Source organism: Amblyomma mixtum, chromosome 9 (genome assembly GCF_055824585.1).
Source record: "Amblyomma mixtum isolate Tamu chromosome 9, ASM5582458v1, whole genome shotgun sequence".
In the NCBI taxonomy this organism is placed as follows: Eukaryota; Metazoa; Arthropoda; class Arachnida; order Ixodida; family Ixodidae; genus Amblyomma; species Amblyomma mixtum.
In genome coordinates, this window is record NC_143020.1 from 122264213 (window position 1) to 122408391 (window position 144179).

General features: G+C 48.5%; 3 protein-coding genes across 3 annotated transcripts; 2 read left to right on the top strand and 1 right to left on the bottom strand.

Annotated features, from left to right (window-relative positions):
* The first annotated feature begins 46227 nt into the window (after window positions 1-46227).
* On the top strand, window positions 46228-51421 carry LOC149331044 (uncharacterized). Its single transcript, XM_089559544.1, has 6 exons — window positions 46228-46369; window positions 47862-48027; window positions 48166-48323; window positions 50049-50326; window positions 51193-51234; window positions 51296-51421. The coding sequence occupies exons 1-6, from the start codon at window positions 46228-46230 to the stop codon at window positions 51419-51421; spliced, it is 912 nt and encodes a 303-aa protein (XP_089415670.1).
* Window positions 51422-64636: 13215 nt separating this feature from the next.
* Window positions 64637-76343, top strand: LOC149331045 (neprilysin-1-like). The gene is made up of 4 exons (XM_089559545.1): window positions 64637-64954; window positions 68706-68896; window positions 72830-73207; window positions 76109-76343. Exons 1-4 carry the CDS (start codon window positions 64637-64639, stop codon window positions 76341-76343), a joined length of 1122 nt encoding a protein of 373 aa, XP_089415671.1.
* Window positions 76344-105368: 29025 nt separating this feature from the next.
* On the bottom strand, window positions 105369-113457 carry LOC149331046 (chitinase-3-like protein 1). The gene is made up of 3 exons (XM_089560064.1): window positions 113257-113457; window positions 110537-110700; window positions 105369-106869 (listed from the first exon to the last, which is right to left on the bottom strand). The coding sequence occupies exons 1-3, from the start codon at window positions 113455-113457 to the stop codon at window positions 105369-105371; spliced, it is 1866 nt and encodes a 621-aa protein (XP_089416190.1).
* Window positions 113458-144179: the final 30722 nt, after the last annotated feature.

The following is a 144179-nucleotide window of genomic DNA, read 5'->3' on the forward strand; positions in this document are numbered from 1 at the left end:
TGGCCACTACAGGAGAGAAAGAAGAGAACAAAATGGGCACCCATGGCAGCACGATAAGTCGGCCGTACGGGAAAGGGCGACATCGTTGATGCCCGTCACGTCACCATTAGCGCGCTCGACCACCGGCCACAATCACTGTCGGTGGAGGTTGAAACAGAGGCCTAGCAAATTGGGCTCATTACTACGAACCTCAAATTTAGCTCTTTTTTTCCCCCGAAGATGAACTCACCATTTAGTGTGGTCCTTTCTTTCTCACTGTGAGACGGTGGTCACGGCTAAGATCTCATATGCCTCGGCAAAAGCGGAGATGTCGGCCGCCGTAATTCAAGTCTTCAATAGTGCACATGACAGTAAGGCGCTGGCTAGGCTGGCGCGCTCAGTCACTGCGTTGGAAATAAATAAAAAACAACTATATCGCGACCACTTTTAGTGGCGACGCCTCACCTAGTCCATTCTTGCACATCTCGGCAAGCATCGCCTTTGATACAAGGGACATTTCTCATAACGCCAAATGAGACAAACAGAAATGTAATGTGGCGTTTTCCGAAAGCTTTCCGTGCTCTTTCGTCCTTCTCGCCCGCCTCCTCTCAACTTCCACCCAATTAAAGATATGCGGTCATCTCTGCCAAAGGCCCTGCGAACGCTCCGGCTGAAATCGCTATAAGAGACAGTTACTATAATAAGCAGGTCATAGCCTGCGTCTAAAATAGGCGTCTTTTCAGCGCCAGTGGTGCGAAGAAAGTTTGGATCCGTCAAAAATTGCAATTTGAAGACCAAAAAGGTACTTAGGCCCGGAGCTCAAGAGAAGCATTCTCCGAAAGAGCAGAAATTTGCACGATAGCTTACAACTGCCCATTTTTCAGTGACTGCGCTGTAGTCCAGGGACAACTAAAAGAAATGAATTAAAATAAACGCAACAGGATAAGAATAAATCGATCCGCGAAAAGTTACAGAAACCAGACCCGAAGCCGGCGAAGAAGTCAGCCCGAAGAGAACTGCTCATGAAGGCGGCCACGAAGAAGCAACGAAACAACAAGGAAGAACTAGCGAGAGCTATGCAAGATGCACGAGGGGACAGACCGGGCATATTTGCTCCCAAGTAGAAACGCCGCCGCCCAAGATTAGAGGACGCGACGGTCCAGAAGAGGATGCACTGTGGACCGCGGCGCTAAAATATTCAGCGGCCATAATGCAGCGCCGCTTCTAGTACACTGCATCTTTTCTTTTCTTTGCTTTTCCCTCTTTCTTCCGTTCAGTGTGTTACTTCGCTTTCCTGTCGGTTCTTGCAACCACAACAAGACCTCTCCGACGTTTGCGTTGAAGGCCTCTGTTGCTGCGCTTTTGTCACACGACTACGGCTCGGACTCAGGCTGTGGCCCTTTTTGTTGTTGTTATTGTGGTTGCCCCCGCTCCGTGTTTTCACTCTTGCAGCGATGACGTCGGTTTCGTACATTCTCACTCCGCATGCATGTTTAATCCGGCTGCCCTCATTGCGTTGCATTTCCCTCCTTCGACTGAGTCACCTTCATTTTCTTGAATTCCTACTCCCCGCGTTCTGCCGTGCGTATTATTTCAGTTTCTCAAGAGGCGTCGCACACACACGGGACGCAAGTCAACACAAGGTCAGAGAGGATGAAGGGCCGGCGAATAGCTGGCATGAAATCCCCGCACACAGGATCGGGTTTCCACACGCAGACTGCATGTACATATTATATGCAGAAGAAAAAACAACCGCATGCCGTCGCTGGGATCGGATCTCACTGGCGGCATCCTTTTTTTTTTTATCCTTTCTAATCAATTATTTTTCAGTGGCGAAATATTTATACTATCCTATTATCCCATTCCGTAAGGACACAAATTATAAAATGAGAAAATATTCCCCTATGCTACTGGGATTCAGTGACTGTTGGCTTTCTTGATATTATGTTCTTCATTTTGTTGATTTCTTTACATAGCAGTGAACAAACTTAACGCATACACGGGTTTGAAGTATATATATGTATTGTTAATATCCCCGACAGTATATAATACGCGTGATAAAGGACCCCTCATTATTATGACAAACTTAAGCGTCATCGCAGATTACCGGTAGCATATGTACCATCTTGAAATTTCTAATCTTTTCACTGGGTTTTCCTCCTGAAAAAGACTCCCGTCTTGCTGCTTATTTACGCTTGCACCTCGGCAGATATCCTAAATTAAATTGAGCGAACTGACTCCGGAGACGGAAGGTTCGTGAATCGTCCCATTGGATACAGTTGCCTTGTCGAAATTCGTGCTGTATGGGGAAAAAGGACGACGCCCTAGATATGGCCAGCGGTCGAATCGCCCATCCAACTCTGTAGGCAGGAACCAAAAAGCAAAACTACTTTAGCGCGATGAGTGCCGAAAGAGTGTTCATCCCTCTTTTGACCTGGCCAGAATGACATTACAAAATGCTGACTTCCGGCTGCTACAGAGCCCACGCAAACAACAAGGCTCATACAGTCGTTAAATAGAGGGCAACAACATAGACACCGAACAATGATACAATAATTGGAAAACAGCTCCCGGCAATAGCAGGAAAGGCCTGGTTACAAGAAAGGCGGCATGGACGAGAGAAAAATTTCAAAGCGAAGCGATGCGCACACAGGGCTCGGGCGCCGCATGACTGTAAAAGCAAAAGACAACGGTTCATTGTCCTGAGCCAAGTGTAACGACTTGGGCGCCGTGGCGGTGGGAAAGCGATATTGGCTCTTAATTACCGCTAATGCCTCCTTCCCACCCAATTGCACGGCCACTGTCAAAAGCATTTCGGGGTAATTGCCTATGCCCTCATCCCCTCCCGCCAACCAGTCGCCCCGACAGCAGCGGCCCTAGCGGTGCCGCCGCTCTTGTTTCAGTGTTGCTCTGCAGATTCCGCCGCTTCTGCTGCTGCTGTACTCACGGGGTCGCTGGTCTGGCCGCCGCGGCTGCTACCAGCTTACGATTTGGAAAAACGTGTGCAGTAGCCTCGGCTGCTTCTCTGCTGCCCACAGTGCCCACGCGTGGCACGATTTTGCGCTTTCACGACAGGAGCCATTTCATCATGTGTTTCCACAGGAGGCATCCTGGATATTGTTGGAAAAAAATAGGCCTAAATTTAAAAGAATTCCCGACATATCCAGTAGGGCATTGAAAGGCAGGGAAATGAAAGAAAGACGTAGACCATACACCAGTATGTAATAAGCACAGCGAAAAATGGCTGACGCCCTTCATTTCGCGACAGTTATTGCCTGCTACTAGTACACGTTTCCCTGTCAGGTTTCCCTTGGCAGTAATTATATAAGTATTTATTTTCGTGGAATAAATTTTTCTCAAGTAAATTACTCGAAACTCAAAAAAAATCTGCTAATTTGTTTTCGTACCGATTAGTTTCTTGCCGCTCGAAGAAGTGAAAGATAAAGGGCTTCCTGGCGTCCTTTCCTTCTTAACGTCCGTAATCCACTACGCGTTGCAGTTAGGAGTGGAACAGGACATTCGCTCTTTTGTTGCACAACGACTTCGAGCGGTTACCCCCTTGCTAGCGAGACCAATAGCGGAGCTCACGATATCTGCCCATTATAGTGAGAAAATGGCGGCAATCAGTTTCTTGGCGTTAAGACTACTTATTGCACGATTGTTATCTTGCTACAACGACTCTTCACCTGCCATTTATCGGGAATTAAACTTTTATCGGGAATTTTGCTTTAACACCAATTGCATTAATTGCTGAAAGATCAAAAATAATTTTCTTGCGCTGCAGCAGGGATGGACTTCTCGTGCCCTCATAGGAAAAAAAAAACGAAGCTGTGATCACCCATCAGCGATTTCCGCATGAAATTAGAAACTTGCGGATGATGATATTTGCAGTCCCCTCTTAAAGAACACCTGAACAGAGCAAAGTATTAGAGATCAAAGTAGTAGAGAAATTGCTGAAGCGTTTCATATCATCCGGAAAGATAAAGGGTGTGTGAGTGCGCCGTCGGTAACATTATCTGTTAGAGAAATGAATATGCTACACAGTGGATAGTGGTTCTGCGGATACACACGTGCTTTTAAAGCGGTTTTACCTTTTTCAGTACTAGGAGATTGTTGACATTGCGCATGTGCGCTGTTTTTTCGTGTGTGTATATTACGACATGCTTCTTCCTAATAAAAAATCAGTTGTAAGTTCAGCACTGTGTGTGTGTGTGTCTGATCTCCTTCTTAGTCTGTGTGTGTTTGCGCTGTTGAACCATCACTATGAATCTACACCAACTAGCCCAATCTGCAGTGATTGTACAGAGCAAAGTACTTTATTTCTGTTTTCGCATAAGCTGCAATGCAGGACGCTTACTCGTATGCTCCTCAGTATCACTGGAAGCAGCTTCCGTTCCCTTGGCGATCCCAGCAGACGAAGTGCTGCTGCAGTTGTCCCCCGTTTTCCCAGCAGACAAGCGAGGCTATTCTCAGCAACAACACCGCAAGCAATACAGCCCACTCGCGCATGCTGCCGCAGTCAGCCACAACAGTCAACCCTGCTCGGTCCATTCGGTCGCAGTTCCCCTGCGCGAGTTTCCAAGCGATTAGTCGAGCTGTCAAAGGCGCGTGAACGATGGCCGCTGCGTTCCACTGTGCCGCCCGACGAGTCCCGCGGCGGTTTTGGAGCAGCCGTGCTGCGCGCGCAGTAATGAATTCCCAGGAGTCCTCGACGGGGTGAGCGCGAGCGTTTTGAATGGAAGCAACGGTGAACGCTGCGCGCCACTTACAAAGCTAGAGAAAGCTCTCGCACCGTCGCATGCAAGAAGTGAGGGCCCGAGTTTACGCACCCAATAATACATGCACGCGGTTTTTAGTCCCAAGAATAGCTCGCGATGCGCGACGTTCTAGCTACACGCGGCGTCCATCATGCGCGTCTGGAATAAAAGGGTCCTCTCACAATGCGCTAACCTGGGCACTATAAAGCCACAAAGCATAGCTGGCGGCTTTGCTCGATTGCCCTGTCTGAGAGGCGTTACTAGGCGACTATGTGGGCACAGCTTCTACACAGCGCTTCTACACGGGCTTTCACGCCCTAACTTGGACCCGTGTTCTAAATGAAGCAGTCTCCGTTCACACTTTTATAGTTCGTGTTTTATCTAAGAGTGAAATGTTATTTAGTTTCAGTGTGAGCAGTTCTCGTCGGCTCTTCCGGGTCATGCAATCTCATAAAATTATGAAGCGAGAAAAAGCTACGAGTTCACTATACCGCGTCAAGTGAGCCACCGCGCAGCGGTAGTCAGCAGGAACTATCGAAATGTGCACGTAGACATAGTAACGAAATGATCCTTATCTCACTGACTAGAATGACGTAGCGGTGCCCCAAAGATGTGCTTAGACGTTCGCCTCACAGTCGTAATGCTTATTCAATGCGTCACAGCTGGTCGTCAGGTGGCTGAAGAAAAATAAATTGAGTGTAATTTTCGTGTATGTTCCGCTTGTCGCTTGGAACATTTATCTCGTCCTTGACCCTCTAGTAAGATCGTGTACTCACTTTACAATTATATCTGGAAAGACCAAAACAAGAATCCCATAGCCGCCTCCCCTAAACGGCGGCATTGAGGCCAGAAAACGGGGTGATGGAGATAACGCCTTGCCAGTGCGGGAGACAGCGGCTGTACTTCTAACAGCTGGCGTGATAAAATGACAGTCTGCTAGCGCAGATGGGGCCACGTGGGGTGCGAGCGTTGCCCCGTCGGTCACCGCAGTGCAGTGCTGCAGGTGTGCACCACTAGTAGAGTTAGGAATCGCCGCACCACGGACTCCTAAGTCAACGCTAAGCCCGTGCGGCCGTGAGCCTGCCTGTGCCAGCGTACACACCGCATGCCTAGCTTTGAAGGTGGTGCTCGTGGAAACACGAAAAAAAGGCGCCAGCAATTCTACGAGAGCGACGACGCTCTCGAAGATTCAGGGGAACTTGCGTGATGGAGTCAGAAATTTTCAACACTTTTCTGTTTACTCAACTCTAATGGGATATTTACGGCACACATTTGAAGTAACATTTGCTTCAAATGGTTTAAATCTTTTGCTGAAAATTTCATTTTTTTCTTCATAAATTTTTTTATAACAGCACCGTTTCATTACAAAATTAACTTTGAACTGTTAACACGATAATGGGAGACGGTCAAGACTCTGACCGAGTACCAGATATGCAAACTATGCTTTGAGCTCTGCGTCGACTTTCGTGCTATGCAGCGGCGTTGGGATCTTACGGAGAAAATTTGCTTCCACACTCGGTAGTTCTAAACGAAACAATTTGATTACAGTTCCCCCATGAGATGCCATATTATCCGTCAAACCAATAAATCGTGCAATGAAATGTGTTGCATTCAATCACTCGATGCCGCGGTAAGGCTGGCAGGAAGCTTTCTAGTCCCCGCTGTAATGAAGCACGCACCTATTTCGTCCCCTGCTCGCGACTTCGCGCCGTTGGCAAGAGCAATCGTCGGGCAGCTGCAATCTACGGAGCGGGGCGTAACACTAGTCGAACTGTTCACCGCAGGAAGCCTCGAAGAAAGCGACTGAAAAAAAAATAAAAGTGAGATAGCCGGCGACAGCGTGTGTAGATGGCGCTTGTAAACTTCCAGGCGCAGTCCTTACGTGGAGTCGAGAAACCGAGGGCTATCTCGCTCTCTCCCCGGCTCTGTGGTCGTCAAAGTTTATGGCACTCGGAGGACGCGTATATGGAAACGTCGATGTCCGGTACTCATGGGACATCGCGATCTACGACGCAGGCTACGCTGCGGCTATCGACTGGCAGCTGATTGGTGCGGCTGGTGGGGTGCAGCGTGGCGCCCGTTCCCCTCTCAGCGATATCTCGCACACGAACACGCAGTGCCTGCGGACGCTTCTGGCAGTGCAGGAATCAAACGAATATCCCCACGCAGGGCTTATTTGGCGAGACAGGCTGCCGGGTGCAAAGAGCAGGAAAGGGAGCCTGCGCTGTAGGCGGTAAACATAAACTGAAGCACAAGCAATGCTGCAGGCGCACATGAAGAAACCGAGATAACCTCAAAGCTACCATAGTGAAGAAGATTGAGGTATGCTTAGACATGTACATGCCTTCAAGGAGACTTCCATAAGCCTGCCAGGAACACTGCGCAGGAAACCGCAAAATTTGAAAAAGCAGAGACTGAGCCTGGGACTCGTTGAATGTAGTTCATGAACAATAGTTACCACGGGGCGTTTATCCATCGCTAATGGGAGTGTTGAATACGAAAAACACGAGAGTTTCAGTCTAAACTCGCCGGGCAGGTGTTGGAGGCAAACGCAGGAAATAACACCTTAGGAAATAAGGACTTAGCGCCGGACATTGTCATCGAAAAAATCATACAACTGTCGCATTGTACTTATACATCACACAGTGCGCCCACCCTTTGTCGCTTTTCATAGATTTTTATAGATAGGTCGTTCCTATAATTAGGAAGGTACTAGGGACAATTTTCATGACCGTGAATGGGTATCTCGTGAATGCGTGTATAAAAAATTGTTGTATACTTCAGACGTACAGTGCATGCATTTCAACACTTCTTCAAAAACGCCCACTGCATTCAACCAGAAGCGGCGCGAGGGGTACATTTTCCTTTCTCCTTTATGGCTTCCCGCCCGTGAGGATACGGAGCGAACTGGTTTAGACGCCTACTGTAAAGCATGCTTTGTTGCATCAAGGGTTACTGTGCGGTAAAGACACTTCAGCGTCGCTTTCTTTTCTGCAGGTAGTACTTGGCTTGTTTACTGTCCCTCGTCATGTGCACTGACTAAAGTCAGCGTCTTTGCGCGCACTTGTGCATAAGAGAGCGAGTCCGGTATGCTGCAGGTGCCTATTTGATTTTTTTTTTACTCGGGAGAAATGCAAAGTCCGTCAGTTCTCTCTCTTACTTGAATTTAGCTACATAAACTTGTGTACGGTATTACGGCTCTCCCCACCTTTCTTTGATTTCTAGCTTTGAACAAAGGCTCTCACATAAATAATCCGGCCAAAATAAAAACCACTATGCGAATACACCGCAACAGCAAAGAGCTGCCTTACCCTTGCTCAGGCATGTAACCGATATGCTTGCTTGTATAGCCTCCCTGATATGAGAGTACTGAAATATAACATCGTCGCTCTTTCATCATAATGTACTGAAATAAGAGGAGCTAAATGTGTTTGAAAACGTTTGCTCAAATGAGCAGGATATCTTGCATGATTAGGCCTTTGTTCGCAAAAAAAAATTGCCGGCGATTACGTTACTTCCTAATGCGAAATTTGAGCGCAGCTCAACTGTTTCAGCTTTTCGATAGATTGAGGCAAAGATTGGAGCAAGACATCTATGTACAATTAATGACAACTTGCTATTTTTCCCACATATTTCTTCTTCAAAAAGCACTCCACAGACAGTCCTTGTTTGTCATGAAGGAAGATGGATATATGCTCGACTTGCTGCGCCATTGCCTGGTTCGCAAATACGAAGTCTGTGCAAGTATTTAGTGAGGTTGTCACAGCCGTGGGAGGCGTTACGAGCGATAGGAACGGGATGTTCTCCCGCATAAGTGGTAAGAAATTCCTGTTTGTCTTTATATCTACATTAAAGACCCCATCCACCCTGCCATCCTGCCATGCCCACCACGTCATGCAAGATTTTGGATGCAAGGTAAACCTCCTCTACGCGCTTTCTAAGTATTAAAGAGTAACGGGAGAAGAAAGTAAATATGTCGGGTCAAAAGCCATGGAAAAGTTGAGACGTGTTCTTAGCGAGGTCTTAATTAAGCAGCGCAGGAAGGAAGGGAAGAAAAAAACTATCACTCCTATCAACCTGACACAAGTTAGCAAATTCCGTCAGATACTGCGCGACATCGCATTTCTGAACATACCGAAAAACATGACGCCACACATCCATGGCGACCGACATCAAGCACATGCAAACTATCACCGCAGAGACATCATATGCATAACGATATACACGGACGCCACATGGTCTAATGTGCGCTCATACGCGTATACAATATATGTACCCCGACAGCCGGAACCGGCCAGAGCTGGGCCATTTTCCAACCCACCCAGCATAACCACTGTAGAAACTCATGCGATAATATATGTCATACAGGAAGCAGCGCAGAGATTCTCAGTCTCCAGTCGGTCGAAAATCACTAGGTGAGTAATGCCAGCTGCCTATGAAGGAGACGCGTAAACAAGCGGCTGTTCTTTCAGGTAAAGTGCGTCTGGGGCACACCGTTATTTAAAACTCCGCGCGACTACCTGCAAGCTGAGCCGATTCTGTTGATTCACGCGGAGTCTTATAAGACCGTTATGCCGAGAAAAGTCAGAGACATAAGTGATACGAATATATGAAAGTGTGATTTACATTGCTAATATTTCTTGACTTGCAACACATCTTGATTCGTCGTGCGCGGCACTGTGAGGTCAGGTAGCAGTTTTTTTCTCTACAACAATATCTCCGTAGTGGACTATATTTGCGAGGTTTATTGTGGGCGTTCTTTCCGGTCGATGAGGAGTAAACACTGGAGATAGATGTCAGGCGGCCAGTAAAGTGACGTGGAGACGAAACAAATCGCAAAATTTCATCCGCAGCCATCATAGCAGCATTTGAAATGTCATCGCATCGTGTCCATTTCTCTCCACCTCTTTTCTTTTTAGCTTTATTAATTCTCTGGTCTCCAAAACCATCAAAAATTCAAACCTGTAAAGCTTTCGTTGTTGCCTTCAGAGGTTTTGTGTGGCGAAGCCGACAAAGCAGCGTTTAGGAGGTCTATAGCTACAGCAATCTGAAGGAAATTTTACGTAATATAAAATGTCGTTGTTCATTGCCAAATGATGCTAAATGTTCAAAAATACAATTGAACCAAAAACAGGAGAAAGCTACTGGCCAGCCAGGTAGGCAACAGCTTGGTTGGCATCCGGACACGCGCTGTTGCCTTCAAACAGCATCTTCACCGAAATCCTTGGTCTCACTACGGCATTAGGTTCAATTCTAAAATAACTGGTCTCTCTGTGTTCTGTAGCGTAGCCAGCCTAGTACATTATATCAGCGATATTTCAGCTACCAGAAAGTATAGAAGAGAAAAAACATAAGCATAGGAAATGTACAGTTTTCCACAAAAAGAGGACCAGCAGCTCGTAGTTTGGTGCTGCAGAATGGAGCAAGCTCAAAATGAAGCCAGGAGTTTAATACAGCTTTTTGGTTTCGCAAATATGACCTGCAATCAAAATAGCGCGAACAACGCAATTACATAACTTCACTTGCAAGTGACAGCTGTCAGCTAGACCCCAAAAATGCCTCTCCCCTCTCCGCTTGTTGTAACGAAGACGCGGAACAATACATGCCTTCCTAATACGCTCTAAACAGAGTCAGGTATGCCCCGCCTCAGTGAAAGAATTTGCTTTCTCACCTCTCCCGTAATATACGTGCCTTCTTAGGGGTTCAAAACACGCTTCCAGTGGCACGTTTCAGGTGCGGCAACACCTGCACGAGACGGCTCTCGCTTGGAGAAAGTGACACCCGTTCAGCGCTAGGCAGCTGGTTGAGATGACGGGTTCATTTCGCCGAGGTGCTCGCCTTCTCCCGACTACTCCTTGCTCTGCTTATAAAACCTGTTTCCGGCCACCAAAGCAGCTCGCAAACAACTCGTGGGATTCCTTTATGGAGTTTTCAAGTCTTTTCGTTCGTAAGACTGCAATTTTCCTTTTAGTGTTTAAATACCAACTCCGAAAAAGAAGACAATTTTGCTTAATATAGTTTAACTGCAGAAAATTTATTACCGCTTTATTACCACACAAATTGTCAGTTCCAAAATTCAGTAAAATCACCGTACTTTTAGCGAGACTGAAATCCATGCATTGGTATTCGGTGTTGCTTCTTTCCTCTAGGCAAGAGTTTTGCCCTCTGTACAGAGCAGCTTGGCGCATGCGCTGAAGACAAACGCAAACGCAACATACGCGTCCTTTGCAGCAAAGAACTAAGGAGGGCAACTTCACTACGCACAGCGAAACTGTCGTTCCGCTGATCGCGCAGGCCCTGTTTCTTCCTAAAAAGGTTTTCATATTTTCGCGAACTACAAAACATTCTTTGTATATAAAACTTTATTCTTGGTTGAAGTCCTCTTCATCTCAGTCTCAGCAAGAATGTCCCAATCTAAGCTTTTATTGCGAAAGCAATACTGCTAGCACTTTTCTGCCGTCGGTGGAGGTCGTTCCTTCGCTCCGGCGCAGCTGCGGCGCACGACCACGTGACAGCGTGACGTCACGACCAGAGGAGAGCAGGGGCCCCAACTCGTCTCTTCGGCCGTAGTTGTTCCTTCGCTCGGCGCGGCGGCTACCACGTGACGGCCTCCTCGGCCCGCCGCGTGAGGGCGCTCGCTAGGAGGAGTATAAACGGGTCGCTGCAGGCGCGCTCCGCTTAGTCATGTCTGAGGAGTTGTACAAGGCGTCGCTGGAGCCACGTGCTGCGCTCAAACGCCGGCGCCGTGCCGAGGAGACAGATGAAGAAAGGCAAACAGATGAAGAGAGGTAAACAAACAGTATAAACCATGTTGTGTCCAGAGTAAATCTTTTAGTTGCACAAAAGGCGAAGCCATGCCAAACCACCAGCAGAGCCAAGCGCAGCCAGGGAACTATTGCCTTCGCAATCACTCAGGCTTAACCACAGCTAAGCCACAGCTAATTTTTTTCTCTCTATGTCATGTTGATATGTCCTCGGGGCACTCTCTGCTCCACCAACCTCAGTTTAATTTAAAGTATTATCCTCAAAGTTGCGGCGCTTTACATGAGTTGTGGCACAACACATTGTTTGCGTATTTCTCTTTTGAGATATCAGAAACGTGCCAACAGGCTACTTGCGAGTGTTAGCTACATGCAAACCACCCTTTCCTTATCCGCTTGCTACTTATTCCGCCACGACGGCTTTGTGCAGCCACAAGTACTCAATTACTTAATTACTTCACGCAATACCCTAACATCTGTGAAAAGCGTTACTCCTTTGTCATGGTGCTTTACGTTAGGTTAGGTTTTAACGCATTACGTTCGCTTTTTGCCCTTCGTCTGTTTGGGTCCGCAGTCACCAAAGTCCAGCTTTCACCAGCCTTCACTCCGAAATATTCAATCACTATCGAGGGGATTCTCCCCCTTCACACGAAACCTGTTCCGCTAAGTGCAGCGTCAAAAAACTGTAGAAGGGACGCTGTGCCCTCTTTTTATACATATATTTCTCAATATTTTCACAGAGCAGTCTTTTTTTATGTTTTCTTCATCACCGCTGTATGTTAAAGCATGTCTACTTTCCCGTGACGAAAAGCGCATTTTTTTTGCCTTCCTTACACCGCTTATGTGTAAATGACCGTGATTCGAACTTGATTCGCAAAATACTGAATATGTGGCATCTATGGTTCGCGGACTACGAAAGTGAGCATCGAATAAGCATTTTGGCAAAAGCCATTCCTTTCTGCATGCCGATCTAAGGGTTCTAATACGAAGAGAAGGTGGCACAGTTCGTCGCAAAATGCAAAGAGTGGTGAGCACCAGGCAACAACACTTGCCAGCGTGTCCTGGGAAGCCGGCGCTGGTAGCCTGCTCAGAATTCTCAGCGTTTTTACATTACAAGCATCTAGAAGTAAGTGAAACAATAAAAAATAGCGAAGTTGCAACGGGCGTTATTTTTTCATATGGCTGCTTCGAAACTGAAGCCTGTGGCAAGGATGCGTAAAGTGCAGTACGCAGTGCAGGTGCAGTAGGAAGCTGTACCTTGACCAGGCCTTCTTGTTTTAATTTTTTTCTTTGAGTTCTACTGATTACAGATGATCTGATAAAATGGTACACGAAAAGATATCGGTGAACGACTAATATGAAGGCTATTGTACACTGTAGTAGCACAAGAATTACCGCAGTCAGAAGGCTGTGACCCGCGGGCCTTCTATTTCATCGCGCCTTGCAAAACTCCCTCACTCGACTCGCGAGTTCTCCGTCATTACGTGAGTAGAGTAAATACCAGGAAAGCAGCAAGTGAGTGTAGCAACAACGCTCCGTAATAAAAAAAAAAGTGGAACGGCAAAAAGCCAGTTGTTGTTTCGAAAACTGTGCACCACCTTTTTCCTTTTTCCTCTTTCTCTTCTTTTACTTAGTTGCCACGTGTAAGTTTCGCTTTGTGTTCGGTCCCAGCTCGGAGCACTTCCTTTTGTTATAACTTTTCAAGCGGTGAAGCGCGGACACCCTCCCATGTTTTCCCCCCTCGGGCAAGTTAGCACACTTCAGAGGTAGCAGCATTGTATTACTGCTCTTTTTGGGCTAGTCAGCGATCGCGTTTAGTTTTCAATCACTGCACGTCTCCATAACAGTGATTTTTTCCCTTTATAACATTTAACACACCTGGTCCATGCCATATGAAAGTCCGACTCTGACGCACCGCTTCGCTGCATTAGAGTACAATAAGTGAAGACAGTGTTAACTATTATATGTCCTGAATACAAAGGCTTCTTGCAGTCATGGCATTCTCTGCAGAGTCTAGTTTTATTCAGAGCTTGATGCAGTAAATAGTGCACTGCTGTTTCGTGTTGGGCAAAATACATCTTTCCGTACGCATAAGTCCGCAGCAATTCCATATGACTTCCTTTGTCAGCCAGGATTCTGAAATTTTCCAGAAAATTCTACATCCGCAAACTGCGTCACACAGGAATTTTCACGGCTATAACCTAAAATTTAAGCATAGTGAACAAGCAGAAAGGAAATTCACAGGAGTGCCTAATCCCACTGCGTTGGAAACGCGACAGCATTAGGAACTGATGCCTTTACGAAATGGACGTCACTTCCTGTCTGGTGACTTCCCTTTCCTCCAACCAATGGGAATGCTCCAGTCTGGTGATGCCAATTCCCTCCTGCCAATCAGTGAATTTAGCTTCCGATGACCAGTCTTCTTCCCGATGAGGTTTCTAGTGCTATCGCTTGGAAGGTCGGCACATACTCGCAGGCAACTTCATAAGGTCTGAAGGCTAACGAGGCTCATCTCTAGGAGGACAATAAAAGGAGAGGCTGAAAGTGCAGCCCCTACTGTGTTCACATTTTCCTCCCACCTTCACTTGGGGAATCGGGGGGCGTGTTCCAGGACACTACTCTCTGCTTTCAGTTTCGCGGTGGATACGGCTGAAGCAAACCGGGGAGTCCATCTGGCTGGAAACACAGGCTCATGAAGTCGACGCCACCAAGTTCGTACCAAATGCAACTAAGAACGCCGCGTTCTTAGCAGAAGTGAAGGTACGCGCGTAATTCGTGACCACCCCATGTTTCATAAATCGTCATTTTTTATGTGCCTGGACGTATGTGGCAGCGGTAATGTTTAGCATGCTTGGTTTCAGGTCCGGAAGCAGCGCGCAGGCCATAAAAAGAACTGTAGTGGAGGGCTCGGGATTAATTTAGCACACCTGGGGTTCTTTACAGTGCACTGACATAGCGAATTCAACGGGCGTTATTTCTTTAATTCTTCAACGCGGAAATGCAGACGCCGTGGTCGCGATTCTATTAAGCCACCTTAAATCAAATGGGCAACCGAACGCCGAAGAAACGGAGTGATCACAGTGAAGCATCTATAGCATCTTCGCTATTATCGTGTCGACGCGATGCGGGTGTCTCAGCCAGAAAGAACAGCCTGAGGCTTGAGGTTCGCGGTCGCTTCACTTTTCTTTGATGTATAAACAAAGACACGGCTATATGTGAACTGTAACAAAGGAAATTACTCATTAGCATCCACCATAGCGCAACATATGGTGACAAAGTTATGTTATAGAGGTCTCACAAAATCTTCACAGCTGAAAGAAAAATTCTTCCTGGACCGGGGTTCGAACCCAGTACCGCCGCCTGTCCTTGGCAGCTGCTCTACCAACTGACCTAACCAGGAATGCTAGCAGATAGCATCGCCATCGTCATCAGCCTGACTACGCTGTCTTTGTTCCCTCTTTTTTCTTGCCTCTTTCCTCTTGTTCACTCTTTCCTCTTGTTCCCTCTTTCCTCTTGTTCCCTCTTTCCTCTTGTTCCCTCTTTCCTCTTGTTCCCTCTTTCCTCTTGTTCCCTCTTTCCTCTTGTTCCCTCTTTCCTCTTGTTCCCTCTTTCCTCTTGTTCCCTCTTTCCTCTTGTTCCCTCTTTCCTCTTGTTCCCTCTTTCCTCTTGTTCCCTCTTTCCTCTTGTTCCCTCTTTCCTCTTGTTCCCTCTTTCCTCTTGTTCCCTCTTTCCTCTTGTTCCCTCTTTCCTCTTGTTCCCTCTTTCCTCTTGTTCCCTCTTTCCTCTTGTTCCCTCTTTCCTCTTGTTCCCTCTTTCCTCTTGTTCCCTCTTTCCTCTTGTTCCCTCTTTCCTCTTGTTCCCTCTTTCCTCTTGTTCCCTCTTTCCTCTTGTTCCCTCTTTCCTCTTGTTGCCTCTTTCCTCTTGTTGCCTCTTTCCTCTTGTTGCCTCTTTCCTCTTGTTGCCTCTTTCCTCTTGTTGCCTCTTTCCTCTTGTTGCCTCTTTCCTCTTGTTGCCTCTTTCCTCTTGTTGCCTCTTTCCTCTTGTTGCCTCTTTCCTCTTGTTGCCTCTTTCCTCTTGTTGCCTCTTTCCTCTTGTTGCCTCTTTCCTCTTGTTGCCTCTTTCCTCTTGGTGCCTCTTTCCTCTTGGTGCCTCTTTCCTCTTGGTGCCTCTTTCCTCTTGGTGCCTCTTTCCTCTTGTTGCCTCTTTCCTCTTGTTGCCTCTTTCCTCTTGTTGCCTCTTTCCTCTTGTTGCCTCTTTCCTCTTGTTGCCTCTTTCCTCTTGTTGCCTCTTTCCTCTTGTTCCCTCTTTCCTCTTGTTCCCTCTTTCCTCTTGTTCCCTCTTTCCTCTTGTTCCCTCTTTCCTCTTGCCTATTTCCTGGCATTCTGGTCTACAAAGCGAACTGTCACTTAAGTCCAAAGTTGCAGTACCACTCGTCTGCGACCTCATTCGGCCGCGAGGATACCACGATATATTCTTCGCCGCACAACGCACCTGCTACAGCAGAAATATGCAAATGCAAACTGGAAGCTGGGTAGGCAGATGCCATCAAAGTTTCACGTTATGTTTTGTGTGCGTTGTGAAGCGAGATGCGGACAGCATGTTTGCTTCCGCGAGAGGAACACGTCAACAGGGAGGAAAAAGCCACAGTCGTAACTCGAGCCGTAGCCGTCCTCCGCGCATAGGCTTGGCCCCCGACGAGGGCACAAAACGCATATCATTCTAGAGTAACGCGCTCTCAGGGTAACGCTACAGATGATGCAAAGCGCGCAGACCAGAAAAACGGAAAATCAGACCAAGGCAAAAAAATAAAAGTGAGCGCACAAACATGTGAGGCCATATCATGTCCTTTGAATATTTATACGTTCCTTGCCAACGAAAACAGTGTGGCCCCCTCGTCGTGGGCAGCGTTACCAGTTGCGTGCGACAAGTTGTGGACTGTACATTATTTCCGCCTTTGAGACCTTTCTAGCTTGTGTATTTTCTCCCGAATTTTACTTGAGAAAGCTGCCTTTCTTTCTTTGCCTTTATTTTTTTTATGTACTGTGGTGTGTAGCTCTCTACATGATCAGTGGAAGAAGTCATTTTGGTTGTGGAAAGCATATACGAAAATGCCGAAGCGCGCATACAGACCACGGAACAGTCATTTACCGAAGAATGCGACGTCGTTTTCCGTCCATCCTGGACAGCCACCTTTCACGACATGCATTTTCTTTTTAAGGTCATTTCATCAAACACTGAGTGGGATGCCACGGTAAACAGGTTGCCGGCCTGTGCGTCTTTTCGTATCATTTGGTTGATGTTGTTGCGGCACGCTAATTTCCATTTTCTTCTGTCGCTCTCGAATTTATTCTTTTCCGGATAATGTGCTATAATATTTCTTGGCCCTCGTGTGAGCGAATTTTGAGATATGCGAATAAGCAAGTTCGCAGACCGGACAAAAAAAGCCGGCAATTAACGGAGAATGGTATCTAAACCTGTCGTTTCTAGAACAGCGCCTAAGCCTATCCTTTCTGTACGTAGCGTATCAATATTAACAAGTTTTTGTTTTTGTTTTTTTTTGTTTCTTCAAAAGGTTGCATAGTTCCGATGAAAGAGTAGATCCACTCAGCCTGCAAAGCAAAGAAGAGTCAGCATTTTCATAAAGTTCTGTCTCATGTCAAAAATGTCGCCGCTAAATCGTGGCGGAAAGGCTTTTTGTCCTGTGTCAGCAATCTAGGGTAACAAAGGGCGGTTTCGGGTGAGCAAAACAAAACTTGAGTTTAGGTCTGTCATTCGCTTTGGCGTGCCAGTAAGAGGACAGCGACTGGAGAAGTGTGAAGAATCTGCATGACGGGTGGAATGTGATAAGGGCAGATTTTGATACCATCTGATACCACCTGCCTGCCAGCTTTCGGATGGCCACAGCAGGTGTCCCCAAGGCTGTCAGCCACCGGTAGTGGTAAGTAGATGTGAACATTTCTGGATGCGGCAGTACGCTCACTCGCTCGCCCAGTAACATTTGATTTAATTACTTTTAAGGCGCACTGACAAAATAAACACAGTGGCGGTAGAAGAGACAAGCACTAACACTACCCTCGTTTCACACATCGAAAACGCCAACAAATCAGGAAAAAGCGAGCATGTTCGCAGACAAAATTGGCACGGACAGCGCACTGCTCACAAAACGTGTCAGAAACGTCTAACCTAAAGCGCGCAACAAGCTTATCGTTCAGAAATTCGCCACCTCTGTATTAGGCGATATGCTTCTAATAACTGTCGTGCTGTCGCGTTATAGCCTCCAGTGATCGCAGCTCACTAATGCAAGCTGCGCTATGCACGCGTAAATCCGCTCCGCCTGTACTTTAAGCCAATGCAAATATTCCCAGTGCGCGTACGTCACTGCCCCGCATCAATGCCCACCAATCAAAATTTTTGTATGGGCTTGTCGGTGGTTCATCTTAAGGAAGGTAAAAGCAGCGCAAATAAACGGGGACACAAGAGAAACACAACCAACAGGACTGGCGCTGGTTCAGGACAGGATGGTTCAGCGCCAGTCCTGTTGGTTTTGTCTCTCTTGTGTCCCCGTTTATTTGCGCTGCTTTTACCTTCCTCAATGCCCACGCACGGCAACATTTGATATCGCTCATCATTAAAATAGGCGCTCATTTGCATTAGGCTCTACAACCTGTAATACAACTCGAAGATTCCATAGAACGCCAATAAAATCTGAGTCAAGAAAAGGTGCAGAACAAAGCTCGTTACCGCGACACCTGAGAGCCGGTGTTAGAAAGGTACTGGCGTAGAAAACTGATACGGGAATGCTGTACAGTGCTTTCCAAATTTACGACGAGACCCATAATGCTTAGATCTGTGCACAAATGCTAGTTAACCTTCCTGGCGGAGTATGATTTTCTGAGTGGGCCCATTCGTATGGGGAATGGTGAGAAGAATTTTTTTTTTTTTTAATTCGCGCACAGTCCTGCACTCAAAGCGCAACGATCTTTTTAAAATACTTTTCAAAACTGTCTGCAGTCCCTCACAAGTGCAGCACCTAGCCGGTAAGCGCATTTCATTATTATTGGACGTCGTCCACAGAAGATAGAGCTGCTGGGTGCGCTTTATTTGGCACGCGCGAACAAACCACGGTTTCATAGGCACGCCTCGCTAGTCTGGACTCTCAGGCGCTCGAATTTTCAACACCCTCAGGCTGTTTTTCTTTCTAAAACTCGCTAATGAGGAGTACGTCCACGCCGCGGAAACGATGCCTTCTATGCATGAAATGATGAAAAACTGATAAAAACGTTTGTTTCCTTCGTCGTAGGGCTTGCCACAGACAGACTAGAAAAGCAGGGCAGGCTATCTGAACTGCGCCTCGGGAAGGATTTTTTTCCAACTCATCAGATGAGCAAGACTCAACTAGACCTACCTCAGGCGTTTATTTCAACAGGAAGTTCACCAAGCTCTAGCCCGAAACACAGCTGCAATGCGTAAGCCTGCTCACAGCAACAGAACCAGGACTCCTGTGTGCGAGTACTACAAGAGTCTCTGTGCGAAAGAAATGGCCAATGCACACCTTGACCATGATCCGCACGCCTTGACTATGATCAAAAGCTACGTGAATATAAGTTCAGGATGGCAGCATACAGCGACTCTTTTTCCGACGGCCATTCGTCAGTGGAACCGTTTGCCGGCCGTTGTTACTTCTACCTCATCAAATGAATCCTTTTATTCCGCTTTGAACAATGTCACGTCATTTCATAGCTAGACGGTGCGTCGTTATCTGTGCGCTGCTTCCTCGTTTCGTGCGTTTCACTGTACATACCAGTGTCTTCCTGTCAATGTGCAGTATACCTGCGTGAAATACGCATTTGAAGTTTTTTTTTTTTTGTATATGCATGTCTACTGCGTTGGTGCTTTGCCCTAAAACACACGTTAATTGGGTGAACAACACAGTTGACGTTCTTGTACCCCAAGTTCTGTACATAGATGCGCATTGCGTCAATGTTGTAATTGTTTGATTTCTTTGTGAATGCTTGGGCTGCTGTTTCTCTTTTTTTCTATTTACCTGCATTTATGCACTGTGTTACTGTATCAACCCCCCCACTGTAATGCCAAATGGCGCTGTGGGTAAAAGATAAATAAAGTAATAAGCAGGCAAATCATTAAAAAGGAACGCCATATCAGACGCCACTGCCAGCTCCATACAAATTCTAGGCACTGTCATAGATGGTCGCGCTCCCTCGCTGGATAACCGTTTTAATGGTTGTCGAAGCTTAACGCCCTCTTAAGGTATTTTTTTGTGCCACGTCGCAGTTGATGGCTGCGGATTAGTTATGGCCAAGTGGTTTTTATTAGCGTTGACGGAAACTCTGTACAGGGCCGTTCTTGCATTTCACCTCGATATACAGGGTGTTTCAGCCAAGACTTTACACCATTTTAAAAATAGGGTTTTGAAGTTAGAAGAGCGCTTTTTGCGGCATAGCATTGTCAGTGGTGTAGTACGTCAGCATGGAGCTAAAACGCGCTATGTAGCAGACTGTTTAACTAATACTGAGTAGTTAATCTTTAACAATTGCTCTTTGGCTGCTTAATTATTGAGAGGCGTATGGTCCACCTTAAGCAATATGTATATCAGTTTTTATAATTTCGAAAACGCGATTACCCTCGGCGCTGTAGCCCAACAAAATTTTACTACATCGCGCCAAAATATATGCGCTTTCGAGAAGCTTGCAGGCAAAGCAACTACTCCAGTGTACGTAACTCATCGAAATAGTCAAAATTTTTTGGACCACAGCCCCGAGGGCAACCGCGTTTTTGAAATTCTAAAAGCACGTGTATATATTACTTACGGTGGGCTACAGGCCTCCCAATTATTAAGGGTTTGGTTTGGTTTATGGGGTTTAACGCCACCGGCGGCATGTGGTTGTTTTTTCTTCTGCTTTTCTTATCAATTATCTTTAAGCGATAACATATTCAGTAATATTCTAAATTGATCAACACCACAAAATAAATAAATTAATTAAAAAAAAATCCCCTGTGCCCCTTGGTTTCTGTGGCTGTTGGCTTCTGTCATATTTATAACGAGCCCCTCATTACCCTTCCCTTGTTTGCTTAATTGCTTAGCGAGGGCCTCGATTCTGGCAGCCTTGACGCCATAGGAAGCATAAGAGGGTTCTCACGCAGCTTCCACCCTCTCCGTTCGATGACGTTCTACGTCACACCTGCGGTAACTCAGGACGTTCTACGTCCGCCGCTTATGAACGTGGGTGGCGCTGATGAACACTCTCAAGGTTAGGTTACTTGTAAACATAAATACCCCCGAAAGCAGAAGAATTGACAGCCGTCGCCGTAGCTCAGAGGTAGAGCACCGGACGCGTAATTCGGAGGTCGTGGGTTCGGATCCCACCGGCGGCATGTGGTTGTTTTTTCTTCTGCTTTTCTTATCAATTATCTTTAAGCGATAACATATTCAGTAATATTCTAAATTGATCAACACCACAAAATAAATAAATTAATTAAAAAAAATCCCCTGTGCCCCTTGGTTTCTGTGGCTGTTGGCTTCTGTCATATTTATAACGAGCCCCTCATTACCCTTCCCTTGTTTGCTTAATTGCTTAGCGAGGGCCTCGATTCTGGCAGCCTTGATGCCATAGGAAGCATAAGAGGGTTCTCACGCAGCTTCCACCCTCTCCGTTCGATGACGTTCTACGTCACACCTGCGGTAACTCAGGACGTTCTACGTCCGCCGCTTATGAACGTGGGTGGCGCTGATGAACACTCTCAAGGTTACGTTACTTGTAAACATAAATACTCCCGAAAGCAGAAGAATTGACAGCCGTCGCCGTAGCTCAGAGGTAGAGCACCGGACGCGTAATTCGGAGGTCGTGGGTTCGGATCCCACCGGCGGCATGTGGTTGTTTTTTCTTCTGCTTTTCTTATCAATTATCTTTAAGCGATAACATATTCAGTAATATTCTAAATTGATCAACACAACAAAATAAATAAAATAATTAAAAAAAAATCCCCTGTGCCCCTTGGTTTCTGTGGCTGTTGGCTTCTGTCATATTTATAACGAGCCCCTCATTACCCTTCCCTTGTTTGCTTAATTGCTTAGCGAGGGCCTCGATTCTGGCAGCCTTGACGCCATAGGAAGCATAAGAGGGTTCTCACGCAGCTTCCACCCTCTCCGTTCGATGACGTTCTACGTCACACCTGCGGTAACTCAGGACGTTCTACGTCCGCCGCTTATGAACGTGGGTGGCGCTGATGAACACTCTCAAGGTTAGGTTACTTGTAAACATAAATACCCCCGAAAGCAGAAGAATTGACAGCCGTCGCCGTAGCTCAGAGGTAGAGCACCGGACGCGTAATTCGGAGGTCGTGGGTTCGGATCCCACCGGCGGCATGTGGTTGTTTTTTCTTCTGCTTTTCTTATCAATTATCTTTAAGCGATAACATATTCAGTAATATTCTAAATTGATCAACACCACAAAATAAATAAATTAATTTAAAAAAAAATCCCCTGTGCCCCTTGGTTTCTGTGGCTGTTGGCTTCTGTCATATTTATAACGAGCCCCTCATTACCCTTCCCTTGTTTGCTCAAAGCGACTAAGGCTATGAGAGACGCCAATTATTAAAGAGACTAATAGAAATTGTTAAAATGTCAACTATTGAATACTAGCTAACAAACATGCCACGCTTTAGCTGTATTCTTATGTACCATGCCGCTGACAATGTTATGCCAAAGCAGCAGTCTTAACTCAAAAAGACTATTTTTAGAAATTGTGCGCAATCTTAGGTGGAACACGTTTATTATGAAGCTGTCGTGAAAATGGTCGAGCAAACGAATTCGTGCTTAGCATCCGAATGTCTTATCCAATGAGCCACTGCTGTGCGTCCACGCGGCAAACGCCGTGGAACAGACAACCTACCACACTGTTTGCTCATTCAGAGCAGCGCTGTCCTTTCACGATAACCGTGTTGCACGAGACGTGAAGGGGCAGATAGTATCTGCACCTCCCACCGTTCATGCGTCGCCCGAGATACATCAGCCTTTAACATGCCCTTAAAGTTGAGGGCAGCCTTCAGTGTTTACGCTCTAATGCTCAAACCACTGACATCAACGCGGGGAACTACTCTGGTATTTTCTGAAGCAGCCATTATCGTTTAGGACAGCAGAAAGATAAAAGCTCATATATACTAATAATCACTCTGTCTTTCCACAATAAAATCCTCTTATTCGGAAGCATAATAGCCATTGCCAGCGTAACTACGCCGTCTGCAGGACAGAAGCCCCTCCTATCAAATTAACCCTGCCTAAAAGACTAAGTGAGACGACCGTTTAAAGCTTTATAACGATAGCGCGGAGTCGCTAAAAGCAACACAACAGCTGCAGTTCGTCTGAGCCGTTGGTGAAACTTGAACTCGTGATTATCTCCTCTTATCTGAACCACATTTTCAACACGTCAAGAGAAAATAATAGAACATAGGATACACACAGGATGTGACAGGCTTGGCCACATGGAAAAACCTTTTTTTTTCTGTGTGGAGCTTTGTTATCAACTTCCACTTGTCAGTCCTTTGTAAACGAGGCTAACATACCGAGACGCAGCCGCCCTCTTTATGGTCGCCTTTATAGGCATCAGGCTGTCTGCTAAAAATAAACGCACACTTCTTTACCCTATATAAGACCGAACACCGTTGCTAATGCAAAGGCGCAGGCTATAAATTCAATGATGCAACAAACAGACTCGCCAACTGAACTAGCTGCAATCTCCGGGCTCGAAACACTATCAACAAGGGCAAAGCGCACGCGTCTAAAATTCCTCTATCAGCTTCTTCATAACATGTTCAAGGTTGATCCATCACTGTATGTTTCATTGTCACAGAAACGAGCATTAAGAAACCAGCCCGCGAATACACTAACTGAATATGTGCATCAAAGTGATACCTTTAAAAACTCCTTCTTCCCGCTAGTAACAAGAGAATGAAATAGCCTAGATGCATCCATTACTAACGCGGATTCACTTTGTTTTTTGCTCTGAACTAGATACTGTGTTTTAAAGAAATCTGACGATCTGGTTAGTAATAAGGGAGTAATTACTGACATCCACCCAAGCGCAGCGATACGGCTACAAAGGAAAGCTGTACAGCTTTCTCAGAAACTTCGTAGTTAAAGAAAAATTCGTCCTGATCCGGGGATCGAACCCGGGACCACCGCTTCACCGGAGCAGTCGCTCTACCAATTGAGCTAACCGGGACGGCAAGCTCATAGTAGGGCGAGAGCGAATTGATCAATTCGCTCTCGCCCTACCATGAGCTTGCCGCCCCGGTTAGCTCAATTCGTAGAGCGACTGCTCCGGTGAAGCGGTGGTCCCGGGTTCGATCCCCGGATCAGGACGAATTTTTCTTTAACTACGAAGTTTCTGAGAAAGCTGTACAGCTTTCCTTTGTAGCCGTATCGCTGCGCTTGGGTGGATGTGAATGAGTAATTACTCCCTTATTACAAATCTACTCCACCTTGGGGGATTCCCCTAAACATTTGACCGATCTGGATTAGTTTTGTCGATATCTTGTAGTACGCGGTCTGTTGTGCCAATGTTTTCTTTTGAACTTGCCTTTCGTGGAAGTGCTTGTACAAATATTGGTTGGTTGGTTGGTTGGTTTAACGTCCCAAAGCGACTAAGGCTATGAGAGACGCCGTAGTGTAGGGCTCCGGAAATTTCGACCACCAGGGGTTCTTTAACATGCACTGACATCGCACAGTACACGGGCCTCGAATTTCTCCTCCAAAGAAATTCAGCCGGCGCGGCCGGGATCGAACCCGCGTCTTTCGGGCCAGCAGCCGAGCACCATAGCCACTGAGCCACCGCGGCGGCGCTTGTACAAATATGTTAACTTCGTTTTTGTTTTCTGCACTGCAGGACTTGCTCCTTGTTCCTTGTTGTTTTGAATTCCAAATAGCTGCTTTGAGTAATCAGATTCACTTTGTTAAATCTGATACATGTAATGTCCACCTGCAATGGTCTCAACTAGCTACTGGCAGTATTCCAAATAAATAAATAAATAAATAAATAAATGTTTTTCACATAGAAAAAAACTAACGTGGTGAAATGCAGGCGTTCTTTCTTTAGTTACGAGCTTGCTGACTCGCTTCACTTCGAAAGTATTTAAGGAAGGAAATCTCTGAATGCAAGCCAAGATTTCCCGAGAGTTAAGGGCTGTCTTCATTCCGAGTATCATCACAGGTGGTATTTCTTCCAGAGACCACCTAACAGTAGAATAGAAGCTTTGAAGCAGTGTTCCGAAAAATACGGTTCGCTAGTCTCGAAAAAAAACAACTTCGCTAGTCTCGAGGGGATAGCGGAAAGCTGATCAAAGTTTTGTGCCGTGCAATGAAACCCAGCGCACTCAGTATTTTTTTTTTTTGCGATGTTTCTTTGCGGTAAACGGCTACGGGGAATTTCCACCGGAGAACACATCGTCATATCGAACATGAACTTCCCAGCGATGACAGCTTCGCGTTTCCCTGGTTTGATGACATTGCCGATGCCCGAAGTCACGGCAGGCGTATTGCGCTCTGCAGTGGAGCCTTTCTGGAAATGAGCCAGGAAACGACGAATCCTTTTGTGTTCCTTTTCCTCCAAAGCATTTGAGCGTCGCGTGAGAAAGGGCACTGCAAAAACACGTTTTCTTTTTACGGCATCGCCTCCATACCTTCCCTCAGCCTGGTCTTGCCTCTCTATATGCGAAGTTAGCTGCACGATATCCAGAGAATGCGGCAAAGTGTAGTCGAAATAGCCCTATACGTTCGGGCCAGTTTGCCGAAGAACGTACGAGATCTTAACGTATTGAGCCTTGAGACGTACGCATTCTTGATTTCGTTAGCCACCGTAGCCAGTTTATTTGTGGTGTCTTTGTACTGCGTTTGCATATTTCTCTTTTACAGTCACTTGCCTTTTCATGTTGGCGCATTGGTACACTCAGTCCAGGACAATAGGTAAAAAGTCAACAAGCCAACAGCCTAAATGCAGATGCGTAAAAAACAACTAAAAACTCACATTCCTAGTGTGAAATCACGGCAGTACTGCCAAACAACCTCGAGCGATACGACCCTTTCCTTTGTGCCGATTCAAATATGCATACCCTTACCTTTACAACTACGTAGAAGCCTAACTACAGCCCAAATTAACTGCATTTTTTTTTAAAGGAATCTGCTTGCAAAACTACCAGATTCTCGCCCCTATTCCTGATCGATGTAGCAGTCTCCCAGTTGACAAACTTCGTCAAGGATGCGATCGATCGTTTCGTTCCGCGAAAGAAACACACAACATGAAAATACTTTTTCTGGTTCTCTGCTGAACTGAGACGTTCTCTTCGCAGAAAGCTTTACTTATATAGGCATCTAAAAGACGCCAACAACGGCGCAATACTTGATTTCAAGACCTGCACAATCGAAACTCAAAGGCTATTCAGACAAGACAAAGACGCTTATCTTGATTCTGTCGAGAAGAGATTCACGCGATGCCCACGGGATTTCTGGCTCTCTGCTAGAGCAAGAGCCAAACAAACATCCCACTCCCCGCATAACACTAATTTAGAACGCCTGCCATCTTACTAACGCTTCAGACGGTTGTGAGTTGTTTTCGTCGTACTTGTCGTCTGTGTCCACAGTAGATGGCACTCTGTAATACAGCCCAGAGTTAGCCTAGAAAATGTTGCCGACGCTATGCGTCATCTACCGTCCTGTAGCGCAGATGGCATCCCTCCTGGCATCGTTAAGGGTCGTTGCGACGTCCTGACACCACTTCTACTGGAAATATTTAGGTCTTCTCTTAGCACGTTGCGACGTCCTGACACCACTTCTACTGGAAATATTTAGGTCTTCTCTTAGCACGTTGCGACGTCCTGACACCACTTCTACTGGAAATATTTAGATCTTCTCTTAGCACGTCAACCTTTCCCTCCACTTCGAAAGAAGCTCTCGCAGTACAAGTTTTTATGGCCGGAGCGCGCACTGCTCCCGGCGCCTACAATCCTATCCCCCATCTGTCTTGATTTGCTGTAATTTCTTTTCAAAAGTAGCCTACAAGACCATCAGCATGGCTTTCGAACAGGTCGTTCCGTTGAAACTAACCTCGTCAGTTTTTTTTTTTTCTTTTTTTGCAGTGTTATTCCTGCAGTCTCCCGTCGAGAGCAGGTTGACGCTGTTGACTGATTGCAGCAAAGCCTTTGATGTAATAGACCTACTGTATTCATCTTTTAAAAAATTGTCGAACTATAGCCTTTTTAAGTCCTATTGCAGCTGTTTAGGTAGCTACCTTTATAGTAGGCAAAGCTGCGTGAGCTATGGTGCACAGAAGTCTCCTACCTCTAGTGTGATGTGTGGGCTTCCTCAGTGGTCCAACTTCTGGCGTCTGTTATTTCATTTCTTCAGCAATGGCCTTCACGACGTTGTTATCCACTCTCAGGTGCCCGAATGCGCTGATGGCCTAAAGATAATCCACATGATCCGCTCCCCTCGTGACTACAGTTTAATCCAAGAGGATGTAATCTCTGTGAGAACAAGTGTAGTTTGTTAAATAAGTTGAACTTGAACGCAGAAAATACGGTCATATCATTGTTTACGCGCAAGACCTACCGCGTTGAGTATTCTTACGCTCTCAACAATCAGGTCATTACCAGGGTGTGTGTGGTTCGCGACTTAGGTGTCCATTTAGATAATGCTAAGTTGCGCTTTTCGCCCCACATTCTGGAAGTCCACACAAAAGTCAGCGCTTGCTTGGCAGGTGACCCATGTATGCAGGGTCCTACCTCTAACAAATATTTTTAGACAGTCTGTGGACTGTCCATAAACTTCTGTCTATAATGTATATACACTGTCTATAGACAAATCCTAGAGAACAGTCTAGAGGCAATGAAAATGCTGTAGACAGTCTATAGGCAGTCTATAGATTTATGGCCATAAATTTTAGTAGACTTGTCTATAGACAATCTACAGACTGTGTATAGACAAAAAGAAATATCTAAAGGAAGGTAATACAGTCTATAGACTGTCTAAAGACCATTTTTATAAGGGTCCGATGTACTGCATGCCACGTTACCCTGTATCGGAGCCTTTTCGTGCCGAGATTTGTGTGTTTCGGTTGTACGGGATTCGATATGGCGCTCCTTTTCACACAAACTAGAAAATGTGCATAAAGGGTTTGTCAGGAAAGCCATGTGTGGTGCGGTGTGCTTGTCTGCTCCCCGAGAATATTACGGGGCTGCCCGGCGCGCTCTGGGACTAGGCGACTTGGAGACCACACAGCAGTCGCAGGTCTTTTTCTTGTCATGTGTTTCTTGTGAGGATCTTTGACCAAGTGTCAGGTGCCTGGACGGTCCGTGCGACAAAGCCGTGTGTTTGACGAGCTGGCGTTCAGAATAGGCCTCATAGTGTGAATGGTGTACGTATAACGCCATGGCACCATGTTGTCCTGATATATTTCATCAGTATTTGAGAACTTTCACGTGAATTCTGCTGCTGTGCTCAATGGAACTCTAGGACCTTTTTACAGGTAGCTGTTTCTATCAGTCATTAATGTCACTGCCATCGTCTCCATCGCTTTCATTGCTGTTTTGTTGTTCTTCTCATTCTTCTTTTCTCTTTCACTGCTCTGAGTTCACCACATAAAAGGACTGAGGTAATTAGTGGGCAAATCACCATAAATAAATAAATTGTCTCTTTGCACCGGACGACCAAGTATTTGTGCAGAAGGGTACATTTTCTCCGACAAACGGCAGTTAGGTTACGCAAATTTTCAAAAGTTGCCCGCTTGCCTACTTCGTGCTGGACGACGGCGACGTTAACGTCGCCGTCGTCCAGCACGAAGTAGGCAATAAATATGAATATAAAATTATAATATAATATAATACAAATATAAATTAACACAACATCCTGGGCTGTCGAGTTCTGGTCTCACTGAGGGTTGGCTGCCTTGTTTCCACATTACGGACATCACGGTACAAAAAAAAATACTGCATGTACAACAGGCAAGCTACGAGAGACCTACTGGTCTAGCGGTTATTCTGCCGTCTGAAGCAACGAAAATTTATCATTTATGTTTATTTAGGAGCATGCACCCGACTTTCTGGACGCATCACAGCGGATGACTGTTGATTAATTTATACCTCCTGGGGATCTTTCACGTACGACAAGACCTGAGCACGCGCACATTCTCGTGTATCTTTTTCAGCATCGAAAATCAACCAGTGCGACATGTGAAAGTCGCTCGCTAAGAATCGCCTTGAAGAGGACAGTTGCCTGACCAGTGTAGGTAATCCGCAGAAACACAAGGTACACACTGCTAGGGAACTGCGAGCAGGCCGCACCAAAGAAATGCTGCTGTTTGCCTCTCGAGGAGAAGTGAGCACGCGGGCATTATTGATGACGCAAATGCAGTCATTTTTCCCGCTGCCTGTCTTGAGGATAAATGACACCATGTCCATTTGTCAAACACGGCAGCGAGGCTGGATTCCTGCTTTACTGCGTGCAGCAGTAGCGTGTCGCTCTGACTTCTGAATGTTTCTATCGTTCTGTTTTGTGTTTTTCTTGCTTCCTATCGATTTACAGAAAGTCGAAGTCCTGGCAACTTATTTTTAGCGACCTCCAACGCGAAATTACATTAACCCTTCAATGCGCGTCGCACACATTTGTCTACAACAAAGGGAACTAGCAGTTTTTTTTTCTAAGGATCTGTTGCAATTGGCTGTTATTTCTTTGCGTCAAGTGAATATATGAATTCATGGTCTTTTCTGCCATACAGCGAACGGAGTAAATGATATTTCCCAAAGCAGTGAGCTGGGAAGTGCGTGGCGGTTAACTCAGTTAACAGAGACACTGCTCCGACGAAGCGGTGGTCCCGGGTTCGAACCCCGGACCAGGACGAGTTTTTCTTTAACTGCAAAGTTTCTCAGAAAGCTGTATAGCTTTATTTGTAGCCGTGCGGCTGCGCTTGGGTGGATGCCAATGAGTAATTACTCCCTTATTACAAATCTACTCAACCTTGCAGAGTTCCGCTAAACATCTGACGAATAAATGAATTTATACCCAATTCCATCATATTGCATCCTGGCCAGGTAACGTTGAGTAATTAGGTACATTCTTGTTTCGCAAAATTTTTGCTCTTGATTTTCTGTCAGAAATGTAAACCATTTCTCTAATAGAAAAATTTATTATTCCTTATTAACCGTCCTTATATTGCGGTACAAAGAGCGAAAACATCTACTTCGTATTAAGCAGAAAAAGGAGACAGAAAACAGGTCGGCATCGAAATTCTTCCAGTAGTTCTTTAAACTAACAACTTTCTAGTTTTAATGCGTCTATTCATTCGCAGGTGTGTTGAAACGCGTCAAGCAGTACGCAAATTCTTTTTCTAGCATTTAGCTCTGCATCTCACTAGAAGTTCTATGGAGTACTCTAGTTTTGTACTTTCTCGCTTGCACCACTTCTTGCATGCCTCTTGCATACTTTTTTACAACAATCACCAATAAGCTGCGCTGTACTCCCAAGCTAGGCGTACGCTTCTTGAATTTAAAATGAGTGTTCGCCCAACGCTACTTGCAGCAGTGTATGCTCAAGCAGTAGTGCTCTGCTGGACCTCGTGTAAACATGCCTGTGAAGCAAACAGCGCTGATAGGAAGTGTCTGATTCACTGTGAGACCCGTTTCTCCAGCCTCTTGAAACGCACCCATTCAACCCATGACCATAGAAGCGCCAACAAACAAATATCACTGCCCCGTGTACTCTTGCTCTGATGGCATTCGTAGAATACTGAATGCTGCTTGCATTTTGTTTTGTGCATAATGTTGGGTACATTCATATCTTCGAATGCTGAATCAATGCAGTATCTCACGGACCATGCAACTTTAAATTTAAAGGAAATCCGACGCGTGAAAATTGGTTCAAGCTTCAGGAAATTGCCGGAAGAATGAAAGTTGCTGTTGCAGCTGCAAAGAATTCGTTTGGCATTTCAATGGAGACGAAATTAAAAGAAAATCCAAAGGAATTTTGGAAACATGTAAAGAGAAATGGAAAAGACTCTGTAACTATACCACCTCTTGTTTCTGGTGACACCTTTGTTGAGGATGATGCACAAAAAGCTGAGTTCTTTAATAAATATTTCAGCTCTGTTTTCAGCTCTGAAATCGAACATGCTGATATGAATACCCCGAGTTTCCAGCCAGTGGCGAGTGTTATGGATGATGTTGTGATCAGCATCAACGGTATACAGTCTCTGTTGCAGAATCTGAAGATTGCTAAGGCTGGTTGTCCTGATGACTTGCCAAACAAATTCTACAAACTGTGTGCTGAGTCGGTTGCACCCTACTTAAAGATAATTTTTGAAAAATCGCTTGAAGAATCCTGCCTTCCAGATGACTGGAAAATTGCAAGTGTTGTGCCAATCTACAAATCTGGCCCTCGCAACACTGTATCAAATTATAGACCGGTATCTCTAACTTCAGTTGCGTGCAAGACACTCGAACATATTTTGTTCACCAGTATAGCAGCACATATGGACGCACATTCATTGTTTAATCCTCGTCAGCATGGTTTTCGAAGGGGCCTATCGTGTACTACGCAGCTGACTGAATTTGCGCACGATTTGGCTGAGGCACTGGACAGGCGACTTAGCGTGGACTGCGTGTTTTTGGACTTTAAAAAGGCCTTTGATACCGTGACGCACTCTTTACTAATTCAAAAAATGTCTTTTTACAATATTAGCCCTCAAGTGGTATCATGGGTAAAAGATTACCTATGTTTACGGCAGCAGTTTGTGGTTATGAATGGCGCCGAGTCTCAAAGAGTGCAGGTTGTGTCTGGTGTTCCCCAGGGTTCCGTGTTAGGACCACTATTGTTCCTGCTCTACGTGAACGACATTGGTGACGGAATAGTATCTCAAATGCGGTTATTTGCGGATGACTGCGTTCTTTATAGTGTTGTCACTAGTGATCGAGATGCGGAAATGTTCCAAGAAGATTTGAACAGAATCTCAGAGTGGTGCGTTAAATGGAATATGAATTTGAATTTGTCCAAGACTGTCCATATGAAGTTTACAAGAAAGAAAAACCCTGATGTGTACTCATATGTTATTAGGAACACAATGTTAGAACAGGTATTCGAATTTAAATACCTAGGCGTTTATTTTACTCCTGATTTGAGCTGGCGCCGTCACGTCGATTATATCTCTGCTAAAGCATGCAGAAATTTGGGATTTCTTCGCCGAAATGCAAGCACTTTTCCACTATCATGTCGTGACATTTTATTCAAGACTTATGTCAGGTCGGTTCTGGACTACGCGTGCACTGTCTGGGACCCGCCTACTGCTAGAGATAAAGATAAGTTGGAGAGGGTGCAGAACATTGCCTCTCGTTTCGTGTCTGGCACACGCGGGGCCCGTTACAGTGCATCGCGTACGAAGGATGCACTCAACTGGGAATTGCTTGACACGCGCCGAAAGAAGTTGCGTCTGAAGCTGTTTCATGCTGTTTATTATTCAACTGTTCGGGTTGAACGCGAAAGGTATGTGCAGGAGCCTTTTTATAGATCCAATCGTGTTGACCATGTTTTTAAAGTCAGCGAATTTGCGGCAAAAACTGAATTGTTTAAAATGTCTTTCTTTCCGAAAACCATTAGAGAATGGAACAGACTACCAAGCGATGTTGTGAGTGTGACATCAAATGATGCGTTCTTTCGTTCTTTAATGATGTGATGCGATTGTGATGTGTTCTTTTGAAGTGAGATGTACATGGTGAAAGTTTTGTGCTTGTAACTCTGCCTGCGAGCGGAGGTGTCATGTGTGCTTCTTTGTTGTACATCCCCCCCCCCCCCCCCCCCACTGTAATGCCACGGCGCTGTGGGTTCCTTACTAAATAAATAAATAAATAAACTGCGGGCGTCACTAGAAAGCGTTTTATCAGCTTCATCGGCTGTTGCGCCCAATACAGACTTTTTTTTACCTTCATCAGTTTTATGGTGTTCGCCTTGAGTTAACAGTAGCGCCATCACCGGCATGCACTCATTTTTTAAGTATATTTGAACACATCGTTTTTCTGGCAAGATCCTTGAGTGTTTGAAACGCTTTGAGCAAACATGTTTTTATGGAATAATGGAGAGTAATGATATGTCGTGGTGCCACACTTGCTCAACAAAGGTCGTTAATGTTAGATAAGGAGTACATGGAGGTTTCCAAGCTCCTCGCTTGAATCATGCAAGCAAAAAAAAAAAAACTAAGGACTTTGTCAGAAGCGAGCACTAACAACACTCTTTATTGTACATGACGGCATGTTTCTCGGCCCTAAACGTTACAGGTTTGATTGTACCGCTGAAGAATGAGAAAAATATATGCGGTGCTTGTTCGCATTCACGCCATCCTCTAGTGCGTCAGCCTTTGAAGAAACAACACAGCTTCGGCTCGAAGTCGGCCTGTTATGAGCGTAAGGAGTCCACTCTTTCCTAGTGCAGATCTCTTATCTTCTTGGCCTTGCGGCTTTCCTAGCCTTATTTCGGCTGCCCATTTTTAGCTTGCTTTAGGAAAAATAGAGCGGCTCTGCATCTCTTCACAGTGCCTTTTTTTAGAGCGGCAGGGTGCTACTTCCTTGCGTTCCATTTTCCCAGGATTTTCTGTTGCTTCAATTATTATTCAGGCACAATATATTTTCTGCATACCATATTTGGGGTAGTGAACCAGTATCAATAAATCAAGCGATTATTCATTGTTCAAGCAACAAAGCGACAGAAGGAGTGGGCGAGCCGAGAAGGTAGCCATCACGGAAAGCGCGCCAAAGAAAAGTGGGGAGATGGCAGCCTGCTCTCGCGTCAAGGGAACGAATTAATGGCAGTGATAAAAAAACGACTCCCATCCGCTCTCAAAGCTGCCTTTTCTCGATGAGCCCAGTTTCGTTTGAGCCCCGCGTTGCGAAACGCAGCTGCTGAGGCAGACGGGACCTGATTGCTCAACCGCCCGCAATTTCGCGCCACGCTGAGGAAACAGCCGAGCGACGAAAGGTCGCGAAGAAAAAAAAAAGCGTAGCCAAATTTAGTTATTAAGGCGACAGGGCTGAACGTTAACTTTCACGTAGCAGAGCCAATATTAGCTACCCTGCGAGCTGAAGGCTAAACGCCTAGCTGATCAAAGGGCGATGTACAGAAGCTTCCAGCACACCTGTTGCGTCACAGATTATTCCTAAGTGAGGCCTGGTCTTTTTCCCTTAACACTTGCGGAATGAATACTGCACCCAGCATTTGCTGCACAATACAGGATTGAATAACGGGTGGGAGGCACTGAATTGGGCAACTCACCAATAGAAGTAATTCAAAGGGTATTTGCGTCAGTCCCCCACTCGCGCCTGCGTTGCTCAACGCCTTGACCTGCCCCGACAGATCAAATAGGGGCGCGGTAGTCTTTCTACACAACCTTTGCCGGTGCTTCGAACATTGTGAGGCAACAAAAGTTCTCGGCGAGCTACTCACTTAAACGTCCCTGCACATACGTTGCAGCCTATGCCCCCGGGGGCAGATGACGCGCGACTGCTAATGCGCTGCAATAGCGAAGCAAAGCTATTATCAACTAGTGGCCACCTGTGCAGACGGTCGGCAAAGAAATAATTACAGGACTGATCGCAACTCTAGTGCCTCGTCTTGCAAGCGATACGCTATGTATGCTTATTACACAGAATAGTGGAAGGATAGGTAAAGTAGTTTAGCTATCTGGTTACCTACGGCACGCTCGAGAGTAGAAGACTCAGCCAAAAATGAGTACTGAAAATTCTTCACATCAAAATTTAGCGAAAAACTGCCATGGACACCGAATTAGATTATGTGTTGGCAGTTCGATGCTTTTATCATCTGTAGCACTTCCGTTCTAGCGACGTCACTTTACATTTAGTGGTGTCATTTTATTGCGTTAGCAGTACTACTCCATGTTTCGCCTCATCGCGTAGCCCCGGTCGGTAGGGACGGTTGACCTTGAACAGCCGCTGCGCCGAACAGGTGGCGCGCCGTCGGCGCGCCGCGCGTATATATGCGCGCTTGCCTTGGCGTGAATGCTTTGCTATGCAGTCCTGTAGGGAGAAGTGGCACCGACAGGAAGAAGCGAGAAAGCGACAACGTGCACAAGAGACGCCACAACAGCGTGAAGAACGTCTTGCAAAGCGTCGTGCTTAAGATGCAGCTCGGCGGCAACGTTCTACTTCGCAGAGTGGTTCCACGTCATCGGTCACCGATGAATCTCAGCACCTAAATGCTCAGTAACGCCGCAATGCTACCAGGTGAAGGCAACGCGTCGAAGAATCGCCAGAAAAACTATCGAGCCACGCCACAAGCTGCTCCACAAGCGAACACACAAGCGTAGCCATGCAGCCATTGCTAACGCAATTTACCCGGTTTAACCAGAGCTAAACCACTTCCAATTTTTTTCACGTTATTCTTCCTTGACGGCATCCCACAGCTGACCCGCTGTACCAACTCAAAGGCACGGTGAGGCAGGTTCCTTCCTCAAGATTCGTAAGACAAGGTGTCGTTCACCGGGCCATTGTACTGCAAAATGAACACCGTGCACTTGATTTCATAGGTCCTGGTCGGGCCGTTCCCGTACGCCTGCTACAGCTTTCAGCACGACCGCAGCCTCGTGCTCGAAGCGCGCGATGTGAGCGCCCTTCTGGGGTGCTGTGCTATCCGTCAGCTGCCGTGGCCGCCTAACGGAACTGACCTTAACCTCATCGAAAAAATATGGGGAATGCTGAAGGAGGATCTTGCCTCCCGGCTCCCTTGCGGTTGTACAGCGGGTCAGCTGAGGCATGCCGTCGAGAAATACGGTGGGGGGGGAGAGAGTTTTGCGCGGACGTCCGGAGCTAGCGGCGGCGCTCTGCGACTCGATGCCATGACGAGTAAGCCAGGACATTTCTGTGGACGGCAACTTCCCAATAAGACCTCAGGCCACCGAGTGCTATTTTTTAATTGCTTCCGCGAATAAACTTTCATGACTAACTATAGTTTTGTGATTCTTCTTCTTAACACTCCCTTCCCGACGGTATACTCTCGTAAAGAAAGTTTCATAAGCGAGTATGCGTACCGCAGCAGCCAGTTAAAACTGTATTGGTTGGTTGGTATGGTTTATGGGGTTTAACGTCCCAAAGCGACTCAGGCTATGAGAGACGCCGTAGTGGAGGGCTCCGGAAATTTCGACCACTTGGGGTTCTTTAACGTGCACAGACATCGCACAGTACACGGGCCTCTAGAATTTCTCCTCCAAAGAAATTCTAGAAATTCTGTTTTCGGAGTACTCGCTGCACATAATACAAAACCCGTCGCGGGGCCACTGTCCAAGAGACAAAATCGAAAGAGAAGCAGCCCCCGCAGCAAAACTCGCCACCTCTGTTAATTATCGTACCGGCGTTAAAAAGCGCGCGTCACGGTAGCCGCTGATGTGGCGCCTTCGGCCGTGTTGCTTAAAATCGAGCAACATTGGATGCAGCCGGCACGCAGTACCATTTAACACGAGGGCAATATGAACAGACCCTAAGAACCAAACACGGCCTCGTTCCCTCACAGTGCAGCTGTTTGATGGCCTGCGGCCGTCCGCTTGCTCTGCTATAGGCCGATTCACACGACGGACCGTTCGCCCGCGGCCCGCGCACTACGTGTGCATACGTCAGCACTTTGAGAAGCGCGCTGGATGCATGGATGGATGGCGGCCGACAGCGCGCCCCTCAAAGTGCTGACGTATGCACACGTAGTGCGCGGGCCGCGGGCGAACGGTCCGTCGTGTGAATCGGCCTTATACAGCGCCACGGCGGAATGTGCTCGATCACTAACGATGGGCGATCGGCTTCACCGCCATGTAAGCAGCGGCACATTCGAACTTTATCAAGCCTGACAAGCACCTGCGCGAGAGCGAGGGAGAAGATTGTCGCCACCCAGGCACTTCTGTCTGTAAGCGAGCGGCGGCGCGAGATAACAGCGTCGTGGTGCTGCCACGCAGCCGCTCCACGGGCCTGAGTGATTGTCCATTTACATTTTCTGTCGCTAGTAATTCTCCGTATTAGCTCAACAGTCAATATTATGACCAATACGACACAATCTGAACAAAATATTTTATCTCTAACGCACTCGAAGTCCCTACTACCTCGATCCCAGGAATATCCGCTGCCGCAAGGATTCCACGTTTCCCTGTGCCGGCCAATCAAGACTGCTGTATTGCAGTAGCCACAGCTACAGCGTCCGAGGAGTTCATGCACGAGATATGTTTGTGAACGTGTTTGTCTCGATAACGCAAAGTACCGAATAGAATGCCGGTACTTTTTAGGTTGAATTGGGCTCAACAACCGCGTTCACAGGATTCATCTCATTTCGCGTAGGGCGAAGGTGTTCTGCGTGATAGTTCCATTAGCGCTTCCGATAACTATTACCAGACCAGTGGACGGCGATATGCCGCGCCGTTCTAATTTCAGGTACAGCTGCAACGGAAAAAGAACGGCACAAGTGAATCATGACCGGAGCGAAAAAATCGCGACACGCGGCGCTACTGTTGCCGAGTGCACCGATAGCGAGAGTGCCATGAATATTCCATTTCCTAAAGCGGAGGTGGCCGGCAGAAAGCAGCCCACCTAGACATTCGCCCATCAGAAATGCAACATTTTGAACGAACGCCTGTAGATGCACGTCTTATCAGCCAAACCATGTGCTAAGGCGACTAAGCACATAATCTCGTTTTATCTTTTTTTTTTTTTGCGCTGGCGTGGCGAGCAACGTTACCTTTATCACCGTTTTCCTTTAAAAATGTGCTGGGGAAGCACTGTCAAAAGTGGGGACGCACTGTCAGAAATAATCTGTGGCAGTGCCTGCTTTCGGATGGGCTGATTTCTGTCGGCCACCCCCACTTTGGAAAGTGGAACGTGCCAGGTACCATCGGGGACAAAATTTTGCGGGACGTTGGAGCGGCGTTTTCAAGCTGCCTCTGCGCCACTACGCGGCGCAGCTGCCGCGTCGAGGCTGTGATGGCCGATGATTAGGTGCATGCGCGTCCTATATTCGTCCGCTTGCCTGTCTGACAGCTCGTTTCGCTTGAGTAGCTGGTTTCTCTGAGCTTGGCCGCGGGCGGCCGCTTTTCGCCGCTTGCGCTCGCCAGCCGCCACATGGCCGCCGTAATCGGCGCGCTGCCCGGAGACAGCGATGACGGTGCGCATTCACGGCGCCTGTCGCATTTATGTAACTTTTTTCTTATGGAGAGAAATAAAGCGCTGTTTTTTCCTTCATTTCACTAATCGTTTTTTACTTCGTGCCTACGTTGGAGGACGGGTTTGTTCTGCTGCGCGTTAGAACCACTTTCTGACGCACCTTAACGGCGAGTGTGCATCGTAACCACTTCATAAATATTCTGCCGCTGTAAAGTGCAAAGAAAGATGGGAGTTCTTTCACAACAAATTCATTGCCACGAAAGAAAAAAAAGTTGACATAAACAAAACCGCAACCAGGTGTCCATCGCAGAAGCCACTTTCTGCTGTTTTGAGAAGTCACCGTCAGCAGAAGTCACGCTTATGAAACGCCGCAGCATCTATCTGTATAAAGACCTGTGAAGCACGAAGCCTTTTCTACTCTCTTGATGGCCGCCTGCTAATTATCCGCGTTGGTTGGCATCCCCAAAGCGCGACTTCAAATGGTAAGCTTTTATTAAGCCCCATGCATTTTCTATAGTGTCCGTCTGGCCTTCCGGTGACCGTGCTAGCTGCTGCACGCCACGACTTCCAGGAGCAGCCCTCACTCTCTGCGAAGTGTGCGCAGGACCTCTGTCCCGCTGAAATGGAAAGCATTTAACCAGCAATAGTCCGCCCAGGACGCAGAGCAGGACACGTTCTCAATATTGTTCGCGTAACAAGGCAAGGGTCCGTCGATTGTCACTATAGAGGTCTGAGCCCTCTCACTGACTTGCGGCTCAGACAGCCTCTGCTTAAAAAAAAAAAAAAAGTTACATAAATGCGGTGGGCGCCGTGAGTGCGCACCGTCATCGCTGCCTCCGGGCAGCGCGCCGAGTACGGCGGCCACGTGGCGGCTGACGAGCGCAAGCGGCGAAAAGCGGCCGCCCGCGGCCAAACTCAGAAAAACCAGCTACTCACGCGAAGCGAGCTATCAGACAGGCAAGCGGACGAATATAGGACGGGCATGCGCCTAATCATCGGCCATCACAGCCTCGACGCGGCAGCTGCGCCGCGTAGTGGCGCAGAGGCAGCTTGAAAACGCCGCTCCGAAGTCCCGCAAAATTTTGTCCCCGATGGTACTCTCGCTATCTGCGCAAACTGCTACAATAGAACGGAGAAAAAACCAGTCACACAAGACGACGGACAAGAAGAGTGTACACACCACAACGACTGGACTAACAACTGAAGTTTATTGGAGTATAAGCACAACTTCGGTGCGCCTACTTGAAAAAGAATTTGCTTTTTTAGGTCGTCCACGATAGTTTAGATTTCTTGTCTTTGTCTCTTTTGCGCAGTGATTAGTGATGGTGCTGTTGCGCATGCTCTGCTGGCCTTGCTCGGACCATGTATTTTCCAATAAACTTCAGTTGTTAGTCCAGTCGTTGTGGTGTGTACACTCTTCTTGTCCGTCGTCTTGTGTGACTGGTTTTTTCTCCGTTTACAATGTACCAACTGGCCCGCATTTCAACCCTTCTGCTACAATAGCGCCGCGTCTTGCAATTTTTCCGCTCCGGCCATGAGTCACTTGTGCTAATCTTTTTCCGTTGCAGCTGTACGCCACACGGAGCCACGCTGCTCGCTCGACCCTCTTCCGTACTTCCCTCCCGCTCTGCATGCGCTCGTCTTCGTCAACGCCCAGACAAAGACAAGCCCTCTCGACGAAAAGTTGGCACGCAACCTGAGGCTTCCTTGTCCACTTTGTGATCCCATCTGCCCAACCTCTCTACCAAAGGGTTGCTATAGGTCAGGCGCGGCTTGCATGAAGCACGTTTCAACATTCATTTGCTCGCCTTCGGTCTCGACGACTTCGTCAGGCCTGTTTCAAGAACTGTCATTATAAATACGAAACTCGCTCTCGTTGCGCGTCATGTGAAGGCTCCCGGCAAGAACAGAGCCCTTGCAGCCGCAGCAACGCCACATACTAAAACACACGGCGATACATTGGATCAGGTAGAGCAGAGAAACAGCCATTTAAATGGTCAGCGGGATGGCCAGAGTCGCTATTCGACTGAAATAAAGCAGAATCAAATGACACTTACCTGGCGAGCCCAGCGAACTTCAAAGCCACACGTGCCGCGTAGTGCGAAAACAACGTCCAGCTTAGCGTAGTCACTTGGGGTGGCTGCGACGGTCCATGACACTCGACGGTGACCGTTGAAAACAAGTCCTCGGGAAGGATTCGCACGAATGCGCTCGAACAATTTCTACTGGTTGCAAAATGTCGGAGCCCGGCACGACGAACTTGTGTGGTTTCAGACGGACCAGCAAAGCTGCAGCATAGTGTGAGCGGGAGAACGCAGAGCCAGATTCACAAAGCGCGTTCAGTGAAGCCGCCGCTGCTTCGAAGTGCCTTGTTAGCGTCAGGCGTTTTACGCCTACCTGCTATGGCTTCACATGTGACTTGCCGGTGAAAGGCGACTAAGGACACCGTGACGATAGGTCGAACACGCGAATTGCGGTTCGAGTTGGTCAGCGAAGGTCGAGACACCAGAACAGAACAGACAGACACACAATCACGCACACACTGATGCCGGTCGACGCCACAGGTTGGACGGCCTCCTCTGAGGAAAACTTGCCGCTTAGTTCTTGTGTCGCATCAAGCGAATAAAGTAAAAAGGAACACTGTGAACCTGTCGCAACAGCCTTGCCACCTTCCGCCTCTAGATGTGCTGGCGTTGTGTCAGGATCAACAAGCTTAGCAAGCAGTTCGGTTCCGGTGCGGTGGGATTCCTTTCAGAGAGCACCCGGCAGAGTTCCGTGAGAAAGATGAACTGAGCGCTTTGCGCCACCGTTTAGTCGCCCACACTGATCGGACTCGAATCCGGAAAGGGAAATCGACGGCGGCAATAATAGAAACGTCACTGCTGCCGAGCGGCGGCCGTAGGCCACCAGGCGCCGTGCTCGCTGTGTTGCCTCGGGCGTCGGTCACGGGAAGGGCGGCCGCAAGCGAAAGATGCATGCGTCGCGAAATCTGCTTTGCCAACTCCGTCTTCTTTCGCGGCCTGGCGGGCTCAATCACTTGCATTCTCGTCAATTCTCTTTTTTTTTTTTACATTCTCTGGCCGCAACGCCAAACGCTACATACCTGTGAACTGGCGATCAGCGCTTCTGCCTCATGCAATCTGCAAACCATGAATTTCAGCTGCGTCATTTATCAGTTGTGGGTGAGGTTAGACGACTATGCGAGCAGGGGAGCCAGAGAGGAGCTCTGCATGTAAGTCATGTCACAACTAAAAGGCCAGAATAACTAAAAGGAGAACAGTATATTTCCCATAAAGGGTTTAATTTCGGTCTTTCGACGCATTACGAAAATATCGTAAAACGCCACTAAAGACAAAGGAGAACGTACACAGAGGAGCCTGGCACTCAATGACCCTGGCGCACACTGATTGTAATTAAAAAGGGTTCATTTCATGGAATAGCGTGCGTGTGATGTCGCTAGTACGCGTTCTTTTTTCCTAAGTGCACTTGACAACAAAACGTGCAGAGGGGGACAGGGCTACTGAACGGGTTTCAAGTGACTTTATACAGATGGGCGTACAAAGCATGCCCGAGAACAGGCAGGTTGTGGGTACCAAAAGGCAGACAGTTACCACGGCGTAAATCCGCATTCCGATACGTTCTCTCATTAGTCCTACAAAAATGCCCTGTCCTCGAGCTTGCCCGGCTATAATTATCTAATACTTGACGTAGGTTTCTTGCTCAGGACGTGGCAGGAGAAAGCGAGAAGGAGTGGAAAGGAGAACTGAAGAAGCCCTAAAAGATCACTCCGTCCATCGTTTGAGTTCTGTCTTCTCTTTCTCCTCCTGGAGAATATCGCGCCCAGAAGGACACGGACCGACGTTCGCCCGCAGGTTGGTCTGTGTTCAATATTGAACGGAGGTTGATAGCGCTCTTGAAGCTACTACCGAAGAACGCACGTGCGTTGAATTTCAATGAAATTAAACTCCCCCCAGGCGGCCGAGAAGGGCGCTGGGAGCGCACTTCCGAAAAACACTGCGCCTCCACTTTTAAGCCCGCTGGCTTTGGCGGCGTCGGAACGGGCTTGAATGTTTCATAGCTGCGCCGCTGGCTCCACCGAGGAATGCATGGTTGGGTTCAGGCGGCTACTTTGCGGTAGAAATTATTAACAACTATTCCGCGAAGTTTTGGCACAGCCTGCCGCGCATCTTTCCTCATTTCTTTCTCTTACAGTGTACACACACAGGCACTACCTTGCGCCAGAGTTCACTTCAAAGGAGAGTGGACGCGCTGATGGAGGACATTTCAACATTTGAAATGTCACAGACATTAGCTGCATTCGTCTGTAAAGATGTGACCGGGCTGAGCGGTGCCATTTTTTTTTTATATGCAGGTTGCCACAGTGTCTGATGGACAACTTCGCGATAAAGACATTAGAAACATAAAGATACTGAAATTTTGTCCCGGCAGGTGAAACAAGAACGAAGGAAACCAACCTAAACTTACGCGTTCACAATACGTCGAAGTTGCGCGCACAAAACGATGAGACACAGTGAGAATGCGAAGCGGCAATTGGGTACTGTGAAGAAGGTTTACCTTGGTTTTACCGGTACCGTTATATCATCCTGATCAGATCAGATAAGTCCTCTGGAGAATGAAGAACCTCTGTCATCGACATTGAGTTAACCCTGTCCTATGCCAGCTGCGGCCACCCTATCCCTGCAGATTTCGTAATCTATTCTGCCCACCTGACTCTTTGCAGCCTCCTGGCACGTTCGCATTCTTTCGGAACCTTCTGAGTTACCCTAAGGGACATTCGGTCATCTGGTTGTATGGTTATCTGGCGAACTGCTATTTATGACCATAGAGCACCAGCTAAATGCCCTTCCACGCCATTCTTAATCTCCTGGCTATGTGTATCTGGTGAGAGAACAAAAAAACGGCTCTCATGATGATGGCAGTGGTAGAAACGCCCTACAAAACCAAAGCAGCGATATCCGAGACACCGCACGTACTGTTGTAGGCTCTGCTGCCCACCACCTACACACATTGACACTGCAAGAAGACATACTGCAGCAATATGGAAAATTTACCACCGCACGAACAGGAGTATGGCAGCTAAAGCATGTCGCCAAATTTAAACAGGTGACAGTACGATGGACCTTGAGATTGTTCTTGGATAGTTTTATGTCAGCGATGTATATATGTGCCGTCCAAGCTCACTGCCTCTGTGACAGCATCTTCTGCAGTATTCAGATGCCGATCACGAGAACGCGAGGTGAAATGCGGCCTTCGGTCTTCTGCGATGTAGTCCCGCTGCTCATAAGGACGCCGGATGGATTCGCGGCCGCTTTTCGATGTAGGCGAAATGCAAAATGTGTCCACAACGTGCTGCTCCATGCCAGTGCACGTTAAAGAAGCCCAGGTGGTCAGAATAATTCGTGGCTCTTCACTGCAGCCTCTCTTTCGTCCTTTCTTCACTCCTACGTGCGTATCTTTCCCCCCGGCTGTTGGCCCCGATGACGCGGGTTCAGTCCTGAATGAATGAATGAATGAATGAATGAATGAATGAATGAATGAATGAATGAATGAATGAATGAATGAATGAATGAATGAAACTATTACCGAGGTGCCTTGGACTCGTGAGTTCCTAGTTTAGAACCTCATTGGTTTCTGCTGCCTCCCTTGCCCTTCGAGCCTGTTTTCTCTTGAGAAAAACAGCGCTTGCAGACAAAGGACCTGAACGAGAAGAACACACAACTGCGCTGACTAACAACTCTCATTTCGGAAGGGAGCCGATCCGCATCTTTTATACAGAACTGGGGGGAATGATGCGCACGCGCAAAGATCAGCAAAGTGGGAGCACGGAATGAGCCAACACATAGACCAACTAATCTTATCTTCATTGAACTAATAACGCAACCAAAACAAGCGAGAAAAAAAAAAGGACGGGGGGGGGGGGGGGGATGGAATGAAAAAAAAAACGGGGGAAACAAAGGCAGGGAGCGTAAAGAAACAATTCCAAAAAATTCTAAAAAGATCCCGAAGAAGCCAACAACCAACACGGCTAAACGAATGACGATGAAAGGTGACAAAGATAAAGGCACTAAAACCTGAACAGACTGAAGCATAAATGGTGCAGGAAAAGCCTGGGGAAGATGTAAAAAATCGGCACGGCTGAAAGATGACGGAATTAAAAGCGTTAAAACAGATAAAAGCAAAAACCTGAGAGCCGATGAGAATAAAAACAAGCAGGAAAGGTGGTCACTAAAAATGAAATTGAACAGAAAACAGATCTCTAAAAACAAGCAATAGAGAGAAATTTTAATGAGGGAAAGGTGATCCCGGGATCACGGGATCCCGTGATCCCGTGAGCCAAGATGTACCCCAACCAACTCGCCCAGCAACACACCTTGCTCAAGTTTTCTCTTGCTTAGTGAGTCCGAGAAGGTCAGCACTTACTCCCTCGTCGGTCTAGTCAACGCTGGAGTTGTACAGAGTAGTATTTCTGGGATTCTTGCGGTGCAGTACACCCGTGCTTTCAAACAGGTGCCAGGCTAATATGCGTGCCCTCCAGACTCTACAAGGTCAGGCCCTTCGCACATGCCTGGGTCTCCCTCGGAGCGCATCAACACTGGGAAGCATTGCACTTGCCAAAGAACACCCGATTTAAACGTATATTGCCCTATACTCTTGGCGAATGCACATATGTCATATTTCAAGGTTTCCACAGCATCACTTTGCGACTGTGTAACTGCAGAGACCTCGTTCTGCATTTCCAAAGGTAATAGCAATGGAACAGTCGTCGATCTCAAAACAGTTCACCTCGGCAGCACGACCTCCCTCTCCACTGTGATGTATGTGGCTCCTATGTGTGCGCCTTGCTATTTCGGGGATAACGAAGAAATCAAATTTTTCAACGCCAGCCAATAAGCAACTGACACTGTCCATGCTACACATTCAATATTGGTACCGTACTCATGTCTATACGGATGTCTCGGTAACCCCTACTAGTTCTGCTTGCGCCGTGGTCGTTCCTGCGAGTCAGACCAAAATTCACCGACAAATTTCGCATCGGACTACCTCTACTGGAGCAGAATTGACCGCACTTCTTTCGGCGGCAAAGTACATCTCGCAACAATCACCTCAATAATGGGCTGTTTTCTGTGATTCCAAAGCTGCCCTACAATGTCTTCAATCTGCCTTGAGTCATAGCGACCATGAGCAACTTGGAGCGTAGGTACATCTGCGCCACCAGGTAATCGAACAAACTCACGAACTCATCTTTCAGTGGATACCCCGCCATAACGGCGTTAATGACAACGCCTTAGCTGGCGATGCTGTGTTGTTGAAACTGAGAGAAGAATGAAAAGGAAATTGCACGGGCCTGCCTACTGGCTCAAGCCGAGCCACCACCGCTGCCACGTGCAGATAGAGGAGAGTTAAAAATAACAGGAAAGAGTGAAAGAATAGAAAAGACGCGCGTCGCAGCAACAACCGCGTCCGCCGTAGCGGACGCTGGCTGAAAAAACAGATAAGCGTCCGTAGCCGCGCTTCGTCACCACCTCCTCTGGCGATGCTGCACGGTCGGCTCATGATACTACCAAGACTGTCCGCATACCACTAATAAGAGCTGAAGCAGCAAGGTGCCTTCAACTGCTCGCCCGAAACGTGACTGTACAGTCGCGGTCTACCCCTGGAGGTTGGACACTCCGCTCGCACCACTTCGACCCCTTGCTTCAACTTCATACACCATTCGGCCTCCGCCGCTGTGATACTACGCTGTTCTGCCGCATGTGACTGAGAGTGGCGTTCTCAAATGCCTCTTCCAATCTCATCACAATGGCCGACTCTCCAGCGTGTGAGCAGTGCGGTTGCGACGAAACGATCGGGCACCTCCTCTGGGACTGCCCTCGTTTTGAGCGAGAGCGCGGCTTCCTGGCTGCTTCTCTCCACAGCTTGGACTTGCCAAAATTATGGGGCCTTGGACACAACCTTCCTCACAAAGGAATGCGGTGAAAGCGCTCATGAGATTCTTGAAAGACTCGGGGTTGTCCCTCTGTCCCCTTGATATAGTGGTCGATGTACACTTGCAAAACTCATTTCGTTGCCGTTCTTTTTCCTTCTTTTTTTCCCGTTTGTTCCCCTCCCCACGTGTAGGGTAGCCTACTGGGCAACCTCTCTGGCTTTCCGACCCTCTGTTTCTCTCTCTCTCTCTCTGACAATCTGGGGGTCCGGTCTCGCGTTCCGTTCTTATGGAACTAATAAAAGGTCTTCTTGCTCCTCCTTGGGGCGGCTTCTATTTGTTCTCTTACCCGTTCTCAAAAGTATTGCCGCATATTCGCGCACGCGCAGAACAGCAGATCACGCTTTGGCGAGTGTCTGGTCTTAGTGCCCAGTATAAGAAAAAAAAAGAGGAATAGGTGCATTCTGCACGCCGGGCGCGTTCCACGCGCCGAGACAGAAGAAGACGCGCCAGTCCGGAGCGGTGCCCCGCCTCGCCATCGAGGCCACCGCAGCAACGGCGACCAGCAGCGCTACGGCTTCCGCGGGCCGCGATGGCCAAGGGACGCTCGAACAAGGGCCGACGGCCCATGTTCCACCCGGGCGAGGAGAAGCTGGTGAAGCCGGGGGCAGCCGCCAGGGTGTTCCGCTTCGCGCCGCACCTGCTCGAGGGACAGGTCTTCCTCGGCAAAGAAGGCGAGTGGCCCTAATGGTCACGCATGCCTCTTACTCTTTCGACTCGAGGCTTTTACCTGTTTCAGGCTTTACCCCATAGATTAAACCCATGTACAGCCGGCCACAGACTTAACACGAAAGACGGAATGCGTTGCCTGGACTGCCGTCAGCGCCGTGAAGCTATAGTCATCGGGTGCGAGATAATGCTCTCGGAATGTTTGCGGTGTCTGACGATAGACGGTGCGAACGGCGGCAGCTTAGCGGGCAGTTCCTGGCTGCCGCGATAAGAAAACTGCAAAGAGCGTTGCCGGTGCCGTGGAGGCCGAATCGGCGAGCAAAAAGCTCTGAAACGCCCCTGTGACGAGCGTGCTGTCCACGCGGCGATCAGGCACAAGCGGAAAAGCAGTAAAACCGAGCTGCTCACCAACTATCGTCAGCCACCGCAAACATACCAGGACTATCGCACCAATGACTATCGCTTCGTGGAGCTGACGGCAGTCCAGGCCACGCTTTCCGTCATTCGTGTTAAGTCTGTGGGCGGCTGTACATAGGCGCCCATAGGCACCCTTATATGTGCTTATTGACAGTTCGACTGCAGATTCATAGCTGACTGAGGCTTCGACTAGAAGTTTGGGATAGATTTTACGCTGATCCGAACACAATCAGCCACGCACCTACGCGACAATTAAGGGGCCTACAATATTTGCGCAAGGAAGCACCTCACTTGTGCAACGTAGTGTGTCGTTTGTTTTTTTTTTTTAAACATCTGTGCCACCTAAAACGAAGGGGTTAAGGTGCCTGCTACCCCATCTATCGCAGTCGCCTATGTGCTGGATGTTGCGGTGCGCGTTCTGAGCATGACTGCTACCTGTGAACGTATGAGCGCGACCCCTCTCGCCTGCCCCCCGTCGAACTCCGTTCCTCCTCCTCCACTTTCCGACTAAATAAACTATTGCGCCTTTCTATCTTTCACCCCTGCCCCCTCCTTCACTTATTCATTCTCGCCCTCCCTTCGTTACCGCCCTACCTTGGTAGTGCCCTTCACTTTGCTAGAGCCCTACCGGTTCCCCGTGCTCTTCATTTTGCTAGTTCTATCAGTTCGCCGTGCCCTACGCTTTACTGGGGTTCTGCCGGTTATACAGACATCGTTCAAGCCAGGAACTGCCGCCTGAGCTATACTCTAAAGCCGTTAGCCCAAACCACGGTGTATTCTTACACCGTGGCCCAAACGCAAAAAGAGGGTGCAGAGCGGAGCTAGGTACTCTCTACAGAGCAGCTGCTTATGCTGTGAGGTCCCGACCTTTCATTTCATTTCATTTATTGATCCCTTAAAGGCCCGAAGGCATTACATAAGGGGGGGGGGGGGGGGGCATATTGGTTTCTAACGGCGATGATGGGAACATGCATAACAATAAAAAGAACAAACATACAAACAAACATAAAAGGGGTTGCAGTCATATCAGGGTTTCCCAGCCGAAACCATTGGCCGAAACATTTTCTCTTCCTCTCGTAGACATCCTGCAGCTCCTGGGCAACGTGCGCAACGTGGAGGCCGTTCGCCAGTCTCGCGGAATCTCGAGGCAAGCGATAGTCATCACTGCCATGGCAGCCATTTTTGTGGTGCTCTTCTTCGCGGCCAGCATCTACGGACTCTACCTGTCGGGACAGTACCGCGAATGGTACGCCTGCTCCTCCGCCGTGTATAGCCATGCATGCGAAATCTTCCTGAGCGAGTCTTGGAGGGCCACAAGCAAACGCGAATAGCTTCACTAAGCAGACGACACGGATTTCTTCAGCATAACAGGTTCTGTGCCCAGGTACGACTGCTACACGTCGGAGTGCCGCGAGGCAGCCACCTACCTCAAGGGGCACCTCCTCGAGTCCGTGGACCCGTGCAACGACTTCTACGACTACGTCTGCCACTCCTGGTCCCATCACCGCGCCTTTGCACTATCCTTCATGGAGGACCTCAAGGGTGGGTTTCTCTCGCATTGCGAGTCCATCCCACAAAGCAGCACACGAGTGGCCGGAAAGGAAAGCTGCTGCGAAAGAATAAGGCCATAGTTCTTGAACTAGACCTATTATTTAGTATTCCAGCGAGCATGTTTTCTCTCAGCCGCTATGATCATTCTATGTTTGGTATGAAGCACGAACGACAGTTCGTTATACTAAAGGTAAGCTTTGAATGCGGTAATCCCGTCCGCGACACTGGTGAGGTCCTCGACTGAGGTGCTCGGCTCACCAGAAGCATAAAGCTGTCCTCAACTTTTTCGAAAAAAAAGGGGCTAAACTAGGCAGGGGCCCAGTAGTCGTGAGCCGGCAGCTGGGCAGCGGCGACTGCTTCACGCTGACGCTTCCTACGTTCTCTCTCCATCTCGGTCCTCCTAGCGCGACCCTTCCGACGCTGGTTTGATCCCGGCCGCGGCGGCCGAATTTCGATGGAGGCGATATTCTAGAGGCCCGTGTACTGTGCGATGTCAGTGCACGTTAGAGAACCCCAGGTGGTCGAAATTTCCGGAGCCCTTCACTACGGCGTCCCTCATAGCCTGAGTCGCGTTGGGACGTTAAACCCCAATAAACGAAACCAAACCTTCCGAGAGTGCCCTTCCGGGAGCTGAAGGTTCTTTCTCTACGCGTTGTCGCCTGCGCCGCGCTCACTGCTACGAAGTCTTCGTAAGTCGGTCTGGCTACGCCGACTGTCGGCTTGTCGTTCGGCGGCGAGCACAATTGGGATTTGTCGACAGCGAGTCTCGCAAGCACGGCCGTGACGAGCATCCTTTTAATTTCTTTGGCTTTAAGCCCGACATGGCTCATATGATCCAGGCTACCTTCCCCTTTCATTTATATGCCTTTGTCTTTCTCTTCATAGGACTAATAAAAGGGTAATAAGAGTGCAGTTGCCGCGCCATCCGCGCTCCCTGGGTTTACGGTTTGTTATCTTGTTTCTACCTCCCTCTCGCCGAGCACTTCGCTTCCGAGCTGCAAACACTCGGAAGAGAGAAGCACAGAATCGATTAGATTACGGGGCTGACTGTTTTCGCGGCTCCGATGGCGAGCGGAGGAGGGCATCACTGCGTTTACTGTCTCGTCTTCTTCGGCACATCCAAATGAATGCAGCCATCACCCCGTCCCGCCTCTTTCTCTATCGCTATCGATCGGACCCTTCCTGTCCCAACTGCCCCTGTATCTATGCGGACCTGGCCCATTGCCTCTTCCGTTGCCCGGCTGCTCAGCAGTCGGGTTCCTTCCCCCCACCCTCTCTATCCATCACCACCTGGCTCAACTGGCTTGGCGCTGAAGGGGAAGAACAACTGCGGCTTCTGGTCGCCCAGGCGGTCGACATGCTCGGCCTAAAAATTATGGTCGAATAAAAGTCTTTTACTACTACTACTACTACTTGTTCTGTCAATCTCCCTGCTTGCAACCCTCCATTTTCTACCCCTACTTCTTCCCTTCTTTTTCTTATCACCGCCCCTCCATTCGTTATCTCATCTTTCTCTCCTGGAAGCTTTGATCGGTGACCTTGGACGGGCTTCGTCCACGCGAGGGCTTGACGTGGGCTGCATATAACTACTCATGCCGTAAAAATCTCTATGAAATGCTTGCGCAGTTATTGGCCGCGTCTAGTTAACGCCAGCATAATAGAGAAGGGGAGACATTCTCTAGACCTCAATGGCTGTCCACGTTCTGGCGCTCGCAGACGCCTTCTGGAGCAGCGTGAACCGCAGCCTACTGGACGCCGATCGGCGCCCGGCGCCCGACGCCAATGGGATCCACCTGCTGCATGCGGTGTACGCCAGCTGCTACCGCTTCATGACCACCCGGCGGTCGGTGCACGAGCAGGTGCGCGACGTGTTCGAGCGGACAGACGTTGCCCGCTGGGTGTCGGGCTCCAGCGCGCAGGAGCTCATCGGCCAGATGATACACCTGGCCATCAGCCGAGGAATCATCACCGTCTTCGAGCTGACATTCACCAAGGTCAGGCGCTGGCCGCGGAAAGACATTATAAAGACACTTGCGTTATCATGAAATAAATGCTTTTTGATCGGCTTGAGGATCTACTTTTTTTATTAGCCGCCAAAATGCACTCTGAATGTCAGTGAGCTGTGCGCTCGCCAATTTATTTATTCGGTTGTATTGTTTGTCGCTTACCTCAATAAGAATATTTTCGGCTGTTGCAATCAGCAAGAATTAGCGCCAATTATTAATGGCTTGTGTAAACATCGCTTTTCGCAATTCGTTTGGGGCCAGATTCATTAGTTGTGTTGGATGGGTTTATAGGTGTATGGGGTTTCAACGGCTCACGCGACTCCAGATAATTTCGGCCACCCGGGATTCTTTCACGTGTACTGACGTCTCACAGTACGTGGGTCTCTAGCATTTCGCCTCCATCGAAACACGACTTCCGCAGTCGAACTACGGTCAGCTGGCGATCACCATACCACGGAACCACCGCTGCATCTTTATTTGTTGTACAGGTTATTGGCTAGAGACACCAGAGGGGAGTGGTTACAAAATTAAACCTAGTAAGGATGACTGATTTAGTCGAGCGATTAACTTACTAGTCGACCAAATGGTCGGCTGGTTCATGGCCAGGTCGGCGACGCAGATCTTCTGCACATGAGCAAAGGCAGCTCCCTGCGATACAAGGCCACCCCCGTGTCAAACGAGCGCATCTACCACGACTACCTCAGGGAAGTGCTGCAGGTGAGCTCTGCGCTGAAGACTGTTCATAATGCTGAATCCACCCTTATGCATAGCGTACGAAATCCGCAACAGCGGCGATCACTCCTCTCACCGACCTGAGCGCAGGTGATCGGTCACCGGTCAGCGCTGGAAGGAAGCTTTCGCTACGTCGAGACGATCGACCGCAGCGTGGAGGCGAAGTTCGCCAGGCCGTCGCGCACCAAGTCCGCCAACTTCTCCGATCTGGGGTGGGTTCACCAGGACACGACACCGCACGTGTGGCTCGAGCGCATCAACCATGACGTGTCACCGCGCCACTGGCAGAAGGAGGACTCTGAGATACTCGTGACGGGCTTCGACCAGATCAGGCAAGCATGCATCTTTTAAGGCGAAAGCCTTTAATGCCTCATACTGTCGTTAGCAGACGCTGTCGGCAGCCGTGTCGACAGACGCGTCGGCAGATTTGTCCGCCTTTCGGCGTCACTGCTTGAAAAGAAACTGCGCCGAGGGTGATAATCGAACCAGAGCCTTTGGCATTTGAAGCGGAGACGCTACCACTCTGCCACGAAGGCTCAAAGTTCGAGCATGAATAAAGACGCATCTAGTGAATGCATGGGTTTCATAAATAAAATAAAATGAATAAAGTGAAGGAAAGGAAAAATAAATAAAAATAAGAAAAATAAATAAAAATAAAAATAAGATGAAAATAAAAATAAAAGCAGTAAGAAAAAGAGCAAATGTAAGAAAAAGACATGAAAAATAAAAACAAAGGCAACAGTGCGCCAGAAAACGCTTTCGCCTTGCAGCACTTTAGAGAGCCAAAGTGCCCCCAGAATTTTTCAAGACACCGTGGTGGGGTTGTGACCTCACATTCGCAAACGATTTGTTGAGGTCTGTTTGGCCTTTTGAACTTAAAGTATGCAAAGAATCATCCCTTTCTATGACAAAGAATGAATGAATGAATGAATGAATGAATGAATGAATGAATGAATGAATGAATGAATGAATGAATGAATGAATGAATGAATGAATGAATGAAAAACTTTATTGTACAACGAGTGTTCTTTATCGAAGAGTAGGTGGAGCCCTCAGTCCAGGGCCCCAGCGGCCTTTGCAGTCTTGCAAGCCCTGTCGATCAGCTTGAGCTGCTCTTCAGGCTTCGAGCTGGACAGCGCAGCCTCCCACTGCTCCGGTGTTGGTGTGTTGTTTATCGGCACTGCCTGCATTTTCTGACAGGCCCATGTAACGTGGTAAAGCGTTGGGTGTTCACCGCATAGCGGGCATTTGTTGGCATATGTGGAAGGATAAAGTTTGCTGAGTAAACTCAGATTGGGGTATGTATTAGTCTGCAGTTGTCTCCAGGCAACCGACTGCTCTCTACTAAGGTCTTTGTGGGGAGGAGGGTAGGCCCTACGGAGGGCTCGTTGGTGTTCTAAGATGGCTCCATACCGTCTAGTGACTGCGTCCAGTTCCCCTTCGGTGCGCGCCTCCCGGTTGGCGTATCCTCGAGCATTGGCGTCCGCACATTGGTTCCCTTTGACAGCCTCATGGCCTGGTGTCCACGTGATGAAGCAACTCGTAAAAGTGATCGTCCTCGCCTTGAGTATGTGAATGGCTGCAGTGGATATGCGTCCACTGCTGTATCTTCTGCACGCCTCTTGCGAGTCTGTAATGATGTGTGCATGGGGCTCGTCACTCTGCTGGGTGATGGCGAGTGCAATTGCTGCTTCCTCAGCCTCGAGGATGTTGTTGGTTTTTATCGAAGCGCAGTTGATTTCCCTGAGCTGGTGATCCACCACGCTGGCTACCGAGCCGTATCGGTGTCTGTATGTTGTTGCGTCAACGTATAATACGTCTTTTGCCCCGGCGAAGCTTCTTTCGTGGAATTCAGATCTTGCCTTTCTTCTCGCCTTATGTATATCGGGATGCATGTTTTTAGGAATCGGGCTGATCTCAATGATCCTCCTGATTTCATTTGGAACGCTCTCTGTGCTATTGATTTCTTTCAAAGCGTCCCTCATGCCGAGCAACCGCAGCGTGTTTCGGCCTGTTGCGCACAGTACCAGTCTTGTTTTCTGCGCGAGAAGGTGGGCCTCGATATGTTCTTGTACTGTGTTGTTTATGCCCAGTTTAAGGAATTTCTCCGTCGAAGTGTTGACCGGCAGTCCGAGAGCGCATTTGTATGCTTTTCTAAGAATTGCCTCTAACTGCTCCTTTTCTTGCTCGAGCGGTGTTTGGTAGGGGACGCCGTATAAGATCCTACTGACCACGAGGGCCTGTACTAGCCTACATGTGTCTTCCTCCTTCATACCTCTTCTTCTGTTGGAAATTCTTGCAATCATCCTGGTGATCTGTGCTGTGGTATTTGCTAGCTGTCTGACCGTGTGATCAATACGACGGTTGCTTTGGATCCACATGCCGAGGATCTTAACTTTCGATACTTCCGGAACCTTCGTTTCCCCTATGTAGATATCTATGGAGTTTTGCAGATCATACCCTTGTCTGTAGACTCTGAGCACCTCGGATTTTTTAGGGGAGCATGCGAGTCCACAGTGTCGGGCGTATGCGTTGACCGTGTCTGCTGCTCGCTGAAGAAGCTCTTGTTTTTCTCCTAAGGATCCCCTTGTCACCCAGATTGTGACATCATCTGCGTAGATGGCATGCCTGATTCCTTCAATTTCTTCAAGCGCCCTTGCTAAACCAATCATTGCAATATTAAAAAGCATAGGTGATAACACAGAGCCTTGCGGTGTTCCTTTTTCGGGGGTGTTGAAGGTGTCAGTCCTGATGCCTCCTATTCCAATGGTAGCGGTTCGGTTAGTCAGAAAGGCTTTCACATAGTTGAATATTCTCTGCCCACAACCCAGTTTGCTAAGCCCCTCCAGCACAGCCCTATGACTGACGTTGTCGAAGGCCTTTTTGAGATCGAGAGCGAGCAAGATGTTTTCTCCATATTTTGGAACGGTAGTAAGCACCCCCTTCTTGATCTGCAGGAGAACGTCTTGTGTCGATAGGTATTTTCGAAATCCAAACATAGTGTGCGGCATGAGTTCGTTGTCCTCAAGGTGTGTCTGCAACCTGTGATGCACAACTCTCTCGTACACTTTTCCCAAGCATGATGTTAAGGAAATTGGTCTAAGATTTTCCAGGTTTGGAGTCTTTCCGGACTTCGGAATCATTACTATTTCCGCATGTCGCCAGTCGTCCGGGAGGGTCCCCTGTTCCCAGTGTTTATTGACGAATTCTGTGAATCTTTTGATTGAATTGTCATCCAAATTTCTTATCATGGCATTAGTGATGCCATCCCTCCCTGGTGTTGTGTTCTTTGTGGCGGACATCACAGCGTGTCTGACTTCTTGTATGGTAAGGGGTTCGTCCAGAGCGGGATTCGCTTTGCCCGTGTATGCCAAGCTGCTGTCGGCGTGTGTTGCATTGCCGATATAACGCTGCTTGATGTTCTGTAGTAGTTCCTCGTCAGTGCCTTGGAACTGGTGCGCGATCCTTTGGGTCGTCTTACGAGTTTCGGATTTTGTCGTGGTTGAGTCTATGAGAGCCCTTAGCAAAGCCCATGTCTTGGCCCAACCTAGAGTCCCCTGAAGTTCGTTGCACTTTTGGTTCCAGTCGCGCCTCGAGAGCTCCGTCGCATATTCTTCGGCTTGTCTGGTGACCTCAGCGATCTTACGCTTGAGCCGCCTATTATGCTTTTGCCTTTTCCACCTTTTTAGTAGGCCCCGTCTGGCGTCCCAAAGGTGTAAGAGATGTTTGTCCACCTCGGGCGTGTTGGTAGTGAGGGCGACCTTTCGGGTTAGTTTTTGCCAGTCTGTCTTGATTCTTGCGACCCAGCCTTTTATGTCGGTGATCTCAGCGTCTTCAGACTGTGCCCTCGATTTCCTATAGGCTTCCCAGTTTGTCAGTCTAGCCTGGCCATGTTGTCTCCTGATCGGGAGGGTTTCTATAAGAAGGCGCAGGATGCAGTGGTCACTGCCTAGAGTTTCGCCGTCGTTTTCCCATCTTGCGTGCCTTACCCCTCTGACAAATGATAAGTCTGGGCACGAATCTCGGTTGATGCTGTTCCCCACTCGCGTGGGTTGGGTGTGGTCAGTGATGAGGGTGAGCCTTCTACGATCAGCTTCTCTGGCTAGATCCCTGCCTTTCTGGGTTTCCCGAACGTAGCCCCAGCTTCTATGCCAGGCATTAAAGTCCCCCAGAATAACGATACCGTTCTTGCCTGCTGCTTCTTCTGCTTTGCCTAGCAGGTAGCTGAAATTGGCTTTCCTCTGGCTTGGCGGGCTGTACACGTTAAGTAGGAAGGTGCTTTCTTGACTTCTCTTTTGGGTAATGATTTCTATAAGGACGTGGTCAATGTCCGTTCCGTCGATGTCGTGTCTGATTGCGGTGACTGCTTTCGCAACCAGCGTGGCGGCATTGCTTTGCCCCTGCCCCTCGTAGACGGAGTACCCCGCGAGAGTGAGTGAGCAGCCGGTTTCCTGTAGGGCGATTATGTCTGGCGGAGAGGTGCAATTTGTGATGTGTTGTTTAAGAAGACCCTGCTTTCGGCGGATCCCACGGCAGTTCCACTGCCATATTTCGAGGGTTTCCAACTTGACCGAGCGTTTACGGTTGCTCGCCATACTGAGATGGCCTGTTATAGGGTTTTCCTCTGGATTTCATGGCTGTGAATTGTACTAGACGCTCTCTATCCTTGCGCGTCTCGTCTTGGATGTTGGAGATGAGGTTGCTAAGATTTTCCAGTGCATTGTCAACAGCAACCATGGCAGTTGTAAATTCCTGGCGCCCTATAGTTGTCGCGTGATCTTCATCTGTTTGCGGGTTAGTGTTGTTCTGCCCTGTTCTTTGGGCCTTTAGTTCGTCTATCAGATCGTTTAGTTTCTGCCTCAGCTCGGCGTTTTCTGCCCTGAGCGTCTGAATTATTTGTCTTAGCTCTTGAACTTCCGCGTTAACTTCCCCATTAGCGTTGTTGCCTATCACTGTTTTCTGTGTGTTTGTGTTTTTTGGAGCAGTGGGAGAGGTAGGGAAAAGATGCTCTTTCCAGCTCACCCTGGTTGCTTCCTCCTTTTTTGGTGTGGTCTTCTGCTGCTGCTTCTTTTTGGTTTCTGGATCCTCCCGGGTCCTGGACGCCGATCTCGACTTTGAACCTGATCTCGATGCCGATTTGGACGTGGATCTCGAACTGGAGTCCTCGCTGAACCAGCGCTTCCGGGCCCGGCCGCGTCCGCCGTTGTCTCCGCCGCCTGGTTCCTCTTTTTTTCTCGTCCGTGGTCTCGGTTTCCTGAGGCGCTCCTTGCACTCCTTTGCCCCTGTAGGATGCGCTTCCGTGCATAGCACACACCTGGGCTCGCAGGAGTGTCCGTCCTCGATCACTGGCTCGGTGCATTTAGAGCAGACGACGACTTCAGGTGTCGGGCATACGTCCGCCCTATGTCCGGCCTTTAAGCATATATAACAAACTTGCCGCGATGATCGATAGAGGTAGCAACGTATCTCGCCGCCGTAATAATAGACGTAGCGCGGAACGATCTTTCCCTCGAAGGTAATGACCGCGCTTTGGGATTTGCCAAGCATTCTTGCATAAAGTATTTTGACTCCTTGGGTACGTACCCGAAGATGTGAGAGTAGTTCAGTTGGCGTGGTCCCGGCGTCCACTCCATGAATGACACCCTTGCATGAATTGTCCGGCGCGGCCACGTAAGCTGTCACTGCATAGTTCTTTGCATCAAAGCGCAGACTCGAAATACACTGCACAGCACTGGCAGTCTCCATGCTTGGCGTGCTGAGTATAGCGATGTTGGATCCGTTGCGCAGCCGTATAAGGAAGCGGCCTTCGTTGCAGATGTCCGGTTTTCCGCATGCTTTAGTTATAGCCCGGGCCATCTGACGCGTGCTCAGTTCGCTGATGTTGAGTCCATTCTTCGGTCTAAGTATGACTTTGAAGTCGTTTTTTGGCAAAGGAGGTAGCTTCTCTCGCCGAACGGGATTCCACTTGAGTTTGGGTTGGCTCAGCGCTGAATTGTCCGCCGCGTCTGTCCCGGCCTCCGGAACGGCAATCAGTTTCGAGTTCTGGTATTTGGCAGTGAACCATCCCCCATTGTCGATTGTTCTCTTCTGCGAGAGGTCCGTAGCGTTGTCGTTAGCGTGGTCGGTAGCGTTGTCGGTAGCGTTGTCGGTAGCGTTGGCGGTAGCGTTGGCGTCGCTTTGAAGATTCTCTTCGAGCGGTGTCGTGGCTCCGGCCGACGCCGCCGCATCAGCGTCAGCCATCCTCACGGGTGCGGCGTGAGATGTAGCAGCGTTCCTTCGGGCCGACGGCCCGACGCCGCCTAGGCCTAGCGCGGCGTTCTCTGCCTTGGATTTTCCGACGGGCAGAAAATGGCGAAATCGGGACTCACGGATGTAAAGCGGATATCCACGGATTTCGCTTGATCAGTAGAAAGCGATGGAGTGCTCCATTTTCTACTGCGTTGATGTTTTTCGGTTGTAAGGAGGCGTCGAGGCAGGAGCACTTGCGAACGGCGTTCTCTTCGTCTGGCCCCCTAGCGGCGTCCTATGACAAAGAAATAACTTTCACAGAGGACGGATCTACTACAAGCTAGAAAATAGCAAATATTCAGACAGGTATAGCCACCGTACAAGAAAGAATACAACAGTTGTATCTTGCCAGTACTCACTCACGGCACTGAACAGTAAATTTAAATTTAGGACAGTAGAGCCAGCTACGGGAAGAAAAAGGAAAGGTGCAATCATAAAAGGCAGCAAGAAAGCAGAATAGGTCATGGAATGGAGGCATATTACAGATGTCCTACTTTAAATCATGAAAAATAAATGGGCATGGGCAGAGCGTGTCTTTCCATGGCAATATAACCGATGGGCTTTTAGGGTAATGGGATGAATTCCGCAAGAAAATAATCTGCCCACTCGAATGCTAAAATGTGCAGCGATGGAAGCACTCCTTACTGCCGAACAAACACCGAAAGGATCATGACAAATTCGGCTTCTGAAGTTTACTGCGAAAGCAAAATCGATGGTGTCCTCTGTGTTCCTTCCCTGGTCCCTGCAGTAGCGCGCAGGTTGTACTGGAGCGATACTGAGACAAAACTCCCACTATATCCAGACAAACCTATAGTCTTACGGGTCTGCCCTTTGTCATTAAATTTGTTTTCGACTAAGGACCTGAGTTGCAAAGGATTATCTGCCGAGGTGGTGGCCAAACAGAGCGGTACAGCGCACTTAAGCAAACCACGCTTTTTTACAATGGGCGTACGTTATCAAAATGTGAGGAAAAAGCAGCTAAGCACAAACCGCGCTTTTTTACAATGGGCTCATGTTATCAAAATTAGAGGAAAAAAACATCTAAGCACAATCTCATCCCATACTGAAACGCATATGCTACACCAAGAATAAGCTGTGCTTTAAGCTACGTGGCGGTAGTGACAGGTGTGCGCTGCATGCGTTGACATTGACAACGTTGTGCCAGAAACGCGGCGCTGAAGCCATAGGCCGTCGGTGTTCGTTGTGTTCATTGGCGTTGACTCCGTTTTACACTCCGATCATTTTAAGGAAAGGAAGTGCGCATAATGGCTTCCTGGGTCAGTGGACGCCTGAATCGTGCTTGCAGGTACGTGGAGTGATGAAAGAGAGATATGAGCTGCAGGCATTGACAAAGTTTTGCCAGAAACGCGGCGCTGAAGCCATAGGCCATCGTCGTTCATTGTATTCATTGGCGTTAGCGTTGTCAACGTTTCATTTCATTTCATTTATTTTCCTTAAAGGCCCGGTGAGGGGCATTACATAAGGGGTGGATACAATATTCGTTGGCGACAAGTGTCAACACTATGACCAATGAGCATGAAGGTTATCAGGGAAGGTCGCGGAGCACATGATGGCTGCAATGTCTCTGGGAAGGTCGGTGCAGTCCACAAAGGTACGGGGGGAAAATGAGGCCGCAAAAGTAACCGTGCGGACACGTGGTCGAGAAACTTGGAAAGGATGACAAGTGCGATGAGATCACTCCGATCATTTTAAGGAAAGGAAGACAAGCGCGCGCGGCGAGGCACGACAGCTGTGCGTAGTGACGTCACTTGCTCCTCGCGCATGCGCAGTATGGTCGTGCAAGAGCACGCGAAATGGCGAGACTGTGGGCAATGTAGCTCACGCAACAATATATGGCTACGAGCAGCTGTTGCTTTCGCAATCCTCCGGGTTTAACCAGAGCTAAACCACAGCCAATGTTTTTCTGCACTCTTCTCTTATCAATTTCTTCAACTTAACGCGGCGGTTGAATTTCTTCGGAGGAGAAATTCTAGAGGCTCGTGTACTGTGCGATATCAGTGCACGTTAAAGAACCCCAGGTGGTCGAAATTTCCGGAGCCCTCCACTACGACGTCTCTCATAGCCTTAGTCGCTTTGGGACGTTAAACCCCACAAACCAAACCAAACCAACTTAACCATGTCGCACCTTTACTCACGACAGCACACGGCGATTTTCACAACGTGGCAAAAAAGTTTCTTCACTGAAGAACTTTATGCCCCTACAGTGACATAGCGACCACTGACTCGGGCCGATCAGCCCGGCTGGCACAAGCATAAAGTTACTCATTCTTCAGACTGCTTTAAGCGGCTACAGTACAGCTCTGCGGAGGTCAGACAACTGTGCTCAGTCACTGGAAACGTACTGAACACTACAGAAGACGCACTGGATAAGGCGGCCCGTAGAGAGGCCAAAGATTCCTTTGTAAGTTCGCAACATTGAAACACATACACCAATATTTTCATACAGCCCGCTTTTAATTACCCAGATTATGTTTCGTCGAACGCCTGGAATTATTTAATCTCTCACATGAAAAAAAAATTCAGGGGTCACTTTGGCTCTCTGAAGTGCTGCAAGGCGAAAGCCTTTCCTGGCGCACTGTTTGGCGTTGACTGCGAGACTGCCTGTGCTGTACTAGTGCTTTATTTGACTACACACTTTGACTACACATTCCAACTGCACACTTTGACTGCCGAGCTTGACTGCTTCTTTAGCACGACTCTCTCTCTGCTTCGATGAGTTCGGTTGCACCCATAGCTCTGTTCGCAGTAATGAGGTATGTAATGTGGTCACCCACGGACGCCACGGAGCGGAAAACTATTTTTTTATTAGTTGTCGTGTGCTCCAACAGGGGGCGTCAGGCATCCGTGGGTGACTTCATTACTTCGAATCCGCGCACTCTGACGTCATAACCATTTCGACCAACCAAAAAGTGTAACAGCTCTGCTGACAACCTTCTGTCGACAATGATGAGGCATTAATGGCTTTCGTCTTAATACGCCACTGCTGAGCGACAATGGTGACAGTTTGAATCAAATACGCACTCTGTAGGGGCCGGAAAAGCTTCCAGCAGCCAATTTATATTTAGCATTAAGAAACATGTCTCCCAAAGTACCGTCGTCGTATTTCAGGCTCATGTTTTTTCGAAGTATCTGCTTAAAAGTGCTCAAACACAGCATCGTAGAATTTATAACCCACGATGTAGTGTCACAGGCATATAATTGGATGGCACAGTGCACTTTCATGAACAAAATTGGCAACTGCACCACCGATTCGCAAACTAATGTTTCAGGAAGCAGCTGCAATAATGTATTAAGGCTGCTACACTGCACATGCCGTGAGCACATTTTTTCTTTACGAGTTGACCGCTTTGAACGCCACATTCCTCAAATTCTGATAGCAATTTATACGCCGCCTCTGCTTAACTACTCTTTTCCATGACCGTGAAGTGAACGTTCCCCATGGGTACCCATTTGTCTTCAGGTCTGAAGAAAGTGTCTTTATGGTATCAGCGTAGCAAAATAACCAGTTACAAATCTTTAAAATACGGTAAGGAAATCTAACAATGGATGCTGCTGGCATACTCCCACAGATGGTTTTCCCTCTATAGGGAATATCGCCACCCATAAAAGAGCTTGGTGAACATACCGATGCCAAATTGTTTCTTGTATTCAAGGGACCGCAAAAGTCCCTGCCGCGGTGGCTCAGTGGTTACGGCGCTCGGCTGCTGACCCGAAAGACGCGGGTTTGATCCCGGCCGCGGCGGCTGAATTTCGATGGAGGCGAAATTCTAGAGGCCCGTGTGCTGTGTGATGTCAGTGCACGTTAAAGAACCCCAAGTGGCCGAAACTTCCGGAGCCCTTCACTACGGCTTCCCTCGTAGCCTGAGTCGCTTTGGGACGTTAAACCCCAATAAACCAAACCAAACCAATCAAAAGTCCCCCCCACCCCTTCCCCCAACCTCCTTACCCTCCTTCCCGTACATTCACTGCAGGCGGGGGTCTTTAATGATCACCAAAAAAATCTTCACCGGTATCTTTGTTTTCGACGACTCTTTGCTGATTGGGCTACGCTCATTGTATTGCGAAAGGACACTCACCAGCGGTGGCCTCCCATCTTCAGTAATGCATGAGAAAATCATTCAGCGAAACGTCTGGGGGTATAAAAGATAGCGATGGAGTCATTACTCCGAATAAGTCGTTCACAGACCCTTTCAGTCCTCTTTGACCTTTTGCATTTGCAGTAGTGGTTCTGTGAAGACTTCTTTCGGGGTCTGGAGGCGTGAGTTGTCATCGGGGACTCGCGCGTTCCTTCGCTTGCCTCCCAAGCAGGCCTTAGCTGGCGCTGTCGGGAATTCGCCGTTAGCGGTCCCCGTGGACCATATACCGGGTGTCCCAGCTAAATGTAACCAAACTTTCAAAAAAGGCGAAGTGTCCTAGTCCAGTGAAACCAACTCAGGATTGTTCATAGTCGCGTGGCCTAGTCTTTAATATTCATTTCGCTCTTCAAAGTTAATTCATTAGTTAAGTTTAATTAGCTAACTGTTTAATTATTGACTTCAAGAAGAAAGTGTGCATGAAAAAGTTTTAGATCACCTCGAAAAACCGCTTGTAGTGCTGTTTCCGTCAAGTTACGATTTACGTACCTTCATTTATTGGCCCTAAAAGAAAGTTGTCACGTGACCAGCTGCTCGCTCACTTCTCTGTCCCAGTGTGCACCCAAAGTCTCAACGAGGAGAGGACTTCAGAAAAAAATTGATTTTATTCTTTAAGGCGCGTCTTGGGACGTTGAAGTGGCACAGTTGTCATGTGGAAGCTTTTTCTTATTGTGCGGGTTGTGGTTAAAGGCCGGTAAAAAAACTACTTTACGTAAATATTGCTTTGCTGCAAATGTCTCAGGTAGCTGTTCCTCAAAGCGATCTACAACTTTTCCATCGACCCTTTGTTCATCAAGTCAGTAATTAAGAAGTTAGTTAATTGAGCTTAACTAATTAGTCAACCTTGAAGAACGAAAAAAATACTGCAGACTAGACCACTCGACTCTAAACAACCCTCATTTGGTTTCAGACGGCTAGGACACCCCGTGTTCTTTAAAAGCTTGGTTACATTTAGCTGGGACACCCGGTATATCAGAGACCCTGCGTGGACACACGGTGCGTACGGCAGAGACATCGCTCTCCTTTCTTCATCCGAGACGGGAATGTCGCAAAAGACTGAGAAGTTTTTTTCTCTAGTATGTAACCGAACTGGATGCTAGCTGGTCACCAACAAAGTGTCCTTCCAAAACGATAGTCAGCAACAAACCTCAAGTTACAGGCCACTACTCTTGCGTTTTGAAGACATGCACAAGAATCTTAGCATACCGGACATGTTACCTGGCATTTCCGAAAGACGTGAACCACTTCCTCCATGATACAAATTTCCTGCGATCTGCGATCTCATTCTTACACAGTTACGTAAAAAAAAAAAACTTTACAACATCATATCATTCAAGAATTTCTTCTACCTAAGGAAATGTACTGCGGCTTCATGGGCTTTTATGCCGATGCTTGGAAAACGGAGGTTTACAAAACACAGCAGCACGAGGGAATGGGGAGGAAACAATAAGGCATTCGCAGTGAGCATCTATCTTCACTGCTGAATGCTACGCCATCTTCATCAATGTAGAAAGAAATGATAATAAGCGAAAACGTCACATACTGTACGATTTACACAGACTACCTAAGTGCGAACTCCCTCCTCTTGAATCAATAAATGCAGTCACACCGCTCCGTAGCGCATGACATAATATAACAGCTGCAACCCAAGGTCATAACATAAAATTATGCTGGGTCCCAAATCAAGCAAGAATTAGTGCAAACGAGAGAGCGGACATGTGCGCAGGTCAAGCTGGCATAAAGAAACTCAAGAAATTAAACATTTCCTATAAAGATTGCAAGCATGAAGTTAATAGACTCTAAGCAAAGAGAAAAATGGCAGTAAGCATTAGATAAAGAAGTACGTGTACGTAAGTAACAAACTACGTCTGATAAATCCTATCTTAGGAGAAGGGAAATATGTACGCACCAGAAACGTATCATGGAATTGGTTGTTTGCCGTCTTCGCATAGGATGCACAAGCCTTAACAAATAACGCAGAAAGTTGGGCGAGTTGGTAATACATGTTGAACATAGCAAAGCGCAATTAAAAGACAGGGACATAGAAGAAGCACACAGGACAAACGCTTGACAAGCGTTTGTCCTGTGTGCTTCTTCTTCTATGTCCCTGTCTTTTAATTGCGCTTTGCTGAGCTTAACAAATAACTTCATACTGACAATACAATGCATACACCTATGTGAAACACGCGGAGATGAGTTCGCAGTAAGCGTCGTTTTATTCTCGCGCACTAAAGTTAGAACCGGAAGAAAAAAGGTTCCACTCTGCTTTACAACGAGCACATCCCTCTTCATGCGACGTTGCTTTTAAGTGAAGATGCCCTTGTTGATTTGTCCTGTATTTGTAGGCTTATAAAAGACGTAAATGTCTTTTAACTGTATATTTTATAATTTTAGTACACTTAACACAGAGGCAGACACTGAAACCTTGCGTTTGGCCCCTGATAGCCTGACTGCATATGTGCCATAACAAAATGGCTGTGGCTTAGCTGGGTTAAGCCCGGTAATTTCGAAAGCAATATCCGTAGCTACGCCATGGTTCAGCTGGTGGTGTAGCTGGTGGTGGTGCTTGTGGTTAGACTTGTGCTGATGCATTGGTTATATAATGCAATTCAATGCAATCCAATCCATTGAAATTCAATCCAATGCAATCCAATGTAATCCAATCCAATGCAATCCAGTCCAATGCAATGCCTCGCGACGGCACAAGTTGGGCCCCTGGTCTTTGCGGCAGATGGTATGACGTCATAGCAGATTTGGTTTGGTTTGGTTTGGTTTCGTTTATGGGGTTTAACGTCCCAAAGCGACTGAGGCTATGAGAGACGCCGTAGTGGAGGGCTCCGGAAATTTCGACCACCTGGGGTTCTTTAACGTGAACTGACATCGCGCAGTACTCAGGCCTCTAGAATTTCTCCTCCAAAGAAATTCAGCCGCCGCGGCCGGGATCGAACCCGCGTCTTTCGGGCCAGCAGCCGAACACCACAACCACTCAGCCACCGCGGCGGGGCGACGTCATAGCAGAGGTCAAGCTAAAGGTCAATGGTAGCTACCGCGGCCTCGCCACGCGAGGAGCTCAAAGTGAAAGTAGTATTGCTTTCGCAATAAAAGCACGCATCGCAGGCAGGTAATGGACCTGGTGATGGGCGGCGGGCTGACCAACGCGAGTGCCTACATCACGGTGCAAGTGGTGATGGAGATTCTGCGCTTCGACTTCTTCCGCCGCTACGAGCAGCAGAATGCGCGCGACGTGGTCACCATGTGCCTGAACACGACGCGCCAGTTCCTCTTCTACACGTGGCCCTCGCTGGTAGCCAACCTCACCGTCAACGGGTCGGCAGTGGACGCCAGTCGCAAGCTGTACGACGACATCCTCGACGGCGTCGTCGACCACATGAAGCTGGCCACCTGGCTGGAGCTGCCGTCGCGCCTCGAGGCCATCGACAAGGTGGGCATCTGCAGACACATATTCGAAGGAGCGCTCTTTATTAAGGCGGAAGCCTTTAATGCCTCATACTGTCGTCAGCAGACGCGTCAGCAGGAGTGTCGACAGACGCGTCGGCAGCCGTGTCGACAGACGCGTTGACAGAAGTGTCGACAGACGCGTCGGCAGATTCGTCCGCCTTTCGGCGTCACTGCTTGAAAGGCTCAAGGTTCCAGCATGACTAAAGGCGCATCTAGTGAATGCATGGGCTTCATAAATAAAATAAAAGGAGTAAAGCCAAGAAAAGGAAAATAAAAATAAGTAAATAAGGAAATAAACAAATATAAAACCAAAATAAAAATAAGATGTGGAAATAAAAATAAAAAACAATAAAATTAAGAAAAGAAGCAAAAAAAATAAATAAAAAAATATGAAAAGTAAAACGTAAATAAAAACAAACAGTGGCCAGGAAACGCTTTCGCCTTGCAGCACTTTAGAGAGCCAAAGTGCCCCCTGAATTTTTTGTCACGGCTCTACCTTGTGCCTTCTCGCATTCGTAGGTTTGCGAGTTTTTCGCAATAAATACAGTCGAGCGTATACTTAAAACGGCCATAAATATAACGAACGCTGACTTATTACGAACTGGGGCGGATATACCGTCAATGTATCCATTACTGCAGTGGCATTGCATCTCAGATATAGCGAACAAGTATGGCCGCACAACTCGGTTACAGCGAACGAGGACATGCTGTAAAGAGCTGCCCTTGGGGCTTTAGTACCCCAGTCGAAAACCCACTTTATCTCAGGAGCGGAGAGCGAAGAGCGCCTCCAAGCCTCCGTGACATTCCGTGCTGCCCTTCCTAAGAAAAGAACTGGACAACACAAAAAGAAGTGTTTTAAAGTAGCTAAAAATCGAGTAGGCGTGCGAAAGCATGTGTTGAGCCTGGTTGGCTCATGGTTTTGCTTTGCTGGGTCGTCAGCACGTCTGGCGACGATATTAGACTCAAGGAGAGGGCTGAGTCAGGCTGGTTGGTTCATGTTGAATGGTACGGCAAAACAGCGCTCACGGACGGGACAGAAGAAGATGAGACAGACACATGAGCTGAGTGTCTGTCTCATCTTCTTCCGTCCCGTCCGTCAGCGCTGTTTTGCCGTACCATTCAACGATATTAGACCTAGGTTAGGCGCTCATCGAGGTTTAGCTGATCTGTTCGTGCCGGAGATGGAAGTTGATGAAGACGACGATATGCAGTGCACAGCAGTGGGGCCGTGCGGGGGCCCAAGGACCGACGTGTCCAAAACTCCCTTGTTTCAAATAAAGTTTTCATCATCATCATCATCAGCGCGAGAGTGTTGCAACTATGGACCCTGGCCAATCTCCCACCGTGGGTATGTGCCATTAAGACTGAGGACATCATCATCATCATCATCTATTCATCCCGAGGCGTCATCGGCTGCAGCGATAGAATAATACGCTCGTGCAGTGGCCAGCGACCCTGTTCTGTTCGCGCCGCCGCGGGTGCGAAAACAATTCGCGGCAATATTTATTTTACTTTTGTATCGTCAAGGTCAGGGACGCCACAAGATTCTTCGTCGGGTTTCACCCCGTGAAGTAGTGCTTTCGCAATAAAAAAAATGGCTGTGGCTTAGCTTGGTTAAGCCCGGTAATTGCGAAAGCAATATCCGTAGCTACGCCATGGTTAAGCTGGTAGTGTAGCTGGTGGTGGCGCTTGTGGTTAGACTTGTGGTGATGCATCGGTTATACAATCCAATCCAACGCAATCCAATCGAATCCAATCCAATTCAAGCCAATCAAATCAAATCCAACCCAATCCAATCCAATATGCTGATATGGTAGCTACCGGCCTCGCTACGCGACGGGCTGAAAGTGCAACTAGTATTGCTTTCGCAATAAAAAAATATAACATGTATGGAGTGTCGACAAATCTTATTGCCAGATGCGGCCATCAAAAACGTATGCCTTGAAAAGAGGTGCCTAGCGCTCGAGATAAACGCAGTAAGCTTTCCGTTGCCGCCCATCAATTCCCGAGCTTGAACGAGCTTCAACGAACTCTACCGACGGCCGCCAAGTGTTCTCGGGAAAACTAGCAAGGCGCAGTGCTTTGAAAGCTACGTTATTGTGCGCAAGGCGCAATGGAGCTGGACGTTACGCGACCTTTTCTTTTTTTTCGACGAGTCTGCCACTAGGCATTAGTTCGCGACTTGTTCGCCGAGCGGCTTGAAAAAATAGGCACGTATCATTCGTGCTCGACAAACGTGCGGCTCATCATTGCGCTGCATTCACTGAGTAGGGGGACCGTACTCTTCTGACACCGAACGCGACGAGCCAGACCTGCCACTTGACATCAACATACGCGTTCGAGTATCCTGTCCACGCCGCGTCACCAGTGCGTATTTCTAGCAGCTAACTGACTATATGCCGACGTCACAGTTCGGATGGCTCGGTTCTCCGCCATAGAATAAGTTGGCATGGATAGAACTCACTGCAGTGTGCATCAGGAATTCCATCCGTAATTGCTGATAGAGTTCCTGGAGTTCATAATCCCAGAAAGGTGGAGAACGCTGTCGAAAACCCAGGATATCGAAAAGAATGTACATAAATTTGTCGCAACGCACCATCAGTGAAGCGGGCGGAGTGGGTGAGAGAACAAACGCGTGTTAATGATATCCTAGTTGAAATCAAGAGGAAGAAGTGGGCTTGGGCAGGGCATGTAATGCGAAGGCAAGATAACCGCTGGTCCTTAAGGGTAACGGAGTGAATTCCACGAGAAGGCAAACGTAGCAGGGGGCGGCAGAAAATTAGGTGGGCGGATGAGATTATGAAATTTGCGGGAATATGGTGGACGCGGCTGGCTAAGGACAGGGTTAATTGGAGAGACATTGTGGAGGCCTTTGCCCTGCAGTGGGCGTAGTCAGGCTGATGATGATGATGATGATGATGACCATCAGTGCGCAGCTAGCCCAACCTGATGGCGCCTGGGATGACTTCGTTCGTGCGTATGAGGACGCCGACATCGGAGAGTCATACGCTCAAGAAAACATGAATACGCGAAGTACGAACACCCTGCCATTGCCAGGAATCAGGCGAAGACGTTGGGACAAAGCTAATCTACCACCGGCTGCCGTGGAGGGTTCCACCACGATTAGTTACACATGTTATTGCTTTAGAGCAGCTTGTGGGTAGCAACGCTCTCGGTGAGGGTCATGCGACTGCTCTGGGAGAGCTTAGAAAGCGCCGCAGTAGGGTCTAGCTTGAATAAACACAAGGCGTATGACGGACTTCCACTGTCGTGACTTTGTATTCTTGGCTGTAACAAGGGAAGTCCCCTTACTATAAACCTCGGATACAAGGAACGCATTGCGCGCGACCATAAATTTCGCTATAAGTGGGCTCCCCTGCATGTACATATAGTCAACACAATTCAATTTGTCTGCCGCTTCTTCCGTTCCTTCAGATGCGCCCTATGAATTTTTATTTTTCTAATTTAATCTACTGGGATCTTTTGTGATGTTTACCACTTGAATTTTTCTTTTTCTAATATAATCTACTGGGATCTTTTGTGATGTTTACCACTGTCAGAATCCATACAAGGGGGACGTATGGCTATACGGGTGCATTTTGTTTCATAATTTGCGGTGAGATGACATGTACGTGCATTCAGGGAGTAAATTTATGGTCTGGAGTTTTCGTGAAGTGTTTTGTGCCACTGCCTGTGTCGGGCGACAAGTGAGGCGTAAGTGATCGCTGTCGCAGGTGAAGAACGTGCGCCTGATTGCGGTGAACCCCAACATCACGGACTTGGCGGCCACCGTGAGTCGCCAGGTGAACTACTCCAAGCTGAGCAGGCCGCCCGACGACTTTGTCAACAGCTTCATCGAGGCGGCCCGGCTCGACACATCACTGCGAAGGGACGTGGGCAAGGAGGAGTACGGTCTGTACGGCAGGTGAGTGCCGTCGCGTTCCCCTTTCCGACAGGCCAGAAAAGAGCAGAGCGCCGAAAGTGGCCCCGCAACGGAAATTTCGCATCCTTTCACTGTGGACACGAATAAGCCTATGTGAGAGTAAAATGGAAGTAATAACGTTTGTTGCTGGCTTAGTTGGGCATGTTTGCGATGTTAAAATTCAAAGGAAAAACTGCGCAAACGCCCCGCCGCGGTGGCTCAGTGGTTACGGCGCTCGGCTGCTGACCCGAAAGACGCGGGTTCGATCCCGGCCGCGGCGGCCGAATTTCGGTGGAGGCGAAATTCTGGAGGCCCGTGTGCTATGCGATGTCAGTGCATGTTAAAGAACCCCAGGTGGTCGAAATTTCCGGAGCCCTTCACTATGGCGTCCCTCATAGCCTGAGTTGCTTCGGGACGTTAAACCCCTAATAAACTAAACCAGCATGTTACCATGCATGTTACACTTCAAGAAATAAGGCGCCAAACACACGAGAGGAGACAGTACAACGATGCAGGCGCCAAGAAAAATACTGATAAGTGCGTAAGCGATCCGTCAACTAACCTGTGTATGGCGGAATTTGATTAAAACATGCGAGTGCGGTTCGTTAAGTGGCGGCTTCTGATAAGCACCGAAATAAATTAATATGGGCGGTTCTGTAGTGTACAAACTCGTGTACCTCGTTCTCCGAAAAAGCAGTTGTAAAATGGCGCCTGTATCATCGTCCTGAGTCGTCTCGTGTGTTTTGCAACCCCTTATTTCTTTAAGTGTTAAAAAAATGAGCAAGCTGTCATCTTTCCCACTCCCTTTTAGGAGCAGTGTACGCTGCCGAAGTCACGGAGTACATTTTGCATCACTAAAAACGCGGAATATTATTGCGAAAGCAATACTGCGCTAGGTTTTGAGCCTTCAGCGTCGGCCCGGCGGATCCACGTTTGACCTTTAGCTTGACCTCTGTTGTGACGTCACGCCAGACGGAGAGAAAACTGGGGCCCAACTCAGCTCGTCGCTGCTGTCCCAGCGGATCCACGCCGCGAGCAGCTGTGCGCCGCTTCCGCGACCATGGTGGCAATTGCCACCACCCCGTTTCAAAGGGGGCGCTCCTATCCATCCATCCATCCATCCATCCATCCATCCATCCATCCATCCATCCATCCATCCATCCATCCATCCGTCCATCCGTCCATCCGTCCGTCCGTCCGTCCGTCCGTCCGTCCGTCCGTCCGTCCGTCCGTCCGTCCGTCCGTCCGTCCGTCCATCCATCCATCCATCCATCCATCCATCCATCCATCCCATCCCATCCCATCCCATCCCATCCATCCATCCATCCAGCGGTTATCCGCAACCTCGGCCGCCGGCTTTGGCCGCGTAGCTCGGAGCTTCTAGACAATCATCCGTTAGCGTCAGCCGCTCGTTTTGGCGACCGAGGCACGCATAAATCTCCCAGCACGTGGGGGCCCTCGTGTGGTGAGTATAATGCCATGTAAAACAAATGGGCAAAACTTTAATAAACATAAGCTTTACTAAGAGCACTACCAAGACACCACCAGCCAAACCAGGCTCAGCCAGGGCTATTGCTTTCGCAACTTACCGGGCTTAACCAAGCTAAGCCTCTGCCAATTTTTTACAGAATTGGCAACAGAAACAAATTCTCTCTTCAAAACATGCGAAGTTCTAAGAGTCACGAGGATTTTAGGAGACTTTTCAACATCTATTTGGGTCTGTGCCGTACCTCCTCCCATTGCTAACCGCATCCAGTTACTTGGCTTTGCGGCAAGAGCAAGCACTCCGTATATTTGGCAATCGAAATCTACCCCGGGACTAGTGCAGCGTGGCCTGCTTCTACAAGGAATGCGCTGGAGGACACCTCATCCCTTTTTACTCACATATAGGCTTATTCATGTTTAGAGTTTTGTTAATTTATTTTATTTATTTACAGAATTCTGTAGGCCCTTCTGGGCTCTAGCAGGTGGGGCGATGCAATGCAGCACAAGTACAAAAAACACTGAAAAAAGTTTGAAGCACAAAGGCGGTAAGTTTCTTGGCGTCAATCTTCTGTTTCTTTCAATGAAGTCTACTTCAAGTAGTGCTGTCAAAGGTAAAGCATTCCATTCAGTTTCGGTGGAGGGAAGAAGGAGTATTCGAATAGGTTAGTTCTAGCGATGTGTCGATGCCTTGTTGGCCGTGGAGCGGAAATTGGCTTAACATAGGGATAACGGCACATTGACAACTTGTTATGTTTCAGAATGAAAATAAATTTTCATTGAGAATTTTTCGTCTTGCCTGCAATGTTTGAATCCGGTGTTCTCTCATTATGGCAGTTGGTGAGTCGGTTGAACGGCATTTTGAAAAGGTGAATCGAATGGCCTTGCGCTGAATCATTTCAAGTGCTTGAATGTTAGCTTTAGTAAATTGGTCCATGACGACGCAAGCGTAGTGTAACATGGGTCTAATTATTGATGAATAGACTAAAAATTTCGAGTTTGCAGGAGCATTCTTCTCAAGCGTAGTGTAACATGGGTCTAATTATTGATGAATAGACTAAAAATTTCGAGTTTGCAGGAGCATTCTTCAGTTTGTGCTTGAGGACACAAAGTTTGTGGAATTCTGATCCACATATGTTACCTATGGGTTTATTCCAGCTTAGACTGTTAGTTACCGTCCTTGAGCCCTTTCTTCTACCGTGTGTTCACAGAGCTGTTGCTGAGAGCCTTATCGCGCAATCATTGCTCTCGGATAAGCCTCAGAAGAGTTTGGATGTCGTGTCTCTCTTTCAGTAATTGTTCCAGTTGGACCAGGAAATGACAAATTGCCTTTTGAATCACACAGACGAACCTGGGCTGATGCAGTCACTTCCTTCCGGCCAATGGGCATTTTTCCGCCTGGTGACATCTAGTTCCTTCAGCCAATGGAATTTTCCGCTCTGATTACGTTACTAATGATCTCACTGCCCCGCCCCCCCCCCCCCCCCCCCCTCCCATCCAAAGAGGAATTTTTCGGACAACGCTGGACGGTCCCCGCCCGCTTTTTGCTCTATAGTCAGGCTTCTCTGCTATCGCATAAAAATGTGCAGAAAGAAGAAATCGAAAAAAATCGTTAGAAAACGGAGGTGGGTCGAATTTGCCCCTACATTGTAAAGATTGCAAGTGTGAGCCAGTGCTTAACGGAATAAGGATTCTGGACAGGAGTCGCGATCAGGTGGCACGTGAAAGTCTTGAGGCTTTTATGATCAATAAGAAGGGAAGCACTTGTGCTAGCGACTCTTCAGTATCCCTCCGTAGAAATGAAGTGTCCTTTCTTGACAGTTTTTTGTGACTTCATGTACTGTGCATCTTTTCAGCCCTGCATTTCTAGCGGCCGTCTGCTGTTTGTTTAGGCGGGTTGTTAATTTTGTTACTGCTTTTTACTTTTCCGTTTTGTTGTTTTTTCGGGTTCTGACTGCTTTTGCTTAATGCGTATGACTCTGCCTTTGCTACGATTGTAATTTCTTTTCGGCTGCTTTTGCTTCTCATGTTTGACTCTGTCTTTGCTACGATTGTTTGACACTGCTTTTGCTACGAGATGGCTTCCTCTAAGCTCTGTTATCAGAATCTTTGTTTCTTCTGCAGAGGTTAAAGGTTTCTCATCTGTTATCCTGAGGTTGCTGCTTTCTTCCACGTGTTGGGTTAGGAGCGATAATGCGATGAGTGTCATGCCTGAGCTGTATGTTTAAATATGCCACCTTTCCATGCAATAAACAGTTGGTAGTGTGCGCATGTGGTGTCCCCTCTCTTGTTAGTGTCCTTGTTGCGCCGCCGTTCATTTCATCATGCACCAACTCGCCCCTCAGGCCATTCTTCTATGTGCAGAAAGCCCTGCAGTACTCTGGTGGTGGTGACTATAGCGGTGGTTCCAAACCGAACTTCTCGACGTGTGCGTGCAAAGGCCTCTTGGCGCAGGCTGCAACTGGCGGGCGACGTGGCCTACCTGAAGCAGTGGAGTCTGCGCAGCGGCGCCGAGCTGTTCATGCCGACGCTGCTGACGCGGCCGCCCCTCTTCTACCCGGAGGGCGTGGGCGAGCCCTTCAACTACGGCACGCTGGGCGTGTTGGTGGCGATGGCGCTGAGCAGCGCTGTGGGCCGCAAGGGGTCGCGCCTGTCGGCCAGCGGCATCGAGGAGCTCTGGTGGACCGACCAGACGGTGCACAACTACGACGAGGCGAGCCGCTGCTACGAGGAGCAGTTCCGCCGACTCAGCAACTCCACCGCCGCCTTCATCGACGAGCAGAGGAACCAGGTGTTTCTCTGGGCGAGGGCGGCACGCATCGCCTTCAACAGGTCTCTGCCCTTACAAAAAGAATTTTAGACAGTGTATAGAGCGAGACCTACTGAACTACACACCTGCACAAATGGCCCTTCTCCAGCGCGCATGTTCCAGTTGATGCCTTTTGCCGCTATGGTAGAAACATTACGGGCGGCGTGGCGCTAATATATACCTGTTGAGAACATGGCCTCCTCCATCATTTTATTTCAAACAAGGCAGTTTTGTCGTTTGTCCACGTAATCATTATCATCCATTTATCTATGCTAGGCACGGTGGTGCCAAAAAGGTTATATAACCTCCTTGGGGGGTGCTGACGAAAAGAAATCGGATAAAAGGGAAGACGTTTTTTATACTCTTCGATTGCGAAAAAAGTCGTTATTATGGATATTTTTATTGCTGATGTTAAGATAGCAGAGGAAGACGAAACAAATGTATTAAATATCTTGCTCAAAATGGGAAACGATGATGATGATCATAGCAGACGAACAGGTCAACCGAGCGCCATCAACGGCCAAAAAGCGAACGAAAGTTGACGCACGCTGCTCCATAGGACCCCGCCATGTGTGCAGGTCTGTAGTTCAGTAGGTCTTGCTATAGAGTGTCTATAGACTTCTGTCTATAAAGTCTGTAGACTGTCTATAGACAAGTCTATGGGCAATACAAATGCCATAGACAGTCTATAGACAATCTCTAGATTTATGGCTATACACTTTTAGCAGACTTCTGTCAACAGACAGTCTATAGACTATGAATAGACAAAAAGCAATATCTATAAGAAGTCAATAGAGTCAACAAGAAGTCGATAGACTCTCTATAGACGATTTTTATAAGGGTGGGCCGCTCGCTCTGTGCCGAGGATATTCCTCTAGAGCTCGGAGATGACGCTCGTGTAGCCTGCGGGGAGCAGGGTAGGAAACATTAAGAACGACTACAAACGCGTACATCCACATACCAAGGAGAATATCGCGAGCCTCCCTGAGGCTCTGGATTTTAGGGATAGTGACGGCAAAGCTAACACATCAGCGGTGGGGTGGAGTGCGAGCAACTCGAGTACTGGTGGCGTAAAATGGCGAAGGTAAAACTGCAAGAACCATCTCACAAATCCAAACAGCATAACTTAGAAATAGCTTAGAATGGTAAAAGAAAAAGCTGAGTAGGACTGAAAGTTTCAAGAAAGCGAGAAAGAGAGAAGGCGTTTGCATAGAATCGTTGGGTGGGCCCTTATTCCAGGAGCCCATTGGCTTTTGCCACTGGTCTTTTCAAGAACCCCAGGTGGTCGAAATTTCCGGAGCCCTTCACTACGGCGTCCCTCATAGCCTGAGTTGTTATGGGACGTTAAACCCCAATAAACCAAACTAAACCAAACCTTTTCCGGTTCATCAGCGTAATCTGGTCTACCGAATGAGAGCTGGACAGCGCCGCCTCCCAGTCCTCAGTTGTTGGGTTAATTATTCTTCGTACAGATGGGTTTTTCTGCAATGTCCATACCTTAAGGTATGGACATGGAGAAGGCGCAATGCGGATCGTACGAATTTGGAAACACATAGCTGAATTGGATGGAATTGATATAAGTATTCGATTGCAATATCCTTAGGGCCGCCGCGGTGGCTCAGTGGCTATGGTGCTCGGCTGCTGACCCAAAAGACGCGGGTTCGATCCCGGCCGCGGCGGCTGGAATTTCTTTGGAGGAGAAATTCTAGAGGCCCGTGTACTGTGCGATGTCAGTGCACGTTAAAGAACCCCAGGTGGTCGAAATTTCCGGAGCCCTCCACTACGGCGTCTCTCATAGCCTTAGTCGCTTTGGGACGTTAAACCCCATAAACCAAACCAAACCAATATCCTTAGAATGACCGCTTGCTCCATGTTTAGATTTTTGTGTGATTAGGCGTATACCTTCCTCGTTAATCTCAAATGGTTGAGCAAATCCCTATAGCTTCACAGCGGTTCTGAATAATTATGACCCTGCTTATGTTGGGGGACCCGGGGCAGTAGCACTTGGGCAGCGGCGTGAGGGCCTTCGTTTTTAACATCCACCGAGTGTCCTGGAGTCCATATGACTATGGATTTAAAGTCTGCATCTTCTTTAGTTCTCAGTAGTCTGTTTGAGTGTTTACCAATCCTTCCTCTGGTATAGTTACGTAATGCAGTCTGGGAGTCCGTAATTACACACGAGACCTTCCGGGAAGCCGTCTTCAAAGCAATCGCCGCCTCGTCCGCCTGGGCGACTCTGCGAAGCAATTCGAGCAGCCACTTAAATAGAAAACCACAGCGATTCAAAGGGATCCTACGTGAACGTCTTTCCCTGCCGCGCCATCCCTGCCAGAGCATGTCGCACCAATTTGCCCGAACCTTTACGAAGCCAAAAGAGCTACTACTGTGGCTAGTTGGAAATACATTCTTGAAGGTATTGGTGAGCGCTATCAAAATACGGAAAAGGGACGAACACACAGGACGAAGCGCTTTCTAACAACTGTTTAATCTCTGAAGAAACATGACTATATACACATATTGACGTCATATCACACACAGAAGAGGGTGGAGCGCACGCACTGACAAGAATGAAGGAAAAGAAAAAAAATTGTGTATATAGTGTATATAGTCATGTTTCTTCAGAGATTAAACAGTTCTTAGAAAGCGCTTCGTCCTGTGTGATCGTCCCTTTCCCGTATTGTGATGGCGCTCACCAGTACCTTCAAGACTTTGCGAAGCGCCAGCGCACCTTGATGCCACTGTTCTTTCCTAAGGGAGGCGTAGTGTGTTCGTCCCTTTCCCGTATTGTGATGGCGCTCACCAGTACCTTCGAGACTTTGCGAAGACCCAGCGCACCTTGATGCAGCTGTTATCTCCTGAGGGAGGCGTACTTGGGACAAGGAAAAGCGGCAGGCGTCGAATGGGCGGGGTGTCTGGTGGCGCAGGTACCGGCTCAAGTACCGGGCCCGCGTGTCGCGCACCCGCGAGCGGCGCCTGCACGACCGCGTGTTCTTCATGCGCCTCTGCCTGCTCACGTGCTCCAGCCGCGAGGAGGTGGGCGACCTGTGGCCCCGCTACCAGTGCCACATGCCGGTGGCCAACATGCCCGAGTTCTCGGACGCCTTCTCGTGCCGCACCCACGACCGCCTCAACGTGGAGCCCAAGTGCCCCTTCATCTGACCGCCCAAGCCGGCGTCCTGGATAGACGAGAACCTATCAGTGCGGAGAGTGCCACGGCTGTGCTATGCGTGACCTATAGACTCCTGTTCACCGACTCTGGCTCCATCGCCTTTCTTGTGCTTCTCCTGCCCGCACCCAGTTCTTTTGTCGCGTATAGCAGAGCAGTTCGCAGCCTAAAGCCAGAAGGGGCGAGAGTTTCCCGGCCGCTGCCCGGAGACCAACTGAATAACGTGAGAAAGAACGCTGGCAAACTCTACTGCCGACTAAACTGCTCAGCGTCCTATGCGCGCAGTGCGCCGTGGTCCGTGTGAGGCGCTTTTATTAAGACGTTGAAAACGGCCGCTATGTGACTATATGTGGAACTATTTTACAGTGAGGCTCCTTAATATCGATATCGATCCCCTTCTGAACAGTGTTCGCTCGGCCCATGCAGGGACAAATGGCGCTATGGAAGTGTTTTTTTTTTCTATTCAGAATAGTCCTTTCCTTTGTACGCCATATTAGGTTGTGTCGAAAATGTCCTTGTTAAGTGTTTTGACGCTAACAGCACAAACAATAGTACCAACGAAAAGCACACTTATTCTACGAAGTAAAGCGTTAAATCTTGATTGTGGCTGCTTACTCCACCCCACAGTATTTCGTGCCTTTCTTTGGGCACCGCGCAAACTGAGACTGCACTAACAGCCTGTATTCACTGTCTTGGATACGAGACCGCAGCGCTTCTTCCCACATCGGGCGAGTAAAATTCGCTGTGGCTTAGCTTGGTTAAGCCCGGTAATTGCGAAAGCAATATCCGTAGCTACGCCATGGTTCAGCTGGTAGGGTAGCTGGTGGTGGTGCTTGTGGTTAGACTTGTGGTGATGCATCGGTTATACAATCCAATCCAAACCAATCCAATCCAATCCAATGTAATCTAATCTTATCTAATGTAATTTAATCTAATCCAATCCAATCCAGTCAAGTCCCGTCCAGTCCAATCCAGTCCAATCCGATCCAATCCAATCTAATGCAATCAAGGTCAAATGAAGGTCAATGGTGGTCACCGCCGCGGCACGGCAAAGGCGTGAAAGCGCAAGTAGTATTGCTTTCGCAATAATAGTACTCTATCCCCTAGGTAGCTTCCGGAAGACTACTTCAGTCAGTCAGCCCGTTTCTCATTATCATCATATCAGCGAAGTCCTGTACAAAATCCCCTTCACCACCAGCGGCCCCTGCGCCATCTCATAGAAGAGCAGAGAGCTCTGAGCCGCGAGATGAGATGTGCATCTTAAAGGGGCCCAGAAACACAATCTTAGTTAACTGTTTTGCCTGTTGATTGTATACAGTGAGTTATAATGGTGCTATTAGCGTCGGTAATACCGCGTATATTCCGTTTTTTAATATTTTAATGTCCTCCCAAAAACAACTTCATGGCTCTGATGGTGTCGCCACACAGTGGCGGGTTTTTAGCAGCGGATATGACATCACCTGGCGCAAGCTTGATGATCGGACAAACAGTAAATATACTGCAAATTGTGTGAATAAATAGACACATTTTGCACCTGTCTGCGTTTTATATTAGATCAACAAAAACAGCTTGTTTGTCTTAGATAAAAGCCCTGCAAAGCAAGTAAAATAAAAATGCACCACCAGGGGCGCTCTGGCATGGAAACGACGCTGCCAGTCTCAGCAAAAACGAGTTACCGGGAGCAGGCAACCATGGAGTACAAACTTCCGCGACGTGCTCTGGCTGGCTGGTTTGATTGGTTGCGCCAGGTGCCGTCATTGGGAGAGCGAAATAGGAGTGGGAAGCCCCGCCAAAATCGAGTTGAGGGCAGCGTTTTGTTTTCTTGTATTTTGAAATTTCTCCACTGAATAACTCCCGTTCCTGTGCATCGATTCCTGTAATTCTTTTTAATTCAGCATATGTGTGACATAAAGAACCCACCTGAAGTATAGCCGGTATCCCCCCAAGCAGTGTTTCGCAGCCCCTTTAAGTCTGCTGACAGCGATCGCGACTAAGCGAACGTAGGCACGCCATATAAACTACAGGAAAGCTTCCATGTACGGAATGAGGGAAGGTGACACAGCTGTAGTGCACTCCTTACTGAAGGTACCGGTGAGCCACTTGCGGTTTTATTTTTCCCGATTCATTACATCATAACGAAAACATTTTGTGAGCCTTTAGTAGATTACAAGCTGAATACAATATCAGCAATTAAGTAATCATGTAGTAAGCCTACATCTACTTGGTCTAAAATTTAGCCACCGATATATTGAGTTCCAGGAACGTGTGGAAGTTGTTCATTTTCTTGGATCACGTTACGTGAAGCGCCCATGTGTAACGGCCCCTTTCTGTGTGCTGACCACATTTACAACGCGCTTCCGGTTGCAAAGCTGCGTAAAACTGACAAAACGAAATGAAAACGTATACTTTTTTTATGTTTGTTTGTAAGTATTGTTCACGATGTATAAATCTCTCCTTTGCACTTTTTCGCTATTTCTCCCTTTTGTACGTTCCCTAGCTATCCTCTCCTGTCTTATTTCCGCGGCCGCAGCTCGGGTGCTTAAGATAGCATTTTTTTTTAATGATAAACCACCACATAGAAACAGACTAGCTGCCCCATTTCTTCCACACGCACTGCAGCCGAGATTCCAAATCTCACTTCCCTTGGCCCTCCACTGCTTTCCATATTTTCTGTACTTAAGCATCAATGCGCTGAGCAAACTCCGCAGCGTCTGCACCTGAAATGCAGTGATCTTGAATACGGAAGTAATGTTTGTCAACCCCGCTTGGAACGCTGTCTACGCAAACAAGAACGAGAATAGGCTTTTCAAAAGCTGCTTCCTGTGCAAACAGCGAAAACGATTGCTTGGTTCACGGTGACACCCCGGGCTTCGCACCGCCACTGAAGCCTTGAAGGGGATGTTATCTTCACTCTGTTCTCCCCCTCTTCGCCATATGCTCTCGTGTGTTTGCCTTCGTGTGTTCGCGCATCCGTGTGCGCCTGCAGCACATTCATAGCTGCCAAACCTCGCGATATCCTTGTGTAGGCTTAGCAAAAATGAGATGCCTCTATGAAGTATGTATGCCTGTATGTATGCCAAAAAGGGGGCCGTTGCTCCGTCAAGCTGTTGAAAGACAGCTTTTACTTCGGTCCCCTGCATCATCATGTACAACGTGGTGATCAAATAAACATTATTATTATTATTATTATTATTATTATTATTATTATTATTATTATTATTATTATTATTATTATTATTATTATTAATATTATTAGTATTATTATTATTATTATTATTATTATTATTATTATTATTATTATTATTATTATTATTATTATTATTATTATTATTATTATTATTATTATTATTATTATTATTATTATTATTATTATTATTATTATTATTATTATTATTATTATTATTATTATTATTATTATAAGTAGCGAGGCGAGTCTCATAGCGTTCAGTACTGCAGAACTTTAGAATGTTGTTGTTGTGTGCTGTGTTTAATGGTGCATAAGCGGCTAAGGCTATCATGCGCCAAGCTCAGGGTAAGAACTTTAGAATGGGGTTGTCCTTGTCATTCGTCTAAATCCGACGTCCCCATAGATGTTCAGTTAAAGTGGAAACCTTGTTTCGTTAACTGCTAGTCTTTGAATGCGTGCTTCGACAAGTGTTTTCTTTTTCTTCATGTCCAACATTCTTGGATATAAAATTTTGAATATTGGAAATTTGTAAGGTATTGTTATGGAAATATTGAAGGTAACGGCCCATTCTTCCAATGTGTAGCAAACTTTTTTTATTTTCGAGTGTTTCCATCACTCGTATCGAGCCGTTAAGACTGCCGTAGAAAACAAACAGGGGAACGTTTTTGACGACGGCAAAAGCGTTAATAGCAAAAAAATTGAAGCCTGCCGACGGGAGATCTGGGGTGAAATCTTGCAATACATGAAAAAATTGCGTTCATCAACTGGTTGCCGTTCAGATGCTTTTGTCCAGAATTGTTTGGTATGTTTGTCTCGAAAATCAGTGCCCATACTTAAAAGCAGCGCTCTACGATCAAGCTTTATTTCAAACTCAGAAATAATGCCACTGGAACATAGGCAGAACTTCAACAGGCCAAAGAAGAGACAGCTTTGTCGAGAGCCGAGTTTTTTTAGATGGCTGAAGGCACTTGCAGGAAGGCCATCAGCATGAAGAACTGATGAAAGCCTAAGCATTCAGAGATATACTGCAATCTATTTACAACACTACCGCTTATCAAATTTTCACTTAACTGGAGGCAAGAAAATTTTGCGCAAAAGGGTCCGTAAAATTTACACTTCTTAACAATATGATAAGAGGGAGGAAGTGTACAGTCAGGCCGGAATGAAACGCGAACAGAGCATGTCAAGAAAACAAAACATTTTACCTGCCTACTTTCAGCTGAAGTATACAAATAGCCCGATTCATGTGTTTGGGTAAAGGGCCTACTGAAATCCATAATCAAAAATAGGTTGTAAAGGAATATCTCGCTGCAAAGCAGAAATGTATGACATATACGTGTTCGCGTTTCATTCCGGCCTGACTGTACTGTTATTTTACAAAGCGAAACGAAATTGATCCAGATTTTCTCACAAATTTAGTTACGAGTAGTAAAACATGAATTTTTGAATACATGAAAAAAAAAAAAAAAAACACTGAATAAGCCGCCATATGAGCAAGTGGTCATTATCTACTTTGCATTCACCAATCCCTGGGAGTCGTCATACAACTCCCGAGGGCTAAGTAGTGCAGCCGTTAAGCTACGCGCGACTGCCCTGCGGTGGCAGCTGCTGCCACCGGCGAGGCTTTTGGGACTCGGGAGATTGCTCGCGGCCAATCGAACTGCCACCTCTCGCGGTGGGCAGTTTGCTCGCAGTCCTGTGGGCAGGTTGTGATGACGTCACAAGGTCACGTGACCTAGCTTGCCCACCTTGGCTGCTTCGCCAGGGATTTTTGGTGCCGACTCCGGCTTTTCTACGCCGCAGGACCCATAATGTGGTAGCATAGGGAGGATCCTCACTCTGAAAACTCAGCACAGCCGAAAAAAGTGAGAATGAGTATTTGGAAGATGAAACTCGTGCTCGTTGGCTTATTTTCACAGCAACGAAGTCGTACATAGAAATATCGTGCCTCAGCGACAGATTGTAACATCATTTTTGCAGTGATGTTGTTGATCGGCTGCGGAAGCACGTTTACTGCGCTAAGCCAAGCTTCAGAGAGACCTGGACGCTGCATCCAACGCTGCCTTGCAAGCGCAAAACTATTCCTCTTATCCCACAGCCTCCGCATTCGCCTGACGTGAGCCTCTTGACTACTTTCTTTTCCCGTGGCTGAAACAACGCTAAGGGCATCATTTTGGGACGGCAGAAAACAAATTAGGCGATAGCCGACCATATGAAAGCCATTGCTGCTTCTGCGTTCCAGCTCTGCTAAGAAGAGGGTTAATACCTCAGGTGCTGTATCGTGTCCGGAGGCGGCTGTTGTGAAGGACACAGAGTTTATCTGTCGTTAAATATAAATAAAGATGTTTACCGAAAATGTCGCAGTACTTTGTTTATGAACTTTAATGCTGCTAATCAAAATTCATGTCCGTACGTGGTGCCCTTTTGGTCAAGTCTTCTTGTTAGAAGGTTGCTATTAGACTACTTTCAACGGGCCGGAACTACGCTGCGTGTTGTGAAGAGCGCCGTAGTCAAGGGCTCACGGCCAAATTCAAGCGCCTGGAGAAGCTTGTGCGCGTCCGAATCTTGGCACTTGGGTGATTCTGCAGTTTACCTCTGCCTAAACAAGCCGTCCGCGGCGGCCAGTTTGGCTGGTAACCTTTGAAGGCTGCCGGAAACAGTCTTCACGCAATACTCGTAGCTGTTTTGCAGAAAGATCTCTTATCCGGAGCACACTCCTGACTTCTGGGAAGCCGCGGACCGTAAAATTTGGCAGGTGCCCGAAAAGTGCTTCGGAGGGATTGCGATGGGGAATAACCAGACTCGGGCAGAGATTCATACCTAGTAACCCATTGCAGGAGCTGTAGAGAGTGTCGCCCTTGTTCAAAAATACGACCATACTGTCTCGACATCTGTCAGTCGGGAGAGAACTCGTTGAAGCTTCCCACGTATGAAATATACAATTTGCATCACAGATATTTGGACAACATGCAACGATTAATTCAAGGCGTTTTGCCTGTTCGAATTTTTTTCTTCACTTCCTTGGTTTTTTTTCCTTTCACTCATCACGTGTTTCTTTGTGATCGAATGTGCATATTCGGTGTGGGAATGAACTCTTCAGTTGCGAAACAGCGCTCGCCTTGGCTTATTTGCTTCGGTTGTCACTGTTCCTTTTGGGCTGATCCCACTCAAAGTGAATACTCCCGTACAGTCAGGCCGGAATGAAACGCGAACACGCATATGACATACATTTCAGCTTTGCAGCGAGATATTCCTTTACAACCTATTTTCGATTATGCATTTCAGTAGGCCCTTTACCAGACACATGAATCAGGCTAGTTGTACACTTCAGCTGAAAGTAGGCAGGCAAAATGTATTGTTTTCTTGACATGCTCTGTTCGCGTTCCATTCAGGCCTGACTGTACAACTAGCCCAACTTTCCGCTCTTTTGGTGTTGTAACGGCGTTGTCGGTGGACAAGCCTCTCCCGGTCGATGCATCAGACACCGTAGCCAGGCCGGAGAATGACGCTTTATTCTCGGATCAAGGGGTATTATATAGCCAGAGGGGCGAGGGAAAGAAAGAATGAAAGATCGGTGTCGTCACCGGTTCATAGTTCCTGGTTTACCGCTTCTGCTATCACCAGCATTTGTTTTCGTGTACGCAAGCCAGACTGGTGCAGGAATGATGAGCTGGAGTTCAGGCAACTAAGAAAAGAGCTGGTACGCCTCTTCAGGGACACCGAGTCACACTTTTCTAACTCCAATTCTCCTCTCTTGGGCATCCGGCTCATGTTTGTTTCGTGCTTTCTCGCCGCGTCTACGCTGAGGTCGCGACTTCGTTAAATGGTATGTTTTAGAACACCGTCGCGACATTACTAATCCAAGAAGAAGAAAAATTGCGACCAATATTTGAGGCCCGGGGTTATGAGGCATGAAGCACGGTGCCTCCTGAACAGAATATGATATCACCCATTTCAAGTGCCAGCTTTCTGCCTTCGATGAATGGACCGCCTAACTTTCGAGCATTTCTTTGTGAAGGGCAGCATCCTGGGCGTCGCCTTGTTAACCTACCTGCCTTTCCGTTCGTCTCTCTCTCTCTCTCTCTGTTTACCGCTAAATCTTTATCAGAAAAAATTAGCTGTGGCTTAGCTGTGGTTAAGCCTGAGTGATTGCGTAAGTAATAGCTCCCTGGCTGCGCTTAGCTCTGCGGGTGGTTTGGCATGGCTTCGCCTTTCGTTCAACTATAGGATTTACTCTGGACACAACATGGTTTCTACTGTTTGTTTATTCCAATGAAACTACTCTCGCTCACTGAACTTGTAGAACGCCGCCGGGCTCGTCATTCTGCGGCATAGGCGCGTTGCTTAGCCAACCGCTCTTGCCTTTCTTCATCTGTCTCCTCGGCATGGCGCCGGCGTTTGCGCGCAGCACGTCGCTCCAGCGACGCCTTGAACAACTCCTCAGACATGACTAAGCGGAGGTTGGTTGGTTGGTTGCGACTGAGAGAAGGATGAAAAGGAAAGTGCACGGGCCTGCCAACTGGCTCAAGCCGAGCCACCACCGCTGCCACGTGCAGATAGAAGAGGGTTGAAAGATAAGAGGACAGAGTAAAAGATGGAGTAAAGACGCGCGTCGCAACAACCGCGTCCGCCGGGACGGACGCTGGCTGAAAAAACAGATACACGGCCACAGCCCGGAGGCTGCAAACCGAATGCCGCAGATAATGCCTAAGCGGAGCGCGCCTGCGGCGCCCCGTTTATCCTCTCCTAGCGAGCGCCCTCACGCGGCGGGCCGAGGAGGCCGTCACGTGGTAGCCGCCGCGCCGAGCGAAGGAACGACTACGGCCGAAGAGACGAGATGGGGCCCCTGCTCTCCTCTGGTCAATATCAGAATACATGCCCTTGGTGTGGAGCTTGCCCTACGCTCTACCACATATCGTGGGAATGCACAACGAAACCAAAACACTTAACTGTATCCAACCCGACATATGAGCAGTGGGAGGTGGCCCTGACCAGCGAGACCCTGGATCAGCAACTTAAGTTGGTTCAGCAAGTCCGTCAGTCAGCTAAAGTCAGTGGCGCCTTGGACTGGGGGTGCCACCCAAGTTGCTCGAGCAACCTTCCTCATTTTAAATAAAAGTTTTCTCTCTCTCTCTCTCTCTCTCACGCTGTCACGTGGTCGTGCGCCGCAGCTGCGCCGGAGCGAAGGAACGACCTCCACCGACGGCTGAAAAGTGCTAGCAGTATTGCTTTCGCAATAAAACACAGATCGCTGCGTCATTCCCTTCATTTCTTCCTTCTTCTCCGGTCGCATATCTCAAACGGAGTGTCTATAGCGTTCCGTCCAGACGGAACATTTGCTGCTGCTGTAGTTTCGTCCAGACGGAATATTTACTGCAGCTAGAGTTTCGTCCATACAATAGACAGTTTTAGTTTCACGTACGTAGAAGCTTCACGTAAGTAGAGCGCTTACGGGTCACCCGTGCGCACGCGCACAACGTGAAGTGTGCGTGGGTCGCACGGACTTAAATGAGATTCGGATCTTTGCGTTGCGGTCTGTCTTCACGTTGCTTGCGTACGTGGCGTTGGCAAGATGGCGGCGCCCTGCCCGCCCGCTTCGCAACGATAACAGCTTCGTCGCTAAACCCTCGACGTGGTATCATGCTGTAAACTGCTGTATTTGCCTTCAGTTGGTCCATTCTTGCTCTCGCATGAAGTTTTAGGTGAGAACTAGCTTTTGTTTTCCAGATAGAAATCCGTTTCAGCAGCTCCTAAACCTGACGGAGAAGCGTTTGTGGTCGTCATAGCAACGAGTGTGCCGACGGTCTCGCGAGACCACGCGAAGCTCGAAACCTCGCGGGATATAGCGAGATGTCGCGAGACCCTCGGCACAGCCAGCGGGGAAAGCAAAACGGAGCACGTTTTGGCTACATACATAGAGCTATTATACGCTCCATACGCAAACGTCGTCAACATGAGTGGGACACCAGGGCGCCTTCGCTTCTCGAAAAGCGATGATTTCAATATGCTGCGGGACGTAAAGGAATGCAATCCCTTTGAAGATAACATGCAACATACAGTTCGATGGAATGAAATCGCTCAACGTTTGTCAGAAGAAACGGGAAAGTATTTACCGCCCGCACTGCAGGCTTGGCCTGGCTCCGCTCTAAGCAGCTCGACTAAACATAATTAGCTTTCTTTATCTGTACAAGATGGCGCGGCACAACATGCTAGCGCATTTTTTAGTTTCTATGGCAGATCTACACAGTTTGCTTCCCGAAAAGTGCAGCTAAAACTGTACGAAGCGACACGAGCGTATGCTACGTAGACTGCTCACGTTTACGTGCGTGGATGTCCTGCGTACGTAAAACTGTCTAATGTCCGTACTGTCCATACTATACAAAATGGGTGATTTCTACCCACATAAAGCATTTCTTTGCCTCTGGAATAACCAGTTGATAAAGCTGTATCCAGATGTTTTCTGTACGCATGTATACGGCACCAAACATCTGTCCGCGTACTGCGTTTAGTTGCATCCTCGAAGGTATAACTTCCGTGCATGCATGCAGGATCGGGGAAATGACACTGTTAGAAGCAGAGTGCAGAAACTCTTCGCGAAGTGATGTGAAGCCCTGTCTTTTTGTGCTGCAAGATGAGGTAGCGCGAAAAAGACTGAGACGTACACAAACGGTCAACAAGCATTATGCAAACCCAAGCCCAAACTCGTTCTATTGCCATTTCTCACTGACTGCTTGGAAAATAAAATGATGCAGCAGAATATCCTGTCACACATAGGGCGGAACAGGATTGCCACATTTTTAAATGGATATGCAAAAGTCTGCAAGCAAACTGCTTTCCCAATCCCTAACGCCAGCTTTAATTCCGTCTTGACATAACTCGTGTGGCAGATAAGGCTGGACGGAACTGTATGGTGTCAGATACAGTTCCGTCTGGACGGAACCCCATCGCTACATGCAGTTCCGTCCGGACGGAACTCTAGCGCAAATTGTAGTTCCGTCTGGACGGAACTCTAGCCACAGCCTATCTCAAAACCTTTACCCTTCGCTGCTAATATATCTGCATTAGTAAGCAGTTCACACCCCGGCGTGAAAAAAACGTGGCCATACCGTGCACCCCTGTTTTTTTCCCAGAAGCGTTATTGTGGCTATATGAAAGTCATGATTTCGTCATCTCTGTAGTTTCTAGTAATTGTTCCTCAATGCCGCGGAAGCTGAAATAACGTGTACGCTTTTTCTTTCAGCGTTATGTTTTGTTACTATACGTTCACCTTCTTGCCTTTTAGGGACTTTGATGTAGGCGTGTTTCATTACACGCTTGAAGCCTTTGGCGCACTCAAGTCCATCTTTACTTTTCTTCGCATGCTAGGAAATATTTACGGCCCTACATTTTTCCTTTGTGTTTACAACCCATTGTAAATTTCTTGTAGCAATTTACTACCTGCCTGGGAACGCACCTCTTTGCAGTCACAAGTACACGCGTCTAACCGACTTCCTGGCCTTCTCCTCTCCGGTGCACTCCTAAGCATTGCGAATAACAAGTTGCCGCTCCACTGTGGACGCTCCACTGTGGCTAAAGACAGGTCCGACGCTCGGTGGCGCGCGCACTTTCACGCCAGTATTTTAGGCTGCATTATAGTCTGCGAGTGACCTTCGGTCCTCTAAAAGTCGTACAGTCTTGCAAGCTTGTGCTTTTCTTCGACAGTTCAATCTCTTGTCTTTACTGCGTCCCACTCAAGACCTCTAGCCAAGCGACATACACTCTCGTGCTGGAGAAACACTGTAATCATCCCACAGTGTTTTTTTTTTCTTTGAAGTGATGCGAAAGCTTGAGCAACACGTTTTACGACAGCACCTTGACACTTTTACTCTTCCCATTTTACGGCTGCTGGATAAACTCTTCCAAACTGCAACCTTCAAACTTTCAGAAGAAAAGAAAAAACAATAAATTTCTCAACTTGAAACTGCCCGGAAGATATTGGAGATCTAAGCTTTTCCTGCCACTGCGGTTACGTCTTGAAATCGCAGTTGTAAACCTGTCTGCTTTTACGCTGGCGGAAAAAGAGCTGAGGTTGTAGTGTCTTACGGTTTATGCGAAAACTGACGATATCCAAGGACAACCGAAGAGGTTGCAGAATTCGACACGCTTATAGGGATCGAATATATGAATCTTCCAAGAGAAGCAGGCGAAGTCTTGTTGTGCTGGTGTTTAATATTGCGTGATACTGAGGAGATGGCATGCTTCCAAGGGAGGAATGTTTGCTCTAAAGTAAAGTCAGCAAAGCATTGTTTGGTGGCACCCGAGCAGGCACGAAACCGGTGGGCGAAGGCATCGAAAGGATCAACAAGGGGAAGCTTTGGGCCAGTTGGTCAGACATGTTGGGGAGGAGGAATAACCGCAAACTTGACAGGACTGAAGATCGAGAAGAGGACAGGACGAGCGGTAACTAACAACTGAAGTTTATTGAAAAAAGACATGTTGCAGCAAAGGTTGCATCTGCGCATAGCGTACGGGAACTAAGATAGTGACACGTGGAACACACAAGATAATTAATGATATACATCGAAACGAACAAGAAACGAACAAAAAACAACAAAGAAATGCCCGTCACAGGTTTAACAGAAACCGGGTCTCTTTATCTAAAAGCGCCACGGAAGGCTCACTCACACACATATCAAGCCCAAGTTTGCGCATGTGTGCCGCCTCTAAAATCTCTCTTTCGAGCCTCGACCTGCCCCTTCCGATGATGGTGGCTTTGTTGAACTGTGGGTAGCAGCCATCGCATTCCCTGCAGTGTCTCGGCAGATTTGCGCCATTATCAGGTTTCAAGGAGCGGAAGTGCTGTCGCAGCCTATCGTTTAGACATTGACCCGTCTGGCCAACGTATACTCTGCCGCATCGCAACGGGAACTGGTATACCACATCAGTGGCACAGTTGACATATCTGTGCTCATGCTTCGTCGTGCACGCGACCCTGCGCTTACCTTCCGCCACGCGCCCGCAGAGCTGCGATAGCTTGCAAGGGGCTGAAAAAACAATTTGAATGCCTTGCCTACCTGCCACCCTCTTGAGGTTATGGGCCATCTTGTGCACATAGGGGACAACTTCAAGCGGCCTTTTGTCCAGAGGGATCGCCTCCTCTTGGCCACGCACCTTGTTCCGCAGTTTCCACAACAGAGATTCCGCCACTGCTTGGAGAACGGGTGGTGGAAAGCCTGACTGCAAGCGGAATTCTGAAAGCGGAATGCTGGCGTCAGGTGCGACTTTTGCACGAGTGGTTGAAACTGCTCTGCTTCGAGTGGTGCGGTCGCGGGAGCCAGGGACAGAGGACCCTGTCCGACTATCAGAAAGCGGCCCGCTCGTCCGTGGACTTCCTTTGGAATCACCAGCGGTTGAGCCTCCCGAGGAAACGCAGACAGGTGGCTGCTGAAAAGGTACCTGTTTTCCGCTTGTACGGAGCTTCCCTCACAGAAGAGGCACAAGCTTTACTCGAGCGAGGGCCTAAATATTGTTTGGATGCACCAGTCAGCAAGCACGGCATGCTCGCACTCGTGCGGCGGATAGCGGACAAGGCGTCCAAGGAAGAGCGTCAGCGCTGCCATTTAGACGGTGTGGATGTAGTAATGAGGTGTTTTCCTCATAAGTCGCACAGCCAGGATCTCCTGGGTAGAGTCGTTGAGGATTTGCGCAGGGGTGAGCTTGCATTGCTCCTATCCGATAAGGAAGGCGGCTTCACAGTCCTCCCACAAAGTGTGTTCCGCGAGAAGGCCCAGCAGGCAGTGACCAAAAATTTCAACGAGACGAGACTAAAACCCTCGAAGGTCAAGCAAGCTGCACTGAATTTGCTCGAGGAGATGGACCTTCAAGCCCTGCACAACCAAGTGAAAGCTATCAAGGCGGATGCCCTGTCTGTGTTCTTTTCTGCAAAGACGCATAAAGACTCGTGCCCTCTACGAACCATCGTGACCGAGAAAGGTAGCTGGCAGGGTGTTCTAAGCAGGTACCTCATGAAGCACCTCAACAACCTCAGTCCTGAAGATCCATTCAAGGTTGCGAGCTCGGCTAGCGTGACAGCTGTGCTGCAGGAGAGTGTCATCGGCGCGAATTTCAGCATTTCGATTGACATTGAAGAGCTCTTTTATTCCATTCCGCACGACGAACTTTATTCCGCGGTCAGCGAGCTGATTGATCTTTCAGGTGTTGTATCTTTCCAAAATGATTGTGGTGTCTCCAGAGACGGGTTTTTAGAGTTGCTAAGGTACTACCTTTGCGCAACCCTTGTTAAATTTGAGGGGAACCTGTACACCCAGAAACGGGGCATCTGCATTGGATCTTGTGTTGCGCCGGTCCTGTGTGAAATTTTCCTTGCTAAGTTTGACCGCAAGCTTCAGCTTCAGCTTGACGCTGCCAACATTGGTGTTAAAAAGGTTTTTAGATATGTGGATGATTTCTTAGTCCTTTTAAATGTTGACCGCAAAGCCCGTCATGACACAGTCGCGGGGGACGTACTTGCGGTTTTCAAGCATTGTTCCCATTCCTTAAACTTCACTCTTGAAAAACAGCAAGATCAGTGCATCCAGTTTTTAGACTTGCGGCTTTCTTTTAGCTCCAATGACCACGTGTGCTGGGCCTACAGGCCGCGTTCAAAAAAGGCCGTGTTACCCTTCTCTTCCTGCCACTCCAAACTAATTAAGAGAGGCATAGCCATGACCTGTATGAGGTCAGCTCTCTCGAAGTCATGCCAGCACAAAGCTGCAGGTAGTTTTCAGGGCCAAGTGGATAAGTTGCTGCAGTCAGGCTTTCCACCACCCGTTCTCCAAGCAGTGGCGGAATCTCTGTTGTGGAAACTGCGGAACAAGGTGCGTGGCCAAGAGGAGGCGATCCCTCTGGACAAAAGGCCGCTTGAAGTTGTCCCCTATGTGCACAAGATGGCCCATAACCTCAAGAGGGTGGCAGGTAGGCAAGGCATTCAAATTGTTTTTTCAGCCCCTTGCAAGCTATCGCAGCTCTGCGGGCGCGTGGCGGAAGGTAAGCGCAGGGTCGCGTGCACGACGAAGCATGAGCACAGATATGTCAACTGTGCCACTGATGTGGTATACCAGTTCCCGTTGCGATGCGGCAGAGTATACGTTGGCCAGACGGGTCAATGTCTAAACGATAGGCTGCGACAGCACTTCCGCTCCTTGAAACCTGATAATGGCGCAAATCTGCCGAGACACTGCAGGGAATGCGATGGCTGCTACCCACAGTTCAACAAAGCCACCATCATCGGAAGGGGCAGGTCGAGGCTCGAAAGAGAGAGTTTAGAGGCGGCACACATGCGCAAACTTGGGCTTGATATGTGTGTGAGTGAGCCTTCCGTGGCGCTTTTAGATAAAGAGACCCGGTTTCTGTTAAACCTGTGACGGGCATTTCTTTGTTGTTTTTTGTTCGTTTCTTGTTCGTTTCGATGTATATCATTAATTATCTTGTGTGTTCCACGTGTCACTATCTTAGTTCCCGTACGCTATGCGCAGATGCAACCTTTGCTGCAACATGTCTTTTTTCAATAAACTTCAGTTGTTAGTTACCGCTCGTCCTGTCCTCTTCTCGATCTTCAGTCCTGTCAAGTTTGCGGTTATTCCTCCTCCCCAGCATCGAAAGGACGAAATCTTAGTCAACGGGAGACCATCACCGAGCTTCTCCGCACAACATGAGGAGAAACATGCACATCGCCGCGATTTTAAATCTGCGATTAAGTTATAGTGGCTGGCGGTTGCAACAAATGAATTTAAGGATTTCCCAGACAGGGTGTGCAGTGTCTATTCCTTTCGTGCACACAATCTAATACAGAATTTACCGAGACCAGAAGGCATAGACGCCAAAGTACTACTTGATAATACAGAGACGGAACCTCGCGTTTGTGCTCGATTCTCGGTTCTAATAAGTGAGCCTATCTTGTCTGTCCAGGTGGATCATGGCTGTCAGTGTGCCGTGGTCCCTTCATGACGGCAACAGCAAAAAGTTGAAGGAAAATGGGCTTGCAAAGCAAGATTCGGTAAGCATGCACCCTCTCTCCGTCGTTAAAAATGCATCGGAGGCGTCAACAGTGCTCCGCAGAGCGTCCGCTAGGCGTGGAAGGAAACGCGCCGTGGTTGCGACAGCTTCTGCGCCCACTTTCCTAGCAAAACAGGTGCGATAGGGATTCCGTTTTGAAGATGACGTCACGGTTTTGTTTGAGCGGCGGGAAATTTGAACGGCACAGCGCTTACGTCCTGCGCTCCGGCCTCAGTCCGGCCTCAGTGGCATGTCCAAGGGTGGTCGAAATTCATTCGGAGTCCTCCACAACAGCGTTTTCCTCTCTCACTCTCTTCTTTCTCCCATTCTTCATGGTGCGGTTTAGGTGTCCACCCAATTGATATAAAGCCAATGAATGTATACGCTTGGTGTTCACAGCCACGACTGCAATTCATAAGCGAGGATCCTTCGCCTGATCAGCTAGCGCTCTAAAAAAAATTCGCTGTGTCTTAGCTTGGTTAAGCCCGGTAATTGCGAAAGCAATATCCGTACCTACGCCATGGTTCAACTGGTAGTGTAGCTGGTGGTGGTGCTCGTGGTTAGACTTGTGGCGATGCATCTGTTATACAATCCAATCCAATGCAATCCAATCCAATGTAATCTAATGTAATCTAATCTATTCTAATCCAATCCAATCCAGTCCAGTACAATCCAGTCTAGTCAGGCCGCCGTTCATGTGCACCGCCATCGCACACGGACGGCGCGAGATCGCGAAGCAATGTTAAGCCGCTGGTGGTTGGCACAGCTACTGCTTTCTAGCGACGTGAGTCGAGCCTAATCTCTTCAGCGTAACGCCACAATCGCGCTCCTAGCGGAGAGCGCAGGAGTTAGGCGCCGGTGGTGGCACCGCCGCGGCTTGCGACGGCGCGAGTCGGTCGCCCTTCTCTTTGGCGTGATGTCACACATGACGTCACACAGAGGTCAACTAAAGGTCAATGGTGGCACCGCCGCGCCACGGCAAAGGCTGAAAGTGCAAGTAGTAAAGCTTTCGCTTTAAAAACCGCAAGATCTACTGGAAAACTTGAAACTCCTTGTTGCTTATAAAGTGTGGCATGAAACCGCTCCCCCATGGGCGCCACTCGCACAGCTGATCGGAATGCGGCGCGACAGGCACTGTGACATAATGTGCGCCGGCGCGAAATTCAGACTGCGTCGCAGCGCCCACCACAACGAATGGATTGCGCATCGCGCGCCCTCTTTCTAGGTCGGGAAAGTGAGCCTGCGTGCCGTTATTAATGGTCTCCCCGGGTCGCCTTTTGCTGTCCTGTGAGTCCCACAAAAAAATGGCACAGCATCCTTTTGTCTGACGCCGCTTTTCTACCCCGCTGTCTGAAAAACAAACACTCCTCGCTTTCGGACCTCTACAAAGTATTGATTTTCTGCTCTCGCTGTTGCTATGTGTGCCTTAACACTTTCTGCTGGGCGTAACAATCCTCGCATGTGGAATTCTGGTTATATAATATACAAGCTGCACGATTCTAGTGCACTTTTCTTTATTCTAATATCAAAGAAACAGAATCATTTGACCATTTGAATGGCCTACGCCTGTTGCACTCTGGTGCCATCTACCGGCCGCTAAAGAAACTGCCGTCACTGATACTGCCGTAAAACCACAGGCACACTTTCTTAGGATTCCTAAAAAGGTGCGGTTAGCCCCACTGAGGACTTGGCAGCAGTTCATGAGGCAGGTAAAAATTCAGACTGCGAAAGGTTCCGCACCGTGCCGCCAAGTTATGAAAAAAACATGAATTAATGGTACCGTAGCAGCGGTGGCGTAGAGGTAGAGCATCCGCCTCGCGTGCAAGAGGACCGGGGTTCGAATCCCGGTGCCACGCAATTCTCCACCGGATAAAAAAAAAAACTCCGCGTGTCGATGGAATTGCATAACCAGGCTTGGAGTGCGGCCTGATTTCGGTGACCAGAACCGACAACGCACTTCCTCATCAGAACAGGATTCGGCCTCCCTGGTGTAGTACTTGGCCACAACCTTCTATGAACAAACCAGTTAACCCTCGGCCCTCAGTCCCCAGCGGCTGCGGAGCAACTGACCAAGGCGGCGGTCAGATCTGTGACGCAGCGGAGGGTGCTAAGAATCTCTGGCTCCGGACAAGCGGCCTTTGGAAACTGAACCTGGCAACTTTTAACGCAAGAACCTTATCAAGTGAGGCTAGCTTAGCAGTGCTGCTGGAGGAATTAGCCGGTATTAAATGGGATGTCATAGGGCTTAGTGAGGTTAGGAGGACAGATGAGGCGTATACAGTACTAAAGGGCGGGCATGTACTGTGCTATCGTGGATTAGCAGATAGGCGAGAACTAGGTGTGGGATTTCTCATAAATCAGGATATAGCTGGCAACATCGAGGAGTTTTACAGTACTAACGAGAGAGTGGCAGCTATCGTAATTAGGCTTAATAAGAGGTACAAGCTGAAGGTGGTGCAGGCCTACGCGCCTACATCAAGCCATGATGACCAGATAGTTGAAAGCTTCTATGAGGGTGTGGAATCGGCAATGACCAAAGTAAAATCACAGTACACTGTACTGATGGGCGACTTTAATGCAAAGGTAGGTAAAAAGCAGGCTGGATACAAGGCGGTAGGTGACTATGGCATAGGTTCTAGGAACAGTAGGGGAGAGTTATTAGTAGAGTTCGCATATAGAAATAATTTACGGATTATGAATACCTTCTTCCGCAAACGAGCAAACAGGAAGTGGACGTGGAAGAGCCCCAATGGTGAGACTAAAAATGAAATAGACTTCATACTGTGTGCACACACTGGCATCGTAGAGGATGTGGATGTCCTCGGTAAGGTCCGTTGCAGCGACCACAGAATGGTAAGGTCTCGTATTAGCTTAGATTTGAAGAGGGAACGGAGGAAACTGGTGAAGCGAAAGGCTATTAACGAGTTAGCATTAAGAGGGAAGGTAGAGAAATTCAGAATGTCGCTGCAAAACAGATTTTCCGCTTTAACTGAAGAAGACGACCGTAGTGTTGAAACAATGACTGATAATGTTACAGCTATCGTTACAAAGTGCGCCGCAGAAGTAGGTGGTAGGATGGTTCGACAGGATACCAACAAGCTATCTCAGGAGACTAAAGATCTGATTAAGAAACGTCAAAGCATGAGGATGTCTAACTCCACAGACAGGATAGAACTAGCAGAGCTATCTAAGTTAATAAATAAGCGCAAGGTAGCCGACATAAGAAAGTTTAACATGGAGAAAATCGAGCATGCTCTAAGGAATGGAGGTAGCCTAAAATCAGTGAGGAGAAAACTGGGCATAGGTAAAAACCAGATGTATGCGCTAAAAGACAAACAGGGCAATGTCATCAGCAATATGGATAAGATAGTTGAATTAGCCTAAGAGTTCTACACAAATCTATACAGTAGCGAATCTAGTCATCAAGTTACTGAGGGAGGCAGTCGAGCACAGCAATGGGACATCCCGCCAGTAACGAAGGAGGAAGTAAAGAAAGCCTTAGGAGCAATGCAAAGAGGGAAAGCAGCTGGTGGGGATGAGGTAACAGCAGATTTGCTGAAGGACGGAGGAGAGATTGTGCTACAAAAACTAGCCACCCTGTATACGCAATGCCTTGTGACCTCGAGAGTACCAGAAGCTTGGAAGAACGCTAACATTATCTTAATTCATAAGAAAGGAGACGTCAAGGACTTGAAGATTTACAGACCGATCAGCTTATTGTCCGTTGCCTACAAGGTATTTACTAAGGTAATCGCTAATAGAGTCAGGACAACCTTGGACTTTAGTCAACCAAATGATCAGGCAGGCTTTCGTAAAGGATACTCGACAATAGACCCCATTCACACTATCAATCAGGTGATAGAGAAATGCGCAGAATATAACCAACCCCTATATATAGCCTTCATTGATTACGAGAAAGCATTCGACTCAGTGGAAACTTCAGCTGTCATGCAGGCATTGCGGAATCAGGGTGTAGAAGAGTGCTATATGAAAATATTGGAAGATATTTATAACGTATTGAAGAAGCGTAGCTTGTTGGGCCAGTTGGTGCATGGTATGTAGAAAACCAGCGAAAAGGACGCATTCACAAGGAGGAGAAGTACACAGGACAACGCTGGAAACACAACTGAAAATTCTTTACTTCGCCAACATCAGAACAGGGCGCACATGCGCGAGAGCACCACAAATGCTATCAAAAAAGCAAAACACAAAACTGATTAAGCGAAGCGAAGAAACATGTGGCAATCTATGTCCCATTCATGAAAGAGTACTCTTTTGCCGTGAACCTGACAGAGCTGTCGCTGACGCATTCAGTCCCTAACTGCTTGATTTTAAAAGCTTCTAAGATTTCTCGTTCTATCTGTGTTTTGCCGCGGCCGATGATTTTGACATTATGGAACAAAGGGGTGCAGTCTTTGCAGTGGTTGCAGTGTCTTGGAAGATTTGCTGTGTTGCCTGGCTGCAGCGAAGTGCGGTGCTGCCTCATACGGTCGTTGACGCATTGACCCGTTTGACCTATGTAGGCCTTACCACAGGACAGTGGGAGCGAGTAAACAACATCGGTTGTGCATTTGGTGAACCTGGTCTGGTGTTTAACATTGCATTTCTTTTTTGTGCTCATTTTTGAGATACGCATTTCTGCGCCCACCAAACTGTCGTCGCTTTGTTCACGTATCTCAAAAATGAGCACAAAAAAGAAATGCAATGTTAAACACCAGACCAGGTTCACCAAATGCACAACCGATGTTGTTTACTCGCTCCCACTGTCCTGTGGTAAGGCCTACATAGGTCAAACGGGTCAATGCGTCAACGACCGTATGAGGCAGCACCGCACTTCGCTGCAGCCAGGCAACACAGCAAATCTTCCAAGACACTGCAACCACTGCAAAGACTGCACCCCTTTGTTCCATAATGTCAAAATCATCGGCCGCGGCAAAACAGATAGAACGAGAAATCTTAGAAGCTTTTAAAATCAAGCAGTTAGGGACTGAATGCGTCAGCGACAGCTCTGTCAGGTTCACGGCAAAAGAGTACTCTTTCATGAATGGGACATTGATTGCCACATGTTTCTTCGCTTCGCTTAATCAGTTTTGTGTTTTGCTTTTTTGATAGCATTTGTGGTGCTCTCGCGCATGTGCGCCCTGTTCTGATGTTGGCGAAGTAAAGAATTTTCAGTTGTGTTTCCAGCGTTGTCCTGTGTACTTCTCCTCCTTGTGAATGGGTCCTTTTCGCGGGTTTTCTACACATTTATAACGATTGCACAGCTACTATAGTTCTCCATAAAGTCAGCAATAAAATTCCAATACGGAAAGGTGTCAGGCAGGGAGACACGATCTCGCCAATGCTCTTCACTGCCTGCTTACAGGAGGTATTCCGGGGACTGCAATGGGAAGAGTTGGGGATAAGAGTTAATGGAGAATACCTGAGTAATTTGCGATTCGCTGATGGCATTGCCTTGCTAAGCCACTCAGGACAAGAACTGCAAAGCATGATCAATCAGCTAGACAGGCAGAGTAGAACGGTGGGGCTAAGAATTAACATGCAGAAAGCCAAAGTAATGTTCAATAGCCTTGCAAGGGAACAGCAGTTTGCAATTGGTAGAGAGGTGCTGGAAGTAGTAAGAGAATATGTCTACTTAGGGCAGGTAGTGACCGCAGATCCGGATCATGAAAGGGAAATAACTAGAAGAATAAGGTGGAGCGCGTATGGCAGGTTCTCTCAGGTCACGAATGGTAGCTTACCAATATTCCTGAAGAGAAAAGTATATAATAGCTGTATCCTACCGGTACTCACCTATGGGGCAGAAACGTGGAGGCTAACAAAGAGGGTTCAGCTTAAGTTAAGAACAACGCAGCGAGCTATGGAAAGGAAAATGATAGGTGTAACGTTAAGAGCTCGGAAGAGGGTGGAGTGGGTGAGGGAACAAACGCGGGTTAATGACATCCTAGTTGAAATCAAGAGGAAGAAGTGGGCTTGGGCAGGGCATGTAATGCGAAGGCAAGATAACCGCTGGTCCTTAAGGGTAACGGAGTGGATTCCAAGAGAAAGCAAACGTAGCAGGGGACGGCAGAAAGTTAGGTGGGCGGATGAGATTAAGAAGTTTGCGGGGATACAGTGGCGGCAACTAGCAAAGGACAGGGTTAATTGGAGAGACATGGGAGAGGCCTTTGCCCTGCAGTGGGTGTAGTCAGGCTGATGATGATGATGGATTACTGGTTCGGGCAGTCAGGTATAACAGTTGGGTATAACTTTTAATATTACATCTACTGCCATCAAATCTTCGTCCCGGAACAAAGACCGGGAGTTTTTGTCATTCAATTATTCACAGGTCCTTCTGCTCCTTTAAATGGTTCTTTTCTTCCTCAGCTACCAAGCTCATTTCCTCCCTCTATCCCATGTGAGGAGCAGCTATCGACCGGCAATAAAAGAAACTGACGAGTGAATCTCAGGAACAGAGGTACTAATGCTTCATAGGAAGTGTACAGCATCGACCGCTCTCTGGGCATCTGCACCCAAAAAAAATCTGACGCGAAATCATGGGCGAAAACGCTCAGCTGATGACAGTGACGCTATCGAATGCAAAGTTCAGCACAGAACTGCTAGATTTTATCAGAAATAGACAGCACCCAATATGTCCGTGAGGTTATTAGTACTGAGAAATAAATTGAGTTCAGAAGAGTTTAAATACCGGGTATTTACTTTGGTTCACTAATAATAACAACGGTGCGGTTTATTCGCGCTTAAAAAATGGAATGGATACGGGAGCACAGCAGAAATGGCTGTCATAATGACAACTTCAGAAGACCAAAGGCCACCCCCCAAGCAATGCAACAGTAGCTTCAGAGTCGGAGTGAAAAAGAGGTACATTCACGAAAAATGCATACTAAAAATGCATGAATTTGGAGCTCTTTACAAGAGGAGAAAAGAAAACAACCATTAAAAAAAATTATTGCATTTCTAGTCCAGACATATATACCACAGATCTAAACAAGAAAAAGGATGTACAGGAACACTAAAAAATTGGCAGGGTCTTAGCTTTGATTAAGCATGGTAGGCTGCGAAAGCAAAAGCGCAGCGCCTCCAACTGAAGGAACGCAGTGCGCCGCGTCTACAGGTCATGCGTGGCTACCGGCCGGCGCTGCGCGACTACTCAAAGCGTCTTCAGTAATTTTTTTATATTTTGTTTTTGATGTTGTTGCGACTGAGAGAAAGAAAGCATAATCTACAGCTGGTATGACGTCACAGCGGCAGTACCGCCACAGGCGCGCAGCGCGGCAAACACACACCATAACTGCAGCCGGGCTCTCTGAAGGAGCGAGTCGGTCGCCCATTATCTACAGCTGGTATGGCGTCACAGCGGCAGTAGCGCCACGGGTGCGCAGCGCGGCAAACACAAACCGTAACTCCAGCCGGGCGCTCTGAGGGAGCTAGTTGGTCGCCCTTAATCTACAGCTGGTAAGAAGCCACAGTGGCAGTAGCGCCACAGGTGCGCGGCGCGGCGTAACTGCAGCCGGGCTATCTGAAGGAGCGAGTTGGTCGCCCATATTCACTCCGCTAAAGGTCAAAACTTAACTGCGGCCGGGTCACGCGAAGGCTTGAAAGTGCGAGTAGTATTGCTTTCGCAATAAAACATAATCTACAGCTGGTAAGAAGCCACAGCGGCAGTAGCGCCACAGGTGCGCGGCGCGGCGTAACTGCAGCCGGACTATCTGAAGGAGCGAGTTGGTCGCCCATATTCACTCCGCTAAAGGTCAAAACTTAACTGCGGCCGGGTCACGCGAAGGCTTGAAAGTGCGAGTAGTATTGCTTTCGCAATAAAACATAATCTACAGCTGGTAAGAAGCCACAGCGGCAGTAGCGCCACAGGTGCGCGGCGCGGCGTAACTGCAACCGGACTATCTGAAGGAGCGAGTTGGTCGCCCATATTCACTCCGCTAAAGGTCAAAACTTAACTGCGGCCGGGTCACGCGAAGGCTTGAAAGTGCGAGTAGTATTGCTTTCGCAATAAAACATAATCTACAGCTGGTAAGAAGCCACAGCGGCAGTAGCGCCACAGGTGCGCGGCGCGGCGTAACTGCAGCCGGACTATCTGAAGGAGCGAGTTGGTCGCCCATATTCACTCCGCTAAAGGTCAAACGTAACTGCGGACGGGTCACGCGAAGGCTTGAAAGTGCGAGTAGTATTGCTTTCGCAATAAAACGTAATCTACAGCTGGTATGACGTCACAGCGGCAGTAGCGCCACAGGTGCGCGGCGCGGCGTAACTGCAGCCGGGCTATCTGAAGGAGCGAGTTGGTCGCCCATATTCACTCCGCTAAAGGTCAAACGTAACTGCGGATGGGTCACGCGAAGGCTTGAAAGTGCGAGTAGTATTGCTTTCGCAATAAAACGTAATCTACAGCTGGTATGACGTCACAGCGGCAGTAGCGCCACAGGTGCGCGGCGCGGCGTAACTGCAGCCGGGCTATCTGAAGGAGCGAGTTGGTCGCCCATATTCACTCCGCTAAAGGTCAAACGTAACTGCGGACGGGTCACGCGAAGGCTTGAAAGTGCGAGTAGTATTGCTTTCGCAATAAAATAAAACGGAGCAGGAGTCTGAAAACAAAAATTACTCCGCTTCGCACGAAGCACTAATAAGGCACACATCAGAAATGCAGCACTTATCAGCTAGATATGCCACGTGTGTTCATGCTGTATACATGCGCCACAACGTAATATGGCGGTATCGATGCGGATGTCGATGCAAGTGCAGTCACTCTCCCCGAGGCCCTGAGATTTGGAGACAATGATGGTCGCTTGAAAGAATGGACGGTAGATGTCAGCAAAAAGCGATTGATAAAGTGGTGGCTCAAAAGTTGGGAGGTGACGTAAGGTTACAAGTGAAGGATTAAAAAATGTATTTAAATAAAATAGCGCGTTTATAGGCCGATTTACTTCACCTGTAACACTTTTAAAGCAAAATCAAGAAAAAATAAGTCGAGCATGGTGGCAACCGCCACCACTCCGTTTCCAAGAGGACGCTACAATCTTCCATCCGCCATCCTTCTCCACTTGCATGCTCCGCCTTACATTCGGGGCCCCTTTATCTGGCGGTGGTGGTAGCAGTAGCAGTAAAAACCTTATTTCAGAACAAAGGAACGGAAGACCTATAGAACAGGGTATGACTTCTTAGATATTACGTTTTCACTTGACCGAGGCCAGTTAGCTCATTGGATGATGTCGTCGGTAGTTGTCACCACTAAACGTATCTGTTGGCGCCATTCGTGACGTCACTGTACAAATGTTGACTGGTGAGATTCAGCAATTATAGGTTATGACAGAAATCGCAAGCGTGTCTTCGCTTTGCTCGTGCTGCCTAAACTGGCGTCTGGGTCGCTGCTGACGGCAGGGTACCCAAGCCAACATATCCAAACTACATTCTATTCCCGACTACGTCATCGCAGTAGCTCATTGTACAGCTCGTAGGCTCGCCGGAAGCTTCCTGTATTTTTGCAGTCAGTATTTACGCAGTATACAAACAAATGAAAGCTCTGCAGTACAGCCGCGCAGTATCAGGTTCTCTTGTGCAACTTCTACAGCCCTAAAGCGTACTCAAAATTATCAAAATTCAGTTTCCCTATGATGTAGAAACCAAGTACGCGTTATAGCTACTCGACCACATTATAGGATGAGAGTAAGAAAACTCAAAAGCTGAGGCCGGTGGCACATGGCGCTGCGGACGCCGACGACGAGAACGCGAAGCTCCGGAAAGAGCTATTAAGAGCAAACGCTCTAACAGAATATGCGACATGAACAACTAAGTACCACCTAAATATATTGTTACGACGCTGTGGAAGTGGAAGACGAAGTGAACTCCCGCGCGAAAGGGACGAACGAAGAAGAAGAGGTTGATGGTCTTTCCTGTGCGCGTTGGTGCTCCCTGCTAGGAACTATTCACCCACGGCTTGTAAATAAATGTAAATAGCATTTCCCGTAACAATATATTCCACTTTCATTAAGGTCATTTAGGAGCATAGGCGTTACGTAAGACATTTTTATTCATGGAATAATAGGCTCGGACAGGGACTATCTTCAAATATCCAACGTGGGGCGAAATAATCGGTGCATTTAAGAAGAGGTAGAGACGGATGATATCGCTACGCGCTCCTTGACTTCAGCCATATGTATTTTGTAAATGAACACTTCAAGTGCTGTGCGGAAGCTAACCTTTGCACAGATGTTGCAGTTTTGATGTGTTTTTTTTTTGTTACCTTTCACGGTGTGCACTATTCCTCATATTAGAACAAAGTATTTAGCTTCAAGTCCACACTCGTGCCATCCCCTCTTTCTTTCTTTTATAGAGCTCAGATCCTGGTTGCCATCTAGATCTTAGTGAAGCCTTGCGTTCCATGGCGTTCATTTGATTTTTTTTTTTCAAAGAAGGAATAGCTGATGTACGAGAGCGAGGTTCTGGAAAAGGCCCCAGAGAAGAGATTACCGGCAGCAAACAATTGACACGCGTCGCCCCCTTCTCACTCTGAGAGCATCACAGCTTCCACTGTGTTATGGACAAACATCCCGGCTCCCCGGCCCCTGAAACGAAGCGCTGAGTGCACCTGACGAGATCCGGCTCAGAGCGTCATTACGGAAGCGAGGGATTGACCTTAATCGTGCGACGTGCCTAACGCGCAATGCGATTACGCGCTCAGCCGGTGTTTCCCACGCAGTTCCCGCATAGGGAGCTCTGTTCAGACGCGGCCAGGCAAGTCTTTCTCTGGGATTTGCCTCCACCTTATCGTTCTCGTTCTCTCTGGACGAGGGATTTACTGCTTCAACACTAGCAGTGAGTGTCTTTATAGTCTGGACACTCTAATCAGATGCTGGCTATAGCACTTCGAACTTGACATAAAAAAGCTAGGTATTGCTCTAACGCCGCCTCCACAAAGAGCTAGCAGCGGCAAACCCATTTGTGCAAAGAAAACCTGTTCCATGACTCCCATAACCCAGGTGGTCGAAATTTCCGGAGTCCTTCACTACGGCGTCTCTCATAGCCTTAGTCGCTTTGGGACGTTAAACCCCCTATAAACCAAACCAAACCATAAAAAATGGCTGATCTAGACTCTTGAAAGAACGTGAAAGCGCGGGGGGGGCTGTGGTCTCCGGAGACATTATCGTCAAGGCAAAGATCATAGGCTCGACAAAATAGTTCGGGGCGACAGCATTATCAGAGCTAGAAAGGAAATACCGACCGCTTTAAAAATCACCCTCATCAGCGCCTGACTAAGCCTACTGCAGGGCAAAGGTCTCTCCCATGTCTCTCTAGTTAACCCTGTCCTTTGCAACCGTATCCTCGCAAATTTCTTAATCATCTCATCCGCCCACATAACTTTCTGCCGCCCCTGCTATGCTTGCCTTCTCTTGGAATCCACTCCGTTACCCTTAAGGACCAGCGGTCATTCTGCCTTAGCATTACATGCACCGCCCAAGCCCATTTCTTCCCCTTGATTTCGACTAAAATGTCATTAACCCATGATTCTTCTCTCACCCATTCCGCCCGTTTCCGATATCTTAACGTTACAACTGTCATTTTCCTTTCCATAGCTCGCTGCGTTGTCTTTAACTTAAGCTGAACCCTTTTCGTTAGCCTCCACGTTTCTGCCCCGTAGGCGAGTACTGGTAAGATACAGCTGTTGCATACTTTTCTCTTGAAGGGTATTGGTAAACTGCATTCATGATCTGAGAGAACCTGCCGTCTAAATGTGGTGCCGTTATCGACACTCCACAGCTCAGTAAATTGAGCCAACCCAGCAGCTGATGTTTTTTTTTTCGGCTAAAGCCAAGAACTACTGGGCCTAAGCAAACGCCAAGTCCACATGACATTCCCACTTCTCTTCTCAAAACGTAGGCTGAAGTTTGAGCATCGCTCCTTAAAGCGAGACAGTTACCGGCTATTTCCCGCGCTCACAGCCTCATCCTCCTCCTGTGAACACAAACGCAAGAAGGTGTCATATGATGCCCTATCCCCTCCTTTATCCTTGCGCACCCATTCTCCCTCTACTAGCCCATAATCCTCGCTGTATCCTTCAGAGAAGACTGCGGCAAATTGCCAGCCCCCACGCCTAATCTTTTTGTCTTCCGTCTTCTGCCTGCTAACAATGAGAAAGATCTTTGCGTGCTGGCGTGAAAGAAACAGCTCTCGCAATGTCTGATAGTTCAGCTCCGACTGTTTGAGTGCATTAAACCGTGATGCCTGGGTTACATTGTGTTTTCCTTTGCGTATGTCATCATTAATGCAACATCAGTGCTGTGCAACTTCTCTGCATAATCAACACGTGGTATCGGATTTTTGCAGGCGATGAGAAGCCCCGTTTTGGAGAGAAAGCGGGCTCAGCAATCATTTTTATTAACTGTAGCTCCTTAACACACATTCTACATTTTCTACATTTTGCTCCTTTTCAAATACGGCGCGGCAGGAATCGAACCCGCTAGCTCGTCGCCGACAGCCGAACGCTTTGTCCGCTGAGCAATCACTGGCCACTGTAGTTCCTCAGTGCAGACGAGAAATCCTTTTCTGTCTGCTTGTGGTATGAGACTTTCAGAATAAGGGCATGTAGGAGAATATCTGTTAGGGGCATGTAGGAGAATAGCGGGGGGCCAGTGCGCATGAACGGAGCAATAACCCCGTCAAGTTATTGTTCTGCGCATGCGCACAGGCACCCTGCTATTCCCCTATCCTCCTAATAGATAGGGTCCCCCTATTCGGAAAGTTCCCATTAACGCAACAGCGTTAAGGGTCCCGTTCAAAGGAAAACCCAGCCTCGTCTTCGTCGTCGGTGGAGGCAGCATGAGCGAAAACTTCCCAGAAAAATCCCCGGATGTGACCACTTGTGACGTACTCAAAACCTGCCCATCGTTGCAGGTGGCAACCTTCCACCGGATTGTGAGCAAACAGCAGACAGCAGCAAGTGGCAGTTAAATTAATAGCTGGTCGCGAGATGCTGCTCGGGGACAGCAACCTAGAATTCACAAGCCCCAGCGGCAGCTGCGTTTGAGACAGTCACCTTACAGGGCAGGGCACCACTGCGTCAGTTGTGGTGTGGGGACTCCCAGTGATCCATGAATGAGAAGTGTGGGACCAATTCCGCTTACAGGGGTATTAACTCATTGGCGGTATCGCTTCATACCCTTACGTGGGAGCTTAAGTGTCCGCTCCAGTTTTTGCACTCACCTGTGATTAAAACTTAAACTGTGTTCCCCTCACTCAAGTAATGCCCATGTGAGAGAATAAGCTGGTGCTTGAAAATATTCACAAGGGATCATAAGAACGAGCTGAATACTGGTTTTAGAAAATCGAACGCTTGCTTTCAATTCCCCCACAGTCCGATAGCGTGACTCCACCCCCTACCCTCCGCCCCTGCCCCCCTCCACCGCACCTTTCGCATCATCGCTTTCCTTCTTTTGACCTCCTGCTCCCCTGCATGCATACTATGCAGACGCTAGCTACTGCCCCCAGTAACCCCTAAAGAAGGAGCCGAGCCACCTTCGAAATGTTGGATTTTAAATTTAACAAGTTTTTGGTTGGAGACGTGTCCGAGTTTAGAAATATCTCATTTGTGGGCAGCAATAATAGCACTCAAAGATATTATCTGGAAATTACGAGGATGGATCAGGAGAGATCCATCGTCGTAACTCAACAACTCAACAGGCAATCATTTCTAGAACAACGCGAAAGTTCACTATACCGGAAGTAAACTTAGTTTCGAGCAGCCAGTCCCTAGAGAAACAGGCGAAAAGTTAAAGATAAACATCCGAGCAGCGCCTCAATGTTTATTAGGGCGCGATCCGAATTCGCGGTGACGCCCCTTCCACTCCTTGTCGTGCCAGCCGGAGACCACCTTGGTGAAGTGGAACGCGTCACCGCACACACCGCGAAAGTCGTCGAGGGACACGTCCCAGACGCCGAGGCAGGCGGCCCTGTGCTTGTACAGCGCCATCCTTAGCAGGCGCTGCACGTTGCTGGCGTCCAGGTAGCCCACCCACTGGTCGTCGCGGGCCACGTACGACGCGAATGTTCCCTGCACCATGGTGGGCCACGTCTGGTTGCAGACCTCGTAGTACGCCAGCAGGCCAGGCTGGCGGGTGTAAGGACCGGGCCGGCCCGGTCCCGACGTGGCAGCATGGGCGTCGTGTTTCCCCGGGCTTAACAGCGTATAGGTCCTGGCTCCAACCGACAGAATGAAGCAGAACTTGCGAAACAGCTGCACGTTCCCTGCTCCGACCAGAGCGTGGCGGGTGTGGAGGACGTCGTTGAGCGGATCTGCGAACGTCGTGACCTTGACCGTGCTGCTGCTTTCTGTACTGAAGCCGTCTTCTGGCTGCAAAACCCAGTTTCCGATCACCAGAAACCGGTCGACGTGACGGGACAGTTCACCGAAGTTGAAGTACGCATGACGAAGTTCCTCGTTGTTCGGAACTGCGATGAACAGCTCGCTGTTGGCGCCCAAAAAGTCACGGAGACCGGCTGCAATACCGAGGAGCTTCTGTCGGTATCGCGACGCCTTGGCGCCGCTGTCGTTTCTACGGTTCACCGCCATCTTCCACTGGATGACGACACCGTCGAACCCGTACTGCTGGAGCCAGGAGGCGACGTTGCGCGCAAACGCAACGACATCCTTCCTCTGCGTGGACATGCGTTGGAAGGCGTTCGAGTCGCCGATGTCTTCACCAATGGCCACCATCACGGACACGTGCCGGTACCGCTTCTTTAGGCCAGCAAACTTCGCGAAGCCGCCACGTTCGATGTCAAACGCCGGGTCCTTGGCCACAAGCGCGTATTCCTCGTTCACTCCGACGGAGGCGTAGATTATGTGGCTGCAGTAGGGCACAGGAATGTGGCCGGTGTGGAACGACATGGGCTCTTCTCGCCTGTAGCTCGTGTGGTTGAAGTAGCACACGACGCTGTATGACGGACTGATGTCCACATCGAAATTGAGTACTTCCTCGGTGGTAGTTGTTGTAGACGAGGTTGTCGAGCTGGTGCCATTTGTAACAAAGAAAGTCGTCTTTGTGGTGCTTGTGGTCACCACAGTGCTGGTAGTTGGTGGCGCTGTCATCGATTTCGAAGTCATCGTTGTCGATTTTGTCGTATTCGTTGTGGTCGTTTCTGACGTTGTAGCTTGCGTTGTGCCGGCCGTTGGGATCTGAGTGACGACAGCCGTTTCGTCTTCAGTTTCGTTGTGAACAAGCGTAGGCTGCATGCTAATGTCATCATTGTGTACATTGCCATTGTGGTCTGGGTGCCCGGTACTCTCAGGATTCTCACTGCAAAAGCAGAGGTAATAAATCTCGGAATAGAGCCCAAAGATCAAGATCACTTCAGGCCTTTAAAATTGTTTGTTTCTAATATTTTTGAAACGGTTACAGCAACCCGCTGAAGAAAATTCGCGCCAGACCACCTGAGGCGGAGCCGAACTTAAAATCATCCACAGTAAACTGTTTTCCAATCAGCTGTAATCAACTTGCAGTATACCTAAATATAGAAACCGTATACTTGGGGTTTGCTATCGTCCCCATACTTCCGTTTCTAGCTTTTTTAATGATTTGCGTGACGCTATTAACGCCATTATTACGCGCTATCCAAGGTCTTCTCCGACGCTACTAGGAGATTTTAACTACTCTTCCGTAATTTGGACGTCTACTCTACTCTATTTTCCACGGTGTGCCAGGCATTCCTCGATACTTCTTTATTTAACATGTTCAAATGACTATGGCCCAAATCGCACTGGAGCTGGGTCTTCGAACAGTCTATAGACTTCCTCCGCACTACGAACTCGGAACTTATTAGCTCGCTGTTGCTCCTGCCTGATGTAGCATCCGCAACTTAGTACAATATAATCTTAACACTAACGCACCCATTCGCTGAAGCAAGCGAATAGTAATTCACAAGCATAAGAAGGCTCATCTTGATCCAATTAGCAGCGAACTTTCGTTGTTCAATTATCATTAACTCTCCTGTTCCGACTCACGGTCTGTCCGAGACAACTGGTCGTTTTCACAAATAAAAAAAGAGCTTATGTGCACATACATACCTACAAAAACTGTGCCTAACCTGTTATCCTTTCTAGGCTCATCAGGTGTATTTAGGCCTGCACATAACATTTTACCTTAGTAGAATAATGTAGTTGATGTAGTTGATCAACTACATTATTAACGTCAACCACGCTCAAGATCTACGTCGGAACCTTAAAGTACCTACTGCAGTGAAACTAACATTGTACAACTCATTAGTTAGGCCTATATTATACATGCGTCTTCAGTCTGGGACTGGTCATTCGGCGCTTCCTAATCTCTCAATCTAATTTAGAATAAGTCGGCACGCTTCGTCATTTTCCAACTATGATCACACAAGCAGCGTCACAGCTACGAAAAACATCTAACTTCCCACTTGTTCATCGCCACAAGAAAAGCATATCGGCTCAGCTTATTTCATAAAATCTGTAAAATACCCAAATAAAGTGTCAATTCATCACCTGTCCATTTTGTATCTCATCGCGAATCGATCATGTTCACAAAATTAACATTGTGACTTGTACCAATCCCTCGTTTTATTCATACTGCGCACATCAGCTGACTGAAACCACCTTGCACAAGACATCGTGCCTATTACAGATCCTGTTCTCATTCACAATTCACTGTGTCACCTATTCTTTAAAACAGATGCTTGGGCAAGTTGGTAACTCATTTTCACCACGGACACGAAGGGAGACACGACACACACACCGCTCGTGTGTGTCGTGTCTCCCTTCGTGTCCGTGTTTTAGTGCGCGCTGTTCCGGTGAAAACCTATTCTTTAGTGCTCTGTTTTAGTCTACCTTCATATCATTGTTTGTATTGTTTGGTTTCGTGCTTTTTATACTTTTATATGAAACCGCCTCCCACAAAACTCTGCACATTTACATGTCCTGTCCTACCTCAGAATTCACGTGTCACCTCTCTTCAAGTAACCTGTTCAAAATTACCATCATATTTCAGTTTACACTGTAAGCGGGCGCCCTTTTCATTTGTATGTTTGCTACCGTCAGCCTTCTACGGATATGATCCGTCGAGATGTTAACCTCCATCTCCTGCATGGAACGCAATGCTCATATCTTCATCGGGTGACAGTGCGAAACAGCCCGATGCAAAATAAAGATTCCTCTTCACAGAGGCTTGTGTACCAGTCCCTCTTGCAAAAGCTTCCCCTTCCCCGAAGAGGGACCAGTTTCTTTTAATGGGAAAGCACTACACCAGTCGTACCAACCCCGGCCAAGAATCGTGTCTTGTTCCGTGCTCCGAATTAACCAGAGCTTACCAGAGTTACTCATGTAAGCGCGGGTTAGTTAAGAGAAGCGTCGTGCAAGCTGCAGCCAATGGGACGAAGCTTGGGTAATTTCGGAGGACCATTCGCCAATGACAGGCAGGTGGCAGTTAAATCATAGATTGGTCTCGAGAGATTGCACGGGAAGAACAACGTTGGTCGCACAATCCATACAGGAGGCTGTGGTAGAAACAGCCACCTGGCAGTGCAGAGGCGCATCGCTTAACCGCTGCGCCACTGCGCCACTGCGCTGGTAGCGGTATATGAGGACTCGCCGCCGTCAGTATATGTTCAATAGAGAATACCTCACTGAAAAGGTGGTTCGTGTTGCGGCGTTCACACAGGGGTTCAAGTTCGTATGCGCTAACCAGCGTGTCTAAGCAAACAGTTTAACTGTCCCTGATGAAAACGATATTTCATAAGAAGTTCACTTCAGAGAATCACTGCAGTCTCGGGCAAGTGCGCATTCACCTCCAGCAGAGTTAATTTGCAAAACAAAAAAAAAAACATTTGTGTGAAAAATTCTCTCCAGTCACACCGCACTAAAGCTTAACTCTCGCGTTGCTCACTCGTAACCATCCAGTGACTTTTTCGCTAGAATTCTTCTCACACGTGCGTTCGGTACAATGTCTCGCGGCTTCCAAGCGTGTGCGGTGCTCATGTACCCGCACATTGATGCATGGCACATGCAGTTTCTCTGCCTACGAATGTCACACTGCAAAAGGAGAAGATAAGTGCACTGGCGGCAATATGAGCGCTACGGCCCCGTGTCTGAATGTTTGTGGTTCCTCCATTAAGAGACGTACCCCCTGTTGCTGTCTTTTTACAGCGGAAACTGTCTCAGCGACATCTAAAGCCCTGCGCGGCGTCCGACTTTCCCATGCCAAATTATTCCACGCCCCTTTGTCCTCATCCCTGCAGTCACGCTCTCACAAGCAAAAGTAAACTATAGTCTTGACGTGCCAGACATAGACCTCGATCCAAGCAAACCCTCTCTGAGTGGCCCGCACAATAATCAACCGTCCGTAGAAAAGCCAGCTGCAACCTGCCACGATTGGCAGGTCGATAAGTGGAGAGAGGGAAACGCCCCTCTCCTCTAGAGGAGAGGGGGGGGGGGAGAGACCGGTAGGTGGCCACCATGGGATGAATCCCGTCACCTAGCAAGGTTGACGCACCGAAGAGCCGGCTGCGACCTGCCCAGGTTGGTAGGTGACAACGGGAGCAAAGGGTAACCTCTCTCTCCTCTTCTAGGGTAGACGAGGGAAGACCGCAAGGGGTCTGCCACGGGAAGAACGTTGCCACCTGCCAAGGTTGGTACACGGAATAGCTGGGGGCGACCTGTCACCTACAACGCTTGGCAGGTAGCAAACTAGAAAGACCGAAATTCCTCTCTGCATTTGTACGGTATGTGTAGCCATGCATGACAGCTCACAAAGAGGTTCATACGCTGTCAGACTGTCACAGCTAATAGAAATTAGGTGTGCTCCAAGCTTTTTAAGCGGTCTACACTATTATGCTGTCCGTAGCCTCAATGGCTTTGCGTTGTTTTTGTGAAGCACGGGAAGGCGACACAAGCATACGACCTCGCCCGATAGCGTGTAGTGGTAAAGGATATAAGCCAGTTTCACATACCCCAGAGGCCTGGACTGTTCTCTGTCGTCATCGCTGTCCAAAAATGGTTCCGTGGCGGGCTGCCTCTTTCGAGTGGATGGCGGCGGTTTGTGGGCGCCGTGTCTACCCCGAACTTCGGGTCTGGCGGTGTGTCCAAAGCCGGAGTCGCCCGATGGGTCCAGGGCCTTACACGAACGGACATAAAAATTAGCGAAACAATTGTGAAGCATTCTTGAAATTCAGTATGCGCTGTCGACGCAGTCGCAAAGGAACTGATTTCAGCAGCTGTTCGGGTGGAAAATGGCAAGATTCCGAGATTCGGTCGTAAAGACCTACCCAAAACTACTGCCTATCGGAGCTGCTATCGTCACCGTTCCATTCCTAGGTGTGAATGATGCGGCGAGCCTTGGCTATCGCCCGTGTACACCCTTTAGCTGATGTTCTTCAGTGCAAGCCGGCGCGCCATGATCGATAAAAACCTGGGTTGGTTGTCTTATGCACTCGCACTCAGACGGCAGCTTAATGAACGAAAGGGAACGAGGCACACAGGCTGCGGTGGATCGCAGGTCGTGGATCACTGGTGTCATGCTGCGCGGCCACGAATAGACGGGCGACGAAGCCGAGGGACAGGTCAGATTTGAGTACGAAACCTTTATATGGCCCATCGCCAACGAAACCCGACGGTGCTAACCATTAAAACCTCCCAGTGACGTCACCATCATCTCGCATGACGTCCATGATTGCGACGTATACAGCAAAGGAATATAAAATTTACTAAGAAGGTGTGGGGCATTGAGCCACGGACCTTCACATTGCAAGGCGCGAACGCAATCCATAGGCCGCAAAACCGCGCTGCTTCCTGACGAATAAAGGGGAGCCTAATGTATGCGTTGTCTTACGACTGCATTCTAATAAGCTGTAGTGTGGTTCTTTAATGAACCTCGCAACAGCGCTCACGATAAGACAATGCTTTCGAATTCAAAGCACGAAAGTAGTCTTAAGTGCCCAGCTCTGTAATAATTCCTGCCTGCGAAAAGCACACGCGCCAGGTTGGTATCGCCGTCTGTTGGTGATTCCGAGAAATTGGCTTCGCCGGTGGCTCACTGGCGGTTCACGCCGCATCAGAGAGAATTTAAGGGTGGCCCGCCGATGGGCCAAGGCGCACATGGATAAGAGCAAAAGAAAATCGCTGCCACAGTGAACGCGTTAATTTCGAACTGCGTTAGAATGCGCAAGTATTCTACATTTACTGTCACGATCAAGAGTACGCAGACAACGAAAGCGATGACTGAAATGAATGACAGCGCTAACTGGCGGCCCGCACCTGGTGTATAGAACCACGCAATGTGCATGCACATCTTGCGTTACGAGCTTGTCGGCTACATCTCCCGCCTCGAGTATGCGCACAACTGCTGGACAAGAGCCTATGCGCTCTGACCACGTCTGACGTTGAGCGCCAGCAAAACGTTGGCCCCAGCTCTTTCAATTAGTTGTATATTGTGAGGCGCATTTTACTGACTTCTCCATTGGTATCCGAGACGTTATTTCTGCAGCTGATGGATTTTTTAGCACCCCAATAGATGTTGCTATAACTTCCAACATAGAAGTGTGTCGAATATGAATTCTTGAAGTTGATTCAAACGATCACTAATGTTGTAGTAACACACGGGCAAGCAGCTGAACCAATAGCGAGGCGACTCGCAAGGTATGCCGTGATCGCGATCCATTGGTACCTAATGCAATGTGCGACTGTTTCTACGTTTCGAATAAGCCTAGTCCTATCTATAGTCACCATATTTGGTGAGATTAAAGCATTATTCAGAAATTTAGGTGAAAAGTTCGTTTAGAGTTCCTTTGTCAAACAGTCGCCGGTCATCAGAAATCCTGCAGAAGAAGCATCGTGGTCTTGTTTATTTCAAAACTGCGTTTGTTAATCACCTCTGCTAGTGAGCTCAGGTTTCGATTCCCAACCCCAAAGAGCGTATTTCGATGAAGGTGAAATTGAAAAAATTCCCTGTACCGTGCCACGTCCGCCAATTAACAAAACCCTCAGTGTTTCGATTAAATCTGAAAGCTTTCATTACCGCGTTCCTGATGGCCGCCTCACCCTCGCTTATAACGCAATAATCCATTAATTATTACTATAAATGAGCTGAGGGATAACTTTAAGGCCGGCTGTTTTTTATATTCCTTTCAAACGTTTTTTCACTCATTTTCAACGTCTCGCAATGCCTAACCGGGTAGCTAAACGGCTGTGGCTGCTGGCTACTGGTACAAGATAGCGAGATTAAAATGGGCAGCGGCGGCTGTATTTCGACGAATGAAAACGCCCGTGTACTGAGATGTTTCCATGTGATGGGCACTTCGAACTATTTTTTCGGCGTTTTTCACAACAGCAGTTCTTGTCACTGTCCCCGCGCTCTGTATTTCCCTGTGCGTTCAATCTATCAAGGTGTCGGCCACAGTAGGAGTGTAGTGGACCCTTAAAAAAAAACATTTTAGACAGTGTCTATAGACTTCTGTCTATAAAGTCTACAGACTCTCTATAGACTAAAGTCTATAGGCAACACAAATGCAATAGACAGTCAATAGATTTATGGCCATACACTTTTAGTATACTTTTGTCCATAGACAGTCTATAGGCTATGAATAGACAAAAAGCAATATGTATAGCAAGTCAATAGAGTCAATAAGAAGTCTACAGACTGTCTATAGACCATTTTTATAAGGGGAGGAGCCACCTTTTCCTTGTAGTCGTCGGGCGGTGGCTCCCTACTGGACAACGCCCAGAGCAGCGCCGCGATGATGGCCGCGTTGACGCACAAGGCGAGCGCGTAGACCACCTTGGTACGGGACGAGTGGTCGACCTCGTCTCGCGAGGGACCAACCTTGACGAGACGAACGCGGCGGAGCGTAGCGGGGCGGTGCTGACCCATCGGCATCGCTCGCTGCGCCATAGCGGAGAGCGGACCACTGAGGCAGCACCCACGCCAAGAAGGGATGGGTATTCCAAAGCCGAGCAGTGCGCTGTCGAGAAAGAAATATTTCACCCACAATCTTTTCTCAGATACAACTCACGAACGCCCCGCCGCGGTGGCTCAGTGGTTATGGTGCTCGGCTCCTGACCCGAAAGACGCGGGTTCGATCCCGGCCGCGGCGGCTAGAATTTCGATGAAGGCGAAATTCCAGAGGCCTGTGTGCTGTGCGATGTCAGTGCACGTTAAAGAACCCCAGGTGGTCGAAATTTCCGGAGCCCTCCACTGCGGCGTCCCTCATAGTCTGAGTCGCTTTGGGACGTTAGGCCCTCATAAACCATTAAATTAAAACAGGCTTCGTGCCGCGGTGGCAAGATTCGCTAGCGCTTTCGCTTGCATGTGAAACAGACATTAAGGACACGACGGCTAGAGACCCGTTTAAAACAGCACGCCATTCAAGGGCCTCAACTCTGCTCTTGGTGAATTCATTCTGCTCATGCAGCTATGAAGAACGCTGGCCACCCAACGATGACCCAGTATTCTACTTTCTGAAGAACAGTGAGAAGGCATCCACCAGTCGAGGCATCGTTTCAGGTGTCATTAGTTTGAGTCGAGTTTAAATTTTTAAACCTGCCGGAACGAATGGGCACTACGTTATTCAGCAAGTATTTCACAGATGCCTGAGGAAAAAAAATAAAAACCAGCGCCCAAGAGGGATCTGCAGAAGAACCCTCGAAAAAACATCGACTTTGTTTTAAACTATGCACAGATTTTCAATGCCCGATATGTACCGGAGTCTAAAAGGTGCCTTCTGTTAGCGCCAGTGGTTTAGTGAGCACAAGGGAAAATGGCGCACAGGTGGGCTCAAGCAAATCGCGACCATCCAAATCTTTCCGGTGTTTCGGAGTAGTTTCCGTTCTATACTGCTTCAAGAAATGCATACATTCCTAAATTGATGCAAGGGGTTGTGTAAGATATATTTTTTTTATTTACAAAATATGTTTTAGCCCCCCGCTTAATACCCCCCCATTTAATAATTAAATCTGGCACTTCAACTACGCGATGCATCGGTGCGTTGTGTAAAAGAAGTCTTCTCACGTAAGTTCCTCGGACAGAAGACGCGTGCATTATCAGTGGTTTGGTGGAGAGCTGGCAACACCATTACTTACACAGCCAGACGAGAACTGCTCAACGTAGTGCAGCTGGTTGACAGAGCGGCACTAGCAGCTGAAGCCAAAGGAACGGGTTCTGAGAGAGTTTCCAAGCCACAAGGGCTCACCTGCTTTCAATGAGGATGACTTCGAGATGCGTCCGCTTCACCTAAGACAGAAAACTTCTTCTACCTCTCGCACGAACGAGTGGGAGTCAGGTGCCCCTGCTGCTTTCATCTTTGTCCATTCATTTCTCCCGCATAGACGGCACGTCTTCGCTGAAGCAACTGGCCGTAACACAAGCCGTGACAAGTTTCTTGACGGACTTTGCTTATTTGTCGGAATACCACCGTTTCCGTTCGACCATACAGCTACCGGGTCAGATGTGGCGCTTGTGTGAATTTGCTCAGGAGTACTATGACGGTGTGACGAGACTCAGTTCTGATTGCAGCTAATTGTTTTAGATGCCGAAAGAGCGTGAACCTTGAAGGGGTTTGATGGTGACTAGACGGGTATTTAGAGGAACCCAACAACAATTTTCGTTGTCTAATTTACACTTGCAATCACTTTTTTTTTTTTTGGGGGGGGGGGGGGGGGGGGGCAGCCCTAGCTCCTTGCGCGTAAGGAGAAAGTGAGGGCACAACCGGAGTGCTTGAGTGCTAGGGAAAGGCGCTGGCCGAACCCTTATAAAATGGTCTATAGACAGTCTATAGACTTCTTATTGACTCTATTGACTTCCTATAGATATTACTTTTTTTCTATTCATAGTCTATAGACAAAAGTCTACTAAAAGTGTATGGCCATAAATATATAGATTGTCTATAGACTGTCAATGGCATTTGTATTACTTATAGACTGTTCTGTAGGATTTGTCTACAGAGAGTCTATAGGCTTTATAGACAGAAATTTATAGACACTCAATAGACTGTCTAAAACTGTTTTTGTAAGGGAACAAAGCTCTAGCGTGGCTTTTTATTGCTCAAAGTCAGTGCCAGTGTCATGACGCGAAAAGTCGGCGTCTTTTTTGTCTTTTCCCAGGGCAGATCAGGGCAATATGAATGGCTCGCACCCGGCATGTGATTTTGTTCCTATGCGTATCATTTTTTCTATATTCTTTTATTTTTCGCCTACGAGTGAAAGAGGATAAGTTGTCCTCACTTAGGCGGATTCTTTTATGTTTCGATTGGTGTAAGCCTTTTATGTGAGTGCGATGCAGGCTGGGGCCTTTTATTTTAGTTTTTCTGTAGCAGCCCGTAACTAACGCATATCTGTCTGTAATGATGCCTGCACCATTCACAAACACCAGCCACCAGCCCACCACACCTTTAGCTAAGGGCCTGCCCACCCTGTCACCACCACCATCGGTCAACTGCAACACTACACCCCCGCCCACCATCGACCTCCAGAAGCGCCATCCACTACCCAACTCTACCCTCCAAATCACCACCAACCCATTTACTTCCACTTTCCGCAAGGCCTTCACTCCCTAGAAGCCCTCGCAGCGTCGGAACGGAGGAGAAACGCTCAAAACCGAATTGAAAGACGCAGTCGGAAAGCCAGCCGCTCTCCACAAGCACCCCCTCCCCCACCGTCATGCCCTACCAGAGGCGTAGCCACGGGGGGTGCTTATGGGGCTTCAGTCCCCCCCCCCCCCCCCCCCCCACCAGAAAAAAAAAAGTTGCTAAGGTTTAGCTTTCGCTAAACCTGGTAGGTTGCGTAAGCATCCATAGCGTTCCATTCGGGATCATCACCGGTTGTAGACGATTCGGTTCCGATAGAGGCGCGGTGCGCCCGTCTAGCAGCGTCTTGAGCGCGCCGCTTAGCAAGGCGCTGTTGGCGTTCTTCACCTGTCTCCGAAGCCCGTTGTCGTTTCCTGGCTTCGCCGACGTAGCCTCCCTTTCTGTTTTTCAGGCGGCATAACGATGGAGCCGGTTGTTGTTGTTGTGACTGAGAGAAGGGTGAAAAGGAAATTGCACGGGCCTGCTACTGGCTCTAGCCAAGCCACCACCGCTGCCAACGTGCAGATAGAGGAGAGGTAAGAGATCAGAGGAAAGAGAAAAAGGCAAGAAAAGAGTCTTTTCTTCAGGGTTTCAGGGTTGCCAGATGGCTCTGACTTCAGGTAGCCAAATTAGCCTCCGCAGTAGCCAAAACGTAGCCAAAAGCGAAATTTTTGCGTAGCCCAAAAGTAGCCAAAAATATTTGTTTTTGTGACGACATTTCTTAAAGGGGCCCAGAAACACAATCTTAGTTAACTGTTTTGCCTGTTTATTGCATACAGTGAGTTATAATGGTGCAATTAGCGTCGGTAATACCGCGTACATTCCGTTTTTTAATATTTTAATGTCCTCCGAAAAACAACTTCATGGCTCTGGTGGTGTCGCCACACAGTGGCGGGTTTTTAGCAGCGGATATGACATCACCTGGCGCGAGCTTGATGACTGGACAAACAGTAAATATACTGCAAAATGTGTGAATAAATAGAGACACGTTTTGTCACCTGTCTGCGTTTTATATTAGATCAACAAAAACAACTTGCTTGTCTTAGCTAAAAGCCCTGCAAAGCAAGTAAAATAAAAATACACCACCAGGGGCGCTCTGGCATGGAAACAACGCTGCCAGTCTCAGCAAGAACGAGTTACAGAGAGCAGGCAACCATGGAGTACAAACTTCCGCGACGTGCTCTGGCTGGCTGTTTTGATTGGTTGCGCCAGGTGCCGTCATTGGGAGAGCGAAATAGGAGTGGGAAGCCCCGCCAAAATCGAGTTGAGGGCAGCGTTTTGTTTGCTTGTATTTTGAAATTTCTTCACTGAATAACTCCCGTTCCTGTGCATCGATTCCTGTAATTCTTTTTAAGTCAGCATCTGTGTGACATAAAGAACCCACCTGAAGTATAGCCGGTATTCCCCCAGGCAGTGTTTCGCAGCCCCTTTAAGCATATTGAATTAATTTTCGGCAGAAATATTTACATATTAGATTTCTGATGTCTGAGGGGGTGCGCACGGCGTGTTCTTTCCGTTGTTACGTTTTGCACCCGTCATGCGCGCTAACCAGTGCGGCTAACCAGGTGCGCTAATCAGGTCCTAAAGATGGGGCCGCAGTTCCACTTTGCAGGCGCGGCAGTAGGCCATATCACCTGAGGCGGGTGGCGACAGCCAGTCTGCACGCGGGAAAGAACGGCGGCGCTATATAACGCAATCGCAACTCTAGTTTAGGAATATTTCACCTTTTAAATGTTCGCACGCAGATTAGACACATCGACAGTGAAAATATCTTAATGTATACTTCCGCAGCCTCCCATTTCAATTTTATGCTTCAAGAGAAAGGTTCTCACTGAGAGCGTCACCTCAAAGCATCTAGCATGCAACTTCTTGAAGCTACAATCTACGATATGCATAAGCTCAGAATAAATGAAGGATATGTGCCATTAGATGATAACCTATGTCGATTTTATCTTCAGTCTAACAGCACGTTCACAATAATGAGAAAAACATATTGATACAGCTCAGAAGTGGACGAAGAAGAAGTGCTTCGCCATCTCGCTGCAATGATACAGCTCAGAAGTGGACGAAGAAGAAGTGTTTCGCCATCTCGCTGGTGACGAGGAAGAAGAAGTGGTTCGTCTTCTGGCTGGTGACCGCTCGGCAGACTGGAGCAGTTCTTGTGTCTCTGTGTGCTGTGTAATATTCGTGACAAATCTGGTGGAGGTGCGGGGTACGCTTCCAGACCCGCGTAGGCTACCGACCAATACGGATCTCACCCCAGTTCACCAGCGCCGCGGCCGCCGCCTCCGTGGAGCGTCCCCTGAATTTGGACTCCTTCCGGCTGCAACCAGGGCGACGCAACCCCGGCCTTCGGAGGCACCAGCTGCCATGGCAACTGAGACCACGCTCCCGGCGCACATCCTCTGTCATCAGCCACGAACACCCCCGTCGTTTCATGGCGACGTGTTCGAGGACGCCGAGGATTGGCTCGAGATATTCGAACGGGTTGCCCGTTACAACGGCTGGAGTGACAACCGTAAGCTCCACAATGTCTATTTTGCACTTGAAGAGTCGGCTCGGACTTGGTTCGAAAACCATGAAGCTTCGTTTACATCCTGGGAAGCTTTCTGCCGCAATCTTAAAGCCACTTTTCCGAATGCAGACCGTCGAGAGCGAGCAGAAGCTGCGTTACACTCGCGCAACCAGCGCCACAACGAGAGTGTACGCATGTACTGCGAGGACATGACTCGCCTTTTTAAGCGCGCGGATCCTAGCATGACAGAAGACAAGAAGCTTCGCCACCTCATGCGGGGTGTCAAGCAAGAGCTCTTCGCAGGACTCGTGCGCAGCCCACCAAGCACTGTGGCAGAGTTCCTCACCGAGGCGGCAACTATGGAGAAGACGCTGGAACAGCGAGCCCTCCAGTACAATCGCGACGTCAACACCTTCGGGCCTGATCCCATCTCCACGCCTCCCGGTATCGACGCGGCCTTTCTACGCGAGCTGGTTCGATCTGTCGTCAGAGAGGAACTGCAGGCCTTCCGTACGCCGTCCGAGACGCCATCTTTCACGCCACTGAGCGAAGTCATCCGGGACGAGGTGCGCCTGGCAGCACAACAGCACCAGATTTCCGAGGTTCCTCGCCAGCCTGATGCAAGGCCCACGTATGCGTCCGTCCTGCGCCAGGCCCCTGGGTACGACGTCACTGCCGCGACTCCAGCAGTGCTCTCGTCGAGCTCCCCTCGTGGTGACGCTCCGCCAGCCTATCAGCGACCGCGAAAGAGTGAAGTGTGGCGTGCCCCGGATCGTCGGCCCCTCTGCTATCACTGTGGCGAGGCGGGTCACCTATACAGGGCGTGCCCATACCGCCGCGTGGGCCTGCGTGGTTTCGCGCCGAACGACCCGTGCCCTCAGAACGGGGAACGACCGCAGGAGATAGCATTCCATCTGTCGTCGCGCCAGAACCACATCACGTCAGGCCACCAGGAGGCTCGATCACCGTCGCCGCGACGCTACCGTTCTCCAAGCCCCCGTCAAGCCGCAGGCTACTCCGGACGCCGTTCTCCCAGTCCACGCCGGGAAAACTGATTCCAGCGGCCTCTGGAGGCAAGGCCGCTGATGCCGGGACTTGTGAAGATCCTCCTGCGCCACTACCACGCGACGATGATCGAGCCTCCTGGTGGCCTGACGTGATGTGGTTCTGGCGCGACGACAGATGGAATGCTATCTCCTGCGGTCGTTCCCCGTTCTGAGGGCACGGGTCGTTCGGCGCGAAACCACGCAGGCCCACGCGGCGGTATGGGCACGCCCTGTATAGGTGACCCGCCTCGCCACAGTGATAGCAGAGGGGCCGACGATCCGGGGCACGCCACACTTCACTCTTTCGCGGTCGCTGATAGGCTGGCGGAGCGTCACCACGAGGGGAGCTCGACGAGAGCACTGCTGGAGTCGCGGCAGTGACGTCGTACCCAGGGGCCTGGCGCAGGACGGACGCATACGTGGGCCTTGCATCAGGCTGGCGAGGAACCTCGGAAATCTGGTGCTGTTGTGCTGCCAGGCGCACCTCGTCCCGGATGACTTCGCTCAGTGGCGTGAAAGATGGCGTCTCGGACGGCGTACGGAAGGCCTGCACGTCCTGGGAAGCTTTCTGCCGCAATCTTAAAGCCACTTTTCCGAATGCAGACCGTCGAGAGCGAGCAGAAGCTGCGTTACACTCGCGCAACCAGCGCCACAACGAGAGTGTACGCATGTACTGCGAGGACATGACTCGCCTTTTTAAGCGCGCGGATCCTAGCATGACAGAAGACAAGAAGCTTCGCCACCTCATGCGGGGTGTCAAGCAAAAGCTCTTCGCAGGACTTGTGAAGATCCTCCTGCGCCACTACCACGCGACGATGTTTCTCCGGGAGCGAGTAGCGACAGCATCCGACGCGCTACCTCCGATTTGTGCGTCAAAATTGACGGAATCGACGTGACCGCTTTGCTGGATACTGGTGCCGACTATTCTGTCATGTGCCTGGCCCTTGCCATACAACTGAAGAAAGTATTGACGGGGTGGTCGGGACCTAGCATTCGCACTGCTGGGGGTCACCTGATTATCCCTGCCGGCAGGTGCACAGCTCTTGTCGATATCCGTGGTTTTGTGTACGTCGGCGAGTTTGTAGTCCTCCGTGAGTGTTCGAGGGACTTGATCCTCGGTCTTGACTTTCTCCACACGAACGGTGCTGTCATTGACCTCCACGAATCACGGGTCACGTTCTCGACGAAACGGGCTGTGGCACGCACTGACACAGACGATTCACGCTTCACTGCTCTGCGACTTGTTGACGACGACGTAATGGTGCCACCCCGGTCCAGTGTGCTAGTTCTCGTGAGGAATGATTTATTCCACGACTACGAAGGTATCGCTGATAGCCACGTACCCCTGCTGCTCGAGAAGGGAGTAGCCATCGCTCGCGGGCTCGTCCAACTACAAGACGGTTGTGCTAGTGTGCTCCTTACAAATTTTGCCAACGAGTTGCAGCACCTCGCCAAGGGCACGGCTGTCGCCTTCCTGCATGACTTCGCTGTGGTGCCTCAAGTGTGCGCCCTGGAGACAAGCCCTGAAGACCAGGCCCCACCATGCCCTGTCCTTCCGTCCGTCAGAATCAATCCCGATTTGGCACCTGAGCAGAAGGCTCTTCTCTCGGCGCTTCTAACCGACTTCGCGGGTTGTTTTGCCACAAGCTCCAGGGTCGGTCGTACGCCTGTCGCAAAGCACCGCATCATCACCGACGAGACTACACCACCCGTATGCCAGCGCCCATACCGCGTTTCTTCGACGGAACGCGAAGCCATTAAAAGGCAAGTGGACGAAATGCTCGCCGACGATGTCATTCAACCGTCGACAAGTCCATGGGCGTCACCGGTAGTCCTCGTGAAAAAGAAAGACAACACCCTGAGATTTTGTGTCGATTACCGCAAACTGAACAACGTGACGAAAAATGACGTTTACCCGCTCCCCAGGATTGATGATGCACTCGACAGACTACGTGATGCCAGGTTCTTTTCCTCCTTGGATCTCAAAAGTGGCTACTGGCAGATAGAGGTGGACGAGCGAGACCGCGAGAAAACTGCTTTTGTGACGCCTGATGGCCTATACGAATTTAAGGTGCTCCCGTTTGGACTATGCTCATCGCCGGCCACTTTCCAACGCATGATGGACACTGTCTTGTCTGGGCTCAAGTGGCAGACATGCCTCGTATACCTGGACGATGTCGTCATTTTCTCGCCCACCTTCGAGCAACACTTGGAGCGGCTGCGCACAGTGCTCCGGGCGCTCCAATGTGCGCAACTTACGATCAAGCCCGAGAAATGCTATTTCGGTTTTGAGGAGCTTCGTTTCCTCGGCCATGTTGTCAGCGCGCGCGGTGTTCTCCCAGATCCCGACAAGACCGCTGCTGTCTCCAGTTTCCCGCGTCCCACTGACAAAAAGACCCTTCGACGTTTTTTGGGACTGTGCTCTTACTATCGACGATTCGTCCAAGATTTTTCCAAAATAGCTGAACCCTTAACAGCGCTGACCAGAGACGACACACCCTTCTTGTGGGGAAGCGACCAAGAGGATGCTTTCGTGGAGCTCCGCCACCGCCTGCAACGTCCACCGATACTCGCCCATTTCGATGACGCCGCAGCCACTGACATACACACTGATGCTAGCAACGTAGGCCTTGGGGCGGTCCTGGTACAGTGGCAGGATGGCGCCGAACGAGTCATCGCATACGCAAGCCGTACACTTTCGCGCTCGGAATGCAACTATTCAACGACTGAGAAAGAATGTCTTGCGGTAGTCTGGGCCATCAGTAAGTTCCGCCCATACCTATACGGAAGACCATTTCGCGTTGTCAGTGATCACCACTCGTTATGCTGGCTGGCCAGCCTCAAAGATCCATCTGGGCGGTTGGCGAGATGGAGCCTCCGTTTGCAGGAGTACGACGTAACGGTCGTGTACAAGTCGGGGCGGAAGCACCAAGATGCGGATTGTTTATCACGCGCGCCAGTGGACCTTGCTTCCCCGGAAATCACTGAAGACTTCTCTTTCCTTGGTGCTGTTAGCGCAACCGATATGGCACAGCTTCAAAGGGAAGACCCAGAGTTAGCGCCGCTCATCGCGTACCTGGAAGGCTGCGACGGTCCCCGCATTCCTCGTATTTTTCTTCGTGGACTCAAATCCTTCACTCTGCAGAACGGCGTCCTCTACAAGCGCAACTTTGAGAGCAACACTGCAACATTTCTGCTCGTAGTCCCGTCCGAGTTGCGACCTGATATCTTGAGCGCTTGCCACGACGAACCATCTGCCGGCCACCTGGGGGTCAGTCGTACCTTAGCGAGGATTCGGCAGAGGTACTACTGGCCAAGATTACTTCCATCAGTGCGGACATACGTCAAAACGTGTCGCGACTGCCAGCGCCGTAAGTCTCCTCCCTTCAAACCCGCAGGATTTCTTCATCCCATAGCGCCTCCGAAGACGCCTTTCCAACAAGTGGGAATGGACCTACTCGGCCCTTTTCCGAAATCATCCACTGGAAAACGTTGGATTGCTGTCGCGACAGATTATTTGACGCGGTACGCTGAGACAACGGCGCTTGCAAACGGAACTGCTGTCGAAGTAGCTACGTTTTTTGTACACAACATCGTGCTGCGTCATGGCGCTCCTGCGGTTATCATTACTGACCGTGGAGCTGCTTTCACAGCCCGCTTGACTCAGGCAGTCCTAGATCTGACCCACACCAGCCATAGGCGTATAACAGCGTACCACCCACAGACAAATGGTTTGGTAGAGCGCCTTAACAGAACCCTGGCCGACATGCTCTCCATGTATGTGGATGTGGAGCATAAAACATGGGACCAAATTCTCCCATACGTAACGTTCGCTTACAATACGGCCCTGCAAGAGACAACGCGGCTCACGCCCTTCCAGCTTGTCTTCGGTCGTCCAGTTGTTACTTCTTTGGACGCCATGTTGCCCGTCGACCCTCAGTGTGACCTAGAGCCAGATCTTGACGTCGCCACTTTCGTTCAGCGGACTGAAGAAGCACGTCAACTGGCCAGGCAGCGAATACACCGTCAACAGCACGCCGACGCTGACCGCTGCAATCTCGGACGGCGATTTGTTACGTACGAACCAGGCGATCATGTGTGGGTTTGGACACCAGTTCGTCGCCGTGGGTTGTCCGAAAAATTACTGCGCCGATACTTCGGACCTTACCGAGTTCTCCGCCGCATTAGCGACGTGACGTACGAAGTTACACCGGCAACCCCAGACCGCCCTTCGCGCAGACCACCGCATCCGGATGTTGTGCACGTCGTTCGTATGAAGCTGTACCACGACCGTCCTGCTGATTGTACTTGACGCTGAGTGCCGCCGGTTGTGTGTCGTGATAGCTGTGTCTCACTTTCTGTGTCTAACCCATTTTTCCCCTCTGTGAAAGTGGCCCGCATCGAGGCGATGCTGCAGGGGAGGGAGCAATGATACAGCTCAGAAGTAGACGAAGAAGAAGTGCTTCGCCATCTCGCTGCAATGATACAGCTCAGAAGTGGGCGAAGAAGAAGTGTTTCGCCATCTCACTGGTGACGAGGAAGAAGAAGTGGTTCGTCTTCTGGCTGGTGACCGCTCGGCAGACTGGAGCAGTTCTTGTGTCTCTGTGTGCTGTGTAATATTCGTGACAATATTACCCTTGAATTCCGGCTCCTTTTTCCATTTCTTTTTGTCGTTCTGGTTGTACACCCCCCGTCAAAAGTATATAGCCCAAGTGGTTTTGTGAGGCCTGCAGCATAGCTCGTTATGCACCCTCAGCAACCATGATCTCTCGAAAGAGAAAAGGCATTGAGTCCTCAATACTCCTAAAGTTTGGACTACTTGGTGCGCCAGGGAGCCACGCTGCTAAACAGCTTCCAAGCAAACCCCTTGGGCTGTATACTTTTGACGGGGGCTGTGCTTCGCCCACTTGCCCATTCTGAAAGTTCTCGTAGCGACGGATCTAATGGCATGTCACGCCACTAACTTCCGCCGCCTTCGTTAGTTGCAGTGGGTTCCGCGCCGCGCCGAAGGATGGCTCCATGGCTCCGCATGAGTGCATGCAGATTACGCAACGGACAGGCTCTCGCGTCGCTCGCGATGAATCTCGAGGGCTGCACGTGTGCCGCTTGAGGCTGCAGAAAAAGCGTAGGCTCTTGCAAGTGGCGCGCTTGCTGTGTCCACCACGAGAATAAGAAGAAACAGAAAAAGACCTTATTAATGCGTAAGCATTACTTGCCTCATGCGTATCTTGAGCAGAATGTGTCCACAGAACCAGAATAAACAATACAAGAAAAGGACATGCCTGGCGGTGGTTTTCCAACCAGCCACCTACCGCAGCCAAAGCGGACGCCCAAACCACTATAGGCCACGTCTACGTACGGTTAACGGTTAACATGTGAGGATCACGAAACCAGGCAACAGAAGCGAAACAGTAGCATTTAATGCTTACGCGTTCGCACCACGTAGGGAGACTTAAGTTCTCTCAGTGTTTTCCCTCCATTCTGGTACCATGGTCACCCGTGGTGCACCGTCAATGGGAGAACGCTCACATGTGCAGACGGCAACAGTCTATGTTCGGTGGCACGCGCGCGCGGGTTCCAGGGGGCAACTTTCACGTAGTGTCCACTCTTTACAAAAGAAATCGAAATGCCATGATCCTTGACCGCCTGAAACGCTTAAGTTTTCACGAACACAGCGTTTAGAAATTGTCATTTTGTAGCAGACGCGCTCAATTTCTTTAACCTGGTATAGACCTTTGCATCGGGCAAGCGAGTCGTCGAAACGCCTTCTCTCTAGACTGTCGGAAACCGGTTCCGACGCAGCCTCCACCCTGCTTGTGCGTGGTGCTCACGACAGCCCAGTGAAGAGTATGGGAGCGCCCAGGGCGCCCTTATTGCAAAGGTCTATAGCCTGCATTTTGATTTCAGCATGCCTTTTATTTCTGTCACTGTATAATTGTAACAGAGCACATCATATAACTACTTTAACTTTTTTTCACGCATGAAAAAGATGTCGCCCAAAAGTAGCCACATAGCCAAAACGAAATTTCTGACGCCAACTCGGACAAAAAGTAGCCCAATCTGGCAACCCTGGAAGACGCGCGTCGCAGCAACAACTGCGTCCGCCGGAGCGGACGCTGCTTAAAAAATCAGATAAGCGGCCGAAGCCGCGCTCGCCGAAGCGAGGTCAGATATTCTTAGCGAGCGAACACATCTTATACCCCCCCCCCCCCCCCCGCCCTCGTTCTCCAGCCTCCTCTCCACACTCCGCAGCTGGCGAGAGCGCGGCGAGGGCAGCGCCTCGCGCCGCCCTTCAAGGTCAAACGTGCCTCGCGGCCGCCACGACGCAAAGGGCTGAAACCGGTCGTAATATTGCTTTCGCAATAAAAAAAATTTTCGGACTGTCACGCACCGCTGATCAAAACAACCACCGGCGCCGGAAGTCATTGTGGATTTTGTCACAATTCAGACTAGAAAAGACATTTTGGCGCGAACATGGCTAGATCGGGTTGGATTTTGTTGCAACGCCAATGCACTTGAAGTCACGTAACGCCAGGAGCCCCATCCCAGTACAAGCTTTCAAGGGCCTATCGATGGCAAGCGGGCTCGCCGCGGCATCTCGCGGCGGCCGCGGAGCCACGCATTTCAATTCGGAAACTTAGAGGGTATAAAGTTCCCATAAACTATTGACGCGAAAGCTGCACTGAGATTTCAAAAGTGGTGGTTTAGATTTTCAAATCGGGAACTTCAATTAATTTATTATTCTTATATTTTACATATTTTTGCATATCTTGCAGAACTCCTCGTTTGTACATGTGCTCGCTGTTGCGACTAAAATTTCTGTGCAATTACTCGCAATACATGACCGGTGACAGCTGCTGCTGCGCAGTATACACTGGAACGAAGGACAACGTCATTGAGATTTTTCGCTGGCCGTTCCATATGTACAAAAATGTAAAGGTTCATGAACAACAAAGATTCCTTAAAATATTTTTCCTTTACTTGCTCATTTCATGGCCTTTACGTTTTTCATATCAACGGTATGCACTTTTTTGCTCGTATCGGACTGATATAGCTCTAGACTTCGTGTGATATTTTCTCTACTTTTTAAATACGCAAAAACATGGAAGCATTGGTATCAGTTATCCCTTCCATGATTTTTAAACATGCGAATGGATTCTATTATTTTAAAAACTACATATTTCACTTGTCTAGACAGTGCGTAGAGTTAACTAATACACAATGGCATTGTCGATGGCAATGCATTTATTATTATTGCGTATGATCCCTCCACAAATTCCATGAGAAGGCCGCGCTGAAACATGAGCCCCCACCACACGAACAAAATTTCTAGCTACGCCACTGTGCCCTACCCTCCTAGAAAGGGGACTGATCAACCATCCACCCACCGCCACCCTCGGTCCTCATTCGCTCACCTTCACCTTGGAAAAAAAATTCCGCCGCACGTGTGCAGCCTCGGCTTAGAGTAAAAGCACCAAAATAATTGATGAAGGTACCTACCCCTCAAAGGTACTGCTTCGCAGAATTGTCGCATCGGGTGTCTGATCGTTCCGTAATTTTGAGGCGAAACCACTAATTAACACAGCTAAAACCAAGAAACTTGTGTAGAGCTTGACCTTGATGGTGACCGTGGCCAACCTGGAGAAATACAATAAGTATTGTCGCGACTGGGTTTCAAACCGGCAGCGGCGCGAACAGATCAACTTCGCTGTCCACTGCACGATAGCACTATGCTGTCGCCGCATCCGACCAAGGCTAGCGCTAAACTGCAACACAGTCTCCCGCTGTTCATTGCACGTCGTCGTCTTCCATCTGTGCGCCTCTGCGCACGAGCACAGATGGAAGGAAACACGCTTTCAATCGCGCTGTCAGGTACGTGACGTTGGCGTCCACCTGCAAAAAAACGCTGGCTTGAAGGTGATCTTGGCAAAACCTACCATAGCAACAACTCACCATAGCCAAAAAATGGCCTAACCAGGTTAAATACATGCTTTCGCACGTGTACTGTGTTTAACCCGGTTAAAACCCTACCACTTTTTTTTTCTGTACCATTTCGTCGTTCGGGATTTCGGTAGCCATGACTTAAATTTCCTGAGCAGCAGCGATATTTTTTCCTTGAGCGATATAGATCCTTAAAACTTGTTTCATCGATGTTCTTCCATGCAAGCCTCCTATCACACGTGTTCTCGCAACGTGCAATATCTCCGTCCCAGGGCGCGCCACCCTCGTTTCTAGCTTTTCATGCGGCGACCTGCTAATTACTGGCAACAAAGTGTCCGAAGCTGTGAGCACACCCCAGGGAGGAAGATTGAAATCGGTCCTTTGTTCGAGCAATCTGCGCTGAGCAAGAGTAGCGCAACGCGCACTTAGCAGAGCCTGTTACGTTTCACCCAATTAAAACTCCATTAGCGAAGAGCGTCTCCTCGGACGGGAGAGGGTCATGGGCTTTGGGAACACACATTTTTCACACCCTGCTTTCTTCTCGCAAGATTTCATGGGGGTGCTTTGTATGCAATCATTGTCCCGCTTTGTCCAATGAATACTGCTGCTTCTATCTTGGTGGCTCATCGGCTATGGCTATTTCGCTCCTTAGATGAAAGGAGCGAAACTTATTTTGCACGCTGAAGCCGGTAGGCCGCGATCTAAGGTTAAACGCGCGCAAGGCTTCGAGTGATGCAGTGCGGAAACCCTAAATGTGCCTCAGCTCAGGCAATGGGAAAATGGCGCGACGGTCACGCATTCTGTTCACGACCACCGCTGAGCGGCAACAGGCGATTTTCATTTGCAACATTATGAGCCGGTTCTTTCACAGAGCGGCATTAAAAGCTGAACAGCTTTAACATTTATCTGGTAAGAACACACGTGTAACTTACCAAACGGGCCGCAGCATGCCCGTATGCTTGACAACGTATAAAAATAATATAAATACAGACTCTACCGAAACTTCCTTCACACTGGCTGTCTATAGTCCGGCCTCTGTAATTAGTTCTATAGTCAGACTGTCGATTACCTTTCACTTCTCTTCGTCATCATCATCAGCCTGACAACTCCCTCTGCAAAGCAAAGGCCTCTCCGATGTCTCTCAAATTAACCCTGTCCTTTGCCAGTTGCGGCCACCGTATCCCCGCAAACTTCTTAATCTCAACCGCGCACCTAATTTCCTGCCGACGCCTGCTACGTTTGCCTCCTCTTGAAATCCACTCCGTTACCCTTAAGGACCAGCGGTTATCTTGCCTTCGCATTACATGCCCTGCCCAAGCCCACTTCTTTTTGATTTCGATTAGGATGTCATTAACACGCGTTTGTTCCCTCACCCACTCCGCCATCTTCCGATCTCTTAACGTTACACCTATCATTTTTCTTTCCATAGTTCGCTGCGTTGTCCTTACCTTAAGCTGAACCCACTTTGTTAGCCGCCACGTTTCTACCCCATATGTGAGTACTGGTAAGATACAGCTGTTGTAGACTTTTCTCTTGAGGGATATTGGCAAACTGACATTCATGATCTGAGAGAACCTGCCATATGCGCTCCACCCATTCTTATCCTTCTAGTTATTTCCCTCTCATGATTCGAATCAGCGGTCACTACCTGCCCTAAGCAGACATATTCTTTACTACTTACAGCACCTGGCTACCAATTGCGAACTGCTGTTTCCTTGCTAGGCTGCTGAATATTACTTTGGTTTTCTGCATGTTGGTTGGTTTAATGCATGGTTTATTGGGGTTTAACGGTTAAAGCAACTCAGGCTAAGAGGGACGCCGTAATGAAGGGCTCCGGAAATTTCGACCACCTGGGGTTCTTTAACGTGCACTGACATCGCACAGTACACGGGCCTCTAGAATTTCGCCTCCATCGAAATTCGGCCGCCGCGGCCGAGATCGAACTCGCGTCTTTCGGGACAGCAGCCGAGCGCCGTAACCACTGAGCCACCGCGGCGGGGTGGTTTTCTGCATGTTAATTTTTAGCCCCACCGTCCTGCTCTGCCTGTCTAACTCAATGATCATGCTTTGCAGTTCATGTCCTGAGTGGCTTAGCAAGGCAATGTCATCAGCGAATCGCAAATTACTCAAGTATTCGTCATTAACTGTTATCCCCAACACTTTCCATTTCAGACCCCGGGATACCACCTGTAAGCAGGCGGTGAATCGCATTGGTGAGATCGTGTCTCCCTGCCTGACACCTTTGTCAAGCCCTGCCCGCATTGCCGGTCAGGCAGTGCTGCCCTTCATGAGCTGTTATGTGCTCCTGGGGTGCAGGGCCACCATCACTGCTTTAATCGGGAGTTACGACGACGCGCGAAGAAAACGGCTTCTCTGGAACGGGGAAGCGCTAAAATATTTAACGACGGGGGGGTTCCTAAGCCATGTTTTCTGGCCCTCTCTTTGCCGTTTTTATTTCTCTCTCCGTCAGCAGCAAGCAGATGTAGCACTGCTTCTCTTCGGGATATTTATATTTACCCTCTCTCAACCCCGGCCTCGTCTCATTCTTGGTGCCGTAAGAAATACGGCGTGTGCCGGTCCGATCCAAACAATCGCCTGAAGCATATGGGACAACGCCATGAGTGCTCGAGCACGTCCCCTTTCCCTTCCTTCCCACCCAAGCATGCCGCTAAAGGGCGAAGAAAAACACACACTGTTTGAAGAGGGACAAACACAAGCGGCCGGGCCGTGCGCTAGTAGTGGACCCCTCGCACAGTTCGCTCGGCGGCGTTTCTCGCGAGCCAGGCCGGCTGTAGTAAACGCTTCGTAGGCTGTCTGTTCGCTTCGGGGTTGCAAGCACTGCGCCGCCCTGTTGTGACCAGGGCTGGAAGACTAAGTGACGGCGTTGCCTCCCCATTCTCTTTCGCAGGTGTCACGCAGTCTTGTTTACGGCCTCGTTCCAGAAAAGGGCGGACTTCCAGTGTCACTGCATGTTGTTTTTCTTTTCTCGTCCCTTGTTCTCTTCATTCTTCCCAGGCTGCTCCACACGTGGTCATCCCCGTATTTTGTTCTGGGAGGGTTTTTACTGCGATGAACTCTATCTGCAGTGCAATGTAGCGTGAGAGTATTCATTCGAGTGTGGCCGCATCAAAACAACGTGTACAGTTTCTCCCTGCGTTAGTCCTCATGCTACGGAAGCAAAAACCAAATAAAGAATGGCCATGCCAACGACTTTATCCGGAAGCGTGTGCGTAGCGTTACTCATAGCACGTAAGAGAGGTAGGAACTAGCAAATTAAATGAAATATGGACAGAGAAAATAGTATACTGGGAGGGCTTTCTAGTTAGATATGACATTGGCAGGGACTCACATGTCATCTCGATTCTGCAGCCTTCGAATGTACGGGCGTAGTACAGGGCTTCAGGGTGAGCCCAGTTGATGTACCCCCTTTGCCAAAAGTAACCGAGCAACAGGTTTTTGCTTCTCAAACGTATAACGGAACATTTACAACAGCCCTAAAGAGCCAACAGTGCCATAATGCAAGGACAAGGTCTCACCTTTCTTTACACAGAATCAGAGCTTATGGGCGGTCACGAGTGCTTCGCTACGCGGCTAAGAAAGGAACCACCTGTGCCGCGTTACTTTTGGCAAAGACTGTGCGTCACAGGGGGGTAATGAAATTCGTTCGAGACAGTATAGACAGCCACCTATCCTTCGCTTTTATGAAAACAAACCACAGATAGTACGAGGCCAATAATAAGTTTATTCATCCGTGCATAACATTGCAAACGTTTGCCCTGTGTTATGAGATTTGCTATTGGTGAGAAGGTAGCGGATTTCACGCATTCTAGTTTCCTCGTTTCAGCGCTTTTACTTCCCGCACGCAATTTTCCATCGACATCCTGGCGCCCTGAGCGGGACTCGGACAAAGTATTCACTGCTGCCTCTCTGTACCAAACTTAGCAGCACAAACGGGTCCACCGTATTCCTTCCGAGCAGTCTTTACGTTCGACTCACCCGAAGTGAGTGTTCAGCGATGCGCGTGACAGCGGAGACAGCCGTCTGGCGTTCTTGCCCGCCCCACGTTCAAGGCCATCAGCCAGTTCAGTTTTTTTATCTCTCTCTCTCTAAAGACGAACCAGCTTTTTCAGTAGAAATAGAGAATAAATTTTAAAAACTGTGTTCGCATTCGCAGCTGGCCAGCGACTACTGACTCTAGTGCCTCCCTAAGCCTTTCTGTGGTGTTCGTTCTCCTCCGTTGGGGTGCCGCCCTGCTGCAGATTCAGATCTCCCAGAGCATCGTCCCAGATACCCGAAGGATGTCACTCAACTAGGCGGGAAAGAGGGAGTAGCTTCAAACCAGAGAGAGAGAATAAACATTTATTGGTGAAAAGGAGACTGCAGCCGACTGAGGGTGCGGCCCTCACTCAGACTCCAGTGGCTTCCGCTTGACATTATGAGCTTTAGACCAGGCATTCAGTTAGAGGCATAGGGAACTGTTTTCCTGTAACAGCACCATTCCAACCATTACATTGTGCATAAAACCGGTGAGGGAAAGATCCGGAGCCATGCTCCGGCAAGAATGCTGTGGCCAGCGTAAAATTTTATTGCGAAAGCAATACTACGCCAGGTGTCGCCTCTTCGTTGTACCGCAGCCTACCCTTCACGGTCGATGGTCGGTCATGTGATTACTGACGCCATACCAGAGCGAGAGATGGGGCCCACCAAGTCGGCTCTTCAGCGCGCCGCAGCTAGACTGCGCGGCCGAACGACATTTGGGTCATATGACTACTGACGTCATAATAGAGCGAGAGATGGGACACCAAGTCGGCTCTTCAGCGCGCCGCAGCTAGAACTTCGCGGCCGGTCGACCACCTGCGAACGGCGGCAAGCGATTGAAGTCATACAAGTTGCAAGAGCTTGAAGGCCTTGCTGCGGTGATGGATGTGTGCTGCAGCGTGTAGTATGACGTCATCTACAGACATCCAGGCGCTATCGGGTGTAGAGAGAAGTAGCACCTGCTTGCCGGTTTTTCGGTATAGCTATGGAAGACTTCGGACGCGAGTCAAGATTCTTCTGTTGTGTTACCGTTTAACCTGATGGAGGCTATGAATATTGAAGATGCTACAAGTTACACCGCTTTCTTTCGCAATTACCTAGGTTTAACCAAAGCTAAGCCTCACCAATTTTTTGAACTCTCCGCAAACTGCTCCCAAAATGGACGAGCAAAAACACTTAGCACTGTAGGTTATTGTGTTGCAGGCATGGACAGTTCCTGAGTGAAAGTTCCGCCTCCTTTCACGACTGCCTCTGAAATATGGGCACATCACCTGCCGGCATGCTGCCGCCCGCCCATACTGACCACGCCCGGTTCTCTTCACGCCCGCGCTGTTTTATTCTCCGCTCCTTGCACCGAAGGCTGCAGCTGGGCGGTCGCCTGAAGGCACGCTCCTCGTGTTTATCTATGACTCATTTCGACACCGGACGCGCCTAATTTAATTCATTATATTTTACTACTGTTATCGCACGCATTCCTTTGTCAAGCTACAGACAGTTTTCAGCATGCATACATTCACCGACAGGGTACGAGAGAAAGTTTGCAGAAAGTAAAGAAACAAAAACTGCGTAAGCAAAGCACGCCGACCAAACTTCAGAGAAATAAAAATTTTCTCAATGGGTCGTAAAAATAACATCGACCTGTTGTCAACTTCATCAATATTGCCGGCGTTCTCGAGTGAAGCAGTCCCTGGCAAAGGTAATGAAATTGCTTTTTTCCTTCCGTGCCACCGTGATGTTACCTTAAATGAGATGATCTCGGAAAAGGATACTGCTTACTTTTTTTACGAAGTAGGGCACGATTGAAAGCTCAACACATCCTGTTTATTCTCTTTTTTTATTTTCTTTTTTTTTTGCTGGGCATCTTCTCGAAGTGTCAGCGCGTGTTGTGCGTCCAGAACTGTGCGAACTGTAACATGAACACTTAGTTCCCGGAAAGTAGGAAAAGAAAACAAAAAAAAAATTGAACAGAATAGAATAAGTTCTGAGAGCTCAATTTTCTTTCAGGGCCCCGGGTTTTCTTGGGAGCTGACGGAGGAGAATTTTCCTCAAAAAGAGTCATGCTTCGCTCATTTGTGTTTCCTTTCCTCCTCTCTCGGTTTCTTCAGCCAGCCAAGAAGACAAAGGAGTTAGGCCGCAGCGGTACTCGAGAAGTTCAAGTCAAGCCAAGTCAAGTCGCCTTTATTCGCATCACAGCGATGTAGGTAGGCCGGGGCAAAAAAGTGAAACACATTATACTCGAAGAATCCTGGGCCCTTTTCTTTTCCGTTGTCCCCTTTTCGTCCTGGGAGAAAGGGAGTGACTGCAGATACTTTTCGGCGCAAGACCTTTCTTTTACATCAGGTCTTCCTATTTTTTTTTCTGCGCTATGAAAAATGTTGTGCGTGTCAAAGTGCCACAAATTGAAACGGAAATGAATGATATAATTTAAGCAAGGTTCGGAATGATCCCCCTTCTTTCCGCCTTGGCTCCTTCTCTGCCACTTTTCCTTTCAACTTTCCCCATTGTCGGCCTCGGCATCATTCCCTTCGTGTTATCGCTCTCTTTTTGCTTCTTTATTTTCTTCCCTCTATTCCTTGATTCTGTCGATCGCTTTTGCTAACAAAAAAAAAGCCCACAGAGTGCAAATGCATTCTGTGCGTTCATTTTACGAAGGGTTATTTTGTTTCCACTTTCACAATGTGCGCTGTCCTCTCGCCGTCACGGTCTCCTTTCTTCAGTCGGCTACTCCGAGCGCACAATGTGACTCCAGGGAACCTTAATCGACTCGTTTGGCGGTGCCACGCTGCTTCGTGCGGTTGCGCTTGCTACTGCAAAGTGTGTCTGCTTTGTCCTTCTCCCGTTCGGTGTCTGGCTCGAGTAATGCCGGCCTTGCTTACTCTGTTGCTGGCCCAACCACCGCACCACACCGCGCCCATCTGCCGCAGAATAGCATGCGCAGCGCAGTTCAAGCATTCAAGGCGCGAAGCCATTACGAGAAAACGACAGGGCAAGCACGTTGTCAGCTGCGCTGTCACACAAGTTAACCACAAAACGCGTACTGGGCACGCGTTGCAAAAACATCGTAGCAAAAAAAATAGTAACTGAACCAAAGAAGGCGGCTCTGGCTGGCCTAGCTCAAGCGCCGAGGCGGGCACGTACAGTCTTTGTCAAAAGTAACCGGGCTGCATGGTTTGCTTCTCATTTGTATAGTACAGCCTTTACGGCTTTCCCTAAGGTCGAAAAGATATTTCAAGGTGAGGACAGGGGTTCTCCTTACCATACAGAGATTTAGAGCTTGTGGGCTGGCATAATAGTTTAAATATACGGCTGAGAAGCCAAACCATGCAGCCTGGTTACTTTTGACAAAGACTGTACTTACTGATCGCCCTGCTACACCACCCTCTCTGTCAGACCATCTGGAAGAAATCATTCGTTAAATATTTGGCCACAGCGTCGGCTCACTTTAATAACTAAGGCGTGAGTGGCAGCGATTGTTACCTGGAAGCAAAGGTAGAGAAGACTAAGGATGGTGACGCCAATAAAGCAGGTAAGCTTCTATATCAATGCTTGTATTTCTGGTCCCAGAGGAGAATCGAAAGAAACGCAGGCCGAAAGTGCCTGAAGGCTTGGTCAACAACTGTGCCACCGTTTGCGCTGCGTTCCCTGCAGTAGACGTCATATTCGTGCCTCGCTCTCATTTCCAACAATTCACTCCATCATGATCTTTCGCATGCCGGGAGCGTAATGGCAGCCCTTCGCTCTGCATAACTTTACGCCACGAAAGCACAGTAAATGCTGTAAATTTCCTCTCAAGTACAGCCGTTAACCTAGGGGTCCGTCTCACATGGCTTTAAATACACACCGCATGTAGCACGAGAAAACGCGCTCAACAATTTCGTTCTGGCATTGATAGCCGTTTAAGCCGCGTACCGTAGGGTTTTGTTTGTTGAAATGAGTTAAGCAGTATATCTTCCATTTTAAACATGTTAAAGCACCGTCGTTGAACATTGCAGCAACATGTAAATAGCCTTGCCAGGCTTCGTTTACATTTTTTTTTCTTTTTTTTTACTTTCGTTGCTCGGTAATTTCACCTTTTCTCTATAACCTTCGAATCACTGACCAAAATGAATAAATGAATACGAAGGTCAACAACAGCGCAACAAGACGTTGCGCCCCAAAGCAGCGCAAAGTACTCCAGACTAGCAAGCTTCGCGATTCACGACCCACAGAGGCAAGAGTCTGAGAAAGTAATGGCCGAAAACTGCAGAACGAAGCGCTCTGGGCGGTTTCAACCACTTGATTGTCCGTGTCCATCTCGAGAGGATGCTTCACTGAGCAGAACAGTTCCCGTATTGAGGAGGACGCAGGAGACTAAATAAATAAATTGCTACTACAACTACAAGCGGTAGTAGAAGTACTATTTATGTGAGTGTACAATAAAATTGTACTTCTAAAACTTACATAGATTGCAATGAAAATCTCATTGGAATGCTTTCTTAGAGCGGGCACTTACGTCAAGCAAGCGTAACGTGCAGAGAGGTTTTTTTTTGGTCGACTCTTTTTACAGACTTCTGGAATCAAACAAAAACTTGTGGTCCGGGGTCTCCTTCATCACCGGTTCGGTGTTTCGCTAAAAAGTATCATCGCTTCTGCCTGCGATCGCCAACTAGGATTGAAGGCAAGGAGGCGCTGAACAACACACAGCACGGAGAAAGATAGAGGAGACATGGGGGTGGTCCAAGAAGCCGTCCCACTCTGAGTTCGCCGAAACGGCTGCGCATAACGTTACGCGAAAAGGGCGCGGCTTTCCGTCGTCTCGTCCTGGCTGCTGCTTCTCTTCTTCCGGGAAGGCATTCCGCTCCTAACATCCCCAGAAGCTACCTTCACTGCACACCATGGCTTCACGCAGCCATTACACGCAGACACCCCCGTTGGCAAACAAGCCGTACAAGCCGGGAGAAGAAGGAAAACAAGGAGTGCTTAGAACGTCGACGCGGAGGCAAATGTCGCTGAGTACCGGCCGCTTGTCGAATAGCAAGGGCTTCACGAAGCAAAGTGCGGCAAAAAGTGCACAAAAACTGCGCACTTTTCAAATTGAGACATTAAGAAGTTAAGACGTGTGCGGGGATACGGTGGCTGCAGCTGGCAAAAGACAGGGTTAACTGGAGAGGCCATGGGAGAGGCCTTTGCCCTGCAGGGGAGCCGGAAAAAATGCCCCCAGAAAAAACGTCCGCAAAAAAAATGTTCCCGGAACATACATCCCCGGAAAAAAACGTCTCGATTTGCGAAGTAGGAAAAAATGTCCCCAAACGGGTGACATCAAACGTGCCGTAAGCCGCCGTAATTTGAGCATCCGGCCGCCTCGCATGTATACATGCATGCAACTCGCACGCTTGCGACTCGCATGCATGTACGGCTCGCATGAGGCGGATACAAGTCGTTTGCCGGTGGAACGAGTCACTGACCCGTAAACGCAACGGCATGGTCAGTGCAACGCAAGTGTGGCAGTGGTTTATCGCTCAACGCTTCGAAGGTTTGCAACAAAACACACGATGAGAAGGACATCTCGATACACAAACTAAATACAAGCTAAATTGTATTGGTTTTTACCTATCAACTCATTTCCTTTTACTGTCGTCGCATTTCACTGATTTTATGTTACATCATCATTTTTAGATTTGGCTTCCATGTATTTTTGTCTTTGGTGTATTTATTTGCTTCCAGCTGCATTTCCTCACCGTGATATCAAGGCTTGGACTGTGTTTCTTCTTGGCAAGCTGTAACATTGCAAGCCAGAACGATTACAGATGTCCGCACGGAAGCGACTAAACAACGAACAGATACGGGGCGTCCATGAAGAACAATGATGGCGGCGAAAGGGAAGTGGTCCAGAGCAAGTGCGTCTCTGGATCGTTCGGCGCTTCCGCGAAGCCACCTGCAGAAGTGCTTTTCCTTTGCATGACCCGGAACGCATGACCATGGCGCGGTCTGCTACTACAAAATACTTCATGCTTACATCTATTCTCAAATCCAAAGAAGAGTCTAATAAAGAGGGCGATTTTCTGTGAAGTAGATTACGGAAGATTTTTTTTTTTTTTTCACTTGGGGTCAATGTTTCCTAGACGGTGCTTCCCCATGGTACCTTTTTTCCAGGGACCTTTTTTCCGGGGATGTAAGTTCCAGGGACGTTTTTTTTTTTTCGGGGACATTTCTTCCTACACCCGCCCTGCAGTGGGCGTCAGGCTGATGATGATGATGTTGGTGACGAGAATGAGTTTTGGCCAATGTTGAGAACGGTGCAAAGGTGTTGCTTGAGCATTAAGTTTGCAACTCACAGCAAATACAGTATGCTTCGCAATGTATACGCTACGATACACCGAAAAGACTTATCTTTTTTTTTTCCTCAAAACGCTCTCATACCTTCGCACGCTTTGTTTGCAGTAGCGCAGCGCATCTAGTCTCTTGAAAACTAGAGAACTCAGCAGCAAATTGAGACCTCTCTTTTTGTGCGGGTTATTTTTCTGAAGTCGCACGACTCGCTCAAGACTGAACTCACGACTGGCAGAATATTTGGGCTGCAAGCAGATGAAAAAAAAAAAAAAGCTATCTTACAGCTAGACCGTGGGTTGGTGGAAGTGTTACGCTGTTCAACAATTGTTAAGATGACATTTCAGCGAAGCACTTAGCTTTACTGAGGAAAAATGAAAGCGAAGGTCTGGAAGACGTTTGGTAGGTTTTTTTTCTTTGCTTATATTTCATATTTGTTTTATGTGATGGGCCTCGCGGTTACGACAGAGGATAGACTGGCTGAAATTTTGGTGTATCACGTCTTTTTGTAACCTCTCTTTTGCTATGCTACTCCGTCTTGTGTCGAGAGGTTGCTTAGTTCGCCATATTTTTTGTAGATGCGATTAAATTCGCTGACCTCTTCGCCGGATGAGCAGCTGGACAAGGCGCTCTCTTTATTTGGCGCGGGGGGGGTTCGCACTGCGTAATTCTTTTTTTTTTTGTAGAGTCATGTGTTATTAAATTTTTCTTTTTTCTACGACTGTGTTGCCACATGTCCCATTCTGGGAGCAGCGTATTCAAAGGGCAAAGCTGAGTCCCAGAAGAAGAGCGCGAAAACAAAGCATCGCAGTCGGACCGAAGAGTGGCAGCCATGAAGGCTGAGTGGCTACTCTTAAGAAGACCACAGTGTGGGATGTTGAGTTTTATTGCGAAAGCAATACTAGTTGCACTTTCAGCCCGTCGCGTAGCGAGGCCGGTAGCTACCATATTAGCATATTGGATTGGATTGGATTGCATTGCATTTATTTATTTATTTACCCTCAAGGCCTAGGAGGCGTTACAGAGGGGGTGGGTACAGGGGTTGAACAAAATTCCAACAAAACAATTTGAAAAAAAAAAAAAAGAGAAAGCACACGCGTACAGGCACTCCTGCTTGGGCAGCACTGCTGCCTGCAGTATCTGGAAATAAATAAAAACTGAAACATATGTTGCAGGGCTTAAGAAAAGAAACAAAATGCTCAAGGCACAGCAAACAAGTGATAAGAAAAAAAATGAAATAAGCAGGCTAGACAGTCAAAAATATTTTTAGCGCGTCTTTGAATGCCACAGGATCTTGAATATAGGCAGTGGAGGGGGGAAGGTGGTTCCAGTCCGTTATAGTTTGGATTGGATTGGAGTTTGGATTGGACTGGATTGGTTTGGTTTGGTTTGGTTTGGTTTGGTTTGGTTTGGTTTGGTTTGGTTTGTATAACCGATTCATCGTCACAAGTCTAACCACAGGCACCACCACCACCAGCTACACTACCAGCTAAACCATGGCATAGGTACGGATATTGCTTTCGCAATTACCGGGCTTAACCAAGCTAAGCCACAGCCATTTTTTGGTGGTGCGGAGTACAACGCCAGGCACACCTAGGACTCGTGATGCAGCCTTGCGGCACGGACGAAAAATTCGGCAGTTATTTAAACTCCGCCCTAAGGGTAAGACGCGATAGCGGGAATGTGCCCCTTCGGTAGCCTGGGATCCTCTCTGCGTATCAGTTCGCAGACACTGTCGAAAAAAGACACGCCTCCCTCTAAGCAAGTTCGATGAATGCACCTCAATGGCCTAGGGGCCGCGTATATGACTCGCGACCTGAGGGTCGCAGACTCGGTTAATATCTAATTATCCTATGTTTTACATACCACAATGAGGTTTGAGGCATGTTTCTATATTGTAATCGTAATTTGGTCAAATGTTTAGGGGAAACCCCCAAGGTGGAGTAGATTTGAAATAAGGGAGTAATTACTCATTGACGTCCACCCAAGCGCAGCCATGCGGCTACAAAGGAAAGCTGTACAGCTTTCACAGAAACTTCGCAGTTAAAGAAAAATTCGTCCTGGTCCGGGGTTCGAACCCGGGACCACCGCTACACCGGAGCAGTCGCTCTACCAATTGAGCTAACCGGGACGGCAAGCTTATGGTAGGGCGACAGCGAATTGATCAGTAACTCGAAGTGGGAACAGTTTACCTACCGTTTTAATCACTTTTCAATTTCGCAGCTCCACATGGGGACGGCACGACCCTCTCTACCAATTCGCATTTTCTCTAAAGGCGAACGCCAACTACGACGCCTGGTACTCCGCTGAACGAGGCCTTTAACGCTCTGGCGTTAAAATGCTCCCAAGTGCGCACATGAAGCACACTGAGCGTGCCACACTTACACCCGGTTAGAGTGCAGGTACTTGAGGGCTCGGAAGGCAGGGCCGAGATCAAAGCACGCAAGCAAATAGGATAGGCGACGAGGGCGTAACAGGCGCCCGCAGAAATGAGGGAAGAAGACCGAGAACAGGGAGGATGGGGCACAACCAGCCCCGCTATCGCAAGCAGGGAGGGCTTGCAGGGTTACGACACGCCGCGTGCTTCATAAAACAAGCGGCCCAATGCCAACCTGCGCAACGTGTGGCGTTGGGTGCGTGTCGTTCCATCCGGTAAGACAAACGCCCTAAAAGCAACGGCCTCGCAGATGAGGGAGCAGGGAGGAGCAACGCCTTCGCGCAGAGACAATAAAAGCGACAGGGAGAGCTCCTTCCTTTCGCTGTTTGTGTGGTTCGATGGTCTCCCACGTTATCTTTACGCCTTCTTTCACCAGTGTGCTTTTACTGCGCAAGCTCGTTTCGCAACAACCCCTGTCTCTGAGAAAGCGAATGCGTTGGCCAACCTGTGCAGCAGGGCGTCTTGTGGCCGCCGGTCCGTGAGAATCCGGACAGGGTTAACCGAGTGCGAGTAACTAGCATCCAACAGAAGAAATTTCCCCGCTCCGAGTGGGGTTGGAACCAGCGGAGGTGCAAAATCGAGTAACTTCGTTTCCCGACGCCTCTGGACCACTCGGTCATCGCCTCTGCCTTTCGTCATGGCTGGGTTGATGGAAACCGGCGAAATGAAACCTACCACCGGGGAAGCAGCCGGTTTCAACCCTGCTCGATAAGCAGCGCTTTTTCACGAGTCGGCCTTTTCTCACCGAAGTGAAATGCAGCGTGTAGGCATGAGAATTTCTGCACTTCTGTCAGCGAACAGGGTAAGACTAATCGCTTTCAAATCAAGAAAGAACCCAATACTCTTTGATGCCAACGCAGGCATAAAAGAGAGATACTTTTCTTTACATATTTTCAATGAGCTTTGTTTTTCTGTTTGAGTTTTATTTTTTGTGTTGAGTTTTGTTTTTTCATTCTGTTTATTACGTTGTTTTTATCTTTGTTCTTTGTCGTTGTTGTTTTTATTTTGTTCATTTTACGTTTTGTTGTTCCACCACACTTTGATAGTTGCTGACTACTAGTTATTGGTCTTTTCTTGTCTATTGTTTTTTTTGCTCGGTTACTCATGTTAGATGTTCTTCCTTGTGTATTTATGTTCGAATTTTTATCATCCCCTATGTAATACCCTCGTGAAGAGGGTCTTTAGGGGTATCTTGAAATAAATAAAATAAACCATTTTGTCAGCTGAAATTCAATACTTTTTAATAGATATGAGGTGGTTTTGAAGACAGTAGAAGTAACGACAACCATAATCAGCCGGATGAATCCGAAGCCGCGAACCAAAATAAATAAAAAAAAATAACATTTCCTCATAACTGCTGTGGTCTAACAGATGGTTGGGTTACGTGGAAACTTAGGCTTGCTGCTTAATATTGTCGAGTTGTAGCGCATCATAAGGAAAGGGACGGTGAACGAGCTGGACCCAGCTCATTCACCGCCAAGAGTCTTCTGATACGCTTCGACTCAGAACTGTTGGATTCTTTGTGCAAATATCTCAACGGGTCCCTCAATTTTCCTCTCCGCGTCGGCTCACAGCCTGCCGAGGGACTTGGTTCTGTGCAGACAAGGCGTCTTTCGGCAACGCGATTCCTTGTTACTCTATGTAACAAAGCATTTCAATTCAATTTTATTTTGCCTTCAAAAGACAGTTTTTTAATCTAAAAATGTTAGTATACTTTTGTACGCACCTTTTTACATGTACCAAAAATTTTCACGGTGAAAATGTTCCATCATGGCACAAGTTTTCCCCCGTAAAAGCGCGTACTAGAACCATAGAAGTGTGGGCCTTGCTTATGCGACTTCGACGTGCCGCAATGGCATGCTTACAAACCCAAAAATTCGCGTTTTTTTTCGCAGTATATCGTGACCGTATGGATTGAATACTTCTCCTGGACTTTCTTGCGAGTCACGCGCGAATAGGTGACGCTCTGGGTCAGTCCATGAGGTGTGTAGAATGAAATATGACTGCAAGAGCAGTCTTCCACCCCGCGCTTCCCAGCCATACGTCTCTCGTCGCCTCCTTCTCTTCCTTATCGTTTAACGAAGACTCGGCTTGATGTTTTTGTCCCCGGATGCTTTTATTTGGTGTATTTTTGTGGCAGCGTTTGCGAGCGATGATTAATTATCACAAGAAACCACCACAATTTCATCAATTTTTCCAAGCGAATGCAGCGGTAGTGCGGGTAGTTCATTCCCGGCCGGAGTGGGAAATAGCCAATAGCCGACGGACAGGGAGCGCCATCTCGGAGACTACGCGGGAGTGAAGAAAGCAGACAAATGTGCGCGCGCTTTTTCTCTGAGCTTGCGGCATTTTAAGGCACGTTTTCCCTCACAACTGGACGATTGGTGGCCGGGAGCAACCAGGCGAGAACTATTCGCGTAGGTCCCTTGATGCCAGAACTCCAGTTTTTCTTGTGAGTGTAGCTTCTCGATTGCCTAAAAATGCTGAACATTGAGAAAGCCTGCCGGAGGGGCCAGGAGACAACCTGCCTTATTTTAATTCGATAACATTACACTGCACATCATGCGATTTCGCTTCCGTTAGTCACAAAAATAGCTGATTGGCCGAGAGGACAAAGACGTGAGCTTGTGACGTCGCTGATTGGTCTAGGAGGTGATGGCGTCCGAACCTGCCGACGGCGTTTTGAGCTATCTGCCCACTGTGGCACTCCACATCATGCGATTTCGCCTCCTGCGTGAGTCACAAAAGTAGCTCATTGGTCTCTAGGGCGATGACGTCACAAAGAAACACGACCAATTCCCTGGTCTCGCCGGTCAAGCAGGTTTGAACCGGTTGGGTAGAAGGTGACTACGGCATCTGGGCCATCGACATGAACGAAGAGGCAGGAGAGACGTATGAAGAGGAACTGGACGAATATTTACTCAGCGCATGATTGTTTGTGTGCCAATAAAGGTACGATGACAGCGACCTCATTGTGTATGTGGTGAACGAACTGACGCAGAAACATGTAGCGGTAACGCTGCTTCTAATACTATCGCAGTCAACTCTTAAGGTGTCTTAAGCGTCCCCATATTTTTTTCTTAAGGTTGGTCATAACAGCTACCCCACTGCTTGTAATATTATAGTTTTGATAGTAATAAATATTTTGCGAGATACTCTTTGTCCTAGAGAAAGCTTTACAGAAAAAGAGGGCGGATGTGGAGCTGCGGCGCGACATTCAGCTGAATATACTTCAACTCTCACAGGGCATATATACATGCTGGTATTCTCCGCGGCACTGTTTCATTCTTCTCTGCGCCCCGTGGTGCAGGCCAGCTGGAATTAACCTAATATTTGGCGCATTTTCACTGGCATATTCTAGGTTACTTAGTTAAAGCACAGGCATAAAAAGTGTTCATAGAAGCGAAACATGAACAGGGCCGCGACAAGAAAGGAGCCATCACTTTTCTTTTCTTCCCAGTGCTGCCTTTCGCCTGGGTAGAATTTTAACAAGATGATGATGCGTGAAGACTGGCTCGTCTATCGTCTACTCTCACACGCAGTAGGCTCCCATAAAGTGCCCCGGAGCGGCAAAAATAAAGAGTGGCTGCTTAAAAGGAGCACTATAGTCTCTTAGGAGATATTTTTGTCTATTCTAAATGACCGTCGTCTCTGCTAAAGGGAATATGTTTGGGTTACTTGGGCACGCGTACTTGAGACGAAAATAAAGCACTCAAAGACGAGATGAGAGATGAGCGCTTGTCCGTGTCTCGTCTC

Coding starts and splice junctions, on each gene's coding strand:
- LOC149331044 (XM_089559544.1), top strand. CDS start 46,228: ATGGCCAAGGGACGCTCGAACAAGGGCCGACGGCCCATGTTCCACCCG. Junction 46,370..47,861: donor GGTCTTCCTCGGCAAAGAAG/GCGAGTGGCCCT, acceptor TTCCTCTCGTAG/ACATCCTGCAGCTCCTGGGC. Junction 51,235..51,295: donor GACCGCAGCGTGGAGGCGAA/GTTCGCCAGGCC, acceptor TGGGTTCACCAG/GACACGACACCGCACGTGTG.
- LOC149331045 (XM_089559545.1), top strand. CDS start 64,637: ATGGACCTGGTGATGGGCGGCGGGCTGACCAACGCGAGTGCCTACATC. Junction 68,897..72,829: donor GAGTACGGTCTGTACGGCAG/GTGAGTGCCGTC, acceptor CTCTTGGCGCAG/GCTGCAACTGGCGGGCGACG. Junction 73,208..76,108: donor GCACGCATCGCCTTCAACAG/GTCTCTGCCCTT, acceptor CTGGTGGCGCAG/GTACCGGCTCAAGTACCGGG.
- LOC149331046 (XM_089560064.1), bottom strand. CDS start 113,457: ATGCCGATGGGTCAGCACCGCCCCGCTACGCTCCGCCGCGTTCGTCTC. Junction 110,701..113,256: donor CCGACGACTACAAGGAAAAG/GTGGCTCCTCCC, acceptor CGTTCGTGTAAG/GCCCTGGACCCATCGGGCGA. Junction 106,870..110,536: donor GAACAGTCCAGGCCTCTGGG/GTATGTGAAACT, acceptor CTGCTTTTGCAG/TGAGAATCCTGAGAGTACCG.